The 141,845-nt window shown below is 32.5% G+C and overlaps 7 protein-coding genes and 1 long non-coding RNA gene across 11 annotated transcripts; 4 read left to right on the forward strand and 4 right to left on the reverse strand.

Moving 5' to 3' along the window:
• Nucleotides 1-489: 489 nt before the first annotated feature.
• On the reverse strand, nt 490-2,794 carry LOC130891843 (uncharacterized). The gene is made up of 3 exons (XR_009058955.1): nt 2,629-2,794; nt 2,186-2,257; nt 490-558 (listed from the first exon to the last, which is right to left on the reverse strand). It is a non-coding gene; the product is annotated as an uncharacterized LOC130891843 (long non-coding RNA).
• Nucleotides 2,795-3,104: 310 nt separating this feature from the next.
• On the forward strand, nt 3,105-8,785 carry LOC130891831 (cell division control protein 6 homolog). Its single transcript, XM_057796863.1, has 4 exons — nt 3,105-3,624; nt 3,681-3,944; nt 4,944-5,110; nt 7,435-8,785. The coding sequence occupies exons 1-4, from the start codon at nt 3,298-3,300 to the stop codon at nt 8,285-8,287; spliced, it is 1,611 nt and encodes a 536-aa protein (XP_057652846.1). The 5' UTR covers nt 3,105-3,297; the 3' UTR covers nt 8,288-8,785.
• Nucleotides 8,786-9,624: 839 nt separating this feature from the next.
• LOC130891833 (tyrosine--tRNA ligase, cytoplasmic) lies at nt 9,625-13,833 on the reverse strand. 2 transcript variants are annotated; one of them, XM_057796865.1, is made up of 6 exons: nt 13,246-13,833; nt 12,911-13,189; nt 12,705-12,845; nt 11,235-11,639; nt 10,716-10,998; nt 9,625-9,950 (listed from the first exon to the last, which is right to left on the reverse strand). In XM_057796865.1, the coding sequence occupies exons 1-6, from the start codon at nt 13,472-13,474 to the stop codon at nt 9,698-9,700; spliced, it is 1,590 nt and encodes a 529-aa protein (XP_057652848.1). In that variant the 5' UTR covers nt 13,475-13,833; the 3' UTR covers nt 9,625-9,697. The 2 variants fall into 2 exon arrangements, with proteins under 2 accessions (XP_057652848.1, XP_057652849.1); XM_057796866.1 differs by having other exon boundaries at nt 11,235-11,429; nt 13,246-13,618.
• Nucleotides 13,821-21,912, forward strand: LOC130891826 (coatomer subunit beta'). Its single transcript, XM_057796857.1, has 8 exons — nt 13,821-13,963; nt 14,018-14,369; nt 14,468-15,112; nt 15,179-15,478; nt 15,874-16,088; nt 17,690-18,792; nt 19,386-19,482; nt 21,743-21,912. The coding sequence occupies exons 1-8, from the start codon at nt 13,961-13,963 to the stop codon at nt 21,776-21,778; spliced, it is 2,751 nt and encodes a 916-aa protein (XP_057652840.1). The 5' UTR covers nt 13,821-13,960; the 3' UTR covers nt 21,779-21,912.
• Nucleotides 21,913-24,720: 2,808 nt separating this feature from the next.
• LOC130891835 (aladin-like) lies at nt 24,721-32,915 on the reverse strand. The gene is made up of 5 exons (XM_057796869.1): nt 32,209-32,915; nt 31,610-32,158; nt 31,305-31,558; nt 27,130-27,492; nt 24,721-25,149 (listed from the first exon to the last, which is right to left on the reverse strand). Exons 1-5 carry the CDS (start codon nt 32,329-32,331, stop codon nt 24,951-24,953), a joined length of 1,488 nt encoding a protein of 495 aa, XP_057652852.1. The 5' UTR covers nt 32,332-32,915; the 3' UTR covers nt 24,721-24,950.
• Nucleotides 32,916-39,728: 6,813 nt separating this feature from the next.
• Nucleotides 39,729-40,483, forward strand: LOC130891468 (jerky protein homolog-like). The gene is made up of 2 exons (XM_057796239.1): nt 39,729-40,141; nt 40,285-40,483. The coding sequence occupies exons 1-2, from the start codon at nt 39,729-39,731 to the stop codon at nt 40,481-40,483; spliced, it is 612 nt and encodes a 203-aa protein (XP_057652222.1).
• Nucleotides 40,484-43,149: 2,666 nt separating this feature from the next.
• Nucleotides 43,150-51,115, reverse strand: LOC130891847 (probable serine/threonine-protein kinase ifkC). Of its 2 annotated transcripts, none has more exons than XM_057796881.1 (6): nt 50,382-51,115; nt 48,272-48,633; nt 46,591-46,859; nt 45,419-45,624; nt 43,373-43,693; nt 43,150-43,312 (listed from the first exon to the last, which is right to left on the reverse strand). In XM_057796881.1, the coding sequence occupies exons 1-6, from the start codon at nt 50,874-50,876 to the stop codon at nt 43,286-43,288; spliced, it is 1,680 nt and encodes a 559-aa protein (XP_057652864.1). In that variant the 5' UTR covers nt 50,877-51,115; the 3' UTR covers nt 43,150-43,285. The 2 variants fall into 2 exon arrangements, with proteins under 2 accessions (XP_057652864.1, XP_057652863.1); XM_057796880.1 differs by having other exon boundaries at nt 46,591-46,862; nt 50,382-51,109.
• Nucleotides 51,116-51,840: 725 nt separating this feature from the next.
• LOC130891848 (multiple epidermal growth factor-like domains protein 8) lies at nt 51,841-87,075 on the forward strand. Of its 2 annotated transcripts, none has more exons than XM_057796882.1 (24): nt 51,841-53,770; nt 55,739-56,119; nt 57,163-57,413; nt 57,498-57,854; nt 60,677-61,055; nt 62,196-62,447; nt 63,313-63,502; nt 64,360-64,622; nt 65,043-65,359; nt 66,517-66,673; nt 67,175-67,439; nt 68,335-68,721; nt 70,111-70,477; nt 70,620-70,764; nt 70,846-71,130; nt 73,941-74,210; nt 74,344-74,720; nt 75,805-76,009; nt 78,023-78,180; nt 79,972-80,224; nt 81,517-81,801; nt 83,162-83,520; nt 84,438-84,798; nt 86,835-87,075. In XM_057796882.1, exons 1-24 carry the CDS (start codon nt 51,988-51,990, stop codon nt 86,999-87,001), a joined length of 8,214 nt encoding a protein of 2,737 aa, XP_057652865.1. In that variant the 5' UTR covers nt 51,841-51,987; the 3' UTR covers nt 87,002-87,075. The 2 variants fall into 2 exon arrangements, 1 of the variants encoding a protein (XP_057652865.1); XR_009058961.1 differs by having other exon boundaries at nt 51,846-53,770; nt 84,610-84,798.
• The last annotated feature ends 54,770 nt before the right edge of the window (nt 87,076-141,845 follow it).

Genomic DNA, 141,845 nt, shown 5'->3' on the forward strand with positions numbered 1-141,845 from the left:
AGCTCATTCATTAAATCGTTTGTCACATTTTTGTCTTATCCATCATCCTTTTGCAAATTGTAGTAATTGATTCAAAAATTGAACAAGTATCTCCTTGCATAGTAAAAAAAATTATTTCAAAAGCAATGATGAAAACCACAAAACCATAAATTTCCATTGTATCTAGAACGCCATTTCAAAATTTGTTTTCAAACTTTTCAACTTAATTTGTATGAGGGAACAGGATTTGCCGTTTAATAACTTCCCAAATTAATAAAAGCCACAATTTCTTCAGCAGAAAGTGTGTACATATATGGCAATACCATAAATTTCAATGATTTTAATAAATTTTCCTTCAAATTTCAAATAACTAGGTAGCTAGTAGTAGACATAACCTTCAAATATTCAAATAAAATACTTTCAATTTTTTCAAAATTTTATTATTTTTTTGGGTTTGTTCCATCAAGTCGTCAATTTATAAAAAAGATGAATGATGATCCAATTTTGAAGTTTTTCTAACAAATGAAATTTCACTTCTAGAATCTTCAGTTTCTGAAAATAAATGCGAAAATGAAATTTCTGAAACAAAAAATAAAAATAATTAATACGCCAGCAATAAACACTTAGTTGGATATTCAAAGCTACCCTACCTATGTGAAATTTTGAACAGTATTCTTTCAGTTATTTAGATAGATTAAAAGCTGCACTAAAACTATCTGGAATAAAATATCACGCCTAAAATTTCAATGTTAAAGTATTAATAAACTTGTGCTTTGTATCCCTCCTGGTAATTAATTTAAATTAGCCTTGCTTAAAAATACAATCCAGGTATTATTTTTTAATATCTGTCTATGGTAGTTTTGTTCCCATCTGAAGAATATTTTAAAAAATAAATATTTTCAGGTTTATCTTGTAATGTTTCTTTGAATAAAAAAAATAAGTGACAAAACATAAAAAGTTAACAGTGACATATGAAACAATAGATTTATTGAAAATTTACACTTATGAAAATGTTTTCCAATCATTGGTAGGCAGAAAGTTTGAAATGATTGAACCCCCATGTTATGACTTATAAAAATGACAGCATGAGGCACTTATGGGGTATGGTGAAGTATTACTATAAACATAATTTTATTTGTAGCTACATGCGCTTTTCACAAAAATGATACCAATTAACCTAGAATAGATCTAGCCCCGGAAAATAATTCATTCCAACGTTAAAAATCATTCAATGATTTGATTCTTTAATGTCTTGTTAGCATAAGTTGGTTAAAATTAATATGCATATATTTAATAAACAAGTTATATTTGTAAATATGTTACCAACAAACTAGTTGATCCTGATATAAATATGCTCCCTTTAGAATAAACTAGTATGGTCTAGTCTAAATATTAGAGTATATCTAGAATGTTAAAATATATAAACTGAATAAAATACTCCTTAATTTGAAAAATAATTACTTTTATTAGAACAATTATGAATCTATGGATAATTGGCAATACAATCATAAAACAAATAAGTGTTTTTTTAATAAGAGCAAAAATCGTATTTCAATTTTTTAAATTGTTATTTATTTTTACATGGTGTGTATTGGTGGTACTTAGAATTGCAAAGTATCATTACCTAATTGATAACATATTCTAATGAGAAGACTTTAAACTTTCACTTTGTAAAATTTCGGTCAAAAACTTTTCCCTCCATTGTTTTTGATCTGCTTGTTAACTTCTATGAACGATTTTTAACGTTTAAAATGAACAATTTTGCAGAAATAGATCAATTCTAGGGATGGTTAAAATCAATTTTATGAAAACATGTAGCTTAGATCAAAATTAAATTTAAGTAATAATTTACTGTACCTACCCCACTTTTGTAATGCTGAAAAAACAATAATACAGTAGAATTCGTTAATATCACAATAATATCTGTGAAATACATTTTAAGCATTTATTCATTAAAATTTTAAATTTTTGTTTTGTGCTCTTAGACTGCCCCTGTTAGAAGTTCACAGTGCAGGTGGAAACACAATTTTATATACCCCTAGTTGGTGTAATGGATACCAAATAGTAGAGTATACAAACACCTTCCAAGGGAATTTTCCACCATATTAATTGTGTAAGCATGCAACAATTTATAGATATAATTGAAATGAGGCAAAATACATGATTTTTTCAAATAGTTGATATATTAATGTAAAAAAGTACTTACCATGATCTACTTTGATCTCGCACGCATCTTCCTGCGCTTTCTTTTTAGCCTTCGCATACGCTTCTTACGCCACTGAAAATGTTATTTATATTAGATTGAATATTTTTTCAACATTCTAGTTAACTTAATAAAAATAGCTTGTCTTGTGCTCTTAGACTGCTCCTGTTAGGGAGTACACAGTGCAGGTGGAAACACAAATTTATATACCCTTAGTCGGTGTTATAAATACTTTAAATATTAAGTACAAAAACACGTTCCAAGGGAAACTACCTGTGTAATAGATGTTAAATAATTTTATTAAATGAAAATAATCCTAATACCGTTCAAAACCAAAAAATTAATCATCTATGTATTTAACGACAAAACGTGTAAAAGTTTATATTTAATTTGAAATTTAAAAAAGAATGTATTAACAAAAACAAAAAATATGACTAGATGCTTACCTTAGCCCGCATTTCAGGTTTATTAAAAGAAGGATAGTTTAAAAAAACTAGACGATCCTTCTAATAATTATGAATTTATACGTACACTTCTTGTACTGTTCAAAACAAAAATGGAAGAGATCAGAGGATTATTGACAGACCTCAACCGTAATGTCAATTACTTAACCAGTGCAACCAATATCTAAGATATCAAAGTTCCTAGACCTAACATAGATGACAGAAAAATTAAATGGAGGTCTATGGCAACATCCCTTCGAAAGAATCAAAGGTTTCATACCATAGATATATATTTCTCAAATTTTTCCAATTCATACCGATAAAATACAGGAACACGAATTCAAATTTTATAGCTTTTAAAGATTGAATAATAATTTTCCAATTGGTAATTGTAACTCAAATTGTATTGTGCTCGATACATGATTCATTTGTTTATGGTTCTTTAAATGTGGTAACATTTGATTGCAGCTGGTGTTCTGTATATCTCTTAATTTTGACAGTTGTAAGAGCGGGATTTTGATATTTCTCTTTAAATCAACGTAGTCATATTTGCACTTGTCGAAAAGAGTGGAGTTTAACAATTATTTTATCACTTATATAAACTTTATATTTTACAGCAAAATTAAATGGTAATTATAGTTGAAATTTGATTTTATTTGCGATTATAAAGGAATGGTAAGAATGAACACTAGGTCTTCGATACGACTTTCCGACAAAAATAAAACACAATTTAGGAATCAAAATTGGATATATTATTATGAGAGTGATTCTAGTTCCGACGAACTGTCAAAACCTCCTCCTAACCCTAGAAAAAGTAAATCAAAAACAAATTCTTGTACTGGAACTCCACCAAAACAAAAGAGATTAGAAACAAGTCCAAATGTAGCTACACCAACAACAAATACTCCTTCATTAGAACGATTAAGTATTATAAGCCCCACAAAACCCAAATCTAGTAGAAAAACTTTATTCAAGGAAAATGAATCTACAAGTACTAAGGTAAGTAGATGTAAATGTTCAATTAGTTGATGAGTTCTAATTTAGTTTTATTTTAGAAAAATGGAAAAGAAATAGATGCACCTGATGATAGTAATAAAGAAGTAGAAATACCAAAGAATGTAACCTTATATCAAAGTGCCAGACAAGCACTTCACGGAACTTTACCAAACGAAATGCCAGGAAGAGAAAGGGAACTAAGCCAGTTGAGGGATTTTATAGTACAACATATTGAAAACAGTACCTCAGGTTCTCTTTATATCAGTGGACCACCAGGCACGGGAAAAACTGCATCTTTAAACATGATACTCCAAGATAACCATGTGAGTATATAATTGTACAACATTATTAATCTTATTTTATCCATTCAACTTATATTGATGTGAAGTTAAAGTCTGTTGCATGATTTTTGAGCTGCTGTAGACAGGAAGGAAAATTCCCAATTGCAACTTTATTATCATACTAATAAGATTAATATATAAAAACTGCATCTCTCTGATGTTATATCACTGTTCTAAAAACACAATGACAACTGCTAAAACTGAAATTTTACAGAAGAACAAAAAGGAAAAAATATATTTGACATATGTGAAAATAAATCAGTTGACTGAAAATATTGACAAATGTGAATATAAAGCACATATTCCTCACTTTTATTTTTACAGACTTAGAATTAAACAAGATTAATTTCTAAGCCCAATATTCAACATTTTATTTCTTGTTTACATACCTTTTATGAAGGCATACTTATTGATTTATGTCATATAAAATGGATAACTGATTATTAAGCCGAACTATGGTAAAAAGAAAACAAAAAACAAGATAAAATCAAAACACTTTGTTTTGTTTTATTCTTTCAAGAAAAAGATATGTTTTAAATTATTGCTTAACATTAAAAAATTAATATAAAATGGATAAAAATTCAACGACATCAATAATTTATCAATCTCCCTAAGCAAAAGAAAAAAATAAATAAAATAAAAAAACAAACTGATACTGATAACTACTTTTTTGAATCAGATATAGTAGTCACAAGGAAAAAGAAAACTTTTTTTAATTCAGGTTTTTATATTTGATTTTATCATTTCTATTTTGTTTCTTTTATTGTACATAATTCGAAATTTTAAATATCCTTTTTTATACAAACTATATATGCAAATTCAAATGCATAAAAAATAATTATTCATCTTATATATAAAATGATACTTCCACGCCTATGATTTCAAGAGTTCTAGTAAAGTTTCTATCTGCAATTTTTCCCTCTGCCACTTTAGACGTGTAGCTCAAAAAAGGTGCAACTCTATAAAATTTTTTCTTTTCAGATTTCTTCTAGTGTTGATAATGTATATGTAAATTGTACTGCAATTAAATCTCCCACAGCTATCTATTCAAGAATATGTAAGGAATTGAATATTAAAGTGAATGGCAAAAGTGAAAAAGACCACTTACAACAGTTGGATAAATATTTAAAAAAGAAGCATAAACCTATGTGAGTATTTATATTATATTTATTCATTTATACCCTTTTTAGTCAACATTAATTATATAAATATATAATGCAATGATTATAGTGAAAATTTTTGAATTTCGTTCCTATTCACATTTATAAGTCACTGAGAATTGCACTATAGAATGCCAACATGAAGAAGAACTAAAATATTCATAAAGAAAGAACAGATAGATGTAATGGTCATATCTGAAACTCACTTTACTCATAAATCATTCTTTAAAATAGCTACCATATTTACCACACAAATCACCCAGGTAATGCAGCACATGCTGGATCATGTCACTAAAGTAAGCAGAGCAATATGCGCAGACTAAATAAACAATTAGCGGAAATTCAAGTGCTATATTACAAAATTTTCTGCTATGCAATTCCTATGTACAATTCTGTGGATGGTAGAGTGTGAATGGCGGAACCAAATTCGTGATGTGGAATTTCATTTAAAATGAAACTCATTCTTAGTGTTAAGAGTTTTTTTAGAAGTTTAGATATAATTGACCACATGGATCTGTAGGAGGCTACATAATTTGGGTTTTTACCTAGCTTGGGTACTGTTATATTAAGTTATTAATTAGGTTAGCATTACGATACGTTTTTTGGAGAGTTCTTTAAACATTTTTTACCCTTACTTGTTCAAGTCCAGGCTCTGTTGGCTCTACAGTGTAGGAATTGTAAATTAAGTTTTCCATTATTTCTTATTCATCATCTATATCATCATTGCGTGTGAAAATTTCAGGAAGGTGTTCTGCAAGTGCCATCTCTTTGTTTTTCCTTGTGCAATTCTTTTTGTGCTCATTTACTGGATAATGATCAGTTGTATATAAGTATATAAGTATATATAAGTTGTATATAAGTATTGCTAATCGTGTGATATCACTAAAGTCAGCAGAGTAATATGAGATGACAGAAAAAACAATAAGCAGAAATTTAAGTGCTACAAAATTTTTCGCTGTGTAAGACTTTGAGAAATTGCTTTAGAAAAAAGTTAGCAAAGCAATGCAAGATAAATGGCAAAATGAATAGATAATGAGAGTAAAATGCTTCCATAATTAAATGCTCCGATGTTCCAAAAAAAATTTTTCCCTATTCTTGCATGGAATTGGCGATTTTTTTTTGGAGAGTGAAAAAGCTTCACAAAAAGACGTCACGAAAGCAACCGCTTTTCCCGAGTTTTCTCAGTAGAACACTTTCATTAGCGAGAAATTAGATTCATGTGGTTTTGTTAGGTCTTAAATAATAAGGTACTCGGCCAATGCCAATTAAATGCTGTATCTATATGTATAATTGATAACGAACTAAAGCTGAACATCAGCCTAAAAACTTCAAATGAACTTGAAGAAGGCACGGAAAAATTAATTCAAACACACAAACTAAACAAGCCACGCATATTCGATGTGAAAAAGAGAAAACTCTAAATACACATCTTGCAATTAAACACATAATAAAAGAAAAATGTAAAGCTATACGTTAATAGCAACAAAGTCATAGTCCAACACCTTGCTGAAATTTTATGCTTAAAGAACTCTCCAAAAAACATATCGTAATGCTAACCTACTTAATAACTTAATAGAACAGTACCCAAGCTAGGCAAAAACCCAAATTATGTAACCTCCTACAGACCCATTTGGTTAATTATATCTAAACTTCTGAAAAAACCCTTAATACTAAGAATGAGTTCCATTTTAAATGAAACTTTACCAATTTGGTTTTTGCCATTTACACTCTATCACCCAACAAAACCACAGAATTATACATATGATCAATAGATCCCGCAGAGAAAAAAAATTGCCCATCAGTATTCCTTTTCATAATCAAGCCTTTGATAAGGTATGGCACAGATGCATTCTTTTCAAAATAAAACTTCCATCTTACTTCCAATTATTGAAGTCTTACACGACAAGCAGACAGTTCAAAACCAGAATTAATGGGTAAGTTCCTGATCAAGTCTGGAGTACTACAAAGCAGCATTCTGGGGACACTGTTTTATTTACTAAATACATCCGTGTAAATACTTTAACAGAAACATTTACAGATGATACAGTCATTTTATCTAATCATTAAGATGCAAGAACTGCGCCAGCTCGCTTCCAACACCACTCAAAAAGACAAGGAAGTGGAATACGGAAATAAACGAAAATATTTTTACATAAGCTATTATGGTTCCTAAAATACTGTACAAAGATTTTATTTTATCATTGTATCAGCATTTTGCTTTTCATTTATTATCATTACTTTGATTTCATTAATGTTCACTACCGATTTAGATTTTTTATATCTTTAGAGTATTTAGGTATAATTTTTTTTAGTTTGCTAGTGCTGGACGAAATTGACCAACTAGAAAGCAAAAACCAATCGATCCTGTATACAATATTTGAATGGCCCTCTAAACAAAACGCTCAAGTATTATTAATAGGAATAGCAAATGCTCTTGACTTAACTGATAGGATTCTTCCAAGACTTCAGTCGCGCTGTGAGCTAAAACCTAATCTAATGCATTTTGCTCCATACACAAAGTCACAAATTGTTGAAATTTTTACGTCAAGATTAAGGTCAGCTGGTGTATTGGAAATATTTTCAACTCCGGCAGTACAAATGTTAGCAGGTAAAGTAGCAGCAGTATCTGGAGATGTCAGAAGGGCGTTAGATATAGGAAGAAGGGTAGTAGAATTAGCCGAACAGAGTAAAAAAAGTGGGGCTTTAAAAGCAGTAGAAAACTTGGCAAATCAACTAGTAGAAGAAGAATTAAAAACAGTGGATCTTAAACAAGTATTGAATGTTTTAAATAATATTTATGGTACATCTCAAAACCTGGACGACAAGGGCGACGAATCCTTTCCATTACAACAAAAAATAATTGTGTGTTCTTTGTTATTGATGTTGAAGAAAAGTAGTAATAAGGATATTACAGTAGGAAAACTACATGAAGTATACCGTAGAGTTTGTGATAAAAGAAAAATTAGCTCTGTCGACCAAGCAGAATTTGTGGGATTATGCTCATTAATAGAGACGAGAGGTATGATAAGTATTACTGGAAAAAAGGAACCGAGATTGAACAAAGTTAGCTTGGTGTGGGATCGGGAAGAAGTTACAAGTGCTTTGAAAGATAAACAGTTGATTTCAGAAATTTTACAGGATGAATCCTGTTTGGGAAAATTTTAAAGTAAATAATGTTTTATTTTTAAAGATTATGACATACTGTTAGTATTTTCAAGGGCCCACATTAAATATTTAATAGTTTGACATAGGAATTAGCAATTCATTAGCTAATAATGGCTCTAATGAGAAAGCAGGTACTAGTACGACAACCTTCCACCTATTAAGTATTTTGTGTATATCATTGGAAAAGTATAGTATACAAAACATGGCAGAAACTGTATATTTCATACTTGTGCGACAAGATGATAAATAAGAGTTTGAGTATAATCATCTTGTCACACAAATATAAAATATCCTATTTTTATATAAATATTTTAAATGACATAAGTGTATCAAATAATTACTTTTATAATTCAAATTTTGTTACTATTTTATTTTTACAACATAATTAGAAACAATATAACCTTTATTAAAGAACTGTATAAATTTTAATTTATTTTTAAAAATATTTTAGCTAAATTGATTGTTTAGTTTAGCTTTAAAATTATAATTTGAACTGATTTTTATGTTTCCTTCTCTTTAACAGTTAATCTCTTTATAGTTACTACCCCAGAGTTATACGGACCCTGGGGTAGTAACAAATAAGATATTTATTAAAACATTACTTAACTCTGTTCATATGACTTGATGTAATTTTACATTGAATTACATATATATATATATATATATATATATATATATATATATATATATATATATATATATATATATATATATATATATATATATATATATATATATATATATATATATATATATATATATATATATATATATATATATATATATATTACACCATATGTTTGTTCTTCCTTGATAATAATTGGTGGAATCTTTTTAACATAACTTTTTCCAATTCTAAATTGTCCAAATCTTTATCCAGAAGAATAAATTAAAAGTGCTCGATTTGCCTGTCAATTCATCAGATAAAAACAACTTATGACACATTCTTAAGTAATGTTTGCTAAGGTGGATTGCACTAAAAGAAGACATTAAACTAGTAGAGTCAAAGGTTAGACATGTTTAGGTTTTTTCTTTCAAGGGTGGACATATTTCGAATTAATATAAAGATTATAGGAAATAATGAATAAAAGTCAATATTTTAGAAAAAGGTTTTCTTTACATGAATCTTGATTAATTCCCACATTTTGTTATATAGTCGTAAAAAATCGTGACATCCTAGAGATTCGACTCGACTATCTTCGAGTTTAATCAATTCTCGGGGAGATGCAATTTTAAGAACCAATATGCTATATGTTAACCAATTCAAAACTTGTCATAAAGGGTTTCAATTTTATTGGACTAGAGAGGGGGATACAGGTTAACATAAAATGAAAATATTTACAATTCAAAGCTTCAATTTTATTGCAAATGCTTATATGAGTAATAAATATATAAAATGCAAAATAAAACTTATTTAATAGGAGCACCAACCATAGTTTTGCTTCTTATTTTATCACCTGTTTTAGTTACCAAGTTATTACCCTGCCATTGTGCTACACATTCCAAATTAACTTTCAAGTCTGCCTGTAGTTTTTCCCATACTTTTTTCTTGGGATTAAGCACTTCATCCGGTTTTCCATCTTCAAAGTTCTCTACAAATACTCGCTCTCCTGGAACAGCATTCTCTGGTGGTATTAGAGTTTCTACTTGTCTAGGTTCTTCTCTGAGAAATGATGTCATTGAATTAATATCACAATATAAAAACCTCTATGTTGTACAAATCATTTTTTGATCAAATTAATTTAATATAGCAATACTGAGTCATAGATTTGTATTGGACGCTAAATAAAAGTACTTTACTATACTAACAAAACCTTTATGTCAAAACCATGGTTACCAGATTGTTTTTCTGCTTGTATTTGCAAGCGATTAGAAAGAAAACATCCAATTGATGTCGAATCTTTCCAATGAATAGGGTTCACGCCAGCATGGCGACATAGCTACAATTGTCGCCAAATCATCAAGAAATGTCGCCAAAATCATACACATCGACGACAAATTCGTCGCCCAAAATATTTTTAAAAAAACCTATGTTTTATATTTACTGTGCTGTTTTTGCATAAAAGAATTTATATATACCGTAAAAATATGTATAAAAGTGTGTGTAGCATGCATATGTTAATTTTTTTACTTTTGTCTACCATGTTATATTTTTGGACCACTAAATCATAACTTAGGTGGTCCTTTTGGATCACTAAATTTTCATTGTTGGTGTGAACCCTACCAATGAAGTATGATTAAAAATTTTAAAAGACATATTTTTTTCTCAAATTCTTTCTTAAATCTGAGTCTTAGATGTATGCATAAACCGTTATTTTATTTCCTTATGTTCATATTTCATAGTTTTTTTTGTTTTAAATATCGTTTAAGTTTTATTTTAAATAATACCCTAGACAACACAAACTAAATTTTAAATTAAATTACTTACACAGATGCACACAAAACCATTCCTTGAGATTCGATTCCTCTCATCTTGGCAGGTTTCAGATTACACAACACCACAACCATCTTGTCTTGCATTTCTTCAATAGGTATAAAATTAACCAAACCACTTACTATTGTTCTAGGTTTTTCTTCTCCTAAGTCAATTTTTTCTACATACAAACTATCAGCTTCTGGATGTTTTGACACTTCCACAATTTTCCCTATACGTATATCCAGTCTACTAGGAACAATTTCTTCTGATGTCCCGATTTGACCAGTAGTTCCTTCTAAAAAACAAAATTGAACAATAAAGAAATAAAAACATGACATAGTACAAAATAAACCATTGATTTTGAGGTGTTAAACTTTTCTCTGAAAAAGACAGTTAGTTATTTATTTGCAATATAATTTTTAGATTTCGGAGACTAATAATTTCATTTTTTTTTCATGATATTTTAATTAAAATATATATTAAAACTAATTTATAAGGCTTATTAAAAGAACGGCTAATTCGTATACTTACTTTTATTTTGTACGGGGTAAGCTTTCTCTGTTAACTTCTTCAATTCTGGAGAATCAAAAGTTTTTCTAATGGGATCTAATAATCTATTGATATAGATTTCCACTGCTGCTTTCAGATCACCTGGATGCACTATTTCCTTAGCAAAAGCCTGCTCTAATTCATCATATACAGAAAAATTTAGGTCTCCACCGTATTCTGCTTTACGTGGAACAGAAAATTTTTCATCAGGTTTTAACAAAGGAAATAGTACATGTTTGGAAAAAGATAACAAGCCGTTATTTTCAATGTTTCCTGGTTCACAAAAAGCTTTTTTGAGTTTTTTTTTAACATTAGCGGGTGAATCTAGCAAATCAATTTTACTGTCTTCTTCTGAGGACGACATCTTTATTCCTGTGAGTCCAGGCACTAAAAGCATATGGTTGAAGTTATTTGATAATAATATTGTAATATTGGAAATTATTTTAAAAAAAGATGTGGCCAACAGAGAAAATGTCTAAAATTACATAAATCTTCCAGAAATGTAAATTAGGTACTTTAAGGGATGGTTTATCTGACTCCAAAGAATAGGAATCAATCTGGATAAATCTGGTCATCTGACATTCTTTCATTATTACAAGTATTTTCCAAATAAATTTCAACTTTTCAACTGAACAACCATATAGTTGAAAACCCAGACAAAAGGTTTTGAACCAATTTAATTGATCGAGGTGTTATATTGATATTCCTATATACAATTTTCTAATATGTGTAAATAGTTATTTAATAACCACTTAAACATTATGAATGTATGTAATCAACTAAATTCAAATTAAATGATGAGCTGGTAACTTTTACAGTCATCATAAATACCTGGGTATTTTTCAAATTTTTAAACAATCAGGTATTTTACATCATTAGTTATCCCTAGTACACCTTGAAGTAAAGTTTTTTTTAAATAAATGAATTGTCTGAATAAAATTCATTTATAATATTTATAATTATATTTGCAGAGAGCTGACTGTGCCTTGTGTGCAGGCCTAAACTTACCTCCTGATCTAAGTACTTCTACAGCCTCCTGAATTGTTACATTTAGGTTTTCATTTAAACAATCATTGTTTGTCCTATATTTTATTTAGTGTAAATTCAATTCAAAAATATGAATCAAATTAATTTCATAAAAAAAATGTTATGACCAAAATGGTTTGTAACTTTTAGTGAGGATTTCTAAAACTATTAAAGGGCTGACTTTGTAAAGAAATCCATTGGAATGTATTTATGGGCCTATTTTAATTAGTTGCAGCAGTTGAATGCTGAAAATATTTAGGGGTGATCTGCATCATGGAATATTGGTCTAGACCTACTAAAGTGGGGCATAGCACGCTGGGAAAGCCTTACTAGCTTGATTATAGGAGTGTCGCAGTTGAAAAGTTAAATACAAAGAATATTCCAATAATCATCGAATTTAGAAGATATTTTTAGAATGATACTTACCCATTGGGTTCATAAGGTGGGCTCTTTTCTTGTACCCCAGTTGTGGCAAGTATTTTTCAGCAAGTGTGAAGATTTTTCTTTGATCAACACCACCGAATTGGGCATCAACTTTGAGATACTCTTCATCCAAAGCCTGTAAAACTATAATAACAATTATTTAAATTATGTAAATATATATGGAAGAAATTTTGAAACAAGTAACTCACTAGGGTATAAAAGTCCACTAAGCAGAGGATTGTCTACTTGTTTAACCACCTCAGCTCCAGCTTTTTTCGCATCATGCTCAGTAACTACTGATGTCATTTTATACACATCTAAAGAATATTCCTTTGATAATTCATAGTCTGTTCCTTTTACAAATTTTAATTTATCAAGTGGAACCCCGATAGAATTAAGCATGGCTTTAATACTGTGTTCATAGTACTGAACTCTAAGCTCCAACAAATCCCAAGGTGCTTTCATATTGTCCAAATATGCATGAAGATCTTAAATAATCCTTGTTTGTTACACTAAGTTATGTGGTATTTATAAATATACATACCTGCAAATAGTATTGTAACTTCAACACCAGCTCTAAGAAAATCGGCTATTTTGGACATTGGTACAAAATATGCAATGTGTGGTTTACCAGTGGTGGCAGTACCCCAGTAGAGCCGAACATCGCGTTCCTTTAATATTTCTTTGATCCTATCTTCTCCTAAAACTTCTTGAAGATTTCTAGATATGAGATTGTATTTTTCATCTGGTGTTAGCTGTTGTCCTCCTGTCATATTTTTTGTTTATTTAAACAGTTTATTGTTTTTCTAGCTATTACTTTTAAAATTATTTAAATTAGAGACGAATTACAACATCTGGCAAATTTGTTGCACTTTCAAATGATGTTGTAAGTGACGAGTTAAGGTTAGAAAAGATAACCTCAATTTCTTGCACATTGCATGACAGATATTCGTTTTGCATAGCCAAATTTAAACTGTTTATCTCATAATTGAAAAGGTTCTTAAAATAAATATTATACTAATATTTTTTTACGGAGTCTTTAAGAAAAATCAATTGTTCTTCACATAAAACCTGGTTCAAATTTGTTATCACATCACAAACGAACGCCTTTGATGAAACACGTAAACTTATTAAAAAAAGAAGAGCCACGTAATAATTTAGGTTATTTTTTTGACAAAACAAGAATGGTGATGTGTTTATAATTCGTGTCAAGTTCATATAATTGCTGTTATATTTATTGATAATTATTACACACGAAAATGGTAAATTTAATAAGGAACTGTATGAGCATGTATGATTGTATTTTTAAATTCTAGCCCCTTCGACTAGATATAAAGAGAAAGCTAACAGCTCGCTCTGACCGGGTAAAATGTGTAGATCTCCACCCCACAGAACCCTGGATGTTATGTTCTCTTTACAGTGGGAATATAAATGTTTGGAATATTGAGAATCAGCAACTGGTCAAGACGTTTGAAGTATGTGATTTGCCAGTTAGAGCTGCGAAGTTCGTACCAAGGAAAAATTGGATTATTGGTGGATCTGATGATATGCAAATCAGAGTTTTTAATTACAATACACTAGATCGTGTACATTCTTTTGAAGCTCATTCTGATTATGTTAGATGTATTGTAGCACATCCAACTCAACCTTATATTTTAACTTGTAGTGGTAAGTAGGTTAATTAATTATTGGCATTAGTAATAGCGAGAAGCAGAATTTTATTTGATGAAAGAATATAATATTGAACAACATTATTTTTTATGTAGATGATATGCTTATTAAGTTATGGAATTGGGAAAAGGCTTGGGCATGTCAACAAGTTTTTGAGGGCCATACTCATTATGTAATGCAAATTGCCATAAATCCAAAGGATAATAATACATTTGCAAGTGCTTCTTTAGATAGAACATTGAAAGTATGGCAGCTAGGTGCATCAACTGCCAACTTTACCCTTGAAGGACATGAAAAAGGTGTTAACTGTGTAGATTATTATCATGGGGGTGATAAACCATATTTAATATCTGGAGCAGATGATAGATTGGTGAAAATTTGGGATTACCAAAACAAAACTTGTGTTCAAACATTAGAAGGACATGGTCAAAATGTCACTGCTGTATGTTTCCATCCAGAATTGCCAATAGCACTCACAGGAAGTGAAGATGGTACTGTAAGAGCTTGGCATGCCAACACTCATAGATTAGAAAGTAGCTTAAACTATGGTTTTGAAAGAGTTTGGACAATATGTTGTCTGAAAGGATCAAATAATGTAGCATTGGGGTATGATGAAGGTAGTATTTTAGTCAAAGTGGGTAGAGAAGAACCTGCCGTTAGTATGGATGCCAGTGGAGGAAAAATTATTTGGGCCAGACATGCCGAACTTCAGCAAGCCAATCTTAAAGCACTTCCTGAAGGTATGTGCCTCATACAAATAATTCTATTGTAATTAAAAAACATTAAATATTATAATTACATTTCAGGTGCTGAAATACGTGATGGAGAACGTCTCCCTGTTTCTGTAAAAGATATGGGTGCCTGCGAAATTTACCCACAGACTATTCAACATAATCCCAATGGTCGTTTTGTAGTTGTGTGTGGAGATGGTGAATACATAATATACACTGCCATGGCTTTGCGTAATAAAGCATTTGGTAGTGCACAAGAATTTGTGTGGGCTCAAGATTCCAGTGAATACGCTATTAGAGAATCTGGGTCCACTATCAGGATCTTTAAAAATTTCAAGGAAAAGAAAAATTTTAAATCAGACTTTGGAGCCGAAGGTAATATAAATCAAAATGTAACAGTTTGCTCTACAGTTATCTTATTGTTACTTCAAGTAAACCAATTTTTCTATAATTATAATAATTTTCTGTTCTCTGGCAATGGTATAGTAGGTTATGGTTTTATCTATCAGTACTTGAAATTTATTTGGATGATGGCTTATATTCTACTGTAGGTAGCATTCCAATAAAGTTCCGAAGCATTTTAATTTGAATCTATCTGATGGAAGACCAGACTAGATCAACTAATAAGTTCTTTGCTTTCAATCCATTACAAATTCCATCTATAACCATTAGAAGGCTTGGAATTAGTTGCTAAATATCTCTTGTTTTAAATTGAAAAAAAAAAATAAATCATAAGTTACCAGAAAACTAAATGTTTACAAAAATTTTAGGTATATATGGTGGTTACCTCTTGGGGGTAAAATCAGTATCTGGATTAACTTTCTATGATTGGGAAACTCTTGATTTGGTTCGTAGAATTGAAATCCAACCTAAAGCTGTTTACTGGTCAGATAGCGGGAAACTTGTTTGCTTGGCTACTGAAGACAGTTATTTTATTCTGTCTTATGATGTTGATGAAGTACAGAAGGCCAAGGATAATAACCAGGTTAGTGGATCCAATATATATTAGGGTGCTTCAAAAAGTTTTTTGTGACTCTTACCTTCTCAAATGTTTCTATTTAATGTAAAGAAAATCCTTTCAAAAAATGAGCTCTATAGCTCAACTCTAAGGGGTCACTTTTTTATTTTAGTTTCCCATTCAATTAACATGATTTTTTTAAATTTGGAATTACACATAATTTATGAAATTTTTTTACGAAAAACTATATTATATTCTTAAATTTTTAAGTTAAATCTTTAAGCTTTACAAAATTGTAAAACACTTAAATTGTCTTTGAAAGAAAAGTAGTAGCCATCAAAAAATTATTCAATTTTGAAGATTGAGAAAATAGTATACAATATTTTTTTTACATCATCTGTAAAATGTTTACTTCTACTATTAAGCAGTATTGTTTTTGTATGGATCACAAATTTTAAACATGGTTGGGAGCACTTATAAAATCTAGATCATATGGTCGTGAAATCATCAGTATTGCAAGCTGTTTCTTAAAATTTCAAAATTCAGTTATTTTTGAAAATAATCTTACCCCGTACTCAACTTTGAAAATATAGGTTTTTTTGTAAAAAATTGCATAAATTATGTATAATTTCAAATGGAATAAACTTGTTTTCCATTAATTAAATGAGAAATTAAAAAAAGAAAAGAAAAAAAGGCGACCTCTTAGAGTTGACCTATGGAGCTCATGATTTTATGAGGATTTTTCTCACATCAATTAAAAACATTTGAGGGGATAAGAGTCAAAAAAAAATCTCATATCCTAATATATGTACACAATATATTTATGTATAGTCATTTGGGAGTTAGTCCAAAAGTTTGTTAACAAATTTTGATTTGTTTAAGATTGATTCTGATAATTTGATACAATGAAAAAAAGTATCATTTGAAATTACAACTCAAGCTCTCTATATGGCTCTATAAGGTTTTCAGTAACATGTGATCATTTTCCAATAGGAAATATCATACATGGGAATTGTTTCGAAACTATTTTTTGAATTTGTTATACCGCAATAGCAAGAGTCAATTTTTTTTTATAAAAGCAAATATATTTACTCATTACTCTTGAACTTTGAATAGAGTATCAAAGATGTTTAATAAATTCATTAAATGAGGAAGTTACCATAAAAATAATAATTTGCCATAGCAATTTGTCAATAGCTCAAAAATTTCACTATTCATCTTAGTTTGAACACGCAAATAAACTATTGCATGCGAACCATCTGAATGTGGAATGAAAAAGGAAAAATTGATGCTTAATCCATATATCTTCACATGGAATAAAGAATATCATTGATTTCAATAGACTGCTTCTTATTAATTTTTGTACTTCTTGAATAGTGAATAATTAGCAAATTTAATACGTGATCAGTGTGATCACCTCAACATTGTGTCTAAATCATCTTCATCATCTGTAATATTGTGACTTTTATTTCTATCTCTTTAATAAATTTTAGAACCCTGACAGAATCGAGGCAAAAAAATTTTCAAATTAAAACAGAGGATGCAAAGAATAAAAATTTGAGAATGGCTGAACTAAAAGAAATAAGGAACACTACATAATTTATTCAATATTCTTGTTTATTTTGTAGGTGGCAGATGATGGAGTAGAGTCGGCGTTCAATCTTCTAGGTGAAGTAAATGAATCAGTACGAACAGGTTTATGGGTAGGCGATTGTTTCATTTACACAAATGCTGTTAATCGTATCAATTATTTTGTGGGTGGAGAATTGGTGACTATAGCACATTTAGATCGTCCTTTATATGTATTGGGTTATGTTCCAAAAGATGACAGATTATATCTGGTAGATAAAGAGTTAAGTGTAGTTAGTTACCAACTGCTCCTTTCAGTACTTGAATATCAGACAGCTGTAATGAGAAGGGACTTTCCAACAGCAGACAGAGTATTACCATCAATTCCTAAAGAGCACAGAACAAGAGTAGCACATTTCTTGGAAAAACAAGGTTTTAAACAGCAAGCTTTGGCTGTGAGTACAGATCCTGAACATAGATTTGAACTAGCTGTTGCATTAGAAGATCTTAATACTGCTAGAATTTTAGCACAAGAAGCTAATAATCCACAAAAATGGAGTCAGCTAGGTGAATTAGCGGCGGCTACTAACAATGTAGAGTTAGCTAAAGAATGTATGCAAAAAGCACAAGATTACGGAGGATTGTTACTTCTAGGTACCAGTTCAGGTGATGAACAATTGGTCCGAACTTTAGCAGAAACAACACAAGCTGAAGGAAAACACAATTTATCTTTTCTATCTCATTTTTTAGTAGGGGATTTGACCAAATGTCTAGATATCCTCATAAGTACAGGAAGATTACCAGAAGCAGCATTTTTCGCAAGGTCTTACCTACCAGATAAAATTTCTGAAATAGTGGAACTTTGGAAAGCTCAATTATCAACTGTAAATCAAAAAGCTGGACAAAGCTTAGCTGATCCTAAAAATTATGAGAATCTTTTCCCCGGTCTTCAAGAAGCTTTAGTAGCCCAGAAATTTATAGAACAAAATAACACAGGATTAGCTCCTGCTTCTATAGCTCCTACAATTACTCCAAATCACGATAGGAATATTTTAGCAGAGGTGGAGGCACAGTTAAGGAATACTGGAATATCGTCAAATTTGCGAAGTGGAGTACCTGAAGAATTGCCTAGCAGTAACATTGCAGTTTTGTCTTCTATCAAGTGAGTAAAATCACTTTGAATTGATTATTTAATTGTTATTGATCTGTTATTTGGATCATGTAACCTAAACATCATATATGAATAAAAAAAAGTCTGTTATTATTTTCAATAATTCCATATTTAAATAAAGTTTTTAAAGTGTTTGCAACACTTCAGTTAATATTTCATGTAACTTTTATTTTAAACCATGTATATCTTTGATATTCAGACATATTATATGGGCCTCCAAACAATAATCCTGGATTGGATAGATCACATATCAGAGATGATTTCCAAAAAAACATTAAACCTAAAACTCTCTATTTTAATTACTTTTGTTTTGTGGCTTAATTTTTTCATGATTTATCACATTTATATTTGTTTCTCTTTATTCAGTGGTTTTATGTGTTTTTTGAGCCTTATTGATCATATATAACTATGCCTTCTTCTCTTCAGTTTAGTTTAGATTGTCAGTGAACGTGATCCAGATTACGAGTGCTATAATTATTTCATTAGAGGCTTGATAAAAATTAGGCAAAAGTTATGTATTTAATGTCTTTAAAAGTTCACTTTTTAAGTTTCCACAACACATTGCAACTTATTATTTGTTTTAGCCCCACTGATAATCAATCGAGTAAAAGTTTATTAGATCAAGATGATGATGATTTAGATTTGGATGACGTCAATATTGACGATAATATCGATACAACGGTAAGTTTTAAATAAAAATAATATATTTAAATATGTTATGAAAATTATGCCTCTTTGTTCAACGTCAGTTTTTTTTTGTAAGAAGCAAGCACAAGAAGGTAAACCCTATTAGACTCGAGTAGTTCGAGTACCTGTTGTAGAAGGTGCCTGTGGATATTGATCTTGAACTTCTATAGGTTGTAGTATTTGGGTGCCTTTGTAGCTGATTTCACAGGCTTGCACCTCTCCTAAGAAAGAAATCTCTATAAATTGACGTTCTGGGCGTCTGTAGACGCTCATGATCTACGTCTGTCTATCAAACTGCTCTATGTGAGATTATGTTGGAAGAGCAACTGTCGTGGTAGTATCGGTAAAACAGTCAGGACAGTGACCTTTCTTCTATGCTGTGGATCGCCTATAAGTCGAATTGCTTTCTTCTATATTGACACCAGCATTCTCAGGGTATACTTGGAAGCTTTGGTCTTAAAGAGGGCTTCAAGTTTTTGTGGAGATGCTTTAGTCAATTCAGCCACGTGACTATGCCAGGATATATTACTTCCAACCTCAACACTCAACAAGCTATCTTGCGGTGATGGTGATAAACCAACTCCACTCAAGATGGGTGGTAGTTTTCCCCAAGAATCCAGAGTTAAATGTGAACCAAATATGCGACCCCACAAGTCTCTTTTGTCACTGTGATTGACCTGTCTTTTCCAGCCAACAGTGAAATTTTGACTTATGAAAGCCTTTGCTTACCGCTTTTATTACAAACCAGAAAGACCTTGATCTATTTTGGCAATTGAAGCAAACATCATTCTAAGGAAACATAAAAAAGATCTTTTAGATGCTTCCATTTGGCCGATCTTTAATCCATCATATACTTTACGTGGTGTAGGTGGATCCTGAGTTTGGATTTCTAGTTCACACGCTGCTGTAAATAGTTTGGGATCCGATGTGGTGGTATTTCATTGGGCGATGGGAGTGGGCCACATCTACTACCAACGGCCAAATCTACTACCACATTGTCATGACTTGTGTTGATTTCCAGTATGATAGTTCAGGAAGTCGCTATCTTCACTTCTATTTGTAAACTATTTTGCCGAACTATCTTTTGAAAACCCTTTGGTTGAAACTATGTTCCATAACTTGTATTAATAATAGTACAGAAAGTTGCTAACCACTGGACTTTTGTTCAAGAACCCTTTGTTGAAACGACATTTTATATCTTGGTTATAAATAAATGTTGATACATTCATCACATAGCACACAGTGGTGCAAAGGGCACATTTCGGTGCAGTTTACAGGTTTCTATCCTCTTACGCCCTTTTATGAGTTCCATCCAGTATTGTTAAAGATGACTCTCCATTTCCTTCCGTTATTGGTATTTCTGTAGCCTCTTTCCATGTTAAGTTTATCTGTTGCAGTTCTTTCACGATAGTTTTCCATGTCCCTATAGGTATGCCTATTTTTCTTTTACCTGTTGTTGTCTGGTTATGTTTTTTACTGGTTTCCGTAATATACGACCTCTCCATCTCTATTTTAGCTTCGTAATCATTACGTATATTTTCTTTTCTTCAGTTTTTTTATATAACTAGTAGGCATCTGTTGGTAAAGGTCCAAATTTTATGAAACATCTTTCTATTATATTTCCAAGTGTCAGCCCCATATAACAGCGGATTTGAGATTGGTCTGAAATAGTCTTAGTTCTGTTTTCGATACATTACCTCATTACCATTCACACTCCAAAATTTATCTGCTTGGGTTATCAATCTGCCGATTGAGATATTTGAAAGTACCTTTTGTTAACCATTTCTAACAACACGTTGAAAGATTAGATTAATGGAGAAGGTCGCAAACAACGGTGTAATTTAATTATATAACTAATCTTTGGTTCTGTTGATGTGAAACATTTGGTGCATATGGAATATTTAGAGATTCAACAAACACCTGGAAATATTTTGAAATGATACCAAATACCCAAATAATGGGTATTTTTGATTTCCAAAAATATTCGTAGACAATTCCAAGCAAATCTCTCTTACATATTAAATATGTAAATATTAAATTTTAATAACTAATTACATTGTTTTTCTAGCATAGAATTTTTTATTTCATTAAATCTTATAAACGTAAGATGACAAATTTTACTTTATTATTTGCAAATCTGCTCTTGTTAAATCATTGTTCGAGTTGGTTATTTGAAGCTTGGTGCTTGAGAGACAATTCTTACTTGTTTTTTAGATTATAGATGTAATAATTTATATTAAATTTTTTGTTACAGGATATCAATATTGATGACGATTTACTGAGCGATTGAAATAATTTTGCTAATACATACCTTAGTATTAAACTGTAAATTCTTCATTCCTATTATTAAGAAAATGAATTATATGTAAGATTTCAATGTTTTATTAATATTTAAAGAAAAAATATATAAAATTTTGTGTAAAACACAGAATCGAATGACGAGTGTCCTACAAAATGCAGAAAACTTTGTTAAAAGTAATTTCCCCCCCCCCCCCCCCTTAAACACATTCAAAATTGTACACATGGTGGAATATAATGTTGCATGCAATTTCTTGCACATTGTTTGATAATATGCAATGCTCTTGTATCATGGCTGCTACTAATTAAAACGTATTTTTTCTGTATTGTTACGGAACAGTTTGTGCTCGCTGGGTCACAAATGTGTTGACTGACGAATACTAAAATTTGCTGAATCGTTGCAGCCCTCTTGAAAAGATTGTTGAATATGATCTGGCAGATCAAATAACAATTAAACAATGGATGCACCAATATTCTCTAAAGACACTGGCGATCATATGCTCATGTTATCAATATCAGGTACCATAAGATTTTAGCAAAAATTTGAGAAATTAAGAGCTTGGAACGATCAAACATTAATTGTGAAATTGAGGACATCTCGATCATTCTAATGCCTCATTTCTATTTTTAAATTGCTGATACTACTCGCAAATAGTCTTAAATTATTACAATATCACGATAAAAAATTTGAAGGTTTGTTTCTTTGTATAATTTCTAGTACATAACAAATGCTTTGATTGAATGAAATTGACAAAGCCAAATGGATGCTTTTTATACTATTCCAACATATGTAGCAAGCTTTAAATAATTTTTGAACTATTGAAAATTTCATAATTTCCTCTTTTTCCCTCCTTAATTTCCAACTTGCAAACATCCAAACCATTAGTTTAACTATTTGCATGCGAGAAAAACTTCTCTTAATGCAAATCTTTGTCATTTTAACGCTGTTGTCCCTTTTTATACAACAACTGATTGTAATTACTTGAATCAGGCAGATCTGTTTATGGTTATCTACATATCAGATAGTGATGCATGCCATATATTTACTTTTGATCTGACTAGCAAAGTGGTATGAATGTCAAGGCACAAATAAGAAATGCAGTAGCGGATCCAAGAGGGAATCAAAACTTCTCTAGCAATTTTCTTATGCCCGGTTTAAGTACAAATCATAAACCAATATATATCTATTTACTGGGTACCCAAATTGATAGCTGCAAAAAGAGTTTAAAATTAAAATTGCATGGAAGTATGCGAAGCAAGTTCACTGAACTAAAGAAGCCATTGTTAAGAATAGAAACGAGATCAACCTTCTGCCACTACTTATCAAATTTGTACACAATAAAAGAGAATAATTTAAATAAATTTGTAAGACATTCCACTAAATAAGTATGGAAACGGTGAAAGCTGGAGTATTTGATGACCCTCAAGTTATAATTTTAAAAGTGGACCTTGGAGAAGTTTTGTGCTGGTGGTAGAACGTTTTTGTAAGCAACACAAAAGAAATTGTGCGAAAAGGTAATGGGAAGCTTAAAAATTTTAGTAACAAATATGATCATACAATTACACAATCATGTGAATTGATTTACCGAAAATCTAGAAAATTATACTGAAGGATAGATACAGCACACATACCTGGATCTAAAAGTGATTTAAGGCGCTATTTTACAAGTGAAGTTTAAACCTTAAACGCCAGTTTAAACTACATATGACGACTTTTTCATGTTTTATACATGGTGTTTACCGACAAACTTAGGTTTTAACGTTACCGGCGATCTGGGGGTAGTTTAAACTTTAGTCAAACATTAAACTGAGAATTTCAACTTAGCTTTTTTAAGTTGTTCACGTTTGTACGATATGTATGGCTTTGAGTAGTTTTGGTCTCGCTAAAATGACTGAAGATATACATTTCGTATTTGATGAACTCGACATGATATTTACCAAATGCAGTACTACCCCATCATCAGAGTTATATGGCCCTCTATTTGTATTTTGTTCATATAAATTTCTTGAACAATTAAAATTTAGAAATAACCAAGCGAATATTTTCTTTGGAAAGGTTGGTTATATTTCCGCGAGGATGACAACTGACAAAAAAATGTGAGTTCAACTGTTACCTGCAAAATAAAGTAACTTTGCTTATTCTTGGTTTAAACTAGAATTCCATCTATAGTTTAAACTTTAGTTTAATCTCCAATTTTATTCCAACTTGTCACATGATGACAGATTATTGCTGGCCTAGCAAATATGATAAAATTCCAGTCAACTGGATTATTTACTGAGAATCTGGAAAATTATAGTAAGGGACAAATACATCACTTTCACCAGGATCTAAGAAAGGTGTCATTGAAAGGGTAATGTCACATGGTGACAGATTACTGCTAGTCTATCAAATATGATAAATATCGTCAACTGAATGGTTTTAATGAAAAGCTGAAGAATTATAGTGAAGGATGAATAAGACCTTTTACCATGATCTAAAAATGATGTAAGAAAGGTGTCAGTAAAGAGGGACTGTCACATGATGACATATTACTGCTGGTCTAGCAAAAATGATAAAATTCCACAATCAACAGAGTTTATTTATCGAAAATCTGGAAAATTAGAGTGAAGTACAGATACAGCACTTTCACCAGGATCGAAAAATGATGTTAGAAAGATGTCAGCAAAGAGAGACCGTCCCATGGTGACAGATTACTGATGGTTAAGCAAAAATGATAAAATTCCATAACCAATTGAGTTTATTTATTGAAAAGCTGGGAAATTAGAGTGAGTGACAGATGCAACACTTTCATCAGTATCAAAAAGTGATGTAAGATATATGTCAGTGAGGAGGGACTGTCACATGGTGATGTGTTACTGTTGGTCTGCTAAAAGGTTTTTTCCTGAATGTTGAGATTTTGGTAAACTCATTTGTATATTAATTAAATATTAAAACAACTAATAATAATTTTATTCCAGATATTTTTATTTAAGAATATTTTTTGAAATATATGAAAATTATGATTAAATCTTCAATCTTCCAAAGCCAAGCATTGTTTCTAAAATTGTTGGCCGGTGGTAACTTATGTTGACCAATTTCATTTTGTAATTTTCACATTTGATATTACATGTTCTTTTGATTCACTCTAGGCATTTTTAGTCTTTGAAGTATTTTTGTTACCCATTCAAAAAATGGACGCATTACATGAATTTAAAGTGGAAGATATAAAACTGTTTTCGGTAGATGGTAAATCTGTATAAATAACCGGAAAATATTGAATTCTCCCACTTGACCATCCTATAGATAAACATGCTCCTGCTTCAAAGTCTTGAAGAAAGCTAATAGTACTCGGTTTTTCTTCGGGTAAGCCATTTATTAGAGAACTGAAAACAAGAAAAATGATAAATTCAACTTGTATATAATATATAATGAAAAATGTTATGATTTAAGTAAAAGTAAACCAATTTTCCAACACAAATTTTTTCTAATCCATTTAATTTTCTTCTTTCATTGTTAACATGTTCATTACACTTATTAATACTTAAAAATTTAACACTTTATTTTTCCACCCCATTTTAATTGAATTGTGTTGTCTTAGATAAACTACATAGATACAGATGTTTATAACTCGAAGAGGTGGTACATGCATTCAAAACCATATTTCAGAGTTATTATCTTTTGATCAGAAAAAGTGGTTTCATCTAATAAGATAAAAAGCAATGAAAATATTTTTATATTAGATACAGTTTAGTTAAAATGTTATTTACCACCACATATAGTAAAAACTTTAATCCAATAATATCCTTTTGAGATTTTGTTATAAAAAGGGAGATATTTATTTCACCTACAAACCACTTTAAATATGCCTCTTTTTCAGTGTCTATAGTGAAATATTTTCTTAATACTCTATTTTGTAAGGCTGAGAAAACAAATGGATGTTTCATCTTGTATTTGTATTTATTATTTGCTGCTTTGGACAAGTAAAAGTCTACCTGTGAACAAGAATCTTCATGTAATGCAAGTATGTATATTGTTAGAAGTTGTTGATAAGTGGATGAAGCATCTATAACACCCAGTCTGTTAAAATTTGGATCATATTCAACAATTTGGTCCAAAATTTCAGTTATATCGATCAAACTCCTTTTTACAAACACCATCAAAAGTTCTTTTTGTTCTTCTTCGAAATCAGTACTATCAATAATTTTGTTTTCTTCTTGCTCAGTTAATTCCTCATCATTAAAAAGACTAGTTGCTGTTTCCTGAACTATTCGACGTCTTCCACATTACATCATCTAAACCGGTTTGTTTTGCTAATTCCACTATTTCATCCATATCGATAGTGTCCAATGTCTTCGCTCTTACTTAAATCTGTCCAAATGTTCTCCCATACTCCTTTCAAAGATCTTTCTGTTATCTTATTCCAAGAAAGGTTTATGTTGTCTACAGCATTTATGATACTGTAGTTTTTTGCAATATTTTCGCTGCAAGTAATAAGCCTTAAAATTGAATATAGTGCCTTGGTCAATTGGTTGGATTAAGGCAGTTATGTTAGGCGGCAAGAAAACCACTAATAAATTTGTGGAATGGCTTGGAGCTTTAGCAACTAATAGTAGTGCTCTTTGTTCAAGCTTTTTAATTTTTCGATAACGTTCAACAGACAGGCAGAAATGTTCAGTGAACCAATCCTAGAAAATTTTCATAGTTATCCATGATTTAGATATGCCTTTCATCGCTCTAGGGTTCTTGGAGTAGTAAACTAGTAGTGGTTTTAATTTGAAATATCTGCTAGCATAACCACCCAGTAGAAGTGATAAGTGATCTATGGCAGCATTAAATCTTCTTAGGAAAGAAATGTTCGTTTTGGCATGCTTTTCCAAAATAGACCTGTTACATCAACATTAAAAACCAATTCTGGAGTATTTCCTTATTCAATTATTGTTTTTAATGTTGCTGGGAATTCAGCAGCTGCTTTTGTTTCACCACTTGCTGCTTCTCCTGTAATATTTATATTGTGAAGATTATTTCGATGTTTAAATCTATTAAACAATCCTCGACTAGCAATGAAAGTTTCACTCATGTCACTTGCCTCAGCCTGAATGTAATTGGAAAATTCTTTTAGCTTTTTCCATTATGATAGATTGGCTTAATGGCATATTAAGTTCAATTTCGTTGTCAATCCATATACACAGTCGTATTTCCATGTTATTTCTAGAACAATTAATTCTATTTGCAGAGCTTTATTGTTAAGAATTGTTATTATTGTTGAAGTTGCCTAATACACTAGCGCTGCGCACAATTTCAGGGAATCCCCGGGTTGAATAAAATAGTTAAATAAAAATACGTCAACCATAATATATTCTTACCTAGCTATAAGTTGCAATCCTTGTTGTCGAACTATATTAAAAACAGCTATACAATCAGTGTCTTGAAACATAACAGCCAACAATTTTCCTTTAGGATCACTTTCCATGCACTGTACTAATCCTCCAACAATAACACCATCTATATCAACCTTACTTATGTCAAAAATAGGAAGAGCTTGATTGGACGATGTGTCAGAGTCAGAAGTGAATATTAAATCATGTTTCACAATCACTCCATATATTATCGTTTCTGTATCGGTAGCAAATAAAAGTGTGGTACCACAATTTGACCAACAAGCTGATTGGACTCTACCATTTAATACCGTCCATCTTTCACATTCCCAATTTCGACAATCCCAAACTCTAAAAAATAATAAGATAAATAATTATTGACATGGTTGTCATAAGAAGATGCTGGCGACTTATATCCCACAGTCAAGTTCCCTGAACCAGCTTCTCTAGGCATTCTTTTTACAATTGTAAAAATAAATATTTTTAAAAAGTTATCTCAAGCTACCAAAATTATTATTCAAATGAAAATATAGTGTCTGGTTATGTACAGGTCGTCCAGAATAATTTTTACAATCTTTGAAAGGGGTGGATTGAGGACCTTATTTTTTAAAATGCAATGGGGTATTGATGAAGGAATTCATAGAAATACACAACAATTTTTAAATGCACTATCAGATCTAGGGTTTCATATACCTGATTTCATATCATCTTGAAATACGAGGGTGATTAAAAAATATTGTGAATGACTAATGTTGCAACTAGTTGGGAAAGTTATAAAGAAGTTCAAGAAATTTTAAAATAAGTCTATAAGGACTACTAATGGAAAGGGCGCCTTTCGACTTAAAACAGAAGATACTATACAAGCACTGGAACGTTTGAGAAAAAACATGTTAAGAGACTTTAAAAATGAGCCAATGGCTTCCATTTTCTTCATGACAACACGGTGTACTACAAATCTCTTCTAATTAATGAGTTTTTGGTTTCCAATCACGCATTCAACTTTATGATAAGTGAATGGCAATGACAGAATTCTGAGGCAGATCAATTGTAAATTACATTTTAACTTTGTTTTGGATAAAAATTCATTGTATTTCTTTGTCACATTTCAAATATAAAGAAATTAATCACACCTGAATATATTACTTTGTTAGAACTTCATAATCACCTTTCTAAAAAGTGGAAAAATTGATAGTAAGTAAGTTGAATTGGTTGTCAGTTATATTTCAGGAAAGGAAATTATAGCACAGCTCCAGGAAAATTCCTTTTTTAACAAAAATGACTTCAGGAAAAACCTAATTATTCATAGGGTGTAATTGACTACTAAAAATCATAGAATCAGAATTTAATAAACGCTGCATATTGAACAATCATCATATACATAAATATATTATGCAAATATACAATTTCACATGTTTATCTCTGCAAACAAAAGTTTATGGAGAGTCGAAATCTTGTAATGGTAAAATGCCTATCCTGTAAGTCCCCTAATGTAAAATTTACCACTCCTGATAATTTTTTTGTTATCTAATTAAATAGAAATGTGAAAGGTCACCCATTCTATCGTACAATGCGAAGAATCCAAAGAGCAATAAATAATATTAACATAGTTAGTGGATTCCAAAACACAGATCTAATAAATATAGGTTCATTGCAATAAATTAAGAATTCATTGTTTTGGTGTTATTCGTCTTGTTGAGTATTGATTTCTCTGTTATTTTTTGTAAAAATTAAAAGTCGTTTCATATGAACAAAGTATTTTTAAAAAAGTTAAAAGTGTCTTGAAAAAAATTTCTATATTCAACATGCAAAAATTTTTAGTCTCTCTTTCATGGCAAAGGTAATTGTGTCAGCAGTGGATTTACCAGCAAAACAATAGAATTTCAAATACCTATTTTGAAGAAAAGATGATATATTAGTGTATATAAAGAATATACTAGAGAAATGAAAAAAAAATGTAACTAAAAAGAAAAAGAAGATATTGAAATGGCTGCGAGTTAACACGTTTCTCTTTGTCTTGAAAACTACCTCTCATCTGAAACAATTTTAATAAAATCAAATTCTGAATCATTAGAAGTCTGTCTTTGTTACTGCAAGAACAGAATTTAGAAAACATTTATCCAAACGAGACTTGTATAAAATTAAAAAGTATTCGCGCGCACATCCGAAAATAACAAAAAGTATCTGCAAGCTGTAAAAAAATCTAATTAAAAAATAAAGATGATGATTTAATATCTGGAAGAATACAAAAAAATTAGTAATAATAATAAAATCGTTTCATATAGATTTTAATTCATGAAAGGAATAGGCGAATTTAATTTCAACAGTTTATCCACTGATTTTGATATTATCCAATTTTTAATGTTGTGGCCACGTCGCAAGAAATGCTAGTCAGTACTTTTGTCTTGTTTAACGAAACATTTTGACATGGACTCTAACACAGCACTGATACATTTGGTTGGCAGTCCTCTATTGACCGAAATCATCATCGAATAATGAGCAGTTTCATCACTTATTGGTCTGCTTTTATTGTTGCGATATTCATACTGAGATTTGCAAACTGATTCTCAACGGACAGGAGTACTGAAGCAACACATATCCACTGAAGAATTAGTTCAATATTTTGATGTGATCCTTTACTTGATAAAAGTATTTTAATAATATCAATACTAGATAAGAGTTTGAATTAATTTTCATATGCGTAGTTATTTCTTCCAATTTATGAAGAAATGTCCTATATTGGAACTGCAGCAGATCAATATCAACATCTTTCAACACAAACACAAGCTTTCTGTTTGAAAATATGAATTTCATTATGTGACATGCAGCTGTGAGTGCTTACTTTAAGTTTTAATTTGACTGATAATGATTTGATATCAGTTATATTTCTAACATTTTCAAACAAAACAATTAAAGATGGGAACATTTTGGTACCGACCTAAATTTTCCATTAAAATTTTATCCTTTTATCCTTATGGCCAAAAACACTTTACTTGATTCTCTATGTTCTCTCGATTCTCTGGTGTTGTACCATGATTTATGCAAGTACAGATGTTTCTATCTAATGTAAAAGACTTAGATTTTAAATGATGAATGAGGAAGTATAGTTAATTTTTGCAAAATATTTATAATTTTGCTAAATTATTCATATAAGTCACATAGTTCAGAAAGCCTTTAGCAAAATTGTACATTTTTAATTTTGTTTACTTGAACATTTGCATTAACTGCCTCCTGTTACTCGGTGGAAGTTGCAAAAGTAAGAGATTCTAGTTGTTTTTTTTTCCAAGACTGTTATAATTCTTTTAGAATCATTTCTGAAATTTTCATAAACTCTTTTAACATAGTTTGCAAATCTTGTTTCACTTTAAAAGCAAGGATTTTTAAAATCCTTATTTGTATTTTCACAAAAATCAGACATGGCATCATATAAATTTTCATATTCTTTTCTACATTCATCTCACATTCCAAAATATTATCTAATTTAGTGGAAATAGAATACCCAAAACTGTTTGATACAATCATCTCTTGCTAATCTACAGTAGCAACTTCATTATTAGTGGTATTTAAAGAAAAATTACCGGTTTCTGACTCTTCAGATTTGTTTTCAATATAGCAACTTCATTATTACTGGTATTTAGAGAAATACCAGTTTCCAACTCTTTAGATTTGTTTTTAGTAAAGGTCTCGAGCTCATCTATATTATTTTGTGGTTTTATAAAAGCAGCAATAAATGTTTTAGTATCCTATTATCATGCTTTCTTCTAAGTACAAAATTACAGTACATACTGTAATACCTACAAATTATTATTGTTAAACTGTGAGTGTAATGTAAATGTATCAACATTACTAATTGTCAAAATAATCAAGGATCTTACAGAAAAACAGTTTTCAAATTATAAAGTTGAAATTTTTTTTGGTAAAAACTGTAATTTGAATAATTGTGAACGAATTTCAAAGAGCAAAAGATGAATAGATGAATTATTTTTCTTCATTGGTTCCAATTCATTGGTCTGGGCTTTGTTTGTGGAAAGTTTTTTTGTTAAGTGTGTTGAGGACATAATCCTCATCATTACCCTAATGAATGAATGAATGAATTGTATATATGTCAAGTAGTTAAAAATGTTCGGTCAGTTTGGAAATATTTTAAATGATAATATAACACTTACCTAAATACAAGACTATTTGTGCAGGTCAATAGTTTTTCCCCAGTGGGAGACCATTTTATTAGAATATTTCCTGAGCCTCCAGATCTCTTCAAAATACTAGTTTTTCCTAATTCTACATCCCAAATATATATTGTCCTATCACATGCTGCTACAGTAGCTAATTTATCACCTTTAGGAGACCATGCCATACTCATAACAGGTCTGTGATCTTCTCTTTGCAATACAGTTGCATTACTTATCGAGGGTCTGGTAATCTAAACAAATCAACTAGCAATGAATAGTTTCAATCATAAAAATCAACTTACCAGAGAGTTAGGATCAATATTCCATACGATTATCCCATTTTCATGTGCCACTGCAATTTCTGTATTTGACATTGGTCTCCATGCGACACAAGTAATATGTTTCTGGAGTTTATATTTTAACAACGGAGAAACTGAATTGGAATCATTACTGAAAATTCTCACACTGTCATCACAAGTAACTATTGCCACTTTGATGCAATAAGGATGCCAAGAAATATATCTGATCGTAGTGTTAAGCCAATTCCTGGTTTGTGAATAGTTACCTATTAAACTAGGACCACTGTATCTTAAATTTGGATTAATTAATAACCTAACTTTCCTGATATATTTTAATAATGCTAATATTGCTTTGGAAGATTTAGATATAAATAATTGATTGTGAGAAGCTGCTGTATGTAGTGCTTCAATATAACCCTGTTCATAATAAACCTGAGTTAGTTGTTTGAGAAAAGAAACATCTACAGGTAAGAACAGAGCTTTCCCTTCGTCACCCGAAGTTGTTGGATGCAATAAGTCTCTGGTAATGTGAATTTTAGGATGATGCTCTAACTACAATCAGTGTATATTAATAATTGTAAAAAAATCGTTTTATAACTTACTGTATTCGTTAACGCGTTCAAATTGGCGATATCGAAATTTGTGTAAAATACTCTACCGTTTATTTGGCATAGAGAGATTTGTCCATCTATAGGAAGCTCGAAGTCTTGAAGTGTTCTCATCATTTTTATAAAATATTAAAAATATCCTATCACACATACAAAAGTAAACGATTAACAATGTCAAATTCAAATTTCGAGGTTATATGCCCTAGGGTGCATTCTACTAAGCACTCGCGACAAACACGTATGACAAAACAGAAAAATAAAGCGAAAGCTTTGAGAGGTTATGTTATAATTTGTAAGTTACTGAATTTACAGTGAAATAGTAAAATATATGATGGTGCGTCACAAGAATGCTTCAAAAGTACTTATAATACCCCATACCGCAATAATGAAATAGATTCTCATGGTTGCAAGAGTTTGAAATTTCTGTTAATCCTTTCAACGCTCGTAGTTGCTATGTGCTAGTTGTCCAAAAACAATATTTCAGGCGCCGTGAACGCTTAGTGGAATGTACCCTAAATTGTCATCTGTGTACATTTCTTTCTTCTATGACCCATGTATCCGTTTTCCGCTAAATAAAATTACAATATTCTCCTTGCACTTTTAGATTTTTCAAAAGATTTCCCACAATAAATATTCGTGGTCTTCACATTATAGCCCTTTTCTGTTTATACCAACCAATAAAACAAAAATATTGAAGATATTTCATTCCATCACAGCGAATACCGAAGACGGTAGTTAGTTTAAAATCACTTGTTTGATTTGATAGTCTTTCCCAGTTTCAAATTGTATCAAAGGTAGGAGACTCTGTAGGACCTCACGGGCCCTGTTGGGGCTGACGCATGGATACTGTAATAATGAAACACGCGAGGCGTTGACCTCTGTCCAGTCACACTCTTGTTTTTGCTTTTTTGCTATAACCGTACAGGGTCACTACACGATGGTCCCCTACGTGTGGAGGGTTTTAAATCCAGAGGATCTTAGATGTAACACCCCATTTCAACCGAAGGCACTTTTACATGCACAGAGGGAGCAGGCGGCCTTTTTTATTTTGTTATTCACGTGTTTGTACTAGAATTGTTTTGTATCCAGAGTTAATCCCAGATATTACAGCTCTTAGAGTACGTATTTGGGAAAGTGCCAGTGTTGTGCCCCCTGGTAAAAAAGAAGCTCGGTTTTCCTTTAGTTAATCCGTAGACTGTCCACTAGTCGCAAGGCCCTTGTCATGCGGTCTCGCGTCCTTTGCCGGGCGAAGTTTAATTAACAATAAGTCATCTACGTATCAACCAGACACCACAGGGTAAGAGACAAGAATCCGCGCTGTGGCGCTACAGTCGCGACATCTACGAATGCATGCACTACATCTTCCAAAAAATAAGTAAATGAAAATTGGAACTACAGGAAGTCCCACAAAACTAAAAATATTTCAACGGAAACGAGCTTCAACTTGTTTTTAATATACATGTTGATTCAGCACATCGTGGTTGGAATACCCTGAACAAAATCAGGTGGAAGGTATAAATTAAAAGATCTGATTTGTCAAAAATATAGTATTAAAAAAACAATACGTATAATTTTCACAGAAAATATCACTTTAAAATTTCCTTAAGTAGTAACAATTGGTTGAAAATGCTTAAAGCACATTTTCTTTTCCTTACAAAAAAAAACGATTGGTACTTTGCGCCAAATAAGATAAATTGACGCAACAAAATAATCAAAATACATGGCAATGACTAAGACCTTCTACGCCAATGTGTCAGTCGAAAGACACGAAATTGGAAAAAAACTTATTTAAGATATTTTGTGAACATGTTCTGCTAATGTATACAATCAAATAGAATGTTAGATATCAATAAAAATTTTTTCAATATCATACAATAAATTGAAAATTCCCTTTTTTGAAGTAAAAAAATTGATTTTATAGCTTCAAATTTCTTACTCTCAATACTACTAATACAAATAAATGTTCGTTTGTTAGTAATTTATAATGAACAACAATTGGTATCTAATCCTGTAATAATTTCTGAGCACTTGATTTTAAATAATTCGAGATTATAGTACAAATTTTATAATTCCAAATATTGATAAAAACACGTGGCATAATCACCGAGATTCCTAAGAAAATACTTATAAAAAATTGAAAGATGGCTTCGAGTTCTGTACATTTGCCAATTGTTTAAAAAAATTATAGAGATGTTGTTAAAAAATTTCACAGGCCAATCAAATTATACGTGTACCCTGTAAAAAAGTTGATACCTAGGTACCAATACATGCGGATGAAAGACTGAGCATTTCTGACGAAACAGGCTGTAATCAGGACCATCCTGATTAGAGACGATGGAAACAGGAAAATTATGGTGTGCCCCAAGGATGGATACTGGGCCTCCTTGTTATGGAACCTCCTATATGATAACCTACTTAAATGCGAATACTCGGATGTGGCAATAATGATTGCATTTGCAGATGATCTGTCAATCATCGTAGAAGCAAACTGCACAGCTGTATTAAACACAAGAATAGAAATAACGATACACCAAGTGATAAACTGGATAAGTAAGCACAGACTGCTATGGGCATCCGACAAAACGGAATATAGCATCCTTAAAGGACCAAGAAACTATAGAACGGACTTCGAGGTCCAAATTATCATCCGGTCAAGAGCAATCAAATACCTGGGTGTTGTCCTGGACGACGGTGCATACGTTGTATATGCAGCTAAAAAAGCGCCGACAAGAACAAAAATTCTGTCAACCATAATGCCAAACGTTAGAGGACCCAGTGGTCTGCAGAGAAAAGCTCTATATGGAATGGTAGAGTTCATACTCCTCTATGGAGCAACCATATGAATAAGAGCAATAACATAAGTAAATATCGAGAGCTACTTTCTCGAAGTCAAGGAATAGTACTAACAGTGTCTGGAATACTACCGATAGATTTACTGATGGAGGAAAGGGTAAGACTCTATTGGAGAAAGGATAGAGGTACAAGCAGTGCCAAGGAGAAGGAACAAGAACTTACACTGAATAAATGGCAAAACAGGTGGAAGCAAGAACAAGAAAATATTAAATGAACTCGGAGTATAATAAATGATGTGTAAACTCCGCCGCACTGAAAACTTTTTAACACAAGCGCTTAGTGTATATGGTACATTGGGTAGTATATTTATCTTCAAGACTTTCAGATACACAAATCTAAGAAAGTGACTGAAAACTTTGAACCCCGAACCATTTAACTAGTTTTGGACACAAAAGTTTCAATATTGTATAAAGTTAAACTCAAAACACACCCTTATACCACCACCTACACTTAAAAGTGAAGTTTGACATATTCAAGCAAAAAAAACATAAACTAGTGTAATGTAACCCAACTACCTACTTCAGATCCACAATTCTGAGACATTGATTATAAACTTTGAACCGATGAATATTTTCGAACCATTTAACTAGTTTTGGACAATAAACTTTCAAAATTCTATCAAGTTAAACCTAAAACACACCCTTATACCATCGTGTAGAAGAAATTCAGTAGGATTAAGCAGGCCATACAACGTTGGTATACCGATAAGTGAATACCTCAGTGTTCAACACTTAAAAGTAAAGTTTGGCATATTGAAACAAATAAAAAAATTACATAAACTAGTGTAATATAACCCAACTATCTACTTTTAAAGTCTTCAGATCCACAATTCTGAGACATTGATTATAAACTTTGAACCGATGAATATTTTCGAACCATTTAACTAGTTTTGGACAATAAACTTTCAAAATTCTATCAAGTTAAACCTAAAACACACCCTTATACCATCGTGTAGAAGAAATTCAGTAGGATTAAGCAGGCCATACAACGTTGGTATACCGATAAGTGAATACCTCAGTGTTCAACACTTAAAAGTGAAGTTTGGCATATTGAAACAAATAAAAAAATTACATAAACTAGTGTAATATAACCCAACTATCTACTTTTAAAGTCTTCAGATTCACAATTCTGAGACATCGATTGTAACTTTGAATCAATGAATATTTTCGAACCATTTAACTAGTTTTTGACTATAAACTTTGAAAATTTTAAAAAGTTTTTAAAACCCAATAGGAAAATGGCATGGAGAAACATGTATATTTGCCAAAAAAAAAGAAATTTGGAAAAAAATTGTGTATGAAAAGTAGAAGTTGTTCTGACCGATCTAATTTAAATCGAAGCCAGCTTTTCAGTTGATATACAAGTTGATTAAATTTCATATTCCTATAAATATTAGTAAAAATTGTCTATGTTCATTTACAATTAAATTTCCAGACTCAAAAAAATTAAAAATTATCTTTTTTTAATCGTGCTGCGACCGCCTACCATATTTTAACCAACACATTTACTTAAATTGTACAAAATAGTTAACACAACTGTACAATTTCATATAAAAATATAAACACATCTGATTTGTTAGTTAAATATACAGTATTGGTTAGAAGGTATTTTTTTTTGTCTTCCTAAACTAGTTTGATGATCACTAACTGGAAATAAATATGGCGAAACTATTAATACGAATTATTTAAAATTTCATTTAATTATCAAAAATTTCCACAACTTTTTTGGATCAATTTAAAATAAAAAATTAATACTGGAGGCGGTATATGGAAATACAGAGTGAACATTTAAACTAAAAATTAAAATTTTAAAAGAGAATTGAAATAATTAGAGCAAAAAATCCATGAATATATATGTACAGTAATAGTCAAATGAACTGTTTCATAATCACGGATTAAGTGATTTTATTATTAGAGTAATATTTTTAAAAAAATTTATAAAAAGTATGACGTAAAGTAATAAATTTAAATTTTGACAGTTGGAATTTTAAATAATTCGTTTTACATAATGATTCAAATATTGGAACAATAAGTAGCATGTAACATGCAGATGACCATCGATGATTTAAAATTATTAAAAATTACCCAATTAACATCTACTTTAATAGGCTTATAGAACACAACCATTATCAGACTAGTCATCTTTTACTATTTTTGGAATACACAAAATTCTTATTAATGAATGAGTTTATAAATAAAATGCATTTTTGTCTTTAAAAGGAAACGCTGATTACTACTCACATATTTTTGTGGTTTTCCAACTGTGTCTATTTGTAGAAAATCTATGAGTACTTGTTTGACCACTTAATAGCGTTTCCTTAATGCTTTTGGTTTCCTAACAAATTAGAATACATATGAAAATTTAATATTTCATAATAATGTACAATGAAGAAATTTAAAGCGGAGAATATATCAATAAAGTGATAAAATGACAAAACAGTCGATGATCATTTAAATTGAGCCCCTCAAGAGATATTTTTTGTTGGTGTAATTTTTATGGCACAGCTGGCAGCAAAAATATTTTTTATATAATTTGTAAAACTGATGTTTCAAAATAATAGGAAAAGAAAAACATTAGTTTGGACACACCGTTTACTCAACTACTCACAATTACACTGTCTGACGCGCGTTTCGATAACCAAGTTGTCGTCTTCAGAGACTGAACGTAAACTATGATGATATGATGGATGATGTTTTCGCTATATTTAATATGAAGAAGGGAAACGTAGACGAATTCATTTTGGAATTAAATCAAAATATTCATGTATGAAGTTCATCTATGAAATGGAAAACAATGGTCAGTTAACATTTTTAGATACTTTAGTATTTAGGAATACCAATAAGTTAGAATTTGATGAGTTTAGGAAAAATACCGCTATGTGCAGGTACATTCCCTACTGATTCTTTTCATTGTATCCAGCATAAGAAGTTAAGTCATTAGGTTTTAGTTTACCTTCAGTCTCTGAAGACGACAACTTGTCAAACAGTGTAATTGTGAGTGTTGGTGCAAACAGTGTGTTAGGTATAAATATCACCAACGTTTCCAGAAATTCCAACTTAATTTTTTTAAGGGAAAATCAACACTAAAACGAAAGTTGATTTGATAACAATCTGCGTTTTTTATTAGCTGGTTTGAGATCTGACCTATATATTTTTTTAAATAAATAACCACCCAAAGTCCCCTTTATTCATTATAATAAACGTATAACATCAAACAATGAAAAGAAAAAAAATATTGACTCGGTTGGAAATCTCTCAAAACTAGTAGATACCAGGCACAGGAGTTGCAGTTGCCCCAAAAAATAATTGCAAAAAGTTAAGATAAATCCAAAGATCCCAACAAAATGGAGAAATTGTGATAAATCCCCTGAAATATTCGCCAGTTGATAGGCTACTTGAAGCCAATGACAACCAAAGATTCTTTGAGATGCTAGAAACAATACAAAATTCAGGAAAAACACAATAAACATCACACCTAAAGTAAAAAAAAGAAAAAATCCAATAAGGATCCAGTACTGAAACCGACATTCAATAAACGTAGTTAGAGCAAATTGATTATTATTGCTTTGGTTATCATTTATTAGACAAAAGTTTGATTATACAGTAAAGCATCAATTATCCGAAAACCAGTTATCCGGACGTGCATTGGTTACAAATCAGAAAAAAAATTGAACCCTCGTGAGAGGTTTCGATGAATTTCCGCGCGTGATGAATTAAAAAAAAGTAATTGCAAAAAGTTAAGATGAATCCAAAGAACCCAACAAAATGGTGGAATTCTATTTGATTTAACTATACTCAAAAACTATGGAAAGTACTGAAACAGCCAAATATTTTAAATAAACAGTTGTTAGTGTGATAAAGCCCCTGAAATATTCACCAGATGATATGCTACTTGAAAATAAAAACAAAATATAATTACTGTGAGTTATCCAGAATAGAAATATCAAAACATTGACAACCAAAGACGAGATGCTAAAAACAATACAAAACTTAGGAAAAACGCAATAAACATCACACCTAAAGTAAAAAAAAGAAAAAATCCAATAAGGATCCTACTGAAACCGAAATTCAATAAACGTAGTCAGAGCAAATTGTTCATTATTGCTTTGCATATCATTTATTAGACAAAAATTTTGATTATAGATTCAATTTAGAAATTAATCAATATTGGTAAATATCAATAACGGCTAAAATTGAACTAAAATGTAAAATACAGTAGAGCATAAATTATCCGAATACTGATCCTCGGGACGTTCGTTGGTTAAAAATTAGAAAAAAAAATAGCTGGTTGCTGTTCAGGAGCGCCCGTAATCCCATCATTTTATCAGTCGACAATCTTACGTTCCCTGGTTAAGTTGTGATTGTGTTTTTGTGATTACATATTGTAATAAATTTACTGATAAATTAAGTTGTTGTCGTTGTAAGTGATGTCGACTAAACGTAAACGTGTAGCTAGCTTTGTCAATTGCAGAAAAAATTTTTGGAAGAGCTAGATCGTGGCATAAGCGGGGCTAGTTTAGCGCGGCAGTACAATGTAGGCACTTCTACGTTTTCGGACAGCATCAAACTATCAAAGACTATGCATCCAAACTAGACAGTAAAGATGAGAGTACAATAAGAAAATCGATGAAATCAGCAGACAATCAGGAGCCGTACTTGGCAATGTATACTTGGTTTATACAAATTAGAAGTCAAGGACAACCAATCAACGGACCGATCATTTGTGAAAAAGCACTACAGGTAAACCAAATGAATGGTGATCCTAATTTTAAAGCGACAACTGGCTGGTTTCAACGCTTTAAATCCGGGCACGGGATAAGGGAGCTAGACATACAAGGTGAGAGACTGTCAGATGGTATAGTATCTGCCGAAAATTTAAAGAAGTCATTTAATGAATTATGCAAAGCTGGTTGTTTTGACAATGCAAAACAGGTCAAAGCTACCAACAATTCCTGCATTACACCCTTGGTTTGTGCTAACTCTACTGGCGATCAAGGCTCCCGCTGCTTATTATTGGGAAAGATAATGCACCAACTCATCAAGTTCAATGTGTTGTTTCTTCCACCAAATGTGACGTTAGTCCTACAACCAATGGACCAGGGTGTGATAGAAACATTTAAAAGTTTCTACAGAAAGCAATTGTTTCAAATGCTGCTTCTAAATATGGAGAATGGAGAAGAATCTGTGTTAAGCAATAACAAGAAATTGAATTTAAAAGACGCCGTCTATATGACGATGATCCTCAAGAACCACAAGACAGGGATTATCCGGATGGAATAAGAGAAATTATCAAAGAAGCACCAGGTTTTGAGGAGTGTGACAATGCCAATATAAGCGATTGGTTAAATTGCGACGTCGACGATCCTGATTATCAGATTTTTTCTGATGAAGAAATTGTGCAGCAGATAAAGAATTAAAGAACGATAATCAGGAAGTAGGAGAGGAAGAGGAGGATGGAGAAGACACTGGGGTAGAAAACGATGTTCAGACCCACGATGAGATATCTACTTGTTTGGAAAAAGCTAAGAAGTGGCTAGAGCGTCAACCTGAGTGTGACACCATTCAGCTTTTGTTCTAAAAAAGACTAAGAGATTTAGCTGCAAAAAAACGTGTGAGAAGTAGTCTTAAGCAAAAAAAATATCTGATTTCTTTTGTCAGCATCCTCAAACCTATAGTATTGTAATTTACATAATTAAAGGTATATACACAGCGGGGGTCTTACAGCTTTCTTTGCCGCATCCCGCATTTCGTACGCTACACTTTCCTATATATCCACTTGTTTTCCTGGATAACTCTGTCTTTCATATTTTGTGCAATTGCTTCCTTCCAGGTCCTTGAATGCTTTCTTCAACCACCTGTAGTGCTCCATCCTCATCACATGTCGGTATCAGAGCAGTTACTTAGTCTGTATTCTATCTAAAGTCGTGTAGACTCGACCTGTTCTTCCTCATATATCTTCATTCTGTATATACTCTGTTCTAGATATCCTGCACAATCTTCTTAAGTAGTGAATTTTCACAGCCTCTATATTTTTCTCCTATCTGTTAGTTGCCAGTATTCACATCCATACGTTAAAATAGGTTCCACAATGACTTTGTATATTGTCATTTTTGTGTTTAGGTTAATTAAAGGTGTTCTGTAAATTCTATTTGCTGTTTTTTGTTTAAAAATCCTTTGTTTGCGGTGTATATATTGATTAAATAGTTGAATTACATTACATATTACAGTGCGAATAAAATTAAAATCGAGTCCAAATCAGTTATCCGGTTTTTCAATTTGCCGGACACTAACATGCAGCAATTATTCTGGATAATCGATGCTCACTGTGGCTTCAATTTAGAAATTGATCAATCAAAATCAATAACGATTAAAATTGATCTAAAATATTAAATAGTTAGACTAAACCGTCAAAAATTACTTCTATTGATAAAATCAATGTTTTCTATTTAAATAGACCACAAATCAAGAATATTATATACGAGGTGTTTATAAATTCATGCCTGCATAAAATTATGATAAATGTTGCCCTTAAACAACTTTTTTCTCTCAACCCTTTTTAAGATATCACTCTTGAAATTTAGTGAGGAGAAATAAGACATTTTTCTCAAATTGGAGTGTACTGTTTTTAATTCCTTATATTTTTAAGGGGAAGAAATAAGCATCCCTTGTCCATAATAAGAAAATATTTTAACATTGCCGAAGGTTTGAAGAAAAGTAATTGTTTTCAATCAATACTAGATAAAGGGTTCAAGGTTGTTACAATGGACAAAAAGGACTATTTCGAAAGAGCTGATAGCTACACCAAGATCTAAAAAAATCCTTTGAAAAAAATGATTGTTAACCCGACGCGTGAGTGGTGGGGTGACAATCAACTGAACAAAATTTTAATGATAGATTACACAGTGTTTGCACTTATGTTCCTCCTCTTTTCAGCAACTGGAGCTGCCAGTGTCTAGACTGCGACTTGTTAGTTACTTGGGTCATTGTCACCCTACCATTCCGAGTATAATTTAGCTTTTAACAAGCTAAGTTATTTGACTTTTGTTGTTATTTCTGTTATTTTTTTATCATTTGCATTTATTAATGATTTTTTTAATTTTTATTACTGTTTAGATAAAAAGACACAGCTTCGAAAATGAGCAGAAAATGCTTAAAGTTTTGTGAAATGAGTTACAAAGTGATGAGGAAAATGTTGACTCTAGTGATTCTGAAGAGGATGACTACACATGAATCTGAGTCTGAGCGAGAAAATGGAGTAAAAGCAATTACAGAGGCAGTAATGGAATCAGCTCCTCAAGCTGAAGATGACGCTACGGTCTAAGAACCGTGATCCATTATGTAAGATATAAAACAAGAAGACAGTTTCTGTGATGCTGGAGGTGACGAAACTCGACAATATTATTTAGGAAGAGATAAAAAAACTAAATGGAAGAAAGAATTATTATTATTATTATTATTATTAGAACAAATTGATAAATAAAAAAAATTATTTTTTCACTGATTCTATTGGTTTTAATAAAAAAACAAATGTTCTGAAATAAACAGAGATTTTGAATAATTTATTATAGAAAATTGAATTAAAAAATATGATATCTTTTAAATCAGTCGAGGGATGCTAATTTGACCTACCAATAATGTAATAAAAGTGAAAAAATAGTGGTTAATACATGTAAATTAAAAAATCAAGTTCTGCACTTTTATTTTAGAGAAAAAATTATATCTCAGAAGAGGGTTGAGACCAAAGAAATTTTGTTACAAGTCGATCATATTTTAATAAGGAATATCACTTTATGAATTTAGAAACACCTAGTACATTCAAAGAGAAATTGAAAAAAAAACTAAATCATGATTAACACATATCAATAAGTACTCCATAAAAACAAAAAATGTACTTTCAGAACAGTATATACACATACTATTATATACATATTTCACAATTTGACATTTATTTGGAATATTTATTCAGATGGATAAATGTTTCTTCTGATAAATATTATAAAAGCCTAAATCATGATTAACACATATCAATAAGTACTCCATAAAAACAAAAAATGTACTTTCAGAACAGTATATACACATACTATTATATACATATTTCACAATTTGACATTTATTTGGAATATTTATTCAGATGGATAAATGTTTCTTCTGATAAATATTATAAAAGCCTTTGTTGATTGTAACTGTTTCAATAGTTATAATCCTTAAAACACTCAATTTTAAAAAATAGTACTGTGACCAACCAACTGAAATAAAATAAATTGACATAATCGCCGCTATTTTATCACATTTTTTTAAATTCATACGCTTTTAATCCCGTGCATTTTGAGCAATTCCTTCAAGTGTAGTATCTCTTCATCCTTTTCTGCGAGCTGCATCTTCAGTTGTCCTATTTGTTCATTTTCGTTACATTTTAATGTTTCCAATAAAGTAGTAGTATCAGGTCGAAGATCAGGGTTTTTGTTCATCAGTTTTTGTATAATTTCCGACATATGAGGATATGTGACCAATACGTTAGATGGAATGTGTCCTTTACGGAGATCAGTGATGTATCGAACACGTTCCATGTCTGTATTGAAATTTTCTACCAATTCAAAGATGACAATCCCCAAAGAATACATATCACTCTGAAATGAGAAATATAATTAATCAAAATGTTTTGTAAACAAGTAAAAGTGGGTAGGTGTACACTACAATGAGTATTTATAAACAATATTTTATTAGAGGCCTAATGAACACATTTCTGAAGAGAATATAGATGATATTTTAACAGAATTTGAATAATAACAATAATTAGAAGAAGATCGAAAAATTAAAAAATACCTGGACATGACAGGATAACAACAGAGATGATCAAACATATAAGCTAAAATGAAAAGTGCAGTTACAACTATAAAAAAAATTCTGACAAAAGAACAACATATCTAATAATTATTAAATTGCTTGTTGATAATAAAATCGGTAAAAATTGAAAATAGGAGTAAAACGACAAGTGAAAAATGTATTAACAGAAGCATAGTAAGATTTCGGAAAAGAAAGAAGCACTTGGGATCACAAATACCCATTACAAAAAAGATTGAAAGAATTAGTGTATATATAAAATTATTGATTAATAAAAAGAATACAACAGCAAGGGAGAAAGTTTCAGAAAGAAAAACTATGTAATTAATAAAAATAGTAATATTCCATAAAAAAGGAGGATCATGTCAAGTTTCAAGTTCTCCCTTATTTATAATATCCATAGACGAAATAATAAAAGATTGTAATCTTCAGAAAAGGTGGAAAAATTATACATAGGATATTGAAATATGGAAATGGAAATGGTAATTTTTATGTATTTCAAGGAATTATTGTGTAGTGAAAAGAAATAGAGATTTTTGTAGAAAATTGAAAGGTCTACAAAAAAAGTCTGAAGTAATTTTTTGCCAAGTCAACTCAGTTAAAAGTTATTTGCAGTTAATGTTCAATCTAAAATAATATTTAATAACGATATCAGCACTTTTGCCTACACCAAGTATGGGTTTTAGTCCCTTTGGTGATATTGCCAATTCCAGGGTGGCGAATGAGTCTGTTTCGTCCTTGCCTTTGTTGCACCCAAACGAACTGGATCTTGCAGCCATCACTCACCAGTTTCTGTTGAACTTTCTTGCACTCCAGCACTAGCCTAGAGCAACCCCTTTCGCCTGTTATGGCTTGTATGGCAGCTCTGCATGTGAGACCTTCATAATATATAATAAAATTTAAAATTGTTTATTTCTTTATATAATGAGAAATAGTATTCTTTTCAAAGAGATCACTTTTGTAACAAAAGTAAAAACTAAAGAAGGATTCCTGGAGGTAATGCATGTGGCAAAGAAGCATAGGTGCTGAAATAGCTGGACACAATTGGGAGGAGATTGATATCTGAAGTTAAGAAAAGTAAAATGGATAATCTGAGACAAAAAAAAAGAAAACGGGAGATTTTTGAAACATTTCCTATTTATTTGTGACTCATCAATATTTAGTTTTCATTGTCTTATAATATTTATAGTTAAATGTTTAAAAACTCGTTAGAACCAAAAAATTTTTATTACAAATTGATTTTAGACATCCGAAAAACCTCTGAAAAGAGTACAAAGAAGGAGCATCGTCACTTTCAATCAAAAAATTTTAATAAAACCTAAAATTAATCTTTGGTCGAAAGTTTTTCAGATTTATATAGTTAAGGGTACATTTCCTACATTTCTTGCTTTTTTTTAAATGAAACACATTGTATATTAATAAAATAATCGAGTATATGTTATCATTCAAATAATATTCTAAGAAGCAATCAGTTATTTTGTTTTTATACAGAGAAAAAAAATTCAACTTACCTTCTTATTACATTTTCCTGCTAACTGTTCAGGAGCAGCATAGAGTTTGGTTCCGAAAGCTAGACTATGTCGCACACTTTGTAAAGGACAAGCCAATCCAAAATCTCCCAACTGAATTAAAATTTTACCATTGTCTACTTGGATGAAGATATTACTCGGTTTAATATCATGATGAACAATACCTTTCGAGTGAATGTACTCTAATCCTAAAATTAAAAAACTTGAGTCACCGAATCTTTTTATATACTGCTGAAATTAAAATATTCAAAATAGTAACAAATTAAGACAACGGGATTGAGTAGTAATGACCTAGCTACATCTTTATGGGACTTGTTGAAATGGTAAGCCAATCTGACCAATATTCATAGCCATATCTTGCAGACAAACACCAAGTTCATTGGAGCTTCATATCACTACCAAAGAGGACCTTTGCAGATGTCTGATTTGCAACTTTTCCGACCTCATCTTCATTGGGTTTGTCTGCAAATACTAAATTTATGGTAGCCTCATTTCAATAACAAAACAAATAAAGGCCAAGTTACAAGGCACTGAAAAATAGCCCCTTATTGAGTAACCTATACAATACATTAATAAATTCTATATTAGTTTTTTTATTGAAATTCTTTGTGGTTTTTATTATTTTAATCATTTTCCCTACAATCTTTTCCGTTTTTTGTTTGATCCTACTATTTTTCTGATTACTGATTTTTATTTAGTTTAAAAACAGCTACAAAAATTTTTTTTTATCAAAAAATATATTTATTTTTCAACGTAATCTCGTTTTAGCTCCATACACTTTTCTCAGCGATGTTCAATAAGTTAGATACCCTTTCTTTGGCCACTGAACCATTTTTTCAAGTGTGGGAACAGAAAATAATCGGAGGGGGCGAAATCTGACGAATAGGGTGCATGAGGTCATACTTCATTAATTTTTTCCTCATTTCCTCTTTTAGTGCAACAGTGTTTTTGTTACTTTTCTTTGCTCTAGGTATACACTTCTTCAATTCCGCACAGTCTTATTTATATCTCTACATCTTTGATCGTCACAAAAGTATGACATCAATTGAACCTAATTCAATTGAATTAAATTTATAAAGAGGAAGTGAAATTCTAAATTTTTTAGAATTATTACAACTTTGAAAATATCTAAAAAGCATTATAATTATATTTACCATTCAATAACTGAATCAGAATCTGGTTAATACTGTTGTTCCTAATTATTTGTTCGTTTTTAGGGACTACAGCCTTATTAGGATCAGTAACGCAATTTCTTTTTTCCAGCCACTGTTTTAATGTACTTTGGCACAGTGCCATCTGTATATAAAGTGTAGCCCATTTTACTTTTGTCTTGTTTATAGCTTTGATCCTTTCTATTTCCTTTAAATCTAGTTTACACACCGCCATTTCTTCTTCTCCTTCTGAAAGACTCTTCCGTTTTTTCCTACTAATTGAAATTTAATTTAATTCGACATCATTAGGAATGATGATAAAATAAATGCATCACTTATATAAAATTGACATCTTCCTCAGAGTATCTATAAATTTAACTAGTTGAGCCCACAAATTAAAATTTTCTTATCTTTCAAGAAGTACACTTATCCTTGCTAATATTTTGACACCAAACAGCAAAATTAGAATGAAAGGTTTGTATCCAACCCAATTTATGAATATATGGTAAATTTAGATGCATTTTCTTGGTGCAAATTATTGTACAAGTGAAATTATCTGAATTTTTCAAACATTTGTGCTTTGTGGATCTAAGATATTGACTTGAGGGGCTGTGCCCACTATCTCAAGGAACTCAAATGTTTAAATGTTATTAAACAGTACACGGATCGTTCTAAATCAGCAGACAGAACTGGAATAGGTGCGTACGGGCCCAGAATTAAACACTCTGAAAGCCTGAGCAACAATTCAAACATTTGTCAAGCAGAAATATATACTATTAAAAAATATGTCCAATCCAATCTAGAAACAAATTATCGCAAACAGGAGATCATAATCCTGTCTGATAGCTAAGCAGCCATTAGAGCTCTAAGCTCGAATGTCATAAAATCCAAACTAGTTTAGAAATGGCTGGACCAACTAAACGAACTAGGATGAAGTTACCCTGCAATGGGTTCCGGGAACCACTGTAGTGGAGGAAAATAAAATAGCTGACAGACTCGCTAAAGTAGGGGGTAGACAAACCCTTCATAGGACCTGAACCTTTTGTGGTATTAGCTACAAAACAATAGAGAAAGCATTGGATAAGAAGGTATGTAGGAAAAAACCAGTTACTGGAACAAACTACAGGAGTTGAGACAGACAAAAACACTCCTGGGAAACTATTACCAGTGAAGATCAGCTGAATGTATCAACCTAAGTAAGAGCAGCCCTGTCGCCATTGAAACATTGAAATAGAAACTGTTATATTAATAGAAATTTCTTTTGAAAACCCAAGTTTTCCTATGACATTTTATTTGAAAATTTACATTAATGTGCATCGTCAGAAAATTTGAGAATCTGCAAATTATTGTAATTTGTTCAAATTAAATATAAATCAGAAACAGTATGATTCATAAATGTTTATCCATGTTTTGAAACAATAAGATATAATCAAATTATTTCAGTGCATTTTGATAAAAATAAAGATTAGATTATTTAAAGATCATACAAATAATATATTTACATATATGCAAATATTAATATATTTATAAAGCTATTGTTAAATAAATTAATAAAACCAATATTTGCAACCTTATTTATGCATTGAAAACTTTTTGAATCAACTATATATGTGTTACTAATAACATATTTCATATGAATCTTTGAACTTCCCCAATTAATAATAAATTACCTTCAAAATCTTACCTTGATGCCTTCGACTTCACAGAACTAGCTCCACTGACACTATGCTCAAAATCAATTTGAAAATCGGTACTATCTTCATCATTCTTAGTAAAAGATTGCGAGGTGTCTTTATGGTATATATATCCAGTTTGATGTGAAGCTGATGTAAATGATTCTGTGTCTTTATGAACAATAGCTTTACTTTTAGGTGGCCCAATTTCCAACCAAGCTCCTTTGTACTGAACAATATTGGAATGATTCATACTAGCAAATGTTTTTACTTCAGAAAGGTAGTTCCTAACAGACTGAATGCCTTCAGATAAAATTGGAATTTTCTTAACTGCATATTCCGTACCATCCAATTTATGTTTCACTTTATATACCTGAAAGATCAATGTATAATTTTTGGTAAAAAGTATATTTAATCATTCATTAGAAAGTATATTTTCAGTGGAAATAAAACAAAAACAAAAATTATAGAAGAATATGAATAGAATATCAGTTTATTCAAAGAAAAATAAAGAAAATAGTAAATTTATTGATCATAAGAAGAAAACCTATGCCTAGTTTATACATTTTAAGCATATTAGATTGAAATTAACTTCTAACAGTACTAAACAAAAGGAATCTGTCAAAATTTTTTAACCTGAAAAGGCTTAGGTCAAGTAGATCTTTTATGACCCATTTTTCTAAGATGTAATAAGACAACTCAAACAACATAATATATAGCATACCAAATATGATTAGTAAATAACTGGAATGAAGTAATAACACTTTACTTTTTTAATTACAGCAAAAATTTTATTGTTTCCAGTTGAGAACATTTGTTGATTTTGCTCCAACCACTTTCATATTTGCAAATGATCAGAGCATCCTGACCTTTAAAAAATAAAAAAAACACAGAGTGCATAGTCAGGTCAGTACAGTGGACAATCCAATTTGATGACACCTCCAAAGTTCATAGGGCCAATGCCTTTTGATGCGCCCGTCGTGCCCCACTTAATATTACCAAAGATTGATGTCCTTTGAGAAGCCGATCAGGCTCTTTGGCTTGAGCTGCAGTTTCATCCTCCTTCATGCACTAGTAGTGGATTGTCACTTATGGTGTTGACATGGCATCTTAGATGACTGTCTGGTTAAAAGTCCAGTCACTACTCGAATTTCAGGCCTATTTAATTGGAGCAATTTTTTGTTAAGATAGGCAGAAGGTACATCTATGTGTGTCTTTGCCTGTCACATGCGAGGTGCCTCCATCTGCCAATCCAACTTTGCAAGCAGATCATTTAGAGTTATCATAGTAGCACTTTTGTGATGAGTACTTCGGAAATGACTAATGCATTATGTTGGTAAAAGTTTGTTCACCCACAAATTGCCTTGTAGCTCTGATTGCAAATAATTAGATAATATTTCCATCCTTTTATGACACTAATAATGTTGACAAATTCATCAGTCAGAAATTAGTGTATGAAATAAAGATTTATTTCCTATACTTCTCACAACATTATATATCAATCTGTTGCAATTTTCCACAGTTAACCAAGAAATTTAAGAAGTCAATCCATGCTTTTTCTGACGACATAGCATTCTTCTGAAGCATCAATCAAAAGTTAGAGACAAACTGAGCAGTGGGTTTGTCTAGCAAAAATTAGATATAGTATACAATGGCAAACTAGTTCTTCAATAGTCACATATTTTAAGTACATGATAAGTGCTTAGCACCCAGAATGGCTAGTCAAAAACGAAATTGACTAGAGATTAATGCAAATATGAAAAGAAAGAAAACTTTGGAAAATAGATGAAGGAAGCAAAATAAATTTGAAGGAATAAAAAGTTTTAAACAAATACAAATAATATTTAAAAAGTATTAGAAATATAAATAAATACACATAAATGTTAAATATGTTATTAAAAAGCAAAGGGATGCCAAAAAAAACTTAAAATTCATAATAAATACAATAGTCATTAGGTCTCAAGTAATAAATTTAACTAGATGTTCAAAAATAATAAAAGCACCTTCTAGTCAAGTTGAATTAAATTATTGAATATAGATAAATTATTGGACTACTACTACTCATTAGAAAAATATTTGTTGTAAGTTAGTTGATAATTATCAAGAAACATTTTTATTTACCTGTCCAAACCCACCACCTGCGATAAACTCTACTTCCTCAAATTCTCTATGATAATGAGAATTAAAATCTGACTTTGGCCAAATAGGACTAATTGGCAAGTTTTTGTCACCATTTTTAACTGAAGCCAAAAGATGTAATAAAGCTCTTTGATACTGACTTCGGATGCTTTCGAATTCGTTCATTGTGTAGCTCTCTCCAATAAGATTCATATCATACAATTTATCACAAATAACTTTGTACATAATCTCAGCCTGTTGATTATCAGTCTCATATATCATACAAATTTTTTTAATTAATGACTCTATTAGTATACTAACTGGAGTAGAAATGCTAGGTTTTGAGACAATGCAAACTGATTGAGGTTTTGTCTCATTTGATACAAGGATTTTACTGTTCATAGGTACATCTGGAGTATTTCCCACATTGTCATCTTCGTCATCAATGTCGTTATTAAATTCAATTGAGATTCCATTAGAGTTGGTCGTATTGGACATGTCAAGACTTGATTGGCGTATTGCAAAATATTCATAAATTAATTAACAGCTATAAAATACGTTGACTCTTGCTTCTTACTAAACTAGAATTGTAAATACGTGAATACATTTAAATATTATGTATGAAATACAGAATTATTTCGTAAGATTTAAACATAACCTCTTGCAATGACAACATGTAACTCGCACTTCTCAAAATTTTCAACAAACTGGAATATGTAATCTTAGCTGGAGTTAATAATATTCCGAACACGCGCGCAATAAAATAAATGTCTAAGCTTACAAATGATCAATATTTATCTATTATCAATTTAACCAGAATAGAAAAATTGCAAATTTCAGGTTGAAAATCCCGGTCTTACGCAATTTTTTTAATTCTCGATATTTTTCCTATTGATAATAGCGGTGGAAAAAACTTATTATTAATGTTCATCACTCTGCAATTGAAAAACAGTAAAATTTATTCTTGTTAAAAACCAGCTTTGAGCTATTTACTGTTTTACTGCCACAAATTTGAGAATTTATTTCTTCTATTTCAATAATAACTAGTTTTTAATTTCACGAGCCTAGTAAAATTAGCCAGTTTCTATAACTTTAATCAAATAAATGAAGGCCATAACAAAAATATTCTAGATTGTTCTGAAAACAGTGCCATCTTTAATTATATCTCTGAAATGATCACATGGGTTTAACATGGAAAGTGACATAATATTAAATGTAAATAAATATGAATATAAGTATAACTTGATTTTGATTCTGTATTAAAAGATTTGAAACTGTAACTCAAATTTTTATGTATCAGATATTATGGGATCTTGTACTGTTAATTTGTAATTGTAATTGTAAATATGTTATTTTATCATAAATTATTTCGCTTCTCTTTTTATTTCATTGTTTGAAAATGAGAAAGAGTTTATAAGAGTTTCCTACCCGAAGCTCCGGGTAGAAGACTAAAACAGTCCATGTGTCATTGTCATTAAAACGTCAAAACAATCACCATGAAAAACAGTCATAATACTTAAAAATGTTTTTGTTACTAATTTGTGCTGATATTATTACCATTAAAGAACAAGAACCTTGTGGATGTGTAGTGGCACACCAGTAATAATGGATGAATGTGACTTCATATTCTTGTAAAATAATTGCTCAGTTCGACAATATGCGTCCTCAAATAATCAATTACTCGCTGACGGAAATCGTGATATGTTTTATTGTTGTGGGATATGCGGCTGTGGATTTGGTTCCTTGTGATAAAACTCGAAGGATATTTCAAAGTTCTTGGGGAATAATAAGTGATGGTCCGGCAGGCTCAAATTACACCCAGGACAGTCATTGTGAATGGTTGATCAAGGCCAACGACAGTGACAAATTCATTACATTAAAGTTTCAAAGTATGGGTACCGAATGCTCTTATGATTATGTGTTTGTTTACGATGGTGATTCTTTCAATTCCCCCCTCTTGGGCAGCTTTAGTGGAAAGACTGAACCACAGGAAGTAATAGCAACTTCAGGGTACATGTTGATTTTATTATATAGTGATACTAACTATGTGCTAGAAGGATTTAAAGCAGAGTTCTCGATAACTGATTGTCCTAACAACTGTTCCAGCCATGGTGTTTGTTATGATCATAGTTGTGCTTGTGAGACTGATTGGGGGGGTTATGACTGTTCAAGAAAACTTTGCCCTGACAATTGCGGCAGAAACCTCAGTCACGGACATTGTGACCAAGGGCAGTGTGTATGTAGGTCTGGATATTCAGGAGAATCTTGTACATTATATGAATTTGATTCTATTGGAAACAAATGGCATTGGCTGTCACATTCTGAAGGAGGTTTGCAACCTCGTGCTGCACATTCAGCTGTGTACATAGAAATGACTGATGCTTTGTATGTTTTTGGAGGGTATAATCTAAATAGTGTCCTAGGTAATTTAGAAATCTATAATTTCCAATCAAGTAATTGGAGAGATGAACATGGTGCAGTAATTCCAGATTCAGGATTAATTAGTTCCATAGAACCTGGCTCAATAGCTAAATTAATAGAACATGCTGGTCCTGATTGGGAACAAAAATGGGGACTTAATATTAAAACTTCATTTTTAAGAAATCTATTGTATGCTGGAACTGAAAACACCACACATATCAGAAGGAGGCAAAGGCATTCCAGAGTTCCAGAAGAACATAAACCAGCTCCTAGATATGGTCATTCCGCTTGTGCTGTTACTAAAGGATTTGTTCTTTTTGGAGGAAAATTACATAATGGCAGCTTATCTAATGATTTGTGGTATTATAATGTTCAGACAAGATTGTGGCAATTAAGAGCAAGATTATCAAGTTTAACGCCTCCGCACTTAACAAGGCACACTTTAAATTGCATTGGTGATGTAATATATTTATTTGGCGGAAGTACGGAAAATGGAGAATTTTCCTCTTCATTGTATAAAATAGAGTTGTCCCCAGATTTGGATGAGGATTGGCAAGAAATAAAACCCAGAGGTGGGAAGCAGCTGGATGTAAGAGTTGTAGCTCATACTACTACATATCACCCACATACAAATTCTCTGATTGTTTATGGAGGGATCGTGCCGGGTGTTGCGAGATTTTCCAAATTATCAGATAGAGTGTTCGTTTTTCAATTAGATAATTTACATTGGACTGAAATTCATTATACAAGGGAACATTTACGAGAAAAATTTGTTCCTAGGGAGAGAGCGTTTCATACAGCTAATATATTTGGTAATTATTTAGTTGTTTTTGGAGGTTATTCTCACAGACATAATAAGGAAGAAATCTGCTATGACAATCAGATGTACCTGTACCATTTAGGATGCCACACCTGGGTAAATCCTGACATATTGGGAAAGTCCAATGATTCCAGGTATCCAAAACAACAAGGTAAGAACATGTTTTTGTATTCTACTATATTGACATATATACGAGCATATAAATTAGTTTTATTACAAAGAAATCTATGAACATGAAGCATAAATACCTAAATAAATTTACTATTCAAATACACGCATACAATTTATAATAAAGATTTTTTATTTTTGTCAAAAGGCATTATTTACGTGCTTACGTCGCTGTCTTTTTCCCCAATAATTTAGCTAAGTATCTACTTCTTTTGAGTCAGGAAATTATTATCTTAACCTTAGAACATTTTTTCAACTTCACTATGCTATCAAAAAGTGGTTTTATTGAATAAAATAGTCATTTTTTGTACATTATTTCTTATTACAATTACTTATCAACAAAACATTCTTATTTAATTCAATCATATATTTATTACATAAGCAGGGTAATAGATTGGTACAAGTGTTCCTACATAATGGTTTATTGCATTTGTAGCAACTACATTTCATCTCTGCGGTTTGCCGGAGGGTATATGGCACCAATTTTTTTTCTTTGCTATAGAACAATCTGCAACCTCTCTTTCTTTAGTCTCGAGTGTAAAACAAAATTTGTGTAATAGATTGGCGAAAGCCAGTTCAAAGTAGTATCAAATATCTCCTTTGATGTTAAAAAATGGTTATAATTTATTGCTGCAGTTAATGTGAGAATCTCAATAAAAGCTGTAACCACCATAGGATCCGTTGTTCTGTGAATGGCAGGTACCTTCTGGTATTTTTCAGAAGCTGTGTGAAGATTAGTGCTCCAGGATAAACTTGAATTTGAATCTTATAGCTCTCAAACATTAATAAGTTATAAATACTTCAGAATTAAAAATAGAGACTATTCATCTAACTCTTCATATTGTTCAATTTATTTCAAAATGTTATAAATATTAGTATTATAAAAGCAACTTAGATTCAATTTGCTTCCATATTAACGAAAAAAATATTTATATGAAAATAAAGAAACCGAGTTGCAATTTTTAAATATCTAGATGGAGGACTTAATGATTCGATGGATGTCTCTATTAATGACAACTTCCCCCATAAATCAGTTTTTGCATTGTCTACATAATTAGTCGTTTCATGTGCATACAATGAATCATTTACCGCTAAATCTGTAGCACTCAAATAGCTTTTTAACATAACTCTGTAGAAACTTTTTCATATCTGTCTTTGTTTAAAAATTATAGCTTTATAAACAATCAAATTTTTTGTAACAAATTACTAGACCACATTTGGGCTCGGCACCTTCGAAAAGTCGATCAAAAAATATAAGAAAACACTGTAGCTACCGTACTATATCCTTTGATAGATTTCGAAAAAGTGCTTTAAACAAAATTACCGAGATGTTAATTTGTTAAACAAATACATAAACTATAAATAAATACTGGTTTGAATTATATTCATGCTAATTGATATAATATATGCTCATGTATTCAAGCAAAACTAGTTATTATATAATGTCTTTTTAATATTTTAATTCAACTAATTTTTTTGAATAATAAAGTCAATTGAAAATGTATTTTTTTAACCACAATTTTACTAAAATATAGTCGCAAAAATAATGTTTGACTAGTATAAAACATTTAACATCTCTTAACATCAATAAACCCCTTTTAAATAATATATAATTGAGAAATATATAACAAAATACAAATTTAACCTTAAAATTATAAAATTTTATGCATCCAAAACACAACAAGTAATAAGTTCTGAATAATAAAATTTAAAATAATATTTTTTTCATTTCAGAATTTGTATCTTTTAAGCTTTACAACTGCATAATGTCACTGATATTGCATTCAAGATGAAGTCCCCTGTATATTTCAATTATTTTAAATAATTAAGATTCCAATGTTTATACAGTTGATTATTTCTATTATTTTTGTTAAATATACTTTTTCCTAAATTCTTTTATAATTTTTTTTTCTATCAACATCGATTAAAATTTCGTTTTAATATTTTCCAGGTGTATTCGCCCATGCATCAGCCGTCCGTAATGAAAATACTCTACTTTTAGTCGGCGGTTATCATGGTAACGTAAATGGTGATCTTTTAGCATATACATTTCCTCCAATGGTAGCAGCACGTAAAGATGCTATTTATTATCCAGAAGCTGCTTGTACTCGCCACAAAAATTATGGAGAATGTTCTGCAGATCCAGAATGCGGGTGGTGCTCCGCAGACGAGCAATGTTATGGTAGAACTATAGGTGCCAATTGTACTACGAACCTACAAACTACAAAGTGCCCTGGAATATGTCCAGCGCTTGGTGATTGCCATTCTTGTCTCATACATGGACATCCGTTACCTCAGAATATGCCAATGATGTCAGCTGCTCACAAATTAGGTAGGTAAATTAGTTATTTTACAGTCGGTCATTGACTAATAGCTCAATTTAAAACGCAAGATATGTGCAGTTTTGTTATTAAACATTTAACTTTTTTTGTAATACCGTGAATTATTTAATTAAAAACAAGGGGAAAAGATAAAATTTGAGGCAATCTCCTTTGATGTCAGGAATCGTGTCAAGTTTATATTTTTTAAAATTATTTTTCATAAACCCAAAATACTTTTTTTTCTGAAGATACATAGGAAACATTCCTAAAAATCTTTTCTTTATCATATTGGAGACTTTCTAACTTATTTCTCAAATATTTTCTCTCTGTAAACACTTCCACAATTATGGTAAAAACAATGTTCTTTTTTTGATTTTTGCAAATATATAGGAAACATTTCTAAAAATTCTGTTTTTATCATATTGGAGGCTTTCTAATCTATTTCCCAAAAATTTTCCCTCTGTAAACACTTCCACAATTATGGATAAAATAATATTTTTTTTTCTTTTCAGTGTTAGACACCTGAAATTATTCTCATAATGTGCTAGGTCCTGTATGATGATTTTATTTTTGGCTGGGCCCTTTATGTTTGTCCCCTAAATTCGAGAAGTATCGATGGGATATTGAAAACAGTGGGTAAATGTGAGCAAAGTAGACATGCTTGCATCAATTGTTCTGTGTTTTTGGAATATTCAGATTCGAATAAAGGAATTCAGATTTTTTATTCCATTTTTAGAAGGGATATTAAAAATTCCCTACTTTCCTTTTTACCTCTATATCTACATTCTTTTTTAATTTTTGTAGTTTTTCCAGTTTTCTACTCTCTTCGGTTGAAATAAATTTTTAATTTTATTTAATTATTGTTGATTTAATTTTTATTCTTACTGTCCCCTAAACAATTATTCTTTTTCAACGTATTAACTCTATCAACTACTGTTGTTCTATGGATTCAATTGTTTAGCATATATAGTTCAGATATAAAGAACTAATCATTTGTTGAACTTATTAATATAACGGTAAAAATGTATTAATAATTTTGTATCTATGTCTTTAGGTTTGGAGGAATGCACATGGTGTGTACAGAATGCAAGATGTCATCATAAAGATGATAATTATGGTGTATGTGGTTTACAAGAAGATAGTCCTAGTCAAATACCAGGATGGTGGGGCTCTAAAGGAACAGAAGTTGTCAAGCCAGAGCAGTGCAGAGAACTAGACAAAAGACCAGGATTAACGTTTGTCAAATATCATTATCCTGTCAATTATTCTCAACCCGACAGTGTTGCAATTATTAATGCCACAACGGTAAGCAACATTTCAAAAGTAACAGATAATCAGAACAAAATATATCAATTCTCCAATGTCAAATTTATCTTTTATATTTTAAAGGTTGACTTTGTTAGTCCAACAAGCTCATTACCCCGAGGTGATTTTTCCAGTGGAGGTGAAATGGTCGCAAGACTGTTAGGATTTCTCAGACTTCCGCCTTCTTGGCAAGAAATGCTGAACGTCTGCGTTACTTTTTGTTCGGCTACTTTGACGGTTTCAGATAATTTAGTAGCAAACATTACACCGGAAGTAACAGAATGCAAAGCTGTTAGGTGGCCTGATAATATAACTCTTGATAGAATATCTGTAGATTTTAAATCAAAGAAGACAGTGAATATTCAAGCTGCTTATTCAATTTATATGCAACAGAGTAAGATGGAACTACTACATTACAAAGATTTTGACGATCCTCAAAAGGTAGGTTCACAAACAAAACTATATTTTTTAATAAACTGTTTGCTATTCCACTCATCCATCTGGTTGTCATATGTTGTCATATATTTAGATTCATTTATATATCCTCTTTCTTGATAACTTAATATTTAAAAGATATGCTTCTAAGTCAAATCCAGTGTGGAACATTATATTAGATTAGATTGTTTGTAGAGTCGATATGGGTTTCCAGCTACTTTACACCTATATTCAAAAAGATTTTCCATGCATGTCTCTACACTTCATTGTTCTACCTCCAAAATTCATAAAATCTTCGCAAACGATGGCTAGTTTTCTGGTTTTTTTTCCACTTCTTCCACGTCTTTTATTAAAATGTGAAAGACATTCACAGAGTAGATGCTATGCTGTATCTGTTGGTATCAAAGGGTTCAAGCCAAAGCGCTTGATTGGCTTCTCAAGTGACATCGGCCTCTGGTAACGTCAAGTGGGGCGGGACGGGTCTATCTGAATTCAATTTACCATAAATGATCAGTGAAGTAGGATGTTGTGCCAGAGACTCATATTTTATATTAAAAAATAAGTGATACAGTCCACTGAAGTATTTGAGTTTTCTAATCAATCATAGTTTACCCATACAGTACCTATATTGCTCTCAGAATCTACACTATACTCTTTTACCATGCTACAGTAGAGCTGTGGTCAGATTTTTTGCCCCCATTTTGTCAAGAGTGTCTGCTTTCTCATTGGCTAGTGCTTTTAGAATATTTTTACAGTTCTGAGCTCTAGCTTGGACGTCCAATCAAAAGCTTTCATGGCCCTCAAGGCTGCCTGGTTATTGAAGAATAGCTTGCTCTCAGAATCTGCACTAGAGTCCTTTACCACGCCACAGTATAGCTTTGGTCAGATTTTTTGCTTTCCCACTAACAGTAGTATTTCAATCAACAACATATTTGTTTTTCAGGTTTCTTTTCCTTAATTTTTCTCTAGTGGATTTTCCATTTTTTCAAATTTCTTTTATTTCCCCTCTATATTTTTGTTATTATATTAATTTTCTGTACATTATATAATTTGATTCATTCTAAATAAGTAACACAAAAGAAGTACCAACTATTGGAATGTTAGAAGAAAGAAAATTTAATTGAAAAGAAATTTAAAAAGATTACAATAGAAAAAAATAAACAATAAACATCTGTGTTGTTATGTGTATATCGTTAAAATGGAGACAGATAGACAATAAGAAAAATAGTGTTGGCTGAAAATATCGATAAAATAAGAAAAGGAGAACCAAAAAAAAATAAATAGACCAAATGAAGGCAATGAGTACAAAAGGAGAACAAACTTTAGAGGAATTAAGGAATATGACAAAAGACAGTGGAAGTAATAGGTACAAGAGCTCTCATCTAATACCTAAGAAAGTAAAATGAAGATAGAACATGCTCATTTTTTAATTGAGAATATGAATGTTCTGAAAAACAAACTAATAACAAGAAAAATTAAAAGTTAAAAGTTAAAAATTTGTACGAATGTAATAAGACCAATCGTAACTTATAGCAGTGAATGTTGGGTCATGGCACAAAGAGGCTGAGAAAGACTATATTTGAGAGAAAGATTATATGGAGAAATTAGAACGAAGCAGAGTGGATAATTCGAAATAGTAGAGAAATCGATGAAATACTAGGTAATGAAAACATAGCACATATGTTTATTGCTAGAACTCTGCCTGAAAAATAGTAAATCCTTTTGTAGTACTTGTATTTTGGTTCAAACATGCCAAATCGAGCTCTTAGCGCTAGCTTCCAACTATCTGTTTACCTAAAAGATGCATTTCAAGCTTGTGGAAGATCTTTATTGACCCATGATTGGCAGTAATTGATTATCATTTCTAATTGGATGTCTATGTCAATCATTCTGTGCATTTGGTCCATTGGTTTTTTGTCAGTGCTTTCTAACTTTATCAATTCTAGAATCCCATAGGATTATTTGACTTTGTGTCTGGATTAGCTTGTGGGTGCCAGTAAATGCCTCCTTTATTCCTTATAAGGTGAAGGGGAGACATGGCTCCTGTGATATCCCAATAGATCAACCCTTAGATTTTGTTGAGTTTTGACCACCAAATAATTGATGTATATGTGATCATGGGTTTGGTTTGGTTACCCAGTATAGTATACTGGGACGTAAGTCCCTATGTCTTTTCTACAAGCTTGCGATCATTCCCTCGAAGTGTGAAACACTAAGGAACTTCAGAGCACTACACCTGGGAGCGCTTGAAATAGAAGACCAAGATTACAGCCATCCCGTTTAAAAGGAGTGAGATTAACGGATCAGCTGTAAACACTGGGTTCTCTAGAGTCACGGCAAGAAAGGGGGACACAATAGATCCTTTGGGTCGCAGTGTATACGATACCCTAAAATCCATAATACATACAAGCTTCCGACAAGCCCATATAGCCGCAGTGGCTTTGGAAATCACCTTGTCTAGATAATTGTTTCAAATAAGTGTTTTATCCAGGATAATTTCTAGATACTTTACTTCATTGGAAAGTATAGATTAAGTTCCATCAAGGGTAGGTGCGTGAATAGTTGTCTTTCTTTTTCTTGTAAATAGAACTACTGTTGTTTTACCTGGGTTGATTGAGAATTGCTCTTCATCATCCCAATTTTTAGTTCTGTTTAGGAAAAATTAACTGAGATTTCATTAAGCTGCGCATAGTTTGTGATCCTAATATTGGGACCAATAGTGGATCTGATCATAAGGTAGACAAATAAATTTTGAATTACACTTCAGATGCAAAGAAATTTTATATTATCGTGATAACCTATTCATATATCTTTGTTTCTATTTTTAGGTGTTTACATTCGAATATTTAGAACCGTACGCAAACGGTACCTGCGAACAATACTCTAACTGTCTGCACTGTCTGACGGATTCACAGTGCGGTTGGTGCGAATTAACCAATTCCTGTCAGATGCGTTCAGTTGAAGAAGAAACTAGTTGTTCTGCAGATGGTAATTGGCAATACCTGACTCTTCTACCGAGCGCTTGTTCAAATTGTTCAAATTACATATCATGCGATTCTTGTATTAATTCTAGATTATGTGAATGGTGGATTGAAGAAGCCCGTTGTCAAAGAATCGGACAGAGGGTTGACGCAGCTTTGTCTTTAGAGCAGTGCCCTGTACCTTGCCATAAAAGAACAGATTGTGGGTCTTGTCTGGATCAAAAAGGTAACTGAATTTAACCATGATGTGGATTACAGAATTAGTAAAATTGTGAATGAATTAAACTGACATGTATACTCGATCTACTGTTCATATTTTCCAGAAAATTGGCTTACGGTAGTTTCCATTTAAAAAATATCTTCAATTAATTTAAGATAACTGTATTTGAATGATCTAGTTTTCAGTTATTTCAATTTTTTTGCAAATCTTAACATCCAAATAGTGATAAGTACATATGAAAGATAGATAAAAATTTTGTTTGTTTAGTCTAATTAATGCCCTAGATTGATGAGAATAGTGGTGTGATTATTAGTACTAACTAGTTATTTTCTAGTTTTTAGTAAATCATCTAGCGCCCACGCCATACAGTGTTTTACTGCTGTCACTATTTCTGTGATAAGTTGAATGCAAGAGAATGAAAACACAGAATGATAATTACTCAGTTTTATTTACTTGCAAGTTAAAACTTTGATGAGTGTGACTGAATGTTTCACATGTTTTAAAATGTGTGAAACATTTTCTACGAAATTGCGACCAAGCCAGCATACGGCAGTATGATATGGCAAAACATTTGTCGGCGATTTAGCCTATGAATCCGATGAAGTTAATAACTAATATGACTGGTTTTAGAACTTCAGACAAATCTAAACAATTTTGGCACATGCACTTTTGATGAAGGATACAATATAAGACCATCATTTTCTACAGCATTTGGCACAAATGCGATTACTTCTTCATTTTCAATTTATGTATTTAAAATTGTTTCGGCCCTTGGAATATACTGAAAAAATTATTCTGACCTGAAGGCTTCAAAGTTTGGAGACCCCTATTCTGAATCATTACTTGTTATTTCAGTCAAACTATTAAACGTAAATTTTTTTCTTATTTCAGTAGTTGTTACTATATGTTTCTTATTTTCTTTGTCTTTAATGTTGCCTATTTAACTGATCTCATATTGCTCTTTAATTTATATAGTCGCCAGTGGGTGTCATGACATTTTTCACGTTTTGCTCTATATTTTCCTACTTTCCAATCCAATACTTTCACTTAGTTCAGTTTTTTTTAATGTTGCTTATCTGAATAAATGAAAATAACTATTTAAAATGAAACTTTTAAACAATTCATTAATAATTGCAATTTTTGCAGGTCGATGTGTTTGGTGCCAAGCCACTCAACAGTGTTTCAGTTTTTCTGTGTATACTAGTGAATATCAATTTGGATTATGTCGTGAATGGATGGATCAAGCATTTCCGTTAGTTGCTAGACAAGAAAATGGAATACTACCAGTACCAAAAACTCAAGAACAATGTAAAACGTGTTCGATGCATACTAACTGCTCCACTTGTTTGAGCTCTCTAAGTTGCGGTTGGTGTTACAATAGCACAAATCCCATGACAGGTGATTTAATTTTATGACAAAGAATATCAAAGTATTTACCAAAATGTCCTTTAGTTTTTTCATTATCACTAGACACTGAATGTGACAAAAAGTTGTGCTGAAAAGCCCCATATTTTAATTTTTTTTTCATGTAAAAAGCAAGCTCAAGAGGGTAAACCTAATTACAGTTGAGTAGTTCGAGTAGTGCCTGTGGTGTGGTTATGACTGAATCTAAACTTCTGTAGGTTGTACTGTTTGGGAAAGACGTGCCTTGGTAGCTGATTCCACAGGCTTGCACTACTGAGTAACTCCAAAGAAAGGAGTCCCGATAAATTGACGTTCGGGACATCTGCTTGTCGAGTAGGTTTTGCAAGTACTTCTCTAAGTGGGATTATGTTAGACAGCTCGGAACAGTATTTACCGTGGTAGTATCGATACAACAGAGTAAAATCAGAGACTTTCTTCTATGCTTTAAGCTGTCTAAGTTTCTGGTTATCTCTCTGGATCGTCTATTAATCGAAGTGCTCCCTTCTGTATTGAGTCGAGCATCTTCAGGGTATGCTTGGGAGCCGAGCTCCAAATGTGCAAGCAATATTTCAGAGATGGATGAATCTGGTCTTGTAGAGGATTAGAAGCTGTTGCGAGATATATAGCTTTTTGGTCTTATAGAGAGCTCCAAGTTTTTGTGAAGCTGTCTTAGCTAATTCGGCCACGTGAATATGCTAAGACAAATTGCTCCCAACCAACAATGCAATTTAAACAAAATGATACTTTTCCTTAAGTGATGAGTAAAGAATAATATGTATAAGTTTAATCAAATATGGTTGGAACTCGAAATAATTGATTATTAATTCAGATGTAATGGTTACATTTATTCTAATTTTAGGTACGTGTGTTCAGGGAGACTTCAACAATCCCCATATCAATTGCTCTATAACTCTCAATGCCCCAGAAGCTAAATGGGCATATGCTCAGTGTCCGGATGTTGATGAATGTGGATTAGGATTACACGACTGTCACGAACAAGCTATTTGTACAAATACTGATGGATCCTTTAGCTGCCATTGTCGTAAAGGGTATGTACAACATTTGAAATGTTTGATATCATTATGTACTTACGTCATAGTACGTTAATCATACAAACCACAGTTTCTGGATTGGTTGACGACTTTAAAAAGAAAAGTTTTTGGTTTGGTTAGGTTAGGTTAGGTCTTTAATGCTTAGTTTATGCTGATGATGTGACATTGATAGCAAATAACAGAAGAAAGCTCGAAGAAACCACAAAACAACTAATAACAGCAACAGAAGAGGTAGGCTTACATTTCAATAATGACTGAACAAAGTTTATGGAAATAAATAATAAATGTGGAGCAAGTCAAAAAACAATTTCAAAGTACATAAACATGGTGGGACGTTAATAGAATTCGAGGAAGTTGAAAATTTCATATATTTGGGTGTACTACTAGATAATAAATGCCAAGAAGAAAAGGAAATCGAACTATTAATTGCCAAAAGTAATAGCTGTGTAGGCAGCCTTACAAGAATATTAAAATCGAAAGAGATATCCAGATCTACGAAAGTTCGAATATATAAGACAATTTTAAGACCCACCCTGATATACTTCTGTGAAAAATACTAAGAAGAATTTTTGGTGGAAAGCCGATAGAGTTATCAATATCGTTTATAAAAACAAGAAGGTTACAATGGACAAAGATAGACGGTGGAGGGAAATAGTGGAAGACCTTAGAGAGAAAAACATCCAGAGCTGGAGAGAAAAACAAGAAGTGGAGAGAAATGAGTCTAAGGACCTAAATATATATATTTTGCTAAAGACCAAATCTAATTGACTATTTTTTCATTAAAGTAATTATATTTTAATTGTGTCACCCTGTGTAAAGAAGCCGCTATAATTATTTCCAATATCTTATTGCAGATATATTGGAGATGGTAGAAAAAATTGTCATAGAACGTGCTTCAATGTTTGCGTTCACGGAGTATGTCAAGGTGAACCTGACTATTCGTGTAAATGTGACATAGGATGGTACGGAGATGACTGTTCTAAAAATTGTGGGTGTAACAATCATTCGGCTTGTCCAAAAGGAGAGGGCATCTGTGAAGAATGTATCGACAATACCATGGGTGAATATTGTGAACTGTGTAAACCTGGCAGCTATGGAAATGCCACAAATGAACTAGGTAATTTAAGTTTTATAGAAAACTTTGAAAAAAGTTTAGGTATAATAATTATTTTTCATATTTTCCGCAATTATTCTTTATTTTTTTACCATAAACTTGAAAAATATCTCTCTATTGATATTGTGGTCAATTATTTCGATATTTAAAGATAAAATTGACTTTATGGCATGTCTGTTAGCTACAAATTTTCTAAAAGTTTCTTATGAAGGCTAATATTTCATTTTTCACATACTCCATAGAAAAAAAAATTACTATTGTTTAATCTGGTGATCTAAAAATCTATTGTTCTGGAAACTGATTGTGAATTAAACCCCGTCATATATTTATCATGCAATAACACTTTTCAACTATCTCTGGAACCATTTATTTTAGTGGATATTGTAGTTTTGAAATGATTAAAATGGTGTCTGTGATTTGAAGGTTGTCGAAAATGCGACTGTAATGGACATGGGAACAAAGCTTTGGGTGAATGCAACATGGAAACCGGAATATGTTTCTGTGAGGACAATACGGTAGGAGATCATTGTGAACAATGTAAATCGAAGTATTTTGGAGATCCGAAAAATGGAAATCAATGCTATTATCAATGTGACCGAGGATTCCTCAGGGATTCTCACGGTCAAGGAATCAGCTCTAGACAAGGTCGTACTAAACCATGGTATGGTACTCCAACAAGAGAATGCTTATGGATAATTAAACCAGATGTGAAGTATGGCTCGCCAATTATCCAACTTCAAGTAAGTTCTGGTTTTTCAAATAAAACAAAGTTTAGTTGAAAATAATTTTTTTTAATGACAAAAGCCTTTAAATCTAAGGTGTTATTATTTTGATATCTGCATTAATAAGATAACAAAAACATTTTAATTTGTTACATCAATTTATATTATAGAAGCTATTTTCAATTTTAGACGTTAAAAAAATTGACAGAAAAAGTTATAAGGTATTTTAAAATAATTTTCTAACACAAGTTCAAAAACATTAATTTCGCTTAAAATGAGATCCTACATTCACAAACTTTTCGTTTTTGTACAAAAAATAATTATTTGAGATGTTGGATTATATCCCAACAAAAACAAAATCAGATTAAACTTACAAAATCCAACATTTAGCTAAATTAAACTTAGAAAAGCCATTTGCAATCCAATTATATCATGAACTAATTTTTGCCTGACCTTGTCCGAATTAAACTAATAGTCCAGTCCACCAAGGTTTTTACCTCCGATTTCCATGAACCTGCATAGATTTTAATGAAATTTTGACAGCATGTAGAGAATACTTCATAAAGCAAAATCTACCCTATGCCGATGCGTGATTTTGCCCTAGGGGTGAGTACCACCCCAACTAGGAGTGAAAATTTTATGTTGAAAATAACCACGGAAATTGGTAGAGGGCCAAATTTTGAGCAAAAAATGTTCTTAGATAAACAGATAAAACAAATCAAAACAGATGAAAATATGTCTATTTAAAATAAATAAATCATTAAAAAGAATAAATATGTCTACAAGTATTTTTTTTAATATTTTTCGTAATAAGGGATTTATAATGGTTGAACATTTGGGATACACAATATTTGAGCTCAATACAAACAAAAATAGTCAAATTAATATAAGTAAGTTACCAAAAAGTAAATAAATAATATTTTTTCAATTTTATATTAATCGGGGGTGCTTTATAAGGGATTAAATACATCAAGTAGAGTTGAAAAATTATAAATACTATATCAAAGCATTGAACAATTTTTATTCAAACCTTAAAAGCATTTTTCTACTCATTAAATGCTTATATTTGTAATTTTATTTATTTTTTCTAATAAGGGGTAGTTTTCACCCCTAATTTGGTAGCCTGGACTATAAGAAATGTAAATTTTTGACACAATGCAAATTATATGTTTTAGATCAATTCATCCCAATTGAACATATCGTGTGGTGAAAATGCTGTTTACGTTTTTGATGGTCTTCCAGAACTTGTCGATATGGGTAATCAGAGTCCATTATCTGCCGTTTTTTGTACAGAAGAAGCTTTACCATTAGCTACAGTAGAATCCAGAACGGGTGAGTAAGGAAAATTTAATTTCCTGTCAATTGATCTCCAAAAAAGAACTGCCCTTTTTCATGGCTGTGGTATTTTCAGCAAATTAGAATATTAACTTGGAATTTCTGGAACCATTGTTATATTCATACTGTACACACCTAACCTAACCTAACACTCACAATTACGCTGTCTGACGCACGTTTCGATAACCAAGTTATCGTCTTCAGAGACTGGAAGTAAAACCGAAAAAACGAAATGCTCGTTAGACAGTGTAATTGTCAGTACTGGTGCTGTAATAGCAGTAAAGAGTGTGTTCAATATGAATATCACCAACGGTTCCAAAAATTAAATCTTGAAATAGTGTTGGAATTATATTACATTTAAATCTAATGCATACAATTGATGTATCAAACTGATACGACCCTATGACAGTTGAACATGTTGGTATTATGTTCGTTAAGTTGTTGCGGATAGTTCGTAATAAATTTGAAAAAAAATTGATTATATTTTTAAACTTTTAGGACAACTCACTGTTCACTACAAACAAGGACAACCTGGAGAAGGCTTCAGTGCATTTTATAAAGTAATTAGTTGTGATAATTGTCGACCACCTAGGGAATGTAAAAACGACCAGTGCGTATGTCAAGATGGATTAGTTGGATTCAATTGTGAAGAGCGTATTTGCTTGGATAATTGTAATCAAGATAAAGGACAAGGAACTTGTGATAAATCATATGGAAGATGTCTATGTAATGATGGGTGGACCGGTTCTTCCTGTGATGTAAGGTACGTCATTTTAGGACCTTTTTGAAAATATATTTTTCACGTGGCATTTGAAAGTGTAATTAAAATTAAGGTTTGGTAACAAACTTATCAAGCTCAAATTTTTACTATTTTTATTCAATTTTTTTATCCAAAAGTGCAATATAGTCGATAACTTAACAAATTCATCAGATAGTTTTAGAATATATGTTAGCTCAGTACTGTAAAAAGGCTCAAATACCATTATTGATTCACGGTAACTTTGTGTTAAGACTTGCAGATCGAATCTGTTGTAATCAGACTTTGTAACATTCTCAATTAATCCACAGAAGAAGAAGAAGAAAACGAGAAATTGCATTGCATTAGTATGACCTTATTTTATAAACAGAATAGTGAAGAGAGGCAGCTTGTTGAACTGTTGGTGATAGAAAATCGTCGAGCTTATCGCACTCATCAATAACAAGTAATCAAGCAACTAAGAACACTTAGATCAACAACAAGTAATCAAGCAACTAAGAACACTTAGGTGATACTAAGCATTGCAGAACGATCCATCCATGGAGATTTCTCCCAGCAATAGTCTATTATCAATAATGATTGTGTTCATGCAAGTAGATTGATTTTAACTGGCACTGAGATTTGCAGACTGATTCATCCATTGAATATTTCTCCCAGCAATAGTCTACTATCAGTAACGGTTATGTTCATGCAAGCAGATTGATTTTTGCTAGCACTAAACATTGCAGACCTATCCATCCATTGAAGATTTCTTCAAGCAATTGTCGACTATCAGTAATTGTTGTCATAATATCTAATAATTACCAAAATTTGAACTCCTCAATGAAAATTCTTTAGCACTATTTTTACTAATTATGGACCAACTAGTATATTACCTTATTCTTTATTTCTTTTTTTGCAGGAAATCTTCAACTCAATTGATTTTTACCGAACTCTTCAACACAGTAAAATTATCAGACTCTTTAGAACACTTCCGAAAAACTCTACCCCGCTTCGGGCATTCTTTAGTTTCTGATCGTAGAGGATCTCTGTGGATGTTTGGAGGTTATTCGTTATCACATGGACCACTTAACGACGTAAGACTTTTTGACACAAAAAATTTGACGTGGATGCAAGTCACTATAGAATCGACCCCAGATGCGAAAATGCCAATGGGCAGGTATTTCCACGGAGCAGACATTGGACACGCGCAAACGATATATGTGTATGGAGGACTTTCTAAAAAGCATAAAAACTATCATAATAGGACTTTGGACGATTTTTGGCAGTTTGATATTCAAAATCAAAGGTTAGTTGATTTCATTAATTAGAATATTCATAGTCATTAAAAGTTGGAGAAATGTTTAAAGGATCGTTTGGAAAATTGAAATTTTGAATATTATTTGTGTAATAATTGATACTTTTCTTTAATTTCTTATTTCTTAGACTTTTTTTATGTTTTTACATCGTCTTGATTTTAGGTGTCTTCTGTTATAAAATTAGTTTTTTTTTGATAATTTTTGAAAGAATCTTTTTAAATGAATTTATGCTTTTTTGATATCTCGTGGTTCGTTAATGCAGTTTTATTTTTTGTATCGTATGATGACCTTTTAGTCTATTTTCTAAATAGTGGGATGTTTGTCCTATAAAGACAGCGTCACAATTAATACTCGATATATAATCTTTTGTTTTTTGGCTTTTTAGGTTTAGTTTGGATTTTAGTTTAGTGAAATATTAGGATTGTGTATTATGTCCCCTATGAATTATTCTAATATCATATTTAATGAAATAATTAGAGAGTTGTTGAGAAAGTCCTTGTACATATGGTAAGGAGAAATGTTTCATGTTTTTATTGAAATAAATTTTCCAGAAAAAGTATAAACAGATACTATAATCAATTATGAAACAAAACATAAACGAAACATAAAACATTTCTCCTTACCATATGTACAAGAACTTTCCCAACAACTATCTAATTATTTCAATAAATAGTATAAAAGTTCATAAAGGACATAATACACTATCCAAATATTTCGCTAAACTAAAATCTAAACTAAAACTAAAAAACCAAAAACAAAAGAATATATATCAAGTATCTTGTACTAATTGTGACCCTGTCTACATAAGGCAGACTTCTCAGTATTTAGAAAATAGACTAAATGATCATTAGTACGATAAAACATAAAGAGAAATGCTTTATTGTCAACAAATTGTTACCATATGTAGACAAAAACTTGTAAAAACTAAAAAACAAACATAAAAATAACTAAATAAACCTACAAATAAATTAAAATTTCAATATACAGAAGAAAACCACAATGAGTAACAAAATTGCATTAACGAATCACGAAACATCAAAAAAATTTTGCCTTATCATCAAGACATTATTTTTTGATGTCTTTGGTGTGGTTAAGGTTGATGGTAGAGGTTTTTCTAGGTACCTTTTACAATAAATTGTTTTAGTGAGGTCTTTATCAGAAGTTCCAACCTAAAGCATAAATTGATTAGGAAATAAATGTCTTACCCCTATGCGTTTTACAAATGATTTGCAAACTGTAAGAAATATGTTTGTGATTAAAGGTTGGGACAGACCTATAGTTACACCACTTTTTTTGAAAATTGAAATTTTTTCTGATGCTTTATCAACAGCAAACTCTTCGATATTTTGTTTAATACAATTTTATTTTTATGTTAAAAGATGGAGTGAAATCGAAAAGACTGGTGTTTGGCCGCCCGCACTCTCTGGACATACTCTAACTTATCACAAATCTCAAGAAAGTCTCATCCTTATAGGAGGTATATCACCTCAAACTGGATTTCTTAATGTCGTTTGGGCTTATAAATTTGGAAAAGAACAATGGATACCTCTAAATACTAGGGGACCTGGACCTCTGGGAATTTACGGACACACAACTGTTTACCATTCACAAAGCAGTAACTTGTTTGTGTTTGGTGGTATGGTTTACGAACGTCAGCTGACTACTGTTTCTAATAATTTGTATATTTTCAATTATGAGAATATGACTTGGACACAGCTGAATAATCTGGGATTGTCAGTGCATTGGGTAAGTTTCATATTTACCTCCCAAACGTTGCAGTAGTTCATTTTAACAAACGTGAAATATAGTCAGAATAGTTATTGTTAGTCCATCAAAGTACATGATATTTTACAATAACATTTATGTGATTGAATTGATACTATTTTAGCCACGTCCCAGATTTTTCCATTCTGCTGTTACAACAGAAGACTACATGATGGTGATGGGTGGAAAAATTTATCCATGGAATACCACTGACACCTTATATGCCTACTCTTATAACTGCAATCGATGGATGAACCTAATGTCAAGTGGTAAGACTTATAATTCTAACAATAAAAATACCTCGTTTTTCACATTTTTTGTACATTTATTCTTGAATAATAATTTTTTAGATATTGAAAAAGTCGGTCCGTTTCCAACTCAGACTTTCGCCCAGGGAATGACGGTAGAACCAGACGGAGATGCTATATACACAATAGGAGGATGGGGGATAGATACTCAAAGCACTGTGCTTAGAATTGAATTACCGACTGATTTATGTAATCTCTTGCCAAGAAGAACAACTTGCCTTTATATGTCAGGCTGCGGATATTGCGCCTATAAAAATGGCGATGATATTATTTCCGAACAATGCCATTCTAATATTAAGGAATGTACTTTGGAGACTGTCGAAAATGGTAAATCTATCTTTTCTACCCTAGTTTATTTATCTAAGCTGGAATCACATGGAAAAGTTTTTTAATATAAGTTTTATATAAAGTTCTGCATAGTACAAAACCTTTAATAGAAGTTCACTAAATAACTCCTAAGTCAGAACTAGACCATAGAACTGCAGGGTGCTCGAAGGTCGCATGGAGAATAGATGATAAAGGGGATAGTGAAGGGTAGATACATCTTGAACACAGTGAAATAAAGCCAGTATCCAACTGACTGCCGAGTGGAAATAATGCCTCTCTCAAAAGTTGCGAAAAAAATAATCTTTGGGAATTATAGTTGCAAATAGTGTAATAAAAAAACCGTGGTTGCTTACTTACAATTTGAGGTGGCAACCTTCGTGAGAGTATACGTCCTTAACGAATCTACTGGGTCCCACCCAAATGGCCATTATTTTAACAACTTTCCATTTTCGCTAGGCTACCAGGATGGAATATGAAACATGACTGATATGGGTGGATAGACGCCAGGCGGTTCCCTAGGGTAGTCTCTCACTCACAAATACAAATAGCTGGATGGTGGCGAAGCAAGTATCTACCATCCACCATCTTACTCATCTTCCTGCAGTGCGGCCTCGGGTTTAAGAGCTGCAATATTTCAAAAAATAAATTCTCTTGTCTTATTATCACTATCATATATAAGTATTGTCTTTTAAAAAGTGAAATGTTGCAGCTCTCAGTGACATCCTATCAATGATTAGTGGTGATCCTACAAATTGATAATGGGAAATATGAAGAAATATTACTACATTATAATTATAATTATAAATAATTATAACAAATTATTAATTCACCTGGGGATAGTAAAGGAAGAGAATTTTAAGTGAACTGGGAGAGAAAATTGTTGAAGTAATTTTACTGTGTTTAGAGTTACTATGCAATGGAAGTGACTGATGAATTACAATAATTAAGAACGTCATTTTTGAAAGAATAATTTAAATATATCAAAGATATCTGATTATTCTATTTTATATTTTGAGTTACCCAAAACTTTGTAAAGTTGGAAAATTTTGGATAAATATCCTTCAAAGTAACGCCTTTGTCCCAAAATTGGAGCCATGACTAGAAACATTCATTCAATCGCTTTATACTTTATACTTTCTCAATATCAGAAATGGTATCAAAACGTTTCCCTTTTAGCTTTTTTTATTTCTGGGAAGAAGAATTTGTATGTCTTTGAATATATTAACACTGATGTGGATAGTCATGAAGATTTTAAACCCCCAAAAACTTTTGACTCAAAGCTATTTGTGACATGACACATTATCACATAAAAGCTATAGGCTCATTTGTCGGCTATATTTCTCTGCTAGGCTCTAATAGTCATTTTCCTGTTTGAATCAACTAGTTTCAAGATCTTCAAGTTTGCACTTACTTCATCACACATACGACCAAAAGTTCCTTGACCATTACAGCACTATTGGAAAAGATTTATTAAAATGCATTGTGACATGTGGTAACACAATATGGTAAGTCACATTCCCCAAAGGGATCCACCAAAAGCAAAAAAAATCCCAAGAAGTGCAAGATTAGGGCAACTGTTTCCTTGGGAACCAGAAGTTATACAAAAATGCAAAGAAAGCCAGTGAATATCGACAAATTAGTCTAATCAGTCACGGATTAAATGTTATCGTACATAATAGAATATACAAAAAAATGCCAAGCTAACATCAGAGACACTCAATTTGGCTTTAGGAGTGGAATGGGGAAAAAGAAGCTCCATTCAGTATCCTTATGCTGGTCCAGAACTGCCGAGACGTGCAGAAGGATGTCTTCTATGCTTTGTTGATTAAGAAAAGGCTTTCGACAAGTTTCCACATCACAAATTATTGAAGGTATTAAAAAATTAAGAACATATGATATAACAATTTTTTAAAATTTTAGAATATCCTCCAACAACAACCAACAAAGATATTAGCTTGAAATTAAGAATGCGATACATTAGATGTTTAATGGACGATATTGCTTAATGGTATGGAAATATGGACTATTAAAAAATCGGAAATCAATAAATTAGTAGAGTTTGAAATGTGAAGCTATAATCGAATGCTATGGATTTACAAAGTGAGAAATGAAGAAATCCTAAGAAAAATAGGGAAATACAGAGAAATTCTTCTGAATATAACAGTCTATTTGGGTCACATACTCAGAGGTCCAAAGTACCGACTTCTTCGACTCATAGAGAGGGTAGGATGGATAGTAAACTGGGAGTCGAAAAAAAACGAATGTCTTGGTTGAAGAACATAAGAGAGTGGACAGGTTTGAGAAATATAGGAGATCTGGTTCTAATAGCGACGGACAGGGAAGCCTACGAAAATGTGATCGCCAATATCCAATAGTAGTGGAGAGATAACAGAAGAAGTAGAAACAGATGCATATTGTGATGCTTAGGGAGAGATATTCAACACAAACGAAGAGGGATACTACCTTCTGGAATTTTTTGGATCCAACTCGTAGTTCTCGTGTGACTCAATGGCTCCTTTATTAATTTTAATGGGTGATTTTCGAACAAAACACCATATAGTCTCGATCTGGTGCCGAGTGACTTTTTTCACTGGACCTAAATCTCAGTCACAACTTTTTTTTTATCTTTTTATGAAATATCAAGGCGATTTTTTGTATTAATTTTTGGTCTGTTTTCTAAACTATAGACCATCGGATAATGAAATAAAACATAGTTTTCGTACTTGAAGAGCTTTTTCCAATCGCCTTAAGTTCCATATAAATTAAAATCATCATTTGATTATTTACAAATAGAATTATCGATTTTTTAGCTAGTCTAATAACCAATCAGAGCCAAGTATGTTCTTTGTACAACATATATCAAACAATGCCCAGCAACTGTTCTACAATACAAGATTGTACAGTATGTATACAATCAAGTTCATGTTCTTGGTGCCAAGGGCAATGTTCCAGTAATGCCAATAATTGTAATTCAACTTTAGCAAGTTGCCCTTTCAATAAATGCACAGCTACAGATTGCTTACAATGTCATCAAATGCCGGGATGTGAATGGAGTTCTTCCAGGCGACAGTGTATGCCAGGTTAGTAGTGAATTCAATAATACGAACCATTATTCAGAATAAAACTAAACTAAGTGTGAGAAATGCAGCAAAGGAGTTTGTTGTAGTTTTATATTACGTTTCTTTTTTTTTAAAAAAATATTTTTTTCAACAGTCAGTCCAGTAGCCGAAGCCAATGCAGTAGTCGTCTGTCTCCAACCTTGTATCAATTACTCAACATGCTCCTCTTGCCTTGAAAATTCAGATTGTCGATGGTCAACTCAACTGGACGAATGTGTTTCGGAATCTTACCAAGACGTTTATTGCGCTGGCGGTGTTTGTGGATTAGTACTGCGCCCTGATGACCGCCAAAATTGTCCCGAGCCTTGTAATTCCTTCACGCAATGCTCTAGCTGTTTAAAACATGCACCATGCGGCTGGTGCTCAACTCCGGGTTTGAGTGGAGAAGGATTCTGTACCGAAGGATCTAACGAGAGACCATTGTTGGGTACATGCGAGGAAGTATTTTTGGAAAATCATAGAAAAGTAGGGGTGCGTTAATAATTTTTTTTATGTATTGATTTATTACAGACCTCAAATCAATTACAAATATCTGGTATCATTTCTTATGTAGCTTGAATAATGTCATGTAAATCATCTATTTTGTTCCTTAGACTTAGTATTTATATATAAAATGTACAAAATGTTCAGATTTTTATACACAGCCATTTCAGTAAATGTTTAGGTCCTTGGTTTTGTTTTTCAATTCAAAGATAGTAACTTATTGTCTTGCTTACTTCTGATTCTAATCGGTGGATCGGTTTATTTTATCTTGATATATATTTTGCCATTGGCAACATATGCTCCACATAGCACATATTTCTTTTTAGATTCTCAGGCTTTTTTGAATAAAATTTGATTTTTTTGCATGGGATCTTCATTGAAAAATATATTCTTACTTAATCCCAATAGTTCACATTTGTTTAATTTTATTCCTTTACCTTGTTTTACCTGCTTTAATAGTTCCTGCTTGAATCTTGAGCTTGACAAGTATTGGTGAATCATCCTTTCAAATTATCTGGTGGGTTTCCTGTATGCCATCGTCCTGGATCTCCATTTTAAGTCCAATTAAGACTTTTTCAACGATTTTTTTTGTTCTTCTTGTTTTGGGATACCTGCGACAACTAAGTTATTTGCTTTCTCCACTTACTCGATGTAGTCCAATCTGTCTTCAAGCATATTCACTAGATCTTTCAATTCGCTGTTTTCTTTTTTCAAATACTTTACTTCATTTATGAGATCATTAATGACATCCTCGTGCTCGTCGAAGGTGTCTGACAGAAACTGCATTAACTGCTTTATTTCCTTACTGCTTACAGAGACAGAGACTGCTGGAACGGGGTCAGGTGTTCCTTGAACATGGTTTGCATGTCTTTTCAATTATTTTTCGTCTACTTCTTCAGTTTTTATTTCAACATGTCAAACCTCACTTCCTGCACCCTCCCTGCACTCTTTTTTCAATATTCATAGCTGTTTTCCAAAATTTGTAACTTTTATGTGTTTGCATGAGATAAAACCTCTTATTATAATGATTAGTATCGTATATTATGGCAAATATTTGTGATAACATTTGCAGGAAGTGGAGGACGTCGAACCATTGAACAACGTTACATATAGTTGGCACTATGTGAAATGCCCACCGGAAGATGAGTGCAATAATGGTCATCATACCTGTGCCGTAGAATCGGAAATTTGTGTCGATTTGGATGAAGGTTTTGAGTGTAAATGTGGAATAGGATATAAGGCTGGCCTTAATGGTTGTGAACCTGTATGCCCATTAGGTGAATATTTTATTTAATTAAAGAGCTTTTAATGAAAAAAAAAACTGTCGCTATTTTTTTAATTGAGGTTTGATGAATTCTAATTACTAATTGTATTAACGGCTCATTAGCAACTGGACAATATTGTTTTCTTTTTTTGAACAATATAGAGTGTAAGGAATGGATTTTGACTGGAATCTTTTCCAACGTTTTTTTAAAAAATGTTTCAGTATTACTCTTATACCCAACTCACAATTTAAGTGACTACTTTAGAAAAAGTGAATGCTTGGACAACTGTAGCCAATCAACTCAAGTCTTAGCAACTCAATTCAAAATAATTCGTGGTTTTGTGCCCCTTATAGACATCTACAGCTTATTTTCCAGTTCCAGAGTTCTAATGAATTCTAGTATATGTGCTGGCTCTAAAAAGATTAGATCTTTGCTTCCCCACGTTGTAACATATCATTAGACATGTTGTGTTCTTCTTAAAATATGTTAGTATTCCTTAGTTCACTTATTGTGGCACTGTATTTACTTCTTATTTTTTAAATCTAATATTCCAGTTTTTGAAAAAATTTATTTGTTAACGATATCCTACTCCATTCGAAGAATTTAATAAAACCTCAGTGTCTTTGCTAAAACGGCCTCTATCTACATTCTACAACTGAAGTTTGAAAGCAAAGTTAAAAAGATATTAGAAAAGTATCACCACAAATTTACTAAATTTATTTTGATTTTTTGTCCAAAGCACTTCATGTACATACTTCTAACGTTCTAGAACCATATTATCTCAGAATGTCACTACTAAGCCTAATCTCATCATGTGCTTCCTGGAAGGAAACGAATAAAAAGTTGTAGCTTCTTTTTGCTCAAATAATAATACTTTTTAAATCTGATGGTAGTTTTAAGATTTAACTTTCATTTTCCTTTTGCTTCTGAAACTCTTTCGTATAGGAGCATTTTCCTATACCACAAGAAGTTTCCGAGTCAAGTCTGACCACACTAAAGAGACTCGGTTATTATTATGTTAGCTCTGAGTCGATGACATGACAGCTAAATATTTTCATAATTGCCTGACTATCAAAATGACTTGCAAGTATTTCTACGTATATTCAACATTTCCTTTTTATTTACTTACTTATTATGAAGTTTTTATGTGCTTATTTATTAATCATGCCATTATTGGTGAAATCTACTTAATTAGACTGATTCAGATACTCTGAATTTTGCCGATGCTTGTCCTATTGCTGTTCTTGAAGTTTTTTACATACCCGACTGTTGTCCTATACATAATTACTGGTTTCACAGTTATTCCAAATTTTCCAATGCAGTATTTTGGACTGCAGCCCCATGTCTTACCAGCTACACGTTTGCAAGCTATCATTGCTTTCCTAGCAATTGTTCAAACGTGATTTTTTCACATACGCTCACCATCTAGGGTACGAAGAGCAGTTTATCTTTAACTGAATAGTTTATCTTCAGCCAAACCCATCTAAGCATGCTTTTTAAATGCATCAACTGCTTCTTGTGGTAGTGAAAATCAGTACCCATGCAGGTTTTCTTTAATTACTGCGAACAAGAAGAAAATATTGTGTGCCATGTTAGGGAAACCTCATCAATTTGATCTTTGGTTTGTCCAAGTATTTTATTTTGGAAGGGCTTCTGTTCATTCATTGAATATTTCTGACAAACCAATACACTTTTGATTTTCGAAAAGCAAATGTATAATAATTACTGGTGATACGATGACAAGATATACACTAGTGATTAAATGCTAAATAAGTATAAGCGATATTGTAATAAAGTGAACATTTCTGGTTTTTTCTTCTACTCAGATCATTAATTTTGGTCGCTCCCATCTTCACATTGTCAAGTTATAAAAGCAAACACATAGTGCTGACACATTATTATGTAAATTTTTCACCCTAATTTAAATGATCTATATTTGAAATATATTAAAGAAAATAATAATATTGATATCGATAATTTATTGTGCATTTTGTTAATAGAGTTTGTTTTGGCTTGCTTTACTAGGTTGTGTTCGTGGTCAATGTATTCAACCTAATAAATGCCTTTGTGACTTTGGGTATGTTGGTGCTAACTGCAGCATCCAGTGCCAATGTAATGGGCATGCTAATTGTGAGGGTCCTGATAAATTGGATAAATGCTTGGTGTGTCATAACAACACAATGGTGAGTTCTTTTTATTAATGTAATAGTACTTATACTCATTAACCAATCGCTATTTATAACACTTATTTGGAATTTCTTATTAAATAGTTACTGTTACTCTAAACTATCTGTTATATTTCAGAGGTGTACTTGACAGTTGATAATATATTCGAAATTAGAACATTGGAATTGAAATTTTAGAGCTTCTCTTTTTGTCGTTTTGAAGCGTTAGAGACGGGTCTTATTTTTGTAGGGAAATGTTATTCCTACAGTGTTGAGACTTCATAATTCTGATAATTGTTTATTTATAGAATTCATTGATGTACACACGATATACACACGATAAATAAATAATTTTGTTGTAATTTTTTTTCCTATCCAAATTTTGAAAGGACCGACTATTGGAGTTGGCCCTGATATAGGAGGGCTTTAAGCTCTTGTATCCAAATACCCTCACCTACTGGTATATAACATGTAGGTCGAGAGCTTCAAAATTGAAAGTAAATTCTTCATTTAAACTTTTTACTTTGATATCTCCCTTACCATTAAGCAATGAATGATTATTTGCTTCTCTATTCAATCAAAATTCAAGCTTTCCTCAATCATCTTTGTGAATTAAATTAATAGTTAGTGTTTGTATTTGATTCATTAAAGTCATTCCAGAACTTTCAATATTCTTTTCTTCTGGTACATCAATCTTCCTGGGTTTTATAAACACAATATTGTTACCTTTTTCTTTTTTTCTTTAAAGTTCATTGTTTGTGATTTCGGACATTCTACAGAACTATGTAAATATAAAATTAGTTTCCTTTTGTGACGCCTTACTATAACAATTCCGATACTGTTGGAATTCTAAATTTATTTTGTTTGTCAAATCCAGATATTGCTAATGCGATTCTTTCTTCATTTTGGATTTCCTTATGTATAAAACTTCAATATATTGTCCAACCTATTCTTCAATGTTTGATAATCATTATTTAAACAACTTGTTTGCCACACTAGGAGTAAAGTTTTTAAAGCTGGTAACTATGACTCTTACTTTATCATGAAATTTTTTTATTACTAAATTTAGTTCTTCTACGAACATACTTCTCAATTACTTTTGGGTAATTTTCTTTTGTAGAAGGATAACTTTCTGCCAACTGTTTAGCTCTACTAGTGGATGCAGTTGCTTGTATCAGATATTGAAATTTATCGTCATCATCTAATTCTACACCATCATGAATTTTACTAAAGTGACTCTTAAATCCCAGCCAGTGTTTCAAGTTTCATCCAATTTTTTTAAATTCCATATCTGGCTCTTTAATTGTACTTTTTGTACTATCTACTGAATCTTACTATTTTGTTCTACCAGGCTTCGTTGACTCAATTTCTCTATCATCAATTATCAGTTATTTATCAACAATTTCTACTTCTCTAGTAATAGAGGTTAATTATTCATCTGAAGTTAATAAATTTTCCATTGTTACTAAATTCAGTTCACTCATAGCTTCTTTTTCTGTTTAAGTATCTTCATTTTACTATGGATTTCTATCACTTTCACTGAATACTCTTTTTTGTTCAGTATTTCATGAATCTCATCATAAATATTCGTGAAACTGGTTCTTTGTACCTTCAGCGCAAGTTTTGCTCTTTCCGTGTTTCCAGTGTCCTGTCATGGTCGCCAAAAAATGTTATATTTCAAAGTTCTATCTGACAATTGATAATATATTCGAAATTAGACATTCAAATAATTTCTACTTGAATTCTAAGCTTTTTAATCGTAATCCGTATTCAAGAATCAATATCCTGTATAATATTTTTTTATTACAGGGAGCCCAATGTGAAAAGTGTAAACCATTGTTTGTCGGAGACCCAGCTGATGGTGGTGTTTGTGTCTCTTGCTCCGATTATTGTCATGGCCATAGTTCTATTTGTGTTGATAATAGTACCGAGATTGATACTGGAGATTATATAGATTACGAATTTTTGAATAAAACATTAAAAGAAGGACCAAAAGCTAATGCAAAATGTCTTAGATGCGGAAATTTAACATCTGGTGCAAGATGTGATGATTGCATTAAAGGTAAGATACTTATAGTAGAGTGGTCAACAGAAAAATCAGTGAATATGATATTGTTGATATATAGCATCGATTAATAAGAGTCCCTAGTCTAACAAATTAGATTTTTATAATTTTTCCTTGAATTACTGCTGTCAAAATTTTACCACCAATATTTTGTTTGTTAGATTTACTAAAAAATGAAAAGACTCTTCAGGAAAATCAGTTTTCATTGATTGAGTTGGTTAGGTTTAAACATAGTCGAACAAACACGATGATACTTGATAAAAAAATCCAATTGAAAAATATAGTTGATATCCCGAAGATATCTTATGAATACGTTCATATCCATTTTATATGTGAAGTTAAAGTAATCGACTGGCAAGGTTATGGTCTCTGTATTTAGAGTTACAAACAAATACAGTGACTATTACTGTACATTATTGGTCAAATTCAATGAATTCAACTTTACATTGCTTCCTCACCCACCAAATTCTCCAGATCTGGTCCTCAGCGAGTATCGGTTCTTCCCAGCCTTGATTGAAATGCTATAAGGAAAGAAATATCAATCAAATGAGAAAGTGATCGTTGAAATTGGCCAAAAAACTTGTTTGTTGTTTGGTATTTATTGTTTAAAGATATATATGTGTGCTTGATGAAAAATCATTTTACGATTTTCGCTTTTTCATTTCAAATATATAGAAACTGTAAAACCATGTAAAAAGTGCTGATCATATTGTAAATCAACAGTGGAAGTTCTTATTTCAAAAAACCTTGATGATTGCCCGGAAATATTCGACTTCTATTTCATACGCTCCCAGTGTAGTGCTTTGGAGTCCTGTAGTGTCTCACATTTCGAGATAATGTGAATAGAGTTTTAGTCTCCTTCAGGTGTCCATTGAGGCGACAATGCTCTGACAGGACTCCTGTTAGTATTCATAGGTTGCTCTTGCCTAGTTTGATACATTCAGCAGATCCTCTTTGGTTATAGCTTCCCAGGAGTGTTTGCCCCTGTAGATTGTCTCAATAACTGGTTTTACCCTTATATACATTTGTTTCCAATAATTTTTTTACTGTTCTGTAGCTGATACCACAAAAATGGTTTCTCTGCCCCTACTTTATCGAGTCTGTCAGCTATTTCGTTTCCCTCCACCTCAGTGTGCTCCAGAATCCATTACAACTTGTTATATGTGAAATCTAATATTGATATTGATACATTTTTTACATTTCTTCAAAAAAAGATTATACGGAACACAAAAGTTTATTTATTGGAGTAAAAAATTTAGATTACTTGTATAATTATGTTTTTATTTTAGGTAATTTCCGTGGGAGCGAAAATCATAGAGACGCTTGCCGTCCATGTGACTGTCACGGTCATGGTGATACGTGTGATCCTATTCACGGAGACAAGTGTAACTGTCAAAACAATACTGAAAGTGATGTTTGCAGAGGCGTATCTGACAAAAATTCAGCACATCCTTGTTGGATGGTTCAATGTTCTAAATGCAAAGAAGGTTATTTAGGAACACCAACATCCGGTCATCAGTGTTATAAACAAATGCATGTGGATAATAAAATGTGTTTTGATGCCAAACCGATGGGTGAGTAAAGATGAGTTTATTTCATTTTTTTTAACGTTTAATGTTTAATTTAAAAAACATCAATGTACGAGTATAAATTTTTGTATATTTGGCAAAATTTCTTTTTTTTTTCGAGCTAGTTTTTACGTTTTTAATTTAATTTTTGTTTCCTCTAAGTTCTTTTCTCTAGTTAGGCTCCAATTTTTCTAATAAGTTCGCTTGGCTACTATTTCTTCTAGATAATCTACTGTGTCGTTTCCTAGTATTTCAAGTCGTTTTTCTGTTAAGGCAGGGCATTGGCAGAGCAGATGCTTGATCATCTCTTTTTCTCCATTATACTTTTTGCTCATTTTTGAAGTCTTCTTCCAACAGTACAATGTCCAATATCACTCAATGATTTTCGGGATTGTTTCGTGATTCTTATTATCTTTTTTGTTTTCTTTTTATTGATCTTTGGCCAAATCGGCCTTAGATGTCGTACAATCACTTCTGTTTGACATGACATAACCTGAAGGTGACAATAACGTCTCTTTGGCATCCTCTGCTTTAGAGTTCCCTTCCATTTCATAGTGTTCATGTACCCAGCGGAGGCTCACTTTAGTGTAACAAATTCAGGAGAGTGCTTTGCCAATTATTACAAATTTTGATGCTATCACTTTTAAAGCTCTATGTAGATTGTTGTTTTTGTTTGAATCGCCACTTTCCCTTAGCAATCAGGAAGCATTTGACTCTCTTTAAAATCTGACTCTAAATTTATTATAGAGGAATTTTTAGTTTTGTACTGAGTTTCTAGCTTAAGTCTATGTGTACAGGCGCCTTTTTGGAAACTAGATTTTTGGTGATCATATATTTCTCATGGCATAATTGTAGTAGGCTTTTAAACCATTTGCTTCTTCCATCTAACTTTAATTTTTAATTATTGCTACTCTCTTATGGTTCCTCCATACATCTTGCTTATCTCTAATATTCTTCAATCTACCCATCTTTTGTCATCTAAAACTTGACTGGAACTGAGGGCCATTTATATTCCATTTCCAAATATGATTGTATAAGAGATGATCCTATCGGATCTGGAATGAAGCGATTCTTGTTACCTACCATATCCTCTTGCTATGACCATTCGGTATTTGAAAGCTTTTCGTGATTATCAGAGGTACAACAGTTACAACGAGCTGAACAAAAATGCTACTTCTAAGTTCATTGTATTGATGGCAACATTCTACAAGGAGGGTATACAAAAAATTGTACAATGCTATGACAATGCAATTAATTTTTTTGCTTATCTATATTGGCTCTTTTTTATTTCTAAGTGGAGTTGACTTAACTAACATCACTTGTAAATAATAGTTTTTTGTTATTTGTATGATATTTTCTATTTTAGATGAATGTAAAATTAAACCTAACCCGCTCCATCCTGGAGAAGTAGTTTTCTTCGTTATCCAGCCTCGTTTTATGAATGTCGACATTCGTATTATTGTTGACGTAACTCAAGGCAAATTAAATGTCTTCATGAGCACACATGATGACACTTACGTGGCTAGTCGTAACAATACCAGTGGTTTTATTGATGTTGATATAGATAGTATGTATGGACATTGGGAGAATGGGACTTTGAAATCGAAAGATATGTATTTGGAGAAGGAAGCTATGGGATTGAGAACTTATATTACGATATGGCAACCAAAGACACTTTTGTTGGTTAGAAATTTACAAGATCGACTGGTTATTACCTTGCCAGAGGTAAGTTTGTGTTTTATCAATTTTCTAATATACTAGGTGTGTGTGAGAAAAGTAATGAGACTGATTTTTTACGACAGCTTTATCTTTTTAAACAATGGTATCCCCTTTAAAGTAGTTCTTTTGGACAACTATACACTGGAGTCGTTACCACTCTTTTTAGCAGCGTCGAAGTCCTCAAATAGTATGATTTTAACTGGTCAGGATTTAAAATCTTCAGAGTTGTAAAATGATGTTATTGAAGACATGTTTCTATTTTGGGAAAAGTCACAAGGACTCAAATCACGATTCTTGAAAATCCTCTTGTTAAGATCAATGTAGATATTTCTTCAATTGTCTTGTTCAGTTGTGAAATTTTTTTTCTCTTTCATTTTGGCACAAATTATTTGCATGTCTAAAGCGTCTGTCAAAATTTGATGTACAATGACACAAATTTAACTGTTCACCCATCACGATTATCGTTAGATGACGGTCTAATCACACAAGAGCCCTCACACTATCTAAGCTTTCATCAGTTTTCGAATTTAAAGATGTTCCTTGTATCATGTTGATATTCCACATCTTCTTGGTCTAATGAAATGATTCTTGCCTCATTCAATTTTTGAAAGTCGCACTCCCAGATTTACCAGACCTGGTTCCAAAATGTTCCCCAATAAAAAATTTTTATTAAAAACACAACTCAACTGTTTGCACTGGGAAATATAATGTGGTAGCTCTCCAGTGTTGCAACTCACAGTTGACGAGATAAACAAAGTTGTCAGATTACCTACAGTGTTTCCAGTCTCACACACCATGTATATTAATTTTCTCCATGAAATATAATATTCTCTTTAAAAAACTTGTGATGCCAATGTTTAATCCAGGGAAACTTGAAAAAAAAACATTGAGTCTATGATCTCTAAAGTATCTTTCAATTCCAGGAATTTCATAGCTTGGAAACAACTCGCTTCTTCTTGGTTCTCCAGGCTCTTGAACCAATTGATTCCGATAAAAAGGTGGCTTACGGTATCGTCTATTCCCGTCAAGACCAACTTCATATTGATCTTTTTGTTTTCTTCTCCGTCTTTTTCTCTTGTTTCTTTTTATTTTTAGCAGCATGTGTTGTTGCTTGGAAAGCAAAACAGGCAGCCGACGTTCGAAGAGCTAGAAGGCGTCATGTCGTAGAAATGTTGCATATGGCAAAGAGGCCTTTCGCCACCATTTTATTAAACCTTAACGGCAAAACTAAACCTAAGAAAACTGCACATTATGATCTGAGGCCGATTGCTGTTGAACCAACAGGTGAGTTTGAAATTATTTTGTACTATAAGGCATTTGAATATAAACTAATAGAAAACTCTAATAAAAACGTTAAAATCCATCATAAATTTCTTCCCTAAGAATGGAAAAACTATTAAATATTCATTTTGAACACAAAAAGGCTTCTTCTGTTGTTGAAAATAGATGACCACGCGATCTATTAGAAGAAGATAGAAATTCAATTCTTCCAGCAGTGGTGTGATTGCATCGTAGTAGTGAAGAATCATTTCTCTTTGAAGTATTCTGAATTTCTCCAATGACTTTTGGCCGAAAAATAGTCGTATACCATTCAGAGTTCACCGTATTGTGACTGTACTCGTCACAATGCAACAGTTATAACACCAAAGAATATTGTCAAAAAGCTGTAGAACATCAAACTGAAAAGAAAAACAAAAATATGGGACTTAAGGTCTTGGTCAGTTCATTACAGGCTTTACTGCAAATTAATTGAATTTGTGTTAAAATGAACTCTATAAACTTTATAGAGTAATGCCACAAATCTTTGGAGAGATGGATATTTTTCCCGTTGGCAAGAAGTATTTAAATTTTATGTAAAATTTGAGAGAAGAAAAACAATATTGACAAACTCGCCTCGTTCTGGTTGTTAGTTGCATTGCAACTATACCTAACAATATATTTTGTGCAAGTCTCTACATCTCAATATTCACAGATGTTTTGAGGTTTCCTATGACTTACTCGCAGTTGTCTTCTGCCACGCATATCAGGTGATATTGGACGGGGTAGTGATCTACCACCAGTTTCAAGTCGTTCCTGGACATCTTGAGACTTAAACTTCTTAGTTGATATATTTACGAATCCTATGGGTTGTTTTTTGGTTTGGATTGTTTCTCCAGTAAGGCTTTTCTCTATCTCCTACCGCCATCCATTCCGTATATGGTGATGTGACATCTTATGAGGCCACATTGAGGTCTGCTTCCTCATTACCTGGTATACCACGGTAGCCGCATTAGTGTTATTTTGTTTCAGTTTTAGAGTGTTTTTAGACTCTCAAGCTAGCTGCGAAGTATACTCTATAACTTTCAGAGCCTTCAAGGCCACCTGGCTATCGGAGAGAATGTAAATGTGTTTTCTAGCGAGGTTTTTATTCAAGTACTCTTAAGCACATGTGTATATGAGAGACTGAGTAACTCTGTGCCACTTATTGTTATTGTTTCCAGTTGGGTAATTTGTTTCGGATGCTTACGGGATGAGGTTTAAAAATTTATTAGATTTTAACTTCGCAACTTTGTATTTATTATCAATATTATTATTTTTCTCGATAACTTGATCCTAGCCTTTATGTTTATGCAGTTATCAAATAAGAGAACATTCGAGAAAATCTTATTGGCTATAAAAATAGGAAGTAAATTAACTAGCGATATGATTCGATGTAGGAAAAACGTCAAAATTCACAGTTAAGTTTTGTGGACATTGATTTATGTTTATAAACTGAATTAAAAACGCCCTGTATGTAATGTTGCTTATCACAAATAGCGCTCAAATACTAGTGCTGAAAATCGTACCAACTTTGTTGTCTCGAGAAATACCTAGAAGCAGACCACAGATAATTGCAATTAATGATATAATGAGAGAGTGGGAAACAAACTTCTCTATTGCCCAAATGGATCAAGGTTTTTCTAGTCTGTAACATAAGTGGTGATCCGAGGCTTTTGTAAGTCAATATTCAAATTCCACCGTTCTAACGTCAAATTATCGAGATTCCTTTCCTTTGAGAAGCGCAAGCTAGTGGAATTAGCTACTAAGGCACGACTTTTCCGAAAACTAAAACCTATAGAAGTTCAAGATCAATATCTCTACGTAATGTATTTGCCTTTTTAGATTTCAAATTAAAACAGTCTAACACAAATTACACAGTTGGTAGGTCTCCCCATAGATCAAGTTTTGTTTTGTTTACTGCAGAAGTTTGTAATAAAAATGTTAAGATACACAATAAATGACAATATATTTTTTTTCAGTTTTTTTTTAAATGTTTTTGATCACATTTAGATTTTTTTTAGATGATAATGTAGCAGCAGTGGCGACCGTTTTCGTTAGTTTACCAGGAGACAAAACCTCAGTGAAGCTCGCATTAGCATCGTCGTTGATATTATTAGCTAGACAGTTTCCAACAAGTGGAAGAATATTTTTAAGGAGGCGATCTATACATGCCGCTCCGCCTCTTTAAGTTTTTATATGTTTTTTTTATTTTACATATTTTAAGTTTGTTATTATTTATGAAAATATAAAAGAAAAACCAAATCTTTTTAATTATTTACATCCTTTGTTAATATTGTTTTTTTAACCTTGAGAGACTTTCATAAATTACACTCTATAAAAAAAAACTGAATATACAGTTTTTCCCAAGGATGTTAAATCACAGATCTCTCTATGAATGTATTTGGCAAAGTAAATCTTAATGTAGTTCGGTTATTTTTTCTACAAAAATAGTGGAGGAATAAACAGACACACTGTTGTGATGGAAAAACTCTTTTCTTGGACGAATCCGATGGTTTTTCATACGTTTGATATCAAAATGTCCCATGATAGTGTAAAAAAATGAAATTTTGATAAACGGTATGAGAAATGCAGAGAAAACTAACAATGATTATCTTCAATCCCAATAACACTGGTAGCGATCCAGAACAATCCGTGCAACTGATTTCTGAAGCATTTTACATTTTGTGTCACTCTAAATAAGATGAAAAACTATTCCAGATGTGATATAGTAGATGATTTTTGGATGGAAATGATCGAAAACATTAGTTGTAGTAAAAAAGTGGTGCAACTACTAATAATTTCCCATGGCAGTGGGACGACAGCAAAAGAGGATTTTCTGTCAATAAGGAGATCTTGGTTGAAAATTTGAATGAAGAATCACTTATACGCAAATAATTAGTGTACGATTCCCTACAAAAAATTGGTGAATAAAATAATGTACATATTTTAAATTCTATGATAATCTCTATAAGGAATGCCTACTCATGATAAGGCGTTATACAAAAAGATTACATAAACTGGTCAAAAGTCATTGCAGTAAAAGGCAAAAAAACAGGTTGGATACGTTATTTGCATAATAAAGAGGATATTTATTCATCCACTTACAGTATTTCCTAGGCAAAATATGAAGTCTGAACTTTTGGATAGCACACCGCCAGGAACCATCTAAGATACCACAAGTCTGGATGGATTCAAGCTCATATTTTTACTGACTGGCTACACTCTACAGCATTTCATAGACTACGTCAAACCTACCCCAGAGGATCCCAGTTGTTTTAGTTTAAGTTTAAGTCATAAAACACATGTAAGAAATATTTATGTAATTTTGAAGACCAGAGAAAATTGAGTTATCATCTGCATCTCTCACCACAACTCTAGCTAATGGACGTGGCATTTATGAGCCCTTTCAAAGCATTCTACTCGTAGGAAGTTGAACCATGGCTTTCTAACAACCCATTCAGAGCTTTAACCTCCTACTAAATCGTAGAACTAAAGGGTAAAGCTTATACCAAAGCTGCAATACTGCAAATTGCTACGAGTAGTATAATACCATTTTATAGGAATAGATTTCAAGATTCCGACTAGTAGATTTACTGATCCAGAAAGCCAAACATTTACCACTGCAGCTTATAGCCTTGTAACATCTTTAACTCCGCAAGCCTCGACATCTTCATCCCCACATTCCTCAGCCGCGTCTCCTAAAACTGACATAGAAGAAGGCAACTCTTCAAGGACATGTTGTTTTACATCCATCGTCCAATCTCAAGCGTGGACGCCCTGCTGAAAAGACGCAGTTGTCACTAGCTCGCATATAAGAAAAATTTGGAACACCAAATCAAAAAGTTGAAGGAAAAATGGCTGCAAATATGGTTAAGGGATTAGATATTCCAAAGAAAGAGTCTATGAAGAAGTCTGATAAATCTGGAATGAAGAAAAGTTGTAGCAAGCAACAGTTATTCAAGCAAGGAAAAAGGGCCAAAGCTAAACCTCCCCAAAAATGAGATTTTGGATATCGACAGATGATGAAGACAGCGCGGATGAAGAATGTGTCTCCTGCTATCAACCGTAAAAAATGATACAGATGGAGAGCATTGGATAAGATGCATTCTTTGTATTAGATGGGCGCATGAACTTTGATTTGGATGTGACGAGAAAGGTTGGAAGATTTGCACGTGTGACTTCTGCAGCCAGAAGTAAACTATTTAAAAATAATCAGAAGAAAAGACAATTTTGTATGATCTAATCCGCCAAAAAAAAAGATTCATGTTGATTTATGATAGTTTACTATTTTCTTTTGTTTTATTTGTTTTGTACTTTTATACTATTCTTTTTAATATCACGTTTCATCATTAAATTTATAATGAAATATTTTTTATATTGTTTCTAGCCGATATTTGCACCTTATCTCCCTATTTGATATTGGGAGCACTTATCCGATTTTAGGAGCATATTTTTCAAAAGTGGGAAAGTGCAAATTTTTATGAGAAAAATAAAGAAATTTAGTAAATATAATTTAATCATTCTGAAAGTCTCAGATCTTGTTAACAACATAATAAAGTATATTTTTAAACTTTTTTGAGTCTAAAAAAAACATAAAACCTACTGAGTGGCAAAAAAAAACAAAAGCTACACCAACACTCACAATTACACTGTCTGAAGCGCGTTTCGATAAACCTTCAGTCTCTGAAGACGATAACTTGGTTATCGAAACGCGCGTCAGACAGTGTAATTGTGACGGTTGGTTTATTGGTAGTATATACAGTGTGTTCAGTATGAATATCACAAACGGTTCCAGCAACTCCAACTTAATTATAAAAGTATAGTAAATTCAATAAATTCCAACCAGGAGAGTGTGAAAACCAATCAGGAAAAACCGGGAGACAGACGGGAATTCGATTCGAGGATATATTAAAAAATTCTTAGCTTACTATAGAACCAAACAAACTTTCAATATCAAAATATTTTATTACTCCTCTTAATTGGATACATTTGTTACAGCGAACCTGCATCGTCTCTAGACCTTTCAAAAAAAATGTTTCTTCTTGCTCTGCAAACCAGACTTCCACAGCTGGTATTACCTCCTCGTTAGAAGAAAATTTACGACCATCTAAACTTTTTTTTAGTTGAGGAAAGAGATGATAGTCGGACGGAGCCAAATCTGGTGAATAAGGGGGGTGTTCCAGTAATTCAAATGGCAACATGAGATTTGTGTGCAGGGGCGTTGTCCTGCAAAAACAAAACACCTTTGGATAGCTTTCCGCGTCTTTTTTCTTTAATTTTTTCCCGTAGAGTGGTCAGTAATGTCGAATAGTAATCTCCAGTTATTGTTCAACCCTTATTTACAAAATCAATCATGATTAACTCCATGGCAATCCCAAAAAACTGAAGCAAGAACTTTTCCAGCAGATAGCTGGACACGAAACTTCTTAGGTCTTGGAGAACCAGAGTGTCGCCATTCCATCGATTGTTGCTTTGTTTTTGGATCGTAGAAATGTACCGAAGTCTCATTCATAGTAACAATTTGGCTTAAGAAGTCTACATCGTTTTCAAATCGAGCACAGATTGAACGCGATGCTTGCACGCTTTTGGTCAACATTCAAACATTTGGGGATCCATTTTGCAGCAATTTTTCTCTTGTCAAAATTGACGTGAACTATATGATGAACGCTTTAGGATGAAATATTCAGTGCTTCATATATCCGTTTCAGCCCAATTTGACGGTCTGATAAAATCATGTCATGAACTTCAACGATATTTTCGGGGACTGACACAGAAACTGGCCTTCCCGATCGGTCATTATCTTCAATCTCTTTTGAAGCTTGCAGTCCAATTTTTCACCGTCGCATACGAAGGATATTGATCACCAAGGTTATTAAGCATATCTTCGTAAATCTGCTTACCTCTTAACCCTTTCAAATACAGGTACTTGATGATGACTCGATACTCCAATTTTTCGATTTTCACAATTCCGGTGGACATATTTTTTCTTTTAATTTATTGCATAATTCTGTTTTACTTTTTTGACGTCAAACTTCTCTCTGACACTTGCGTACTAATAGCTGATCCATACGATACCCACAACTGCTCAGAAAAGTTTCTCAACTGTTCCGACTTCTAACATGTTTTAGTTTCAATAAAAATTTTTCCATAACTTCTTCAGAGAAGAAAACCAAATTGTTCGTGATTGCGAATAAACCTTGGAAGTGAACTTATAAAGTGTGGGTTGAAATGCAAGAGGGTGATTGTAGAGTAGGGGCTGTTTTTCTATAAATTTGACATCTAATTCGTAATCAGCGATCCAAACACCGAGTGAGGAGTTTCAAATTGATAACTTGAATTCCTTAGTTTTGGCTAGCTTTCAAATTTCAAATCATAGTGAATGGAAAAATGACAAAATAAATTTTGTGTATGTTGAATTGTATTATTAAACAGAGCCTATACTTACATCTGAAATGGCTGAAATTCCAGTGAGACATTTTCTAGTGGATTACGGAATCTTTTCAAGCAACACTCGTATTAAAAATGTTTGCATTTGGAATGTTAAAGATACATGGAAAGACTTATTTTCTTGTCTAAGGAACGGAAAATGTGGCCATATTAACAGGTGTGTGGCTATATTTGATCGTGTTTTTTTCATTATTTTTGTTTTTATAAAAATTATCACACCATAAGAAGGCTTTTGCCATCAATGGTATTAAAAATAGACCATACTTGTTATGTGAATTTATTAGTACATATATACTCGTATTTTTGTTTATTTTCCATTAATGAACAATATACATAAACAATTTATCTCCTAATCAAATGTTTCATACCAATAATATTTTTTAATGGAATGCTCGTTACATACAATACCATTTTCGTATAACAAATGATTACAAATTTGTCTTGACAACAAAGTATTCTAACAATCATTATAAAAATTATTTAAAATGCTCGAGGCTTTTCAATTTCACGGTAAGTTTTCAAAGTACTCACCAAAAATATTTTTAATTAACCATAAGAATTTTAAATAGAGGTCCCAATTGTGACATATGGTTATAAATATATCTTGCCATACTCACCATCTCTTAAAACCAAATTACCTAATGTACAGGGTGGTAAACATAAAGTTTTCAAATATTTGGACAGGGTATTAGTATGGCCACCGTGGGGTAAACAAATACTTTTGTCGTAAACTTTTGTTTGCAGTATTTCTTTATTGGTTTTTAGATTTCAGTATTTTTAGTTTTATTCAGAAAGTCTTTCCTTAAAAGTTAATATTTAAGAAGTGTGAAACTTCCTCAATGAAACGTGGTATACTTAACACACTGTTTACTCTACCATTACACTAACAAACACAATTAAATAAACTAAAACCTTGACTTACCTATTTTATACAAAATGAACCTTCTCCCGCGAAAAATAATTTCAGCGGAAGTATGTCGGACAAACTAAGAGATGCATTAATGTACGTTTAAAGAGCACATTTAAAATATGAACGGACCGAAAAATTGAGTATAATGTAATATAAATAATGTAAATTTGTTAAAAAATGTTACCAATAATAAATTGTTGGATGCATTACATCGTTAAATATAAGAATAGTTTAAATATGGACAATGGGTATTATTCTTACAGTCTACCCAATAGTTTAGTAGTTAAAAATAAATAAAAAGATTCCTGCCGAAGAAGTTTTCCCACTGAAATTATTTTTTTGTGGGAAAAGTTTATTGGTAGGAAAATTTAGTATAAAATTGGTAGATCAAGTTAATAAGTTTTATTTAACATTTAGTCTTTAAAAACGATAACTTGGTTATCGAAACGCGTGTCAGACAGTGTAACTGTGAGTGTTGGTGTAGTGGTAGTGTAAACAGTGTGTTCAGAATCAATATAACGAACGGTTCCAAAAATTCTGACTTGAACGTAGCTTTGTTGATACTGTTAGAGAAATGAGCACACAAATATTAATCTCATTGAAAAAAAGTAGGTGATGACTTCGGGGATTACTAATACTAATGGAAGTAACTTTACTTTATGTTATATTCTATAATCGATTTATTATTCACTATTTATTATTATTCACAAGACTATATAACTTAGCGGTAACAAAAATTGAATTTCAGAACATAGCAAACTAGTTGATAGTATTATGTATGCGTTCATATTGAGAACAACTAATTGATAAAAGGACTAACTCCTCCTAAAGCTTTTAGTTCGTCCTTATACCTATCATCTGAGATATCACTTTGCAACCATAAAAAGTACTCACTCATGTTAAAAAAAACTTATATTAAGTTTGTCACCACAGTCAGTGGCCTAGTCATAAGGGGAGCCCAAAGTGCTGGCCCTCCCTGAACAATGAAGTATTTTATAAAATTAAATGAACGTTTCATATAATCACAATCTTGGGCGGAAGATAAAACAATGCAAAAAGGAGTAGGAAATAACCCTTAAAACGTGTTAATGTTTTTGGGGGTTCGTTGATTTTATCAAAACCAGAAACTGCTCTGTGTACAGAGATCGGAAAGTTTTTCAAGGAAATTTTTCAAAAGTTTTGAACGAAGGCCTCGGATCCTCCTAGTTACGTAAATATTTCAGAAGCTCGCAGTGTTGCCATCCCCCAAAGTCAATTTCTGGCTACACTACTGGCCACAGTGAGCACCAACCGTAATTTAGGCACAAAATAGACACAGTAGTGCTCTAAATTTTGTATAGTGCTCGGAACCAATAAAGTGCAAATATATTCGGCTTCTGTTATATTAATTTCAACGAAATAGATCTAAAAAGTATCTATTGAGGTCTTTCAAGACCATAAAATAAAAAAATAATACAAAACAAAGAAAGCTAACACGTGTACATACGAGAAAATCGATTATTTATCCCACCGCCGCCATTTTGATGTAAATCAGTTGTTTTCGTCATAACTCAGTTTAATTCCCGTGTATTTTCGGTCTCAAAATTCAGCCCTAATTGAATTTTTACCCGCAATCTACACAATCTTGAGACCATGTCCTTTAGTGAGTTTTGTGAGCTGAGATTGAAAGTGAGGTTAAGGACATCACATAAGCAAATAGGTATACAATACAATACAATCATTGTAAGCAGTCATTGAAGTAGAATAATCTTATAAACAATATTATTTTAGTTATGTCGTGCATTCTACTATGTTGTTATTGCGAATATTAACTCACATTACGCTTTCCTATTATTCACTGAGTAGTGACGTCATTATCTGAGTATAAGTTACATAAGTGAGTGTCTCAGTTCAATTTAATGTAAATGGAAAGCAGCTATTATAGATACAAAAAGAGATGCACAAACAAAACTTTTTGTCTAGGCCTGTGTAAACGATCGTTTTGGAGGCAACTAACACTTTCAAAAATACTGAATCATTTCCTATGCGTACCATTTAATAAGAAAGGGTAACTCATGCATTTAAAATTTGATATTAAAAAAAAGGTTTCTAATCTATACGAGTGACATTATATAAATTTATCAATGGGACACATAATAGTAAAAAAATGTTTGCATTTAAAAAAAAATTATTTTCATAAACAAGCAGTAGCCTTCCTGTATATCTTTTATATTCACCGCCTATCATACCGGGCGATCCGATATATAGAGATGATGCGCTGTGAGTTAAAGTGTTCTTAACATGCCGGCACGTCGAAGCCCCCAGGGGTCTGCACAGGTGTTAGCGTTCTCCATCTTGCAGCACCTATTCGGTCCTTTCGGATCGAGCCGGTTTCATCAAACCCAATTACAGGGCCGGTTTTATCAAAAGATTAAATTTAGAACAATGCATTTTTATTGCTCATAAATAATATTCCTTACAATATCATCGGGGAATAAAATAGCTTCTCTCCGTCCGTCTGTTTATAAGTATTTTTAGTTGCGGGTGAATTGCACCTAACTAGTAAAAAATCATTTTGAAACAGAATTTATGAAAGACGGCGCATTCGAATTGCACAGAGGCGGCTAGTGCATAAGCTCTACAAAGCTCTCGAAAAATTAATTATTCGAGGTCTGGCTAATAAATAACGAGACTGCTCGCCTAGAGGGCGCCCTAGACGCATTGGGTAAAAAACGAGTGGTGCGTTGGGTATTTAGATATTTTATCTATGCACGTCCCAAAACACGTTTCCGACACTATTATAGTATTTGTGCAGTAGAGGTTTGAAACGAATGTGTTTGTTTCTCGTCCCGAAAACCATGTGACGAAAAATCTCTATCTCTCTATCTCGTTTTCGTGTTTTTGAGTGGTGTAAGCGCTTTAGCGGGGGCCGAGAGAGCACTGAAGATGACCAGCGCCCAGGTCACCCTGTGACTGTTTCAACTCCGGAAACAGTTACCAAAATCAACCAATTTGTGCGTGCAGATCGTCGAATGAGCATCCGGATGATTGCCCAGGCTGTAAACGCCGATAAAAAAACGGTTTACACGAGGAATTACACATGAAAAAAGTCTGTGCCAAGTTGGTGCCCAAAAATTCTGACTCTTGACCAAAAGCTCTTGCCACAACGGGTCTGCTCGGATATTCTTGAAAGGTTGGAAAGTTTAGAAAAAGATTTGTTTTGAAAGGGATCCGATTTGAGTCGATGAAGCGATAAAGCGAAAAACGCCAGAGCTCCTAAAAGCCCTCTCCAAAGAAGACTTCCAGTAATGCTTCGATTAGTTGAAAAAACATATGGAAAGGTGTGTGGTGAGAGGAGGAAAGTATATTCAGCATTCAAATGTGGAATAACTTTTAAAATAAATCCTTTTTTCGTAACCAGTCTCGTTATTTAATAGCCAGACCTCGTATAATATAAGAAGGAGAAGAAGAAAAATAGTTTATTGATAAAAAACCGCTTACAATTTGTGGACTAGAGTTTGTAAACAACTATAAACAAACCCACAAGTCCTGATTTGGAATTTTTGGAATCGTTGGTGATATTCAAACTGAACACAGTGCTTACACCACCACTACACCACGTCTTCAGACTGTTTACCTTCAGTCTCTGAAGACGAGAACTTGGTTATCGAAACGCTCGTCAGACAGTGTAGTGGTGTAGTGGTGGTGTAAACAGTGTATTTAGCTAGAAACGTTACGATATAGAAGATTAGAATCGCATCATGATTTAAGTGAAGTGCCATGACATTAGAGTTGCTCCAAAAGAAATTGGTATAGTCCGCAAAGAGACATTTATTTTACTACTGATGTTTAAATGAACATAAGAAACAACATAGGGCCTAGTACTAGATCTTTAGATACTCCATATTCAATTGGCTTGCAGGAAAACTTCAGTTGGTAATATAGACTCAAACCATGCGAGATGTGTTCCAACAATCAATCATTTCAGCTTGGAAATCGATAAAAGTGATAGAAATTTGACAAAGACCTTCTACAAATAAGCTTTTTTGTTAACATTGTGAAATATCTAAAATTTCTTAACACGAACCATCACTTTTATTCTTTTTTTGCTTTTGCTTTATATATCTTCCGTATGAATCGTTCTCCTCTCATTCTCATGACTTAGCCAAACCATTTCAATTGTCCTTCCATTTGGTTTTGAATTAATTTGAAGTTCAAATTTTCTCTAGAAATGTTATTTCTTATTTTGTCATATTGATTTCATTTTTCTTAGAAGTTTCCTTTCTGTACTTTGTCTTTGGCTCATTTGTTTTTGTGTGATTGTCTATGGATGGATTTTCCTTTCGGACTACTATCATCATCATGTGTTCATTTATTCAATATTTATTACCTGTAGACCGTCATTGTATATTTTTCAAAGCTCAATATTTTCTCAATTTTTGTCATTATTACCATGTCATCTGCGTAAGGTATATACGATGTTTTTTTTGTTCCCAATTTCCACTGTTCGACTTTATACTTGTTTTTTGACTTTTTATGCTTTTTATTCCTTCATATAACAATATGGTAGATAAATAATGAAGTTTAGCATACTCACTTCAGTTCTTGTATTGATTTACATTATTTGCATAATTTTATTTTATATAAAACCTCTACACCGTTTATTGATTTTTACTCTATACTTCTGTATTCCAGGATTTTCGATATGCCATTTCTATTATTGCTTTTTTCATTATTTGTCTAATTATGAAGATTTGCATCTGTTGCTCCTTCTGTTTGTTCTATATCTTGGTGACTCTTCTATGTTTCTTTCTAGATCGCCTCTTGGTCTGTTTTCTATTATTTTTCTATTTATTTTGCTATCCGTACTCAGTAATGTTATTGATCTATAATCCTTATAGTTTCTTGGGTTTCATTTCTTGTAATACGTTTAATTTTATCAATTGGCAATCTTCTGGCGCTTTTCCTGTGTAGTATATTTTGTTCACTATGATTTTTGGTGTCTCTGTTATTTCCATTTCTGCCACTTTCATCATGTCCGTCGTTATTTCGTTTATTACTAATGCCTTCCCTAGTTCCAATTTCTGTACTTCCTGGTGTATTTTTTATGGAACTCATTCCAACTTTTGTTCTTTGGGTTTCTGCTACTGTGTTTATATCCAATCCTTCTAAAAGATCTCTACCTCTTTCCATGATATCATCCTCGTTTATTATTACACCTAGTTTGGTGTCTCTTACGTTTATCAGTAAGTTATTATCATTATTATTTCTTTCTCTTGTGTTTTTAATTTCTTTAATGTAAAGAATAGTTTTCGAATTTTTTTGTAGGCGTTTGTCACTTTTTTGCTCCTTAACTAATCTTTTAATATCTGTCCTTTCTTTTTTGTATTTTTTATAGTGAAGATTATAAAATAATGGTCCAATTCATAAGCTTTCTTCAAAAATAATACATCTTCAAATTATTATTCTTCATCCTTTCCTATTCTTCCCAAATTCCGCTTGGCATTTCATTTATTTTCTTGTTATTTTATCATTTGTGAATCTTTTATTTAATTTGAGGCTTTTTCATGTATCAAGCTCAACTTCAATTTTTTCCAGCTGTTGTCTATTGATCCTATTGATTCACCCATTTTATAGGTGGTAGTCTTTGTGTTGAGGGTAGTGCAATAAACAAAGTTCGATAACTTAAACTTTCTATAAAATATGAAAAAAATTATCATCTCATACATTTAAGAAGACCAGTGTTCGGTTCTTTCAATCTCTACTCGATGACCCTAAAAAATTTTATAACTATTTTCGCATGAGCCCAGATTTGTTTCTTCAATTAATAAATTTGATTGCTGAACGTATTCGAAAAAAAAAATACCAACTACAGAACTGTCATTTCACCAGAAGAAAGACTAGATGTTTTCCTCAGGTAATAAATCATCTTCTGAATCTTCTGAAGTACATATGACTCGAACGTATAAATGCTGTTCCCCTCTTCTAGCGAATATGCAGCACTAGTGGAATTATTGGCCACACAGGAAATTTTCACTGATGGTGGATTTAATCGATCTTCAACTTCAATCCTTAAGACCTACAAGTATCCACAGACCAAATACAAAGGCAAATCAGATCCGGGAACAATTAACTGAGTATTTCATGTCACCAGAAGGTTCTGTACCATGGAAAAACGAGAAATATCGGGATGTTTTGTAGACAAATCTGTACCTGTTTTTCACGAAAATAAACTGTAATATAAACCTAGTCACTTACCAGCTGTGTTTAATTCTAAAGCTATGCTTCTTCATGCAGCAGCACTAAAATCCCGATCTCTGTGCTTTGGATGTTTAGGATCGTAATTTGCTTCTTTCGCTTGCACTAATGCAATCCATTTTCTCCGTACAACTGTCACGACTGATTAATTCTTAAAATTTTCGACCAGCTGAGTCGCAATAAGCCTTGACATGTCTTGACGCGTTGGGACTTGACGGGACGCGCCTAGTATGAAACCAGATTTACATTCTCTTTGTTTTAATGGTTAATATTTCAAATTCAAAAGCGTCCGACTTGACTGGACGCATATGGACTAGACTGGCTTGGTGCGAAATGGGCATTAGATAAAAGCTGTTCATAAAACCAATTTTCAAATCATTCTGCTGTCATATCTAAACAAAATTTATTTAATGTAGTTAATTCAGCAATTCTTATTATGAGCAATATCAGATTGCTAAATGTTTTCCTTTTTTAGACAATTGAATATATTTAAAATAATTTGTTGTTTGTATATTAAAATCTTCTTTATTAAATTCAAAACTGTTTTTATTTTCACTATACTGTGCAATTTCATTGTCTTCAATCGCTCATGGTTTAAAGAATGCCATATTAATATTTATTTAAAGAAATTTATGAATTAAACTAATCTCACCAAGCCACGCCAATGTTTATGGCAGACTTTCTTGCAGAAATATTTCGAAGAAATTGTGTACATAAGGCTTTGGCCAATAGAAATGCATTTTTGTTTACGATTCGATGTTTTCATTGGTAACCAGTGGAGATGATTAGTCCACGTGGACTGACGGTTTGTTAGATGTTTACCGAATTTTATACAGGGAGTAAACATCATTTTTTATTTCTCAATTTGCTATGAGTGCCGTAAGAATTTATGAAATATTGATTCTTCCTCGCATAACTGTCCTCTGCAATCAGGGCCGGATTAAGCTAGTGGCTTGGGGGGGCTATGGCCCCGGGCCCCAGGTCCAAGAGGGCCCCATCATTTGGAAATCATTCTGTATTTTTTAATGTGTTGATACCACAAATCTAACGTATTGATATTATTTTGTGAATTTTTCCGGGTTTTCGAATTCCTTAAGGGGGCCCCGTCATTATTTTAGCCCCGGGCCTTATAAATCTTAATCCGGCCCTGTCTGCAATTGATATTGGGATAACTATAGAAGGTTTTGGTTTTTCCCAAAGTCGGGTATATCGGGGAGGAATAATTTGATTGTATACTATTTGGACATTAAGAAGGTTACTTGGAATATCCTAGGTCAGATATCGGTCAGTCAGGTGTGGACGGTTTAGGAGTCTGTTCGGAAAAATGTTTACTTGTATTACGTACTTTTAAATGCAAGGTCACATGGCGTGGTCGCCTCATTTTATAAATCTCTCAGCTAGAAAAATAGAAGCTCAACAACTATTTTTTCTACTCGCTTTTCCTGTATGCTAACATTAAATCCTATTTTTTTGTTTTATGTTTGTAGATTATATTTTTCATTTGAATCTGCAATTTGTAAATATATTCATTCTTGATGTGTATAATTATAAAAATAGCGTTGACAAGACATTTTTCTAATAACCGATTGTCGCTGACGCTTGAATTAGGTTCTACATATATGCCGATAATGTGATTTTTGTGAATTTTTTTTTGTAGTTTGTGAAACTATAGGTATTAATTATTATTATTAAAAAACTTACTAAAAAAATGTTTTAGTGAAGTAAATTAATTTCAGTCTTTTCTTCTAAAACGTTTAAATAAATTCATACACTTCAATGACATGATAGATTAAATGAGAAGTATTTAGAGTGTTCAGCGTATGAGAAAAGATGAGTCCAGTTGATATACGACCTGTCCTACACGTTTTTTCTTATTATCGAACAAGATATTCGTGATTTAAATCACTTTGGCGGGGAAATTCTCTGAATACCTTCTATTATATGAAATTTATGGTACACGCATCTAAACATATATATTTGCATTTGCCGCTTTGTTTTATAATAGAAGACGAATCGCATGCTCATCGTGCGGTAGGGAAATCAGTTCTTCTGTTTCTCGTGTAGCTATTTAATGCTTGAGAATGTAACACGAAAAGGAATTGTGGGTGTCTGTTGAAAATAAATAAAGATGAACATCACCGACCTAATTTTTATACAATGTTTTTTAATATTAATTTTATTGAAAAAAATTACTCTTTATAAGAGTTCTGCGTGGTGTAAATACTAAATTATAACCATCATATATATATACTTTCTAAATGATATATTTGTTGTTTATTTTTATGCCGTTTTTTTTATAGTATACGCATTTCTTTTTGCCTCAAATTTTCTCTTCTTGTGAGTGGTTGAGCCACCAAAAGTAGAGCAACTTGCTGTTTGGATATCGTCTTCAAGCTCTCGTGGCGATTCTTGAAGCGACTCTTGGGTTTCCTCTTGAAGCTCGTAACGAGACTCGGTGTTACTCCTTTCATTAATATTCAAAAAATGAACTGCGGTTTTTGGAACGTTTCCTGACGTTCCTTCATGTTGAAATGTAGAATCCAGAAACTACAGTAACTTAAAATACGGCCATGTTATTTTCGGGACACTGTTTGCACCAGTCCTAGAAGGGACACTTTTTAGTTTGCGCTTTTCGCGCATATAATTGCTTCGTAAATTTTGCCATCTTGCCTTGACTTCTGTATCTGGAATAACAAACAGAAATAGGATTTTTGTTGGACTGATAATTAATTTAAAGAATCAAAATCTATCATACTTTTAAAAGGGAATGAAGTACCTAAGTACACGACGTCTGTTTCTTTTTTTAGATACTAGCAACAGGAGAATCGTTTACATCCCTAAGTTATACGTTCCGGATGGGAATCAGTACTATTCATTATATAGTAAAAGAGCTGGCTGAAGTGGTTTGGACTGTTTTGCAACCATTATATATGCCTTTGCCTACAGCAGAGATATGGAAAGACATTGCTCAAGCGTTTTATACGATTTGCCAAATACTGAACTGCATCCGGAGCATCGACGGTGAACACTGCCGAATAAAGTGTCCACCAAACGCTAATTCTTAGTTTTACAATTACAAACATTTTCATTCTGTAGTTTTAACGGCCATCGCTGCTGCAAATGATAATTTCATTATCGTAGGAGCTTATGGTAGAGAAAACGATAGCACTGTTTTCTCAGAATCTACAATAGGAAGAGCATTTAAAGGAAATGCATTAAATATACCTACGAATATTAATATACTTTTCTATTTAGTAGGTGATGAGGCTTTTCCTTCAAGTGAAAACCTAATGCGACCTTATGCTCGTCGGCAGTTAAATTTTCCCAGCAGAATATTTAATTATCGTTTGTCCAGAGCAAGGCGAACCATAGAGTGTGCCTTTAACACAAAAATTTGGCATATTTCAAAAAGCTATAGAAACTGATGTACAAATTAACGGAAAACTCAATTAAAAGTGTTTACGTATTACACAATTTTGTCCGACAAGTTCAAAAGGAAAGTGACAAGATTCTGGAAACCAAATTTTTGGAACAAAATTCAATCGATCTTCAACTACAATCCTTAAGACCTACAAGTATCCACAGAGCAATTACAAAAGCATTGCAGATCCGAGAACAATTAACAGAGTATTTCATGTTACCAGAAGGTTATGTACCATGGCAAAACGAGAAATGTCGGGATGTTTTGTAGACAAATCTGTACCTGTTTTTCACGAAAATATACTGTAATAAAAACCTAGTTACTTACCAATTGTGTTCAATTCTATAATAACTATGCTTCTCCATGCAGCAGCACTAAAATCCCGATCTCTGTGCTTTGGGTGTTTAGGATCGTAATATGCTTCTTTCGCTTGCACTAATGCAATCCATTTTCTCCGTCACAACTGATTAATTCTTAAAATTTTCGACCGGCTGAGTCGCAATAAGCCTTGGCAAGTCTTGACGCGTTGGGACTTGACGGTACGCGCTTAGTATGAAACCAGATTTACATTCTCTTTGTTTTAATAGTTAATATTTCCAATTCAAAAGCGTCCAACTTGGACGCATATGGACTAGAGTGGCCTAGTGCGAAATGGGCCTTAGACGTCCCAATCACTGAACATCTTTTAATATTTGGTGAATCAGATTATTACTCAGATTGTTCAATAGTTGACTATTCACTATATTCACCATCAAATAGAAACTCCAACCTCTTTATAATGTATACGAAGATGGAACTTAAGTTTTGAGATATGGCAACACTGATGTGAATACGTCACTCATGACATTTACTCAGAAAGTGGGGTCATACGCGTGCTGTTTACAGATACTTGAGACTTTCATCTTGGATTAAACCAACAACTTGTTTCAACTTTTGGTGATGAAGCACCATGCTTCGCTGGTTTTAGAATTCAATCATGCTCGTACTTCGATATAGTAGAAAATTTCGTGAAGGTATTCCAAAATCGATTGTTGTACCAGAAAGCATTGATGCTGTGCGTAAATTGATATTGCAAGATCGTCATGTGTCATACCCTGAGATTGAGGGTATACTTGGGCCTCGATTCCACTCGAATATATTCAATATTTCATCAACATTTAGCTGTCAAAGAGATTTCGCTCGAGTTGGATATCGCATAATTTGACAATCGCTCAAAATAAGCTCGTGTCGAATGGTGCAAAGAAATGCTGAAAAAATTTAATAGCGATACTTGAAGAGACGTCTATAAGATCGTGACAGGCGACGAATCATGGATCTATGCATATGAATCAAATACGACTGCATTCGAACCAAATTGTTGCGTGTTTTTTAGGAATAACTGGACCTGCCACTACCGTTTACCACCAGTATTTGTTTGCCAGAAGTGCTCAGGGAAACCAACCGTAAAAGTCTAATCATTATCCACCACGACAATGCGATCTTTCACACATCAGTTCAAATAAAAACGTTTTTGAACAGTCAAAATATCGAATTGATAGGTCATCCGCCGTACAATCCTTTTGCGGTTGTGCAATCAAATCACATGTTATGGAGATACCTCAATCACAATGAAGCCAATTATAAATATTTGTTTTTATTTGTCTATCTCAAAACTTGAGTAGCAACCCTCGTATCTATCATTGAAACACCCCTCGAATACTGTATTTTCAACATTTATAGAACAAATCACGAAAAACTCACTAAGAAAAGATATGATATTATGTTGAATGTCTGGTAAGAAAAGAACCTGAAAGCGTCAAGTCCTATCGACCTATTGGTGTTTTCCTAGTGGTCGCCAGGGTTCTCGAGAAGTTGATACAAACAGCAGAACGCAAATAGTGCAATAATTTACTGATATACGAGGATGTATTGATATCTAGTTAGCCAGTTCCATGCATAAATAAAATATTGCGTTACCATAGCAACGAACAATAACTTATTAGAAGTGTCAGTGTAAAGTTTGACGTCAAAAAAATAAACCAGAGTTAAGAATTTCACTCCTAAAGTGAACCAAATAGAGGAAGACATAAGAGTACTTAATATAGAGGACTGGAGGGCAGAATTCTGGAACTGAAAGGAGTGGAAAATAATAGCAAAAGCAGCTAAAACAAATGATAAACTATAAAGAAAACAAAAATAGAAAACGAGAAGTAATCCACTTCAAAAAAGGATTTTAAAGCGTTAAATGACATAATCCATAATCCGAAGGATTGATAATGATGATGATATTGAAAAAAAGTTGATGTTTTTTATTAATCTTTTGATAAATTATAAATAATCCAATATAAAATAGTCAAATAGATTTCCTATTGTAAAGATCCCTATTTATAACTTCCAATCCTATTATTCATCGTTCCACATTATTGATGTTTCCTTTGTGGAGCACACAACAAATGGTTCGGTTTTATTAGTCGTGAATACATTTTATACACCAATGGATATAGCGAAGAAAATCGAAATACAATGAAATAGGTGTGTTTTTACGACCGTATTAATAAATGAGGAACTTAAAATGATATTTTCAGTAATTTAAACGTAAGACAATATCAATTTATTGAGGAAATTCGAGAAAATAAGTTTATTAGTGTGGTAAAAGTACCATAGACTTGATTTTTTTTTAATTAGAAAGCTTGGAGTATGGTTAACTTATGGTAAAATATAACCGAACCGTATTAGTCTTGATCCGTGACAAAAAATGAGGGTCCACAATCGTAAGGGAAGGTCCATGATCATTTATTTATTTTCGATAGTGAAGAACTAAAATGCTAACTTCTCCTATCAATATAGACAGATAAAAGTTTTATAAGCTCAGCGATTGTTACTTGTAAAATCTTGCATATTCCATATTCACTGCAACGCGTCTTGCCGTAACGCTCGTTAGGTCGTGCAACTTAATATGACTTGTGGTGTATGTCCTTGCAATCTTGCATGCACTTGTTTGATTTTTCATCAATATAAATACGAATGTCAAGGATAAACCGAATAAAGACTTCCAACGATCGCTGTTACATACCTACCAAACAGCGTTGGTTGTCGAAAGGTGCATGTTTATCAAGATTTATTTACTTTTTGATACAGTTTTAGATTTTTGACAGGTTTGTTCAAAACAACTAATGACCTCAATAATTACAAAGGGAAAGCCTTAATTTAATAAAAAGGGTGTGATTTCAATTTTTCTTTGTAAATTGAAATGTATGAAGGAAAATATTAGTCGACGCGACACACACATTTGTCTATGTATAGAGATAAAGTGAATGATCCTGTTAGATCTTGGCTTAAAGTTGTATTTCTACGTGAATATGCACTTTTTTACTTAGCCATAAGACCTTTCGCGACCCTTATCTAAAATGGTTGCATTTAGTTGCAGGATCCAATTCAGAAGCCGTATTTTTAAGTAGAAAAACACTTATTATAAGGATTTCGATTTCAGGAAATCTTGGCAAATGGTGTACTTGCAAGCTACAGTGTAAACTTCCCTACAGGTAGATGATTTGTCTGAGTCGATTAATCTGATTTGTCTGTTAAAAGCAAGAATTTGCTGAGTCGATAATCTCGGAATACAAATCGAGGTTATTAGCATCTCATAGGAATTTTGTACGTTTTTACGAAAAAAACAAAACTTGGATTGAACAAAACATCAGCTTTCCTATTGCAAAACCTATTCGGAAGAGCAGAGAATGTGGAGGACGTTCCTTGAAACCTTTTGAGGATTGCACTGATCGCACTAAACGTCGAAAAACGGAGGTTATCCGAAAAGAACTGAAACCTTCCCAGTTAGCATTTGCTGCTCAAGTGAAGTACAGAGCTCGTGGCCAAGTAAAAATCGTAAATCTAGTGAAAGATGTTGCTCTTCATGGGGCAGAAAACATAACTAAAAAACCATTACATGAAACGCTTGCTGGGGAAAAAGCTATTGAAGCACAGTTAACTAAATTTCAATACAATATTATATGTCTTCCAAGGAAATAAACTGCAATATGTTCCCAAATTACGAATCCATAACAGCAGCAAAAAAGCTCTGTTACCCCAAAAATATAGTTTGCACGGAATCTAGCGCTGAAGTTTCTCTCCAGAATTTGATGGTCCATACCAGTAACAGGTTATCGTTGTTTGATGTAATAAAATCAATTCCAAAAAATCAGCAAGAAAATATGTGCCTTATATCAAAATAGGGTTGTGTTAGATCGGGCAGTCATTAAATATATAAACAACATTTTGAAAATGAAGAACATTGTGATGGTTACATGTTTACAACTTCTGTAGTGCCTTTTCAATTGATATCCGGTGAACTTGGATCGCCAAATACACGCATAATTTGGCAAAATCCGCGTCCATCATCGCCGAGATATTGTCGCCCTTTAAAGTTACAAATGGCTCACGAAACAACTGCCTTATCAAAGCAGGAATATCAGAATTTTCAAGCCGAGCTTGGCTCTCTAACACCATGTAGAGTTGAGGCGGAAGAGCACATTTTCATAAAACACCATTTGAGCATGACAATGGTAGATGGAAAATTGGTAAATGCCATAACATCAAAGGATTTTAAGAGGTTTAGATTTTGTCTTGACCAGCCAATTAAAGAGGAATTTTTATCTTATGGTATTTCATCGTTGTATGCTTGGATAAGGTTTACCGAGTGTATCCTACATTTATCTTACAGGCTTAAAATAGGTAAATGGCAAGTAAGATCCCCAAGAGATAAGGAGACTGTAGCTGCCGAAAAACTACGTATCCAAAACGAAATCTGGCAGCGTGGAGGTATATCTACAGATGGAAACACCGCTCGCACTTTTTTCCAAAATGAACATGTGGTTGCCGAAATAACAGGAGTAAGCCTAAGCCCAATTTAAAGATTGCATACTATATTATCAACCTTATCATGTGGTTACGTTATTAATGTAGAAAATTTTAAAAAATTTTGGCACAAAACTGCGGCAATATATGTGATGAACTATCCATGGTATCAAATGCCTACAACCCTACATAAAGAAGATGCTCAAGAAAGCCGAAACAAAGATATCCGAATATACAGGCAGCAGTTCTCTAGGAAGTTTTCCAGAACCCTAATTATGCAAGACACATACCAAAGGCTTATGGTTTTCTCGGATCCATATATTACAGGGCTGAGGAAATGGCTTCCTAGAAAAACAGGATTACTATCACAAGAAGTTTTAAACCTTTTAGAAAATCCTGATATTGGAATTGAATAATTTTTTTTTCCATTATTTTAAAGGTTTTTTTATTAAGATATTTAGCTCCTAATGGAAAAATCGCAGGGAAAAGCATCTCTTGAAAGGTTATTTTTTAATTATCTTGTTTATTCCAAACAAAAAAATGTGTTGAAACAAGTTATTTTCTTGTATTTATTGTCACAAAAAACTTTTTAAAATAAAAAACAATCTTCTTTAAGAACTAATATTATGCACTACACAAAGTTTTTTTTTATGATTAAATTTGAAATTTGTTTATTTTAGCAATAAAAATATATTATTTTTCAAACATTTTGTCATAACTTTATTATATATATACTATTTTTTATGAATTGATTACCTACATTTCTTAATTTTTCACCTGTGTGCGACAGTTTTTCAACATTTGATTGCCATGCATGATGATTCTAAAATCAGAATTGAATATGTCATATCTATGGATCATAAATCCATTTGATGAAATAGCAGTGGAGAATGTGATATTACAAAAGGAGCTATTCGAGATTAGCATTGAGGAGCTGAAAGGGACCTTCAAAAGAAGGTATCAAAAATTTAGGCTGCAAGTAGAAGTACCTAAAAAATATCATGGACTGTGGGGAATTTTGCAAAAGCTTTTGATCGCGTTTCCCTCATCATATCTTGTCGAAAAAAGTTTTAATCTCATTACAAACTCATTAATAAAAAAAAGGAGCAGATTGAATATCAAAGAACGGGGATATTTGCAGCCATTTCTTACAAAACTCAAACCAAATATTGAAGATCCATCAAGTGCTACCTTCTTATTAAAATTACCATTGTTATAAATGTTTAATTTTGATTATATTACGACTGTTATAACGATTTTAATAAATACTTAAGTACAACACAAGAAAATATACTATACTTCTTAGCACTCCAAATGGAAAGCTTTTTAAATAACATTTGTGAGAATTGATTGACTCTTGTGCTGTGAGTCACCGTAAATTTCAAAAAAATTTCGAAAAAGTTGAAAGGAGTCACTTTTTCAATTGGCCAGCTTTGCTTTTTTGATATTCACTCACAGTACAATCAATTGAAATTTAATTGAAAATTTGTTAAGTTGATTTTATTATCAAATAAATAACACTATCAAGAAATCAATTCCAACCTTTTTTTTCGAAAACTGGTAATTAGTCTCACCCACAACGCAAGTTTCCGTAGATAGATCTTTTTTTCGAGATTTGGAAATTGTTATTAATGTAGCTGTCTACCGGACCCAGCAACATTTTGAAAGTTATCTATGAAACAAAAAAGTTTGGGAAGCAATGATCTTGATGAAGTATTCGTACAGATCACGTAAAAAGAAATGTTCAGTTTTAGTACAATAATAAAAGAAGCTTCTTGTCATTAACATTCTCTTTATTTGATAAAATACAAATTTCAAAATATCCATATATTAATTTAACATCAACTTGGAGGTTGATGTTTTCTTGATGTTCCATATTCTTTACTGCAAGCACAAATTGACGTCATTATTTTTCCGAGTAATATTTTCTGTCGGACTCGAAATGTGCGGCAAGGGTGTGAAATGAGGCGTTATGGCCTTTTATTGTTGTAGTCAAAATGCACAATCTTTCCATTTACTGACTCACTCTTTACAACTTTAACCATTACATCATTCGGAGATTTTTAAATATTGAAATATTCCATTCGATTTATTGGATTCAAGTTTGAATAGTGGAAAAAGCATTTCGGTGCTTTGTTTCATAATAAACTGAAGAGAGGATAGCGAAATATGCTCGAAATAAGCACAAATATAAAAAAAATTCTGATTTTTTATATATTTTATTTAAAAGAATACAATTTATTTTTAGATTAATTTAGAAAGATATTTACAAATAGGAAATTTGTATATTTTTCCAACAAATCTTCTATTATAACTTATGACAAGGTGTTTTTCCAAGTTATCCATCGGAAACTTTTGCGTTTTATATATTTTTATATTTCGAAAATGTCCTTTCAATATCTACCGAGGTAATTGGAACGTATTTGAATGGACTTGATTCTGAAAATTTTATACCTTCTTCAATTTCAAAGTTTCCAATCAAAATTTCGTAAATTTACTCGAGGAGTTTAAAGCCTTTGTTTTTTCTATGAAACGGTTAAACATTTTTTGTTTACTCAATTACCAATACCTGAAAATTTTGAAATAATTTGAAGACATTTTTGTTTTTCTAAATTTTTTATAGTTTTCAGTACAAAACTGTAATGCATTTTGATATTGGGTAGTTGATTCCTATATTTTGTACCTCTACAATAGCAGTACGAGGATGGTCCCAGGAGTACCTGGCCCAACAGAAAAAACGCAGAAATAAGTTGATATTCAATAAGTTTGATACCCTTTTTATAATAGGAATCACTAAGTACCTCAAAATAGCCATTAACTTCTGACGTCACTTCTTAATGGTTGAAAAATCTTGAAGCACCGAGCCATTTCTTCAAGTCTGGGAAACAGAAATTAATCCAAAAGGGGTAAATCTGGCGAAAAGGGGGAATGAAGTAGCAATTCAAACTTAAATTTATTAATTTTGACTTGATGAAACAACCCTTTCTTGTTGCCGCAATTTTTGTTTGATTTGTTCGTTCAAACGTTGTTACAAGTTCGCATAATACTCGACGTTGATAGTTTATCCTTTGTAAACATAGTCAATGAACATTATCTCACGCGCATCACAAAAAACCGACGCCATGACCTTGCCTGTAGATGGAACGGTCTTCGCCTTCTTTAGAGCCGGTTCTCTCTTTTCAGTCCATTGTTCTGATTGCTCTTTTGCCTCGGGTGTGAAGTGAAGGACCCAATTTTCATCCATGGTTATGACGCGGTGCAAAAAATTAACTTTATTTCTGTGAAACACTCGATGGAACATCTTCACAACGTTGTTTTTATTCAATTGTGAGCAAACGCGTCGCCCATCTTACTCACATGTTTCTCATGTCTAAATTTTCAATTAATATGCATTTTTTGAAATGTCTACTACATCTGCTAGCTCGCGCACTTTCAGTCGACCATTATCCAGTACCACTTTCTGGATTTTCTTCAACATTTCTGGAGTCGTCACTTCATTTGGTCGCCCACATCGTTGCTGGTCTTCGCAGGTCGTAGTGGCATCGTTTGACCTCTGCTATCCATTATTTTACTGTTAATAACGAAGGAGGAGTCTCATCCAGAGTAGAATCTAGTTCAGCTTTTATATTGGTTGGGCTAATACCTTTCAAATAAAAGTATTGTATCACCTAATCATTACCACGTTCACTATTGATGGCTGCCAAACAAATACTAAACAACGTGATGTATAGATTGTGTACTTTCCAATACAGTGGGATTTTTCAAGTAACTACCGCCATCTCTAGGTCAGATCAGGTAGTTTTGAGACCATTCTCGTACTGTCTTTATCATAAACTTTAATAACAATTTCTGAATTGCTACGAAATGTTCAGTATAAAAGCCGTTTCCAACTAAGTTTCCTGTAGAACTGATTCCCTAGAGGAATTTGACAAATAAGTACTTTTTTAACGCTACTAATTAGTATCTTCAGCTACTCTGATATATCCATGATAAATCTTGATAAATTGTCGCAAAATTTCACCGATTGAAATTCAATACGAGTGAAAGTGACAATTTAACTCTACAAATATATAACACACTACGAGAGCCGTAAATACTTTATTGCCAGTAAAATTAGCAAAAGTATACGAAAATTTTAACTCTCAATTTATGCAAGAACCGGAATAATTATAAAAAACTAATTTTTATATTGTTACTTGCATAGTTCACATAAATAATTCTTTAATATGTCATTATAACTCACTATTTATTATAAATTTAATGAATTTTGAAAATAAATTGTTTGTTTTCCATTAATTTGATTGGTTGTGGAAAAAATAGTGTTTGCAACTCTTATTTAAGGGATAATAAGACACTAATTATTCATTACGACACTCGCGTCTTAATATTAAATGTTTGTTGCATAATAAACTATTTTATAAGGTACCGCAAAATCTCAGAAATTGCGGATGTGGATTATTCATCGTAATAATACCCCTGTCAGACGGCACACCTTACCTGATTTGAGCTCTTGTGACTTCTCTCTTTCCACGAAATTTCAATATGTCAGAAAAGGAAATTATTTTGGTGAACAGTCGAAAGAAACTTGTATAGTTTTAACAGGATAATTTGTTTGGGAAAAATCAAAACTCTACTAAATCAAACAGTCTCGTTATTTTTCTCACTCACCTCGTGTATCTCGAAAATATATAAGGTGAGTGGAACAATATAATTTATAAATTGACCGTTAAAGCATCAAATTGTTATCCGCCTCGTATTATAAATTATCTTTGAGAAAAATCGACCATTCTCCGCTATTGTGTTAAAAATGGATTTAATAACTAAGTATAATTAATATCTGTTGTACAAATAAGTTTGACGGCACGGTTATTGTATATTGAGCTTGGTTTTCGGTTGTGGCTCATTTTTGGGAGTGTCTAATGGTTCGAAATATAAAATTTAACAGTATAGAATGAGAGGTTATGGTGAAACGTGGAAGAACGATTTTAGAGCCATAACTAATAAAAAACCTATAAAAAGTAATGTTGGATCAGGTATTATCGGCATAATTAATATCTCACCCTTCATTATAAAAGTCAGTTCAATATCACACAATCTCATATTAGCTTATATTAGTAGTTGAACTATACAGGGTGTCCCACGGCGAATTAAAACTATCTGTGTATGGCAAAATGCTTACAGTAAAATCATGAAAATTTCTACGTTTGGGTTTTCGGATACGATCTTTTTAACTAAAATATTTTCAAAGATGGCTGTAACTTTTTTATTTTAAATAGAACATTCTTTATATTTATACATTTTTGGAATCTACGTAAAATTTTAGTATACTTTTGTCCACAAACATTTTTCGAACAAAGCATACTTTTCAAGTTATAAATTTTTTTGTAAAAATTTTACCCTTGCAGACCCTTATTATTTTTTTACGAGGATACCCTTAAAGGTATGAGAATGGTTTCTGTTCGGTTGCTTTCAGCAGGTCAGACGTATTTGAATCTATGCTGAAAAATTTTTCATTGTATACAGGGTGTGTATAAAAAGTGTTCAAAGTTTAACTTAACAAATATCAAATTTCTTTATTTTTTTAAATAGAACCACTCGGTTTTTTCTATTTTAATTTATTCAGGGGTGAAAAATAGCACAAATTCATGTCTTTCCTATCTTTCTGCAAATGTTTAGAGATGCAGGTGTGGTCTAAATTTTATTTTGACCTGTTAACTTTTGCTTCAAGTGAACCGTATAGCTTCAAATTGTTGGGGATTCTATTAACAGTATGCAAGTTTGGTCGTGGTCTATCTGGATATCTTGCAGCAAATAAATGAGCCATTTTAACGATTTTCAAGATTATCAACAATTGACGAATGACAGTTAAATTTATGTCATTTATTACAAAGCCTACTAAAAGTATATATAAAAAATTAAAACAAAAAAATTAATACAATAATAATTTAAAACCTCAAATATCTTGAAACGACTAAAATTTGGAATGGGATTAGTAAATACAATTTGATTTGATTTTCTTTATAGACCTTGACAAGATAAGGAAAAATACTTTTTTATTTCTTAGTGTTTGTATCAACGGATCAAAATAAAATTTAGACCACACTTGCATCTCTAAAAATTTAATATCTGGATAACGGTAAGGCTTACGTTTAGGAAAGTATACATTAATTTGCCTTATTTTGTACCCCTGAATCTGAATGTATTAAAATAGAAAAAATCGGGTGGTTCTATTTAAAAAAATAAAGAAATTTGATATTTCTGAAGTTAAACTTTAAACACTTTCTATACACACCCTGTATAAAATGAAAAATATTTCAACATAGATTCACACACGTCTAATCTTGGTTAAAGCAACCGAACAGAAACTATTTTCATATCTTTAAGGGTATCCTCGTAAAAGAATAATTTAAAAGGGTCTGCAACGTTCATATTTTTACAACGAAAATAATTCCTCAAAAAGTATGCATTTTTCGAAAAAAGTTTTAAGACAAAAGTATACTAAAATTTTACGTAGATCCCAAAAATGTGTTAATATACAGGGTGTTCTACTCAAAACAACAGAGTTACAGTCGACTTCCAGTAGAACCAGAAGTCGGTTATCTTTGAAAATATTTTAGTTAAAAAGATCGTATCCGAAAACCCAAACGTATAAATTTTCATGATTTTACTATAAGTATTTTGACATATACAGACAGTTTTAACTCGTCGTGGGACACCCTGTATAGAATTGAGGGTCTTGAGCGTTGCTTGGTTCTCTGTATAGCTACCAATTGAACGATATTCTTCCACACAACCGTGGATCGTCTTCTGGAAAATAATAGCATATTTAGTTAGCTTTACTTGCGTTTTCTCCACTATTTTCATCCTTATGGTTTCAGGCGTGTTTTACCCATTTGTGTTACCAATTATATTCCTCCTCTATGCTTGCACATTACTCTTTGAATTGTTCAAATTATATCTTGGAAGTGTAGTATCAATGGACTACTCTATAACATTATCCGCTTTCATATCTGCGACGAGCTTCCTATTATCCACATACTGTTACGAAGTCATACACGAAATGGACCGTGAAGCCGGTCCTGTTCGATTATGTTATTACAATTTACGATTTGGTGGATGCATCTAATACTTTCCAAGAGCGGATGCGGAAATTATAACAAAAACGTCTATTTACCTATATGGTGGCGATTTCTTTATATTGTTTTAACAGAATCAATATCTTGGAAGGTTTTTTTGTTGGTTTACATTCTAGAACCGAATTATCGAGAAATTCTTTTAGTATAAATAGGCGCTCGTTTAATAGCGAGTAAGTCCGTAAATAAGCTAATTGTATCCCAAACATATCGAAATAGGCAAGTAAAGGGTGTGTTTAAATAAATTAAAATGTTAAGACTTAAATTCGTGTTAGTAATAAGTCTTATTGTATAGTTTAGTGAATAGTAAATACTGTAGTTTACTTAGTGTATGGGTATAAATAAATTAAGTGAGAAACATCGTATGTAGAATTCACCTCACCCTTGAAAAACAGTTTAAATAAATAAGAAAAACATTACATTGGTGTCGTATAATGTACATAATACAGTTTGGTTAATATGTTTTGTTTTTTCATTAAAACCTGAGGATACTTTCTCATTCTCTGGTCATAAGCTATCAAATCGTAATCCTTCATACATTTGGAAGTGTTTGACATGGCATCTTTAAAAAGTGAAGTAAAAGCTTAGAATTTATACATTCCTGGAAAGTAGAAGAGTCGATAAGGCCCGGAATAGCAGCTTTTTATACTCCGGTTTAATATTTTCTTGTCATATTTGACTTTAGAATATGGTAGAATATGTAAGTCATCTGTAAGTCATCCGCTATTCTCCTTGACGATTTTTTTTTACTGTCAGTACTCGATATTCACACTCTACTAGAAGTAACAAAATCTTACTTTAAGGGGTGGGTGCTAAAGATTTGTCTTATACATTTTTCCTACCACATCATTTTCGTACTTTGAAATTGTGAAGAACATTGGATCATGGAAATTAGTTTTAGTAGCAATTATTCACTCGAAAGCTGTTTTTATCGAGTTTTTTTTTCTTTTTTCCAATTGTCACTTCTATAATCTTCCTTACAGTTTTTTGTATTTAAATTATAGGTTATTTCCCTTATCACTAACACTTTAGTATTACCCTGTATGTTTATCTAATTCTTTTAATATCCCTCTTATAGAGAGGACTCATATTTAGACCGTGTATTGCAACAGTAGTCACTACTACGATTTTATGCACGGAGGCTGCTGCCAACTTTGTCCTTTTCGATGTTTTGTCCTACAAGAGATTGCATTTTTTTAAATTAACTTAGTGACACGTTGATTTACGATTTGTGGGCTTGGTTTATTTTTTCGCTATATTAATTTAAATTTAAAACTCAGTTCTTCTAATAGCTCTGTGTATAGATGAATCTTCCTAAATATAATTAACTATGTTAAGCGGCGACATTAAAAAGAGAGCAATTTAATATGTTAACATGTTTGATAATTGCAATTTTTATTTAGATACTTATGATTTATCGATCAGTATATACAGAGTTACGTGTATAACATTATGACTGCTCAACTAGAAAATGAAATGAAAAATTGAAACATCAATAAAATAAAATTTTTTCAACTGCAATCCTATCCAATTCACATCCAATTAAATCGAAGGTATGTTTTACGAAGATGGTCTCAAAGCTACCTGACCTGAGCTAGAGATGGCGGTAGCTGCTTGAAAAATACTCAAGTATTAGAAAGTACACTGTCTATACAGCATATGTTCCAAGTTTGAAGACGCCACGTTGCTTCGTATTTGTTTGGCAGCCATCAATTTGTAAACATGGAAAAAATTAGACATCGTTATGTAACACAATTTTTTTAAAGGCATTAGCCCAATTAATATGCAAGTTGAATTAGATCCTACTCTAGGTGAGACTGCTGCTTCGTTATCAACAGTAAAATATTGGGTAGCAGATCAGCATCGCAGTGGTAGATGAAATGAGGTAACGACTCCAGAAATGTTGAACAAAATACACGAAGCCGTGCTGGATGATGGTTGTCTGAAAGTGCACGAGCTAGAAGACATAGTAGGCATTTCAGAAAGTGCGGTACATCAAATATTTACTGAAAATTTGTACATGAGAAAGAAGTTCGCAAGATAGGTGCCCAGTTTGTTCACAATGGAACAAAAACAGTGACTTGAAGTTGTTTCCATAGAGTGTTTGGCATTGTTTCACAGACATCACACACCATAAACAAAAGAACAATCAAAACAATGGACTGAAAAGGGCTTCAAAGAAAACAAGCACCATTCCATCTGTAGGCAAGGTCATGGCGGTTTTTTGGAATGTGAGTGTGATAATTATCATTGACTACGTTGGAAAACAGCAAGTATTATACGCACTTTTGAGCCAAGAAAGAAAGAAAGACATCAAAACAATGCACCAGCTCACACATCCGTTATTGCAATGGCCAAAATTAATGAATTAAAGTTTAAATCGCTACTTCGTACACCCTATACGCCAGACTTAACTCCCTCGTATTATTTTTTGTCTCCAGATTAAAAAAAAACTACTCAGTGGTCGAATATTCTCCAATTGTGGAACAACTTGACTGTTCTTATTATGAAAATTGTATCGAACTCATTAAACATCGCTGGGAAAAGTGTATGGAGCTAAAAGGAGATTAGAGAGAGAGAGAGAAATAAATATATATTTGCCCTTAAATTTCCTTTGTTGGGCCAGGTACTTCTGGAACCAATCCTCGTATGTAGAGTTTTAAGGAAGTCGTAAAAAAATAAATTTATTATTTTTGTGCTTTTGGAATATAAAAAAAAATAATTTTGAAAATTTAAAAGTAACAAATACATTTTCAAAACGTGTGATTTTTGAATGTAATTTGAATATATACCAGTTCATGGTCATCTAGAAACACCAGCAAGGAATTAAATCATATGGGGCGATATAATGATGGTTGTCATATTATGACTAGTCTCTATATGAAAAGTACAATCTCTTCGCTTCCTATTAATCATTGTTGATTGACAACGAAGTACTTTTTTTTGATAAATAGTATGGAGTACGATACATATGACATTTGTTTATTGCAAATACATACGTAATTGGAAACAGAAGTTTAAAGCAGTTATGGCAGCAAGGAAATTATGTAAAATTGAAGACGAAGACACCATTAATGAGCGAAGGACACATCGTTGGTTTAATTGTTTTGATAGTGAAGATTTGACGTTTTTAGATAGATCGCGTTCATTTTGTCTACCTGCGTGAGCTATTCTGGTTACAAGGAAAGCAGAAGAAATTTGAGCTAGTATCAGGGCTCACCGATGATCGAATTTGCATTTGTTTCGAAGTTCTTCGTGCGCGAACGGCTTTATAACATAGATCTTAAAGACGTCTTTTGAGGCAATGCGATTGAATTTTTTCACCATTTATGTGCACTAATCGATACGTCCTTCTTTTGGCCATTAAATTATGCGTTATCCAACGCGAACAAATCTTTTTGACAGCCAAGAGTTCATGCAATATTAAATGTATGCGAATGGAACTAATGTCCAAGATTGTCTAAATCTCACGGTATGTCAGATGACGATCCTGCAATATCAGTTTACGCACAGCATCGATGTAAAATGTGAACTTTATATAAAGCAAAATATCACATTACGTAGGATACTGCTCATAACGATCCAACTACTTCTTCTTCTTCTTCTTCCTGCTGTGTATAGGCATGATTGCCTGTTTTTCTTCACATCATTGCCTCTGCTCAGTCACCTGGGAGGTTGTCACTCCATCTTTTCCTAGGTCTTCCAAGGCTTCTTTGTCCTGCTGGTGATTTGTCCCTTGATATTTTCACAATTCGTTTTTCCGTCATGCGGTCAATGTGCTCAAAAAAAAATACATTATACTTATTTTAAATATTCATATTAAACACGACATTGTTTAAATGTCGACCCTCACGTTACGGCACTCTTCAAACCGTACATTTTCAAAAAGTTTTTGAAGAAATGGTCGAGGAATATTCCTGATCTTTTCTTCAATATTGTTTCTTAAATCTGTCAAATTTCGTGATTATTCTCGTAGAACACGGTCTTAAGATAACCCCACAATAAAAAATTAGGTAGGGTCAAGTCAGGTGGCCATTCAATATCACCTCTATCAATAACTCGTGCAATACAGTTAAAAAGTGCGATGAAGCCCCATCCGGTTAGAACCATGTTATAATGCTCACATTGTTGCAGTTGAGGCCCGAAAAAATTGGGTGTCATGTCGACATATCGTGCAGAAGTTACAGTCACTGCATGTCCTCTGTTATCTTCATAAGAGTAGGGCCCAATAATACAGTTCGCCGACATAGCAACCCACACGGTAACTTTTGGGCGTTTATGTTAGGTCTGTAGATTCTTTTCTCCTCAAAAAACGACAATTTTGGCGATTCACATATCCATCCAACATGTTGATGAAATTGTTAAATCTCCCTAACATTTCATTCACAAAATTCAATTTTATACCGTCATGTAGAGCTAAAATTGTTGCATTGCTTGGGGCCTCCGCAATGTTGCGCAGTCGATAATGTAACCGATACAACCGTCGAATTCGAATAAGTGATAGATTGTTCTAAAAATACGCGCGCACGAAAGACGAACGTTGCTCTATTTTGTACGGCATGATGGCAGCTAAAAATTTAAGGAACGCGTAAACAACCCCCTCGACGAATCTTCCCCGCGTCTTGTTTTCTTCTCAGTCACTCTTAAAATAGTTGGATCGTTTTGATACACCCTGTATTTGTGAAATGTGATATGATATGTACCTATGTATTAGTTTATGATATTCTAAAAAGTGCTAATTTTATATTTATGAACTATGAGAATAGAAAAAAATGTTTTGTTATTTATTCTTATTCAAAACTACTTTTGCGTCTTTTTTATTGTCGAGGACTTCAAGACTATCCATGCCCTATTGGACTGTAGACGCTAAAAGTTACGATCTTCTGAGATTCGACGGTTTAATTTTTCTCAATTCGCGTAGTACCAATTAATGAGAAATCATAAAATTACGGTCGTAAATTTCAGTTCTATCCTTCGAAGGAATCTATGACGAACTAGGAATTTTAAACACTCAGTATAATCAAGACTATATCACCAAAGAATAAGAGTAGGCAGGTAATTTACCACATGATATGTTTGCTTAGAGGCAAATCTCTCTTTCTAAACTCACAGAGAATCTGCGAGAGAAATAGTCGCGGAGCTTTTTCGAGATGTAGGTGTGAGCCTACAAAAAAGTTGTATTTTTTTATTGTTCGCTTCAAATTATTAGAAAAAAACGTTTATGGAGATGAAAATATTTGTAGAACTAGCTGACTTCGTACTACCTCTATCGATAAATAAAAGACCTAAAATAACTTTCATATCGACTACCGAAATTTGGTATCAAACGGATTAAGATGCAATCAAAAACTGAATTTCTAGTACGCCGATAAAATATTTACGGTTAAAAGATATTCTACAGCCATCATCTTGGACCACTAACAAGGCTTCTACGAGGATAGTCCAAGAAGTAACTGGCCCAACAAAGAAAACACAAAAATTTTTGAGAAAATTAATTTATTTTTCAACATAATCTCCTTTTAGCTCCATACGCTTTTCCCAGCGATGTTCAATAAGTTCGATACCTTTTTATAATAAGAATCTTCGTTGATATTGCTGGAAAATCTTTTTAAGTCTGGAAACAGGGGGCTAAATCTGACGAATAGGGTACACGAGTAGCAATTTAAACTTCAATTCATCAACTTGGGTCATTGAAATAACGGTTTTGTGAGCTGTTGCATTCTCTTGATGAAACAACACTTTCTTCGTAGTCAAATGCCGCCATTTTTGCTTGATCGCTTCGGTCAAACGTTCGCATAATACTCTACATTGATAGTTTATCCTTTGTAAACATAGTCAATGAAAATAACCACACGCGCAACACAAAAAACCGACGCCATGACCTTGCCTTCTTTAGAGCCGGTTCTCCATTTTCAGTCCATTGTTTTGATTTATTTTTTATTTCGAGTGTGAAGTGAAGGACCCAATTTTCATCTATGGTTATGACACGGTGCAAAAATTTGTCTTATGTCTAAATTTTCAGTTAATATGCACTTTCTGTAATGCCTACTATGTCTGCTAGCTCACGCACTTTCAGTAGGCGATCATCCAGTACCGATTAGTGGATTTTCTTCAACATTTCTGGAGTTGTCACCTCATTTGGTCGATCACATCGATGCTGGTCTTCACAAGTTGTAGCGGCTTCGTTTAAACTCTGCTACCCAATATTTTACTGTTGATAACGAAGGAGGAGTCTCATCCAGAGTAGAATCTAGTCCAGCTTTTATATTGGTTGGTCTAATGCCTTTCAAATAAAAAGTATTGTATCACAAAACGATGACCACTTTTTTTTCCATGTTTACAAATTTACTGAAAACGTTGCCAAACTTGAAACATATGCTGTAGAGATTGTATACTTTCTAATACAGTGAAATTTTTCAAGCAACTATCGCCATTTCTAGGTCAGTCCAGTTACTTCTGGGATAATTTTCGTAACTCTTTTTGATGTTACATAATATGCGTTAATGTTGTGGCGAGTGTATTTTTTGTAATACGGAAAGAATGCTATGGAAAAATCTGTAAACGCTTTAATAACGAGCTCTTCAACTAAAAAGTTCGAGAGTGATAAACATATGAACGCCGGTCTTTGCTTGAACGTAGACCGTAGCGGCATAACACAGAAACGACTTGGCCCTATAATTAAAGGAAACTCATTTGTGTTGGACTGACACCTTAAAGATAGGCATTTAGTCAGCTGTCAGCGGCAGCCTTTGTACCTGAGTACCATTCTAACAGACGCGCGAACTTACTCACCTATCGAATCACTGGCGGATGAAGAAGATTGTTTTTGAAAGGAGTAATGATAGCAGGGATGATTTTTCTTTCACAATTTAAAATAAACGGCATAGTCGAATACATCGGATGATGTTAATTACGTTTGAATTATTTCCGTATTTATATGCTTACGCTTAAGAGAAGGGTAGTTACGAGGATGGTTTCAGAAGTACTCGAAACATCAGATTTGGGAAAAAAATGTATTGTATCTTTTTATACACTTTTTCCAGTGAGTTCGATAACCTTTTTATAATATAAATTACTTCGCACAAATTTGACCGCTAATCCATTTTGGGAATAGAAAATAATCTGAGAGTCTAAATCTGGCTAATGGGTGGTGGAATGGAATGGAAAACGCTTCTTCTTCTTCTTCTTCTCTAAATTCAGAGTTTGGCTTCAAATTTTTATTCGCACGTTGAAATAGATTTGCACAATACTATCAAGGTAATCGATGGTATGTTAAAGAATCATCTTCGACCAATAGGAGATTGCTGATGCGCACTGCAGGAGCTATATGGAGCTGAATGTGGACGGATGTCTTGAGATATCAGAAATACAGCGAATAGTGGAAGTACAGAGGGGTTTTGACAATATGCGATAGTTATTGCTGGGATCATTCCTGCCGAAGGGAAAAGAATACCGTAGGAATAGTTAAGAAAGAAGAACGCGAACGCACGCTACCAGATTGTCAGAATAGAGACATTAAGGAATAGAGGAAGCTAATATATAAAATAAAATAAAAATTGAAAAGTAGAGATACTACACAAATTATTTTTTCCAAAACTTATTTCGAAGTTTATATTTGATACAAAGTATATTATATTCATAGAAATAACTAACGTTTGATATATTTCATGATTATATTTTATATTTAATTATCTGCTTTTTTAATATTTTCAAGATTTTTACGAACTAACTTTTATGTGAGCAAATTTGAAAATAATATTTGTATCAATTTTTCTGAACAAATAATATTCAACAAAGCAAGATAATTCGGACGTTTTGAACTTATTAGCTTTGTTCGCGGTAGATAATTTGAACACATTCCGAATGTATCCTGGATATCTTCTGAACGTGTCAAATACGCATGCTTTGTTCAGAATATGTTCTGAATATACATTCTTAGGTACCAAGGAGAATAAAATGTATATAATATTCAATTTACTCTATAATGTAATGGACGAAGATTAATTCTGGTAAGTATAAATTGAATTACCACATTTTTTTAATTGCAAGTAGGTAGAAAAACACAAAAATGGATTGAAAATATTTACTCAGGTCCATCGAGCTTGATAATTAAATGGAAGGGACTCGTCAATGCGCGAAGGCAAGCAAAAGAGTGACCAAAATTGTAAGAGACAGAACAATGATTGGAGGATCTCCGTCTTTATCTTGAGTGTTTTGCTTAAAGGCCGCTTGACATGATGCAATATAACGTGCAATGCAATTTAAGATGCAATATTCCTTGATCATGCGCATGCGCAGATGAAGTCCAGCTGATTGTTTCATGCAATATCTCGCATTTGCAACATTATCGATTTGGTGACATTTTCATTTATTTATTTTTAAGTATTTCTTAGCTATCTTATGTTTTATCTACCTCAGGAGTTTTTAAAATGATTCTACATCCATTTTCAAATAATTATTGTATGTTTTCAAGTCTAATTCTGTAGCTAAACTCATTTTCCACTTGTTTTATCTAGCCAGGGCCTGGACCCCAATCGCCTGTGTGTCCTTTTCTACCCATCAGACTTTTTTCTTGTTTACCCCACCTATCTTTGTTATTTACATTTTCAAGTTTTACGCCGATCAAAAAATATTAAATGAAATTTGAGGTTAGGAAATTGTTTTCTTTGGCTTATGAAATTTAGATTATTGACAATTATGATGAAATGGCAGGAAACTTGCTTAATATCAAGAAACGTGCAATATTCGTCTATGCAATATTTTTATCTTATTAAGGCCGCTTGACACAATGCAATACAATGTGCAAGAAATTGCATGCAAATCTGTGTAAACCGTAAGAGTAAACAATTTCCTAACCTCAAAATTTATCCGATATTTTGTACCTAGTTTAATAATGGAAATGACAAAGTTTTACGAAAGTCTGTTAAGCCAAAAGTAACTAGATTGCAATTTACACGAAATAAAAATTGCGCAAAACCGATAATGTCAATGAAATGAATGAAATAATTAGTTGAACTTGATATGCGCATGCTTTTGATTAAGAAATATTGCGTCTTGCATTGCATTGCACGTTGTATTGCATCATGTCAAGCGGCCTTAATGGCGTTATTGGTTAATATTTCATATGATTTCATGTTTTTGATTTTGAATTTGTGAGGATTTTCAAGCTTTGTGAATACAAAAATTAGTGAAGTAAGTGTTGACGACATTTTCATCATATTATTGAACTGTGTTGCATATAATTACAATAATGTACATGACACAAACAAGGCTCTTTCTTGTCATACGTAGGTCTGTTTTCGATATTTTTTACCACAAATATTTCTAACCTTAAAAATGTTTTTGTAGTTTCCTTTTTAAACGTCCAGAAATTTTAAAATTTTGGATAAGAGCCATACGCAGGGAAGATTGGAATCCGTCGAGAACAAGTATTTCATGTGGGGAACATTTCCTACCATCAAATTACCAAGGTATACCTGGTAGCAAATGAAAAGTCTTAAAATTGAAGCCGTTCCGAATGTGTTTCATTTTCCAAAACATCTCAAACCCGTCACGGATTTTCGAAAGGAACCAGCACGACGATCATAATATTTTGAACGATTTTCAATAAAATGCTTTTATTTCTTAAGGTCTTGTGTATTCGAATCGTATATTATGCCTGTAATTCACTTATATATTATTTTTAAATACTTGTTCCTAATTACATGCTTTGACTTTGTATACTTAATAATATTACGTTATTTTTCCCAAATACACATAAACAAATATTTAAATTATTTATAATAAGTAAGATATAATTCAACACATGAACATATTCTTAGTTCTTACTGTTTGTGCAATGAGAAAGATTGCAACGGGGATAGTACAATATAGCTATTTCAGTCGGCCCCACTTTCGTAGCGCTACGTGCCCGTTCCATTTATTTATCGAGTTCGATGCTCAGAATACGTTCGGAATTAGAAATTTGTGCTCCGCGAACTCACGATTTTTAATCTTGAACATGTTTTATTAGCAACGCAAACGCACAATTTCAAACTGCGCATGAATCTGATGACAGAACACGTTCGGGATATCTCCCACGAACTATGGAGGGTGCTACAGAAAGTGTCCATCAAATTCTTTACGTTAGGGAGGTTATTAGCAGTGTTGCCAGATCTAGTACAATTTTAGTACATTTTAGTGTATTTTATACGCTAGTACATTTTTCCTTTTTTCTAATACATTTTCCCTGCGTTCGCAGATATAAAGTTATTTTATATTTTCGTTTAATAAAATAAACTAGAAATTGTACTAGATTGTAACAATAATTAGAAAACAGAGCCAAGTTGATTTATATTTAGATCGTGAGATTTTTGTACTGCATTGCTAATTTTATCGGTAAACTTTATATAAATTTTTCATCCTTAAAATAATAATTGACACAGTCTATAACATTTTTGGAAAAAAAAATTTAATTTAAACTTATGTTTATACATCTTTCTATAATTTTATTAAATTTGTTTGAAGTTGGTACAATCTAGTACATTTTCTAGTTCAATTTTTACATTCAGCTTTTAAATTGTGGCAACACTGGTTATTAGCGACATGTCAGTTGTTTATGATACAGTTGAGTGTCTTTTTGAAATTTGATTAAGTCGGCAATATTACAATTATTATTCAGCAGAGCGAACATGATGTTTGGAAAGTTGTTGGTTAGTCTTTCTGACTTCTGTACTTTTGACAGTTTAACAATAAGTGTTTCATGTTTAGATTCTCGTTACAAGTTTCACATATTGGTGAAACTCGTTTAAATAAATAGGAGTGTGTCACTTTGGTGTGCCCCAGCCTTAAACTATCGATTTTTATTTGGTCCCTACGATTTTTAAAGTTGTTTTTCCATAGTTGGAGGGATGGTTCTGTAGATTTTAATATCGAGTGCGATCTGTTCCACTCACTTTTCCACTGGCACCGTACTTTTAAACTATAATCGAACATCGGTACAGGATAAATTTCGTGAAGATTGTCCAAAATCCAAATATTTGGCTGTCAAAATAATTGGTCACTTTGGATAACGCATAATTTGACAATTGCTCAAAAAAATCTGGTATCGATTGGTGCAAAGAAATGCTGAAAAAACGCGTGGCTACCAAAGACGTCTATAAGATCGTGACAGCCGGAGAATCATTGATCTATGTATAGGAACCCGAAATTAAACAACAACCGACTGTATGGATCTTTTAATCCGAACCAAATCCAAGGAAAGCCACTTTGTAACAAATAATCGCCTGTTTTTTCGGAATATATCGACATCTCACCGCCTTTCCATTAGTGAACCGTGGACTGTAGAACGGTCAATCCTGAATGGTACACCAGCATGTTTTTGTGAGAAGTGTTCGAAAAAATCGGGGAAATCAATCGCAGAAGACGAATTTTTCTTCACAGTTCTCACATATCAGTTCAAACAAAAACATTTTCAAACAGTTAAAACATCGAATTGATGGATCATCCGCTGTACAGTCCCTTGGTTGGCATCCAATGATTTCTTTCTATTCCGGCAGATCAAAAATAAATTGCGAGGTCTACGTTTTTCTATATACGAAGAAGCAGTTGATACGTTTAAATCACAATGGACTTCGACAATTGGTTCGAACACAAAAGTCTATTGATCTTAATAAATTTATCTATGTCAAATCTTAAGTAGCAGCCCTCGTAACAGATTATTTTATATGAATATTGAATTTCCAAATTTTCTACCCGTTTTGTATCTTATTTTGAATCATTTCTAATATTTTTCCTGTCCTTCGTATGATTACCCCCCTTTAACTCAGTTCCAGTCACACTAATATTTTAAAAAAGCTTACCAAGGTAAAAAGTTACCAAAAATGAATTCGAAAACTCTTCTCGGGCCGGGAGTGTTACGCCATTGTCCTCGACTCTACCTGCAGTGAAATAATTTAGCGGTTAACAAACTGGTAGATTTAACGTGAGGGGCGGAGCTCCAAGTTTTCAAAGGTGAGAGAGAATTTAGTTGATCGAACCGCCTCCTCTCGGAATGCACAGAGGCGGGAAGGAGACGTTTAACGTTACGGCGCCGTTCGGAGCGACGCATATGGAGACGCCTACTCAGAGACGTCGCTACTTGATTTTTTATTTCAAGTATGCTGGCAAAGGAAAAAAAAATAATACAACTACGGAAATGAAGTTAACAGTCAAATAAAGAAAACGAAGTTGAAATTTGTTACGGGATAGAACAATTTTCTTTCTAATAAATTAAACCATAATACTAAATGTTTAGCAAGAGTTGATTTTCTTGTTTGTTTTAATTCGATTTTGATTCATAATTGAAGATTTCATTAGATTTGAGGTCAATTTATAGAGTTTTACATTAGCGCGTAAACAGAGTGTGATTTATTGCCACAGCGCACGCGCTCGCATTTAAGTTTCGCGCTAGGACATGGCCAATTTTTAGGCTCGATGGACGTGCTCCTTCACGTAGCCTATAAAAACAGGTATCCAGGTCATATGACTGACCACGCATACGCAGCCGCAATAACCAAATTTAACCAACATTAATGCACCATGCAATTGGAATGTTTAATTACGAAAATATTTTGAGGTTATGTGAAATGACATTACATAATTAAATTACTCCGGCATACTAGCCGTGTCTTGCAACCTTTAGACATTACTGTTTCTAAGCAGTTAAAAATTTCCTGGGATAAGAGATTAGTCAAATGGAAACATTTCGACTTCTTAAAAATGGTTTTCGAAGAGCCGGAAAGGAAACCGATATTCCAGAAATAGTCGAAGACCCAAAGAAAATTTTAGAAATTGTTGTAAACCCTCGTACTCTACTTGAATTTCTTTCCAATGATTCCAATGATGTTTTTTTTACATTCCTTTGGAGAGTACAGTAGTACAATCTTCAGAAAACAGGGAGCCCTTTGTCAGGGTCAAATTTATTCCGCCAGAAATAGAAATTACTTTTTAAGATCTGAGTTCTTACAAGCAATGCTCCTAAACTTTTAAATGAAAAAAGGAAAGTTGGATGTGGAACAGATGTAATAACGACAGAAAATGTATCTAAAGCTTAAGAACAAATCATTCCAGATCTAGTTGTTCTAGACCTAAGGTTTTACCGCATGCGTTTGATTTCGTTTCGTTTTTCCCCTCTAAAGTGATAACGTATCTTTGAGAAACACATAAAAGTTTGTGGTTCTATGGAAGGAGTTGACCCGCATTTCTTCGTCAGGTGTCCATTGACGTACGCTCTGGTGTAGCATTATATCCACATCAGAGTAACTTTGTTTTTTGCTCCCATTGAGTTCAGAGATTGCTTGTTTTTCCACACTAGTTTTGACTTAAACGAGCTAAACAAGAAAAATAAAATTACCGAAGCAAAGGGAAATGGAACAGCTGATAATCTCGATAAAGCTGGGGTAGACAAGCCCTTCGTTGGACCCGACCCCTTCTGTGGTATTAGCTACAGAACAATGGAAAACGCACTGGAAAAGAAGGTAGATAGGAGCAAAACCAATTATTTGGACAACCTACAAGGGCTGTGACAGACAAAGACTCTTCTGGAAAACTATAATTAGAAGAGATCTGCTGAATGTATCCTAAATAAGAAGAGTTCTGTCGGGGTACATCTGGAGACCTAGCAGATAATGCAAATTTTGTTGCACAGAGGACGAAACCTCTAACAACATTCTCTGGAAGTGTGAAACACTAAGGAACTCCAGAGCACTACACTTGAGAGCGCTTGAAATAGAAGACGAAGGTCTCTGGTAATTGAAGCCATCCCACATTCCAAACTTTTTAAAAGGAGTGGGATTAATGGATCAGCTTAAACACTGGGCTCTCCAGTATCGCATCAAGAAAGGGGGAGACATAGATCCTATAGGTCGCAGTGTATATGAGACCCCAACTGTATATATACATAATAGTTTTGACACGATTATAATGGTTGGCGACGTGTTTGGAGGACTGCTCTTAAAAGTTTTATTTTGTATAGACCGTCCATCTTACTGAGGAAAGCCATTTCGAGAGCCATACTCAGTGAATAATTTTCATCTACGCATTATCTTCCTGATCTGAATCGTTACTACTCATCTTCTAGGATTTTGATCGAGTTAATTTTGTTGATGATAATTTTCGTAACGAGCTTCATTGTTGCATCATGCATATTTATCCCCTTGTAGTTGGACGGTTTTAATTTATGTCTTTTTTTACACGAGTATAATTGTTTATGTATATATTTGTTACTGAATAATAAAATTTCTGATGATGTTTAAAGATTTATTAATATTAGTGATTCGGTAGTCACGCTCTTCCCAAAAGAAACACTCTTATAGCCGCTTGTTGTTGCAACACCTGTGAAGTGTGTAATTAGTCATAATACAAATTAAACTTTAACTAGCCAAACCGGTAATTACGAAGAATGGGATATCCTCTACTTATCTATTACTACCTCGTTTTAATTATCAAATAAATGAAGTCGGGCATTAACTATTGTGATCGGCTATTGGGCAACGCATACCTACACTTTTTTCATTGAATGAGCCGCGAGCTTGTGGAATAATCGAGAGGTTAAGATTAGAGATAAAAGAAACAGGCGATTTGTAATTGAAAGAAATTTTTTTTGATGTCGTCGGCGCAGTTAATTTGATTAGAAAGTATTTCTAGGTACCTAATTTGGTAGGAGTTAGTGGATGGATTGAAGGCTGGTTTTTGAAAGACATACCTATTTAATAAAAGCTTTCGTTAACGCAACTTATTTAATAAAAAGCAAATGAATAAAATAACGATATGTATGGAATAAATTCAATTTTAGTGTTACTAAGGACCTACTAAGTGGAAAAAACCTGAACAGGTCGAATTTTATTCTTAAATTGACAATTTACAGAAAATTTTAAATGAGAAATGGGGTCGTGTGGCATCTTGTTGGAAAAGGGCTTTAATCCTCTGTTCAGTAACATAAAGTTTTTTAGATTTGGTGCAATCATCTTTGAGAAAATTAATTTTTAAGATGTAATATTTTTATTACCTAACTTTACGTAGAATGAAAATTATAATGCCCTAAAATAATCAGAATATATTTTTCAATTCACTTTATAATTAAATTGAATGACCACTATTCACTTCTTGACAATAACCGTGCCGATTTTGGAATTCTCGCACAACATTTTGTATGATCTCAGAGGTTATTTTGTTAATTTCTTCCATTATCCTAACTTCATCATCAATATTGTCTGGTTTATTAAAATATAGGTACTAATCAGGTATTTTCGTATCTGTTCTGCTAAACATCAGGACAAAATATTTGAAGATAAGAAAGTATAAAGAATATAAAACAGGAACTCAACAAGAAGTTGGTGAAATTTTCAATAATAAAAAAACCCTGATCGACACGTTTCGCAGCCTACAGTTAGCAAAGTTGAAAAAAAGTTTCGTGAAATTGGACAAGTAAAAAATATTCAAAAACCAGGTAGAAATGTTTAATTATATATTCAATAGATGTACTTCTTGAGATTGAGAAAAATCCGCATAAGGACACATCGACACGCCGATAATGATGTAATTGAATCATCTATTTTGTATAAAGAAAAATTCCACCCTTACAAAGATCAGTTGGTTCAGGAGTTAAATGAAGATGATCCTGATAGCATATCTTTTAGTAATATCTTTTTTCAGGCTGTCGAAAGCTTGTTTGAAGTCTATAAATAGAATGATACTTTTTATTGTCTTTTATGCATAAAAAATTATTACTTTTAATGTTAAACTTCATATAGTTATTCAGACTTCTGCCAATCATGGCCGACTATAAGATGGCCAAGGTCGGGTTACACAGAGTTTAGCCAGGCTTGGGGCATTATTGGTTTCCAAGGCCGGGTTTCCCAGCGTTGGCCCAAGCTAAGCTCCGTCGTTCAAGTCTGGGGGCTCCTACATGGGTCCGGACCTAAATCAATATTGACATTCTCCAAGATGCGATTCCGTATACTTTTTTATTCTGGTATTAACGATGAAATTAAAAATCTTGTCTCTCTATACGTTTTTTTATATTCTCCTTCTATATTTGGTGGGTCTATAGGTCATACCATCTCACAGGTCTCTACTTCTTTTTCCCTTTAGGTACTCCTCCCATCCCTATGAGTCTGTCTATATTATCATTACGTCTTTTAGCTACGTGTCCAAAATACTGTAACACTTTATTCATGCATAGTAGTGGTTGCACTTAACTCTTCCAGTATCGACTGATTAGTGTTTTGGGTTATGTATGAGCTTTTCCATATTTTAGAAAGTCTCAGAATCGCACTTTTGGCTATTTTTCTTCAAACTTCGTCTACCCATCCATGTTTCTTTGACCCTTTCGAGATCGTTCAGCAGTTGGGACCTGTTTACTCAGTTTCGTTCTTCAACTATTATTAGTTTTGTTTTGGTTCCGTTCATTTTTATACTAAACTTTATAAAGGTGTCATCCGCATAGTGTAAGCTCCCCCAAGAATTATTCCACACTCCCATTAATGTAGAGAGTTCTTCATTATAGCTTTACTTATGGAATATATTTAGAGGCAAAACATACATAGGGTGTTGGTAAATAGATGCGGCAGAATTTAGGCAGGGATAGCACTCATCATGAAGGATCGTTTCTATAACAAACAAAAGCGCGGTAATAAGACCCGGCAAACGTGCTTTTGGTCCTAAGCTAGCAAATGCGGCACTCAACGCGCGAGTAGCTTTCTGGTCTCCTCAGTATATGGCAAATGTCTTGATCTAATATATAATGTGGTGGTGATATACCTATAGCATAGGTGTCCAGCTCCTCTTCCAGTTCCCTTCCAAAAACAAAGACTCAATGACAGTTTGGTACTCTTTTCCATTGTAAGAAAAATGCGTGAATATGCCAACTTATATTGGTAAGTACTGATATCTTCAGGTCTAGGTCGAAAACTTTTCAGATAACCCTCGTAAAAGGATTCTCGGAAATGTTTACTGGCGTTCGGAAACTAAACTGAAGTATGGATCGTAACCATGTGGAAAGTGTAATACATAGTGGATGGGTTGGTTTGGCGATGTAGGTACTATTATATTGAAAGAGCTTTCTGTTAGTAAGTAATTTGTCGAGCCGTCGAGATACGTGGCACTAAGCTTAAAGTTTAAACTTCAAACGTTAGCTTAAACTACAGATTTCGACTTTATCACGTTTTATAGATGGTGTTTACCGATAAACTACGGTTTAAACGTTACCGGAGGTATGGGGGTAGTTTAAACTTCAGTTTATCCGAGGGTTTTAGTAAAATTATTTGAGATTTATAATTTATATTTGGTGAATTTGACGATGATGATGGAGAAATTATTAACATTGTCGACGCGCCGAGAAAACAAAAAGTTATGGAGGCGTTGCCTTCAGGGTAGAGTTCAGCAGCTAAACTTGATCGTTGATCTGTACATATCTGTACAGACGTATGCTTATGCTTATGGTTATTCTTTTACTGGAAAATGACACAACATCCTTGCAAGGGTACATGTCAGGCAGCAGTTGTCCGAACTGTCAGATGAACCTAGAAAAAGAGCTTCTTTTTTCTACCAGAAAATGCAACATTGGGAGACGTGACTCTTGTATACACTAGAGCGGCGAAATGTGTATGGGTCACTCTGGATGTAAAGCTGCTCTTGTTTTTCAAGGGAGTCTCCTACGTTTCAAAAAATTTCCAACATGACCCTCGTATCTATTGTAACTGACATAGAAATTAATTTGCTTGAAATTCATCGAAGAATATTTTTATAATTTGTACAAAAATATTTGAAATACAATTATCCATAGTGTATTTTTTATTTATACTTCATTACACTACCTACAAACCGCAGTTTGCCATCAAGCCAATCGATCGTGACCGTAAAATTTTGAATTACGCAATTGGTCGTTGAAACTTCACTTCATAATTAAGGCTTGGGAAAGGTTGTATTTTACCAAAAAACTCAATTAACCAATAATATTTCTAATAATATAACTCAATAAATTGCTTTCCCTTAGAATTCGTGTGAAATATACAGGATTACGAATAATTTTCATATTTGAAAAAAAAAACGTATATACATGCCGAACAGTTTGTTTGATTCCGCGTCTTTTGACATAAAACAAAATAATTGAACATCAACTTTCTCAATTTTCAAAGTTATGACCCCATAAACATATTTTTTAGATTATTTAGAATTAAGGTTTGATACATTAGATCGTTAAATCTAGATTTTACTATTTAGTTTGCAGTATTTCAGGTAGTTCATAAGTTTCTTTGGGTCTTTTTGAAATAGCTTCTCCAGTGAATATGGTAGTTGATTCATTTTTCGTTCGTTGTCATATTTTAAACAGTTCAGGTGCTTCACTGTTAATTCACTATTGCACAACTCGCACGATGGTTTGTGATTTCCCGCTAATGAAGTTATAGTCGTGATATTTTTTGAGGGCTTCGTAAGGCTTCTGTTGGTTCTGATTGATAGAAATCAAAATATACTTAATTTTAGTAATAATTCAGTAACGTGGACAGAAAAGAATCAAGGGGGACGGGATCAGGTAACCTAGGTGACCATTCTATTGATCCACGTTTTCAAATCCACCTTCCTTTAAGCTGGTAATCTAGAATTCTTCGAAAACTAGGACCATATTGCTGGAGCCCAATACGGTACAAGTTTTTCTTATTATTTCGATTCAGAAATGCCGTAATTGGGTCCGGAAGCGCTGCCATGCGAAGTTTAAAGGTTAAATTCCCGCGAAGAAATTAGGGTCAATAATAATTTTTTGGGGGCCCTGTTTTGCGTATGTCCCAATAGGTTTGACAGAACATATTTAACCATATATTTTTACAGTACGAGGATTGTCCTAGAAGTACCTGGCCTGACCTAGAGAGAAGCCGTGCGACCTATGGAGACTAGCATTGCAGTGGTCGACCAAATGAGGTTGACGACTCCAGAAAATCCACAAAGCAGTACTGGATGATCGTCGACTGAAAGTGCGCGAGCTAGCAGACATATTACGCATTTCAAATAGTGGGGTACATCGCATATTAACTGGATATTTGAAAAAGAGAAAGCAGTGCGCAAGATAGGTGCCGTGTTTGCTCATAATTGAACAAAAACAGCCTCGTGAAGATGTTTCTATCGAGTGCTTGGCAAACGCGAGTCTATCATTTCACACCCGAAACAAAAGAACAATAGAAACAATGGACTTTAAAGGGATCCAAAGAAGACGAAGACCGTTCCTCCTGCAGGCAAGGTCATGGGTCGGTTTTTTGAGATGCGCGTGAGATAATTTTCATTGACTATGTTGACAAAGGATAAACTATCAATGTAGAGTATTATGCGAACGTTTGACCAAAGCGATCAAAGAAAAATGGCTGCATTTGGGTAAGAAGAAAATGTGTTAATCAAATCAAGATAATGTACCAGCTCAACATCCGTTATTGAAATGGTCAAAATAGATGAATTGAAGTTTGAATTGCCGCCTCATGTACCCTTTTTACCAGATTTAGCTCCTTTGGATTATTTTCTGTTCCCAGACCTGAAAAAAGGCTGGGCGATAAAAGATTTTCCAACAATGAAGAGGTGATGTTGCCAGTTAATGGCTATTTCGAGCAGCTTGATGATTCTTATCATAAAACATTTCTAGGAACAGTGTATAGAGCTAAAAGGAGATTAAGTGGAGAGATAAATATATTTTTTCCAGAATTTTTGTGTTTTCTGTGTTGGGACCATCCTCGTAAGTGTCATTAGTCATAATTTACGACTTAGTAACTAATAATTTTCTGCGAACATCTCTCGAAGATCTTGGACGACTCAAACATCTATTTCGCGTATTTTTTTGAAAATTTTACTTCATAATTGTTTCTCATTTCGTAAAGTAACTATCATACACTTTGCGAAATGAAAATAAATTCCCAAAACATCTTAAATTAGACTGGTCTCAGGTAAACTACGGGGGTTATTTTATTTTGGTACAAAAGTATGTTATATTTGTATTTAGAACACTTTTTTTTCGGTATTGTTGACCATTTCTTGCTAATTTATTATCAGCCGGGTGGAGGTCGGGCGACTGTGACGGCCAATTTATTATTTTCAGCACAGTCTTCCTTTTCAATATTTTAAATACTCTTTCTATATTCTCCTTTAATATTTTCAATAGCCTTCTTTCTTCAGAATCCCTTTAATTTTTACTAGCTCTCCAATCGCCCTTTATCCAAAACATCCCCAAACCATCTCCGAGCCTACATCGTTTTTTACAGTCGGGATTACACATGGATCTAACATCCATTTTTTCTTTGACAAACATTTTTTCTTAAATCTAGAAGCCTTATACTTTGATTCATCACTCTATAAAACTCTATCCCACTCTCGACGTTTTATAAAAGGTTTATTCACTGCCACCCTTCCTAAAAGGTTAACTTTTGGCCCGTAATTCGTCAATTACACCTTCTGATCAATACATTACTGAACGTATTCAGCGATTATGGCTTTCCGAGGCCATCCTAAATCTCCTGGTAGATGTATATTTTTTCACTTTGTATGTCGAGGTATTTTTGATTTGGTGGCAATGCTACGGTTACTTTTCTCTTGACCAGTGGTCGGCAAACTTATTAGTCAAAGAGCGAAAATATGAACATCACATTTAGAAAAGATCGAAGCCAAATCTGCTTGTTTAGTTAACTTTATTACATTAAATAAAACTAAATTTCATACTTAATAAATATATATTCAATGTGCTTGTATCTCCTTGTTGTCCTAATTGTTTTTAATGGCATGATTCCAAGTTCTCATCGATAACACGACTTTTTAGTTTAAAAAGTTCACATAAATATGTAGAACCAAAAAGGAAAAGAGCGGCAAACGCTAGCTTTTTCAGCTGATTGTGAGAGTCAGGAATATTATTCAAAGCGTTGAAAATGATCATGTCTTCCTTCTCCAGGTCATTCAAAGCAAACTAATATTTCTACTTTAACACAAAGACGTCCGTATTTCCTTGTTTTAAAATCCACCAATTATAGTTCACAGCTACTAATGTCAATTTCAAAAGGAGAAAATTTTAACTTGGTTATTGTAGCATATAGAGGATTTTTGACAAATACTGAAGTTGCTCTGTTTTTTTCATATTTCTGCTTAGAAATGTTTCCATTATATTCAACATTATTGCTTTAAAATGATGTTTATAAAAAAGAAATTATTTTCTTGGGGATGCTTCAGTAAATTTCCTTTTCCTATTTATCTTTTAACTTGAAGAAAAAATTACAAATATTACAAGAATTTTAATTTATCAAAATAAGCAGTAATTTCGTTCTCTTTAAGTTTTTATGACTAGTCTAGGCCCTAGACTATGAAGACATGCGATTAATGCAGTTTCAGCCGATTGTTTCTTGGCTTTGCCCATTTCAAAACACATAAGTATGAATTTTCCACAACAAACACATTTTGAGTCACAAAAAGATGTATTGGTCCAAAAATTATAAATCACAAGATGTTCCAGCTCTCTACAGGACTAACTGGGACTAAACTACAATCATAAACAAAGAAAAAAGAAAGACAGTTAAAGAAAAATAAATAAGTCAGGAAGTATAAAGTTAACAAATAACGGATACTATTATTTTTGGTTTGTACATCGTTTCGTTCTTCACTTCACAATTTGGTGGACTTAAACTTTTGACCGGTAGTCTATCTATCTAGAAATGTAAAGATGATAGTTTAAACGGTTTTCATTTTCAAGGTAAGGGCGCCAGTTACAAACAAAGATTCTTTCAATATTTTTGGTTAAAATCCTTGTAATTATGTGTAATCCATGACAAACCGCAAGTGTGAATTATATAACTAAATAACCCACTTTCAATCGAAACAATGTATGGTTTATACACAAGTTAAAACTGAAATTCTAGGCGAATTTTTCACGAAAAAACCGCAAACTACAATTATACTTGCATGACTACTTACAAGTATATTGAAATTGTTATTATGCAGATGTTAACAAAAAAAGCACACCCTACAAATTTGATATTTTTCAACTTCAATTTCTAGAGAAACAATGATTAAATTAACTATAACGAAAGTAATAATGTGTAATTTCGGCACTAACTGCATTCATATCGGTGCTTTGTACGAAAAGTCGTTCACTACATTTAATAAACTGATTATGGTCTTTAGTCACTTGTTTGTGAATACCAATTTTCTTGTTAGTATCAAATATCGAGATTAAAAATAAAACGCGCTTTTTGGAAAAATACCCGCAGTTAATGTTATTAACCAGTTTGCAAAAGCTGAACTTCAAGGTTAATTAGTAGGACAATCTCAATGCCTGCTCAAAATGAGTTAATTTGAATTCGTTTTCTATAACAAACGGTTTTCATACCTCAGTAGGTTTTTTGTTATTCAGTTGGTAGAATTATCCAGGTAATAAAAATAATAAAAAAATTACGTCATGTCTGGTTTAAGAAATTTTTATTAACTTAACTGAAATACATCATAAATGTAGTATTCTGGTAAAGTAGAATAAAGTCTATTGCGAATGTGCTCCGTAATTAAATCCAAAATATAGGAAAATTACGAGTATTTAAATTTCTAAGATTATAGTGAACCAGTGAAAGATATAAAGTTTAAACAAGTTTGGTTTAAGCAACACCAATATTCTTTAATAAAGTGTTTAAAATCACACCGATAAAGGCCGCTTCTTATAGGTCGACCTGGGTCCGGTTTTTTCCGCAGTGCTGATAACCGGTAAAGTGGTAAGAGATATCAACTGAGGACGAAGATTCGCAATAATATTAAAAGAGAACATCTATGGATACTGATAGCTCAGAAGGTAGTAGAAAAAGGAAGATTTAAAGGGAGAATAAGAGAGACTATTTTAGTAAAAGCAAAAAAACATTTAGATCACCATAGAAAACGCATAGAAATATAGACGAAAATCTAGAAAGTATGATGGAATATATCGATCAAACTATAGAAAACCTGACAAAAGAGTAAGTGGATATACGTGAAGAGCAAAAAGAATATATAAAAGAAATAACAGAACTGAATATAGAAAATGTACAATTAAAAAATTAAAGTAAATAATTGAAAAAGCTGGTAGCGGGCATGGTTGAAAGACTAGAGAGAATTGATAATGAAAAGAGACAAAATAATGTGGTAGTATCAGAATGGATGAGAATGACAAAGAGTTGGGTGATTCCGTTCTAACTGTGATTTTTTGTATTCAAAATTTCAAGATTTTAAAATTTAACTTTTCTAACTTTTTTATGCATATTATTCATCTATTTTACTGTAAAAATAAAACTCTAAGAGGAATTTACTACAACTTCAAAGTATCACGAGCAAGACACAAATGTCGGATTTTGAGTTCCACGGTACTGACTCATTTATCCACGGTACTGACATGGTAACTTAAGATATTAAACAACAAGTGCATCAATTTTCCTCAGTTTGATCATAAACATTAGAATTTATAAGGTAATTAGTTTAAATCATTTGTTACGACAAAAAAAATTAATAATTTATCGGTAAATTCTAGGAATGGACATGACACGGTACTGACATTCAAGTGATGTAGTATAAGTTTTCTTTAAGTGGCAAGTGATATTGTATAAAAATAATGTTTAAATATCTTAAGAATTATTCAATTAACACAAAATTTTTATTAATTGATTATTAATTAATGACTAGTACAAAAAAACAATACAGGACATTGAATATCACAGTTATAATGGAATCACCCAGTTACTGATGACTAATTGGGTAAATTTCATTGAAAGCGAATTAGGCATAAAAGTACATGTTAAAGAAGCTATAAAACTAGGTGAAAAAACTTGGAAAATGACAACAAAAAATGAATGTTTTGAGGAATAAGAGGAAATTAAGAGAAGATAGAGTCGTAAGAGTTATCCTGAATGATGATTTGTCGAAAAGCATCATACAGGAAGTAATAAGAAAGAGAGCTAAAGAAGAAAGACAAAAGGGAAAGCAGGGGAAAACTGGGCTTACGAGAATGTATTGATATCTAGTTAGCGTAGACCAGTTCCATGCATAAACAAAATATTGCGTTACCATAGCAACGAACAATAACTTATTAGAAGTGTCAGTGTAAAGTTTGACGTCAAAAAAGTAAACCAGAGTTACACAATAAATTAAAAGAAAAAACTCTCCACCGAAATTGTGGAAATCTAATAATTGGAGTATCGAGCTATCATCAAGTACCTGTATTTAAAAGGGTTAAGAGGTAAGCAGATTTACGAATATATGCTTAATACCCTTGGTGATTAATGTCCTTCGTAGGCGACCGTGAAAAATTGGACTGCAAGCTTCAAAAGAGGTAAATTTTCCATTGAAGATGATGACCGATCGGAAAGGCCAGTTTCTGTGTCAGTCCCCGAAAATATCGATGAAGTTCATGACATGATTTTATCAGACCGTCGAATTGGGCTAAAACGAATATCTGAAGCACTGAATATTTCATACTGACGCGTTTATCATATAGTTCACGTCAATTTGGACATGAGAAAAATTGCTGCAAAATGGATTCCCAAAAGTTTGAATGTTGACCAAAAGTGTGCAATGGTAGAAGCATCGCGTTCGGTCTGTGCTCAATTTGAAAACAATGTAGACTTCTTAAGCCGAATTGGCCTAATTGTTACTATGGATGAGCCTTGGGTACATTTCTATGATCTAGAAACAAAGCAACAATCGATGGAATGACGACACTCTGGTTCTCCAAGATCTAAGAAGTTTCGTGTCCAAAAATCTGTTGGGAAAGTTCTCGCTTCAGCTTTTTGTTATTGACATGGACTAATCATGATGAATTTTTTTGAAAAGGGTAGAATAATAATTTAGCTCCGTCCGACTATCATCTCTTTCCTTAACTGAAAAAAAGTTTAAAAGGTCGTAAATTTTCTTCCAACAAGGAGGTAATAAAAGCTGTGGAGGTCTGGTTTGCAGAGCAAGAAGAAACTTTTTTTTTGAAAAGTTTAACGACGTTGCAGGTTCGCTGTAATAAATGCATCCAATTAAGATGAGAATACGTTGAGTAATAAAATATTTTGACATTGAAATTTTGTTTGAATATACATAGACAACTGAGAATGGAATTGAGATAATGAAAAGAGCAGTTAGTTCTCAATCCAAAAAACTAGAAGTCTTTGCGAACAATATATTGGATGACAAAACGTATACGGAAATGGACAACGACCAAGTGACGCTGGAATGAGAAGGGACAATGAGCAACAAATAAATAAAACAAAATGAATATGGGACATGGAATATAAGAGGTATCTACGAAGAAGGAACGATTAAAACAAATATCAAAGAAATGAACAGTTATAAGATGGATTTAGTCGTTCTACAGGAAACTCATTTAAAAGGAAATGAAATCCAAGTACGCGTAGCATTAATAATAAGAGTATCTGGAGCTTGTCGGATGGATGAATTAGTAGTATGAAAATTTACGATGCTGCTTTTTTTGAAGAAAAAATTTCGGTTGAAATTCCAGATTCCACAACTCATACAAGTAGATCATTTTTCATTATTGATAAATATGAAGATTCCCGCCAAGGTTTTTTCGCTGGAGTTAATTTAGTTTATTGGTGGGAAAATTTAGTATTTAGGTAAGTCATTATTAGGTTTTAGTTTACCTTCAGTATCTGGAGAAGATGACTTGGTTATCGAAGCGCGCGTCAAACAGTGTGATTATGTGTATTGGTGTAGAGGTGGTGTAAACAGTGTATTCAGTAGGTGGCAGATAGTTGTGCAGAAGTTTCCAAACTTTTTTCTTCGTAAATCACTTTCAAAATACTTATTACTAGTTTTAGTTGATACATTTACCTCATATTACCAATTCGTCAAAAAATCTAAGATGTAACTATGCAAATCTATAAGAACATTCCTGTTGCAGAGTCAATGAGGGGGATGTACCTGGACCACTTTGGGAATCACTTTTAACTTGTAGTTTAAAATAAATGATTGAAGGTTAACATTTAATAAAATAATATTTATAATAGAAAACATATTGCTAATATTTCCATTTTTCTTAGGTTACCAAAAATGCTAAATATTTTATGAATGTTTGTGTTATGATAAAATAATTAAATACAAAATCCTTCATTTCTGTTTACTGTTTCGCCACTGTTATTCTAAATTGATCTTCTGGGAATTATTTTTCGATTAGAACACACAAAGAAAACTAATAAGATGATGTCTTTGAAGATACTATGTTTCTAGACAATTTTTTATGGTCGTTAATTTTACCTGTGAGTGAAAAGTTTAACAAATCCCAAAAAACTGGTTCGATATATCAATAGGCTTTATGAACGAATTATATTCAAACTATTCGGTTTACATGTGAATAAATGATATTGATAAATAAACATTTTTGATTGAAGTTTTTTCAGAAATTGAAATTGGTATAAAATCTCTATCAGTTTGGGATTCTTTAGATGGCATTTTTAGATGATAATTTTCTTGATATCGATTTTCAAAATAATTATTGTAAATGTAGTATATAGAATGTGTAGTGCCCCAAGGATCAGTACTAGGCCCTATTTTGTTTCTTCAGTTTATAAACGACATCAGTGGTAAAATATGTCTATTTTCAGACGACATTAGTTTCTCTTGGAGCAACCTTGATCTCACGGCACTTCATAGAGTGTCCTAATCACTCTTGGTGCGATTCTAATCTTCTCTGACTCAACTTTTCTAAAACCATATCATATAAAAATACATTGCAGCCTTTTTTATTAAATAACACTACCATTGACGTCGTTCAATCCGTAAAATTCTTAGGGCTTGTTGTGGATAATTCCTTGAAATAGGAATTACATATTGCCGCCTCATCTAAGAAATTAAGTTACTCCTGCTTTACATTGCGATCAGTTTCAAAAGAATTGAACTAATTCACCTCTTTAACAGTCTATTATGCCCTTATCGAGTCGCATCTCAGATATGCCCTTCCCTTCTGGGGCATGTGTGGTGCGACTCAATTTGAGCGAATCTTCAAACTACGAAAGAGAGCTGTTAGATATTTACTCTACTACTTTACTAAACAGCAAGGCTCACTGCAGGTAGTTCTTTAAAAGATTAAAAATTCTGACTCTTCCTTGCTTATTCATCTTTGAATCCGTTTGCCTAATTCGTTGCACGGCTATCCACTTAGGGACGCGGAGCACGACCTTAGTCCTTAGACCTTAGTTAAGGGCTCAATATTTTACAATGCAAAACAATGCACAATCACTTGCCAATTGAAATCAAATCGATATTATCTTTTCCCTCATTCCGTAATAATTTAAGGGCATATTTACTGGAAAGTGCCTTCTACTTTGTAAACGACTTTTATTCCAATAATGATATTTAATTATCTATTACTATCACCTATAATTTTGTTACTCATTGTGGTTTTATTCTGTATATTGTAATTTTATTTTAAGTGTATCTTTATTTAGTTATTTTTATGTTTGTTTTTTAGTTTTTACAGTTTTTTTTACAAATTGTAACAATTTTTTGACAATAAAGCTCTCTTTCCATTCAAAATGCTCGCCGCGAACGTCTTGGCAACATGCTAATCTGGTATCGAAATGTGTTGAAACGTTGATTCTTTTTTTTAAATCATATGGCTTGAGGTATTCAGTTTTGTATTCAATACTTGTGATATATCACTACTAAAGGAAGTCTAATGGTGTCAGATCCAGAGATCGTGCTGGCCATTCTATCGATTCGCGCCTCCCCCGATTTGGAAAAAAGATTTTGCCGGACATTGATTTGGTAATGGGGCTGTGCTCCATCTTGTTGGAACCATATTATATTCGCTGGAGCTTGTGGATTTGCTGGATCAGGATATAAGTTTGTGAAAGTTGGCACGACATACCTTTGAAGCAGTTCTAGATATTTAGTTGCTATAACTGAAAAAGGGACCTAGGATATGCATTCCAACAATTACAATAAACATGAACTTTCTTTGAATATTGCATATGTTTTCTCATGCAATGAGGATTCTCTTTAGATCAATAACTCGAAAGTACATTTTTCTATCGACATCGTTTTCCATGAGCCTTCATTT

This window comes from Diorhabda carinulata, chromosome 3, assembly GCF_026250575.1.
Source record: "Diorhabda carinulata isolate Delta chromosome 3, icDioCari1.1, whole genome shotgun sequence".
Classification (NCBI taxonomy): Eukaryota; Metazoa; Arthropoda; class Insecta; order Coleoptera; family Chrysomelidae; genus Diorhabda; species Diorhabda carinulata.

Bases quoted from the DNA above. Each gene is read 5' to 3' on its own strand.
- LOC130891468 (XM_057796239.1), top strand. From the start codon at position 39,729: ATGTATACTTGGTTTATACAAATTAGAAGTCAAGGACAACCAATCAAC. The intron at 40,142-40,284 runs GTTAGTCCTACA...TGAATTTAAAAG, and splicing joins TTTCTTCCACCAAATGTGAC to ACGCCGTCTATATGACGATG.
- LOC130891826 (XM_057796857.1), top strand. The intron at 15,113-15,178 runs GTATGTGCCTCA...ATTACATTTCAG, and splicing joins TCTTAAAGCACTTCCTGAAG to GTGCTGAAATACGTGATGGA. The intron at 16,089-17,689 runs GTTAGTGGATCC...TTTATTTTGTAG, and splicing joins AGGCCAAGGATAATAACCAG to GTGGCAGATGATGGAGTAGA.
- LOC130891831 (XM_057796863.1), top strand. From the start codon at position 3,298: ATGGTAAGAATGAACACTAGGTCTTCGATACGACTTTCCGACAAAAAT. The intron at 3,945-4,943 runs GTGAGTATATAA...TTTTCTTTTCAG, and splicing joins TGATACTCCAAGATAACCAT to ATTTCTTCTAGTGTTGATAA. The intron at 5,111-7,434 runs GTGAGTATTTAT...AATTTTTTTTAG, and splicing joins AAAAAGAAGCATAAACCTAT to TTTGCTAGTGCTGGACGAAA.
- LOC130891847 (XM_057796880.1), bottom strand. From the start codon at position 50,876: ATGTCCAATACGACCAACTCTAATGGAATCTCAATTGAATTTAATAAC. The intron at 48,634-50,381 runs GTAAATAAAAAT...TTGATCTTTCAG, and splicing joins CAGGTGGTGGGTTTGGACAG to GTATATAAAGTGAAACATAA. The intron at 43,313-43,372 runs GTATGAATTTAA...ATTTTATTTCAG, and splicing joins AAATGCACGGGATTAAAAGC to TTGGTTGGTCACAGTACTAT.
- LOC130891835 (XM_057796869.1), bottom strand. From the start codon at position 32,331: ATGATGAGAACACTTCAAGACTTCGAGCTTCCTATAGATGGACAAATC. The intron at 32,159-32,208 runs GTAAGTTATAAA...CACTGATTGTAG, and splicing joins TGAACGCGTTAACGAATACA to TTAGAGCATCATCCTAAAAT. The intron at 25,150-27,129 runs GTAAGAATATAT...TCTTGTTTTCAG, and splicing joins GGATTGCAACTTATAGCTAG to TTCTCTAATAAATGGCTTAC.
- LOC130891833 (XM_057796865.1), bottom strand. From the start codon at position 13,474: ATGACAGGAGGACAACAGCTAACACCAGATGAAAAATACAATCTCATA. The intron at 12,846-12,910 runs GTGAGTTACTTG...TTGTTATTATAG, and splicing joins TAGTGGACTTTTATACCCTA to TTTTACAGGCTTTGGATGAA. The intron at 11,640-12,704 runs GTAAGTATCATT...ATATGCTTTTAG, and splicing joins CCACCTTATGAACCCAATGG to TGCCTGGACTCACAGGAATA.
- LOC130891848 (XM_057796882.1), top strand. From the start codon at position 51,988: ATGAATGTGACTTCATATTCTTGTAAAATAATTGCTCAGTTCGACAAT. The intron at 64,623-65,042 runs GTAATTTAAGTT...TGTGATTTGAAG, and splicing joins AAATGCCACAAATGAACTAG to GTTGTCGAAAATGCGACTGT. The intron at 68,722-70,110 runs GTTAGTTGATTT...TTATGTTAAAAG, and splicing joins TTTGATATTCAAAATCAAAG to ATGGAGTGAAATCGAAAAGA.